The sequence below is a fragment of the Chelonia mydas genome, chromosome 2, assembly GCF_015237465.2.
Source record: "Chelonia mydas isolate rCheMyd1 chromosome 2, rCheMyd1.pri.v2, whole genome shotgun sequence".
Classification (NCBI taxonomy): domain Eukaryota; kingdom Metazoa; phylum Chordata; order Testudines; family Cheloniidae; genus Chelonia; species Chelonia mydas.
Window position 1 is genome coordinate 262,090,733 of NC_057850.1, and position 113,706 is coordinate 262,204,438.

The 113,706-nt window shown below is 52.6% G+C and overlaps 3 protein-coding genes across 3 annotated transcripts; all 3 read right to left on the minus strand.

The window, feature by feature from the left end:
• Positions 1 to 6,353: 6,353 nt before the first annotated feature.
• On the minus strand, positions 6,354 to 23,247 carry ASB10 (ankyrin repeat and SOCS box containing 10). Its single transcript, XM_043541883.1, has 5 exons — positions 22,218 to 23,247; positions 12,314 to 12,581; positions 9,861 to 10,365; positions 7,758 to 7,871; positions 6,354 to 7,432 (listed from the first exon to the last, which is right to left on the minus strand). The coding sequence occupies exons 1-5, from the start codon at positions 22,441 to 22,443 to the stop codon at positions 7,247 to 7,249; spliced, it is 1,299 nt and encodes a 432-aa protein (XP_043397818.1). The 5' UTR covers positions 22,444 to 23,247; the 3' UTR covers positions 6,354 to 7,246.
• Positions 23,248 to 26,219: 2,972 nt separating this feature from the next.
• IQCA1L (IQ motif containing with AAA domain 1 like) lies at positions 26,220 to 104,585 on the minus strand. Its single transcript, XM_043538848.1, has 18 exons — positions 103,944 to 104,585; positions 84,847 to 84,952; positions 83,803 to 84,002; positions 59,076 to 59,147; positions 51,832 to 52,037; positions 51,139 to 51,223; positions 50,602 to 50,727; positions 50,290 to 50,365; positions 49,130 to 49,236; positions 47,967 to 48,059; positions 47,663 to 47,709; positions 34,941 to 35,023; positions 34,465 to 34,572; positions 33,789 to 33,988; positions 33,487 to 33,573; positions 31,729 to 31,906; positions 26,776 to 27,014; positions 26,220 to 26,324 (listed from the first exon to the last, which is right to left on the minus strand). Exons 1-18 carry the CDS (start codon positions 104,256 to 104,258, stop codon positions 26,220 to 26,222), a joined length of 2,433 nt encoding a protein of 810 aa, XP_043394783.1. The 5' UTR covers positions 104,259 to 104,585.
• A 1,183-nt stretch (positions 104,586 to 105,768) lies between these two features.
• On the minus strand, positions 105,769 to 108,022 carry LOC102938718 (late histone H2B.L4). Its single transcript, XM_007069823.3, has 2 exons — positions 107,861 to 108,022; positions 105,769 to 106,073 (listed from the first exon to the last, which is right to left on the minus strand). The coding sequence occupies exons 1-2, from the start codon at positions 107,999 to 108,001 to the stop codon at positions 105,837 to 105,839; spliced, it is 378 nt and encodes a 125-aa protein (XP_007069885.2). The 5' UTR covers positions 108,002 to 108,022; the 3' UTR covers positions 105,769 to 105,836.
• Positions 108,023 to 113,706: the final 5,684 nt, after the last annotated feature.

Sequence of the window (113,706 nt, forward strand, 5' to 3'; positions counted from 1 at the left end):
AGTGGCGATACAGAGTCCCTACCCCAAATCCGGACCTCGTGTATGGGAAAGGGGTTCTCACAGCCATCTGCAGCACAGCAGACTCAATGAGGTGTGAAGTGGCCCATTCATCTCAGTGAGATGTTCTCAAATGAATGAGAACACCCCATGAAGATGGGCACTGCCTGAAAGAATCGCTCTCAGAGATGCAAACTGCTCCAATTCGCTCCATGTGTGTTCTCACCCTTTCTGCAGTGTCCCAGCTCTGGGGGGCCTGTGTCAAGCCCTGAGCATGCCTGTCTTCAGCTCCTAACCCCACCGCAGCAATGTGCAGCTGTGTTATGCACTGACTGTGCTCATTCTTGGTTCCCCATCCCAGACTCAACACTGTAGGGCTATGTTGTGAAGGGGGACAGAAATGGGGGGTATGAATGCGAAGCGGTTTGAGGGCAGAGCTGAAGCTTCCCCCCACATTCACCACTGCATAGCTCTGACACCCCTCCCTTGCTTTCCCCCCTCCACCCTGTCACAGCATGAAGGGGAGTCAGGGCCCTGCACCCCCACTTCCTGTGATTCACCGTGACTCTCAGCCAGCCAGTAGAACAGAAGGTTTATTAGAGACGACAGGAACACAGTTCAAACCAGATCTTGCAGGCATAAACAGGACCCCTTAGTCAGGCCCTTCTGGGGGGGCAGGGAGATTAGATCCCAGCCTTGGGGCTCCCTGCTCTTCCCCAGCCAACTCCCCAAAACTGAAAAACCCTCCAGCCGTCTCACCCAGTCTCCCCCCAGCTCCTCCTCCAGCCTTTGTCCAGTTTCCCGGGCAGAAGGTGTCACTTCACCCCAACCCCCCTCCTGGCTCAGGTTACAGGCTCAGGTATCGTCCCTCAAGGGAAGTCTCCCATCCCCAGTGAAACTCCCCTGCAACATCCCCAGGTCAAATCCGCCCCACTCCCTGCTGCGTCACACACCCACTGCACTGCTCTGATCTCTCCGTTCCTCCTAGAAGCAGCAGCCAGAGGTAGGGGGAACTTGGAGCCCTTTTTCCACTGCCGGGGGCAGCACAGGGCAGGTGGTGAGTTCTGGGTTCCTTCCCCGTGCAACGAAAGGAAGGTGAGCCCCTTAGTGCCCTCCCTTGGCCTGGTGGAGCAACTGTGGAGGAGGAGTAACGGTGGAGGAGGGAGGCTATTAGTAGGGGAGTAAGCGTCCAGGGCACAGATGGCGTGGCTTCCCTTCCCCTCCCACGTCACTGGAGGGGAAGGTGTCAACACTTCTGAGCTCCCAGACAGCAAAGGTCCCTTTGAGGATGAGCCCTTATTAATTGAGGGATCGTAGAAAAACTTTTTTTTTTTTTTTTTGGAAACCCAGTTAGTCAAAGCTGAAGGCATGAACTGGGTTTCAAAAGCATAATGTATGATAACAGGTTTCAGAGTAACAGCCGTGTTAGTCTGTATTCGCAAAAAGAAAAGGAGTACTTGTGGCACCTTAGAGACTAACCAATTTATTTGAGCATAATATTGTAAGTTGTAATATTGCAACCTATTATATTATAACATTAATTATAACATTCATAAACCAGTCGGAGAACACTTCAATCTCTCTGGTCACGCGATTAAAGACATGAAAGTTGCAATATTACAACAAAAAAACTTCAAATCCAGACTCCAGTGAGAAACTGTTGAATTGGAATTCATTTGCAAATTGGATACAATTAACTTAGGCTTGAATAGAGACTGGGAGTGGCTAAGTCATTACGTAAGGTAACCTATTTCCCCTTGTTTTTTCCTACCCCCCCCCCCCAGACATTCTTGTTAAACCCTGGATTTGTGTTGGAAATGGCCCACCTTGATTATCATGCACATTGTAAGGAGAGTGGTCACTTTAGATAAGCTATTACCAGCAGGAAAGTGGGGTGGGGGGAGGTATTTTTTCATGCTTTGTGCGTATAAAAAGATCTTCTACACTTTCCACAGTATGCATCCGATGAAGTGAGCTGTAGCTCACGAAAGCTTATGCTCAAATAAATTGGTTAGTCTCTAAGGTGCCACAAGTACTCCTTTTCTTAATGTATGATAGTGCCTTGCACAAACAAGGGTGGTTGGATGTAGGTGAGCTGGCCCTGCCTCAGCCCCAAGGGTGAAGATTGCAAAGGGCCAGAATCCCACACCCTGCAACTTCCCAACTCCTCCACACTCCCTAGCTCTGCACCAAAATCATTTTATGCATCTGAAGCTTTGAGTAGCTCATGTTAGTGCGACTGTGTATCAGGAAAAAGAACGAGGAGTAATTGTGGCACCTTTGAGACTAACAAATTTATTTGAGCATAAGCTTTTGTGGGCTAAAGCTCACTTCATCAGATGCATGTAGTAGAAAATACAGTAGGAAGATATGTGTGTGTGTATATATATATATATATATATATATATATACATATATATTATATATATATACACATATATTATATATATATACACACACACACATACACACAGAGAACATGAAAAAATGGGGGTTGCCATACCAACTCTAATGAGAGTAATCGATTTAGATGGGTTGTTATCAGCAGGAGAAAAAAACTTTTGTAGTGATAATCAGGATAGCCGATTTCAAACAGTTGACAAGAAGGTGTGAGTAACAGTAGGGGGAAAATTAGCAAGGGGAAATAGTTTTTAGTTAGTCTAATGACTCATCCACTCCCAGCCTTTATTCAAGCCTAATTTAATGCTGTCCAGTTTGCAAATTAATTCCAGTTCTGCAGTTTCTCGCTGGAGACTGTTTTTCCTGGACCAAATGACCCAGCCATTTGCTTTCCTTTGATCACTTATTGTTCAAGAAACGTGTGAAGATTATGTGTCACATTTAAGTTTTTCTAACTACCTAGTAGCATCTTTCATCTTCCCTGTGACTAGTTAATGCTAATTTCCCTGCCACTAATTCAGTGGTTCCCAAACTTTAACCACCAGTGAACCCCTTTCACTAAAATGTCAAGTCTTTCAAACCTCCTCCTAAAAATGTATATTTCCAGGGATTTTCTTTTTTACCTGAGTATAAATTATAAAAGCAGTGATCTTGGAAATATAAAGTTTGTTTTTATGCCATGCTTATTACACACTATTATTATTATTATTTATCATTACAGTATTTTTATTACATTATGAAAACAGAAACACTCTTCCAAGATTTCATTTTCATAGCTTGTATCACTTTGAATAAGCCTGTTATAAGATAAGGCTCCTATGTTTCATCAAGGAGTATCAGATGTGAAACAGCATGAAGGGATTTAAGAAACCAACTCAAAGAGTTCCTCCTACACAAGCATCCAGGTCTTGAGCAGTCCAGACAAACAAACAAAGCTTAAACTTGTTCTTTGTAATAATTTATAAACAATACTAACTGCCTATTTAATTTTAGAAACAGCAAAAAATATCTACCTCCCTTTCCATTTCTTATAAGGAGTCTTGAAGTTTAAATCTCCTCAGTGTGATAGATATGTTTGCTTTGATCTGCTTAGCTCTTGGAAGTCCAGGGGCTCCAGGTACTAGCCCTATGCTGCCTGAGGTCCCTAGGGACAATTCTGTCCACCATTAGGGAATTTTTTTCCCCCGAGAACCCCCTTGTAGTAGAGTGGACACCTGCTCAGGCCTAGAGGGGTTTAAGATAGCCCTGGGAGAGGGTTGGGGCAGGGGAAGAGCTGGGCTGATTGGCAGAGCAGCTGCAGCTGGGCGCCACGCCCCAAACAGACCCAGCACGCCTTATAAAAGCCAATGAAGCCAAGAGCAGAGGAGTACTCTCCCCCTTCTGAGGTGGATACCAACCAACCTGGCTGCAGAGACCTGAATAGAGGACCCAGTTTGGAGTAGGGCTGGGGAAAGCCCCAGGCGGAAGGCCTATTAGGTATGGGGGTTGCAGGGGCAGCCTTATTGGGATCCAGGAAGAGGCAGCAGGTCCAAAACCAACCTTGCCGATGAGTGGCTCACGCTGCAGTCTGCCCTAGGGCATGGGGGCTAGCTGGTGACTGGCAGGAGCCTCTGACTGAGGTGGAGGGGGTTCCCCTGGGAGGGGGAGACCCAGAACTGTGGGGTACTGCCAGGGGGTAGTATGCAGTGAAAGGGGCACTAGGGTCCTGGGAGGGACATGGGAACCAGCAGCAAGGCAAGATACCAGCCTGAAGAAGGCGCTCTGGAGGCTGGAACGTTAATTCCCTGAGATGACCAGCAGGAGGTGCTGCTGGTGAGTCTGCATTGGGTTACACCCCTGTAACATTTTGCAAACCCCCAGGGGTTCACAAACCCCAGTTTGGGAACCCCTGGACTAATTCTAAGGTAAAAAGAGTCTGCTTGGGCAGCCATAGCATGTCCCCTTGAGCCACACCGATCCTCTGCCAGCCAAGCCTATGGCTGCCAGGAGATGCCCGTGTCTCACGAGACGTGTGCATTTCACTCTTTGGCGTGTCATTAGCTCAAGCTGACAAGAAGCAACAAAGGTTACCTCCAGTAATTTTTCCAATACTGCATCCCCAGGGGGTGAAAGGTGCCCTGCACTAGCAGGTATAAATCCCAAGGGCTGAGATCAGTTATGGGAGGATCAGAATGACCATTTGAGCCCCAGACAAACAATTTTATAAGAACCAGATGATTTTGGGGGATTGTATCTCAGGAGCTCCGTGCTCAAATGACCCCAAATCTGGATCACTAATCCCACCCTGCATCCCCATGAGGCACAAAAAAAGTCACGCCTATCCAAGTTAGCATATGGATTTTGGAGCACTTGGAATACTTATCCAGCAAGCAAGTCCTACACACCTGTAGCAGAACTGTCAGGTCCTATAATTAATCTTGGCTCAGAGAACATAGACATGCGATCCTGCTGCATGCCTCTTGCAGCTGCACAAGCCAAGGTTGAGCCAGGCACCTCCCGGAGCAGACAGCGACAGGAGTGAGCAACTGGGCTCCCAGCTGCACAACACAAAGTGCCACGCGTCCAGCGTAACCAAGAACTGAAGAGCTTTTTGAGCAGAAACGCCCCTCCCCAGCAAAACATCCCCAGGTCCTTCCTGGATTAAATTAACATCACTTCTCTGGCACCAGCCAGGCTTCACCAAGGGCCACTTCCAGGGGTGGCAGGTTTGTAGAAATTTTGGTGGTGCCCAGAACCTGCCCCTGTCCAAACTCCACCCCTCACCTGCACAAGGCTCTGGGGGGGACTTTGGGTGGTGGAGGAGGTCTGAGGTGCAGGCTCTGGGAGGGAGTTTGGGGATGGGGGGGTGCAGGGGTGAGGCTGCAGATGAGGGGTTTGGGGTATGGGAGGGGCTCAGGGCTCTGTCTGGGGCTGGGAATGAGGGGGTTGGGGTGTGGGAGGGGCTCAGGGTGAAAATAGGAGTGGGGGGGTGAGCGCTCTGTCTGGGGCTGGGGGGTTTGGGGGTTAGAGAGACTCAGGGCTAAGGCAGAGGGTTAGGGTGCAGGGGGATGAGGGCTTTGGCTAGGACAGGGAATAAGGTGTTGGAGGGGCTCAGGGCTAGGGTTGAGGGTGTGGGCTCTGGGGTGGGGCAGGCCTGGGGATGAGTTTGGGGTGCAGACAAGCTGCTCCAAGACAGGAGCCAGAGAGGACTCCCCCAGCCCTTTCTCTGCTGGCTGCAGTGAGCTTTGGGGGAGGAGCCCCCTCTTCTTGCCCCCCCCCAGCAGCAAACTCACTCCCACCATTGTCACTGCATGTGCTCCTAGGGCCCCTCTCAGGTCCAGGAATCTCCCTCGCCTCCCCCGTGGTGGGTGCTGGGGGGTGCTGGGTGCACCTCCTCCCCTCCTGCTGCCCCTCACTGGAGGTGAGGGATAGGGCTGCCCCTTGCCCGGGATGGAGCAGGAGCAGTGACTGCATCTGGGGGGGGGGGCCTGTGCTGGTGGAGGGTCCTGCCAGAAAAGGGAAGGGTCTGAGGGGGAAGGGCAGGCTCAGTCAGTCTGCCCTGGCAGTGGAAAGGGGGGGGGGGGCACCAGGACTCTGCGGCTGCAAGGAGGCAGCATGGAGCTGCAGGGCAGAGGCAGGGACATTCTGCTCCGGGCCCAGGGAGGCGCACCGGGGTCGGGGGCAGCAAGCGGGGGCCAGGGGACACTCAGGGGAGGCGGAGTGGGGTGGCAGGTGGGGCCGGGGGGGATATCAGGCCCCAAATATGGGTGGAGCTGGGCCCCTGGGCTCTGATATTGCTGGTGCCAAGGCACCGCGTGGAGACAGAACTCGTGCCCCTGGCCACTGCGTCTGGCTGGCTCTGCCAGGACGGGAGGGCCACAGCTGCCTGCAGAAGCAGCTCCATCAGCCACTGTGTCGTTTGGGCCAAACCTTGGTCTACAAAGGCCTTGGTCCCATCTGATGCGATGCTGGGAGGAGCTGGTGGCAAGTGGCCCCTTCACACCAGGCAGCAGAGGGGCAGGGAACATGGTTCGTCATGAAGAACAGGAAACTCGGGCAGCTGTGAATTCATCAGGCTGAACTCCAAGCTGGCTCTGCCACACCTCAGTGCTAAGTACAACCCAGAAAAGCTACCAAGGGAGCGGGAGGCCGCAGCCAGAGGCTGTTTCTGCATTGCCCAACCTCCCTCTGCACCCCCAATCGCCCTGTCCATCTGCCCCCTCCCCCAATCGCACCCCATCCATTGCGCCCGTCCGGCCCTGTCATTTTGCTCCGGGTACTCGAGGATTTGTAGGGGAGAAGCATTTCATGTGGCTCCTACGCAGGGGCAGTGTTCCCTGACCTTCGAGACAGAGCTCAGCCCTGCAAATGGGGGGCAGATCGCTCATTAACCTTTGGGCTCTTGGCCCTTGCCTGCCGCCACGGCCCCAGCGTCCCTCTGTGGCTGCACCAGCACCATGTGTTCTGCGGCTGCAGAGCCAGCATGAGGCAGGTCAGACGGCAGCCCCCCGTGCGACAAGGAGGACACATGCCAACCAGGGCATACAAAGACCAGGATTTATTCCAAAATCTCCATAATACACAGCAGGGCCAGCGAAAGGCAGGGACCCACCACAGGCTAGCAACAGAGCCTGCTGGCATGGGATGGGATGGGTTGGTGCGGGCAGAGGGTGTCTCAGCTGGGAGTACAAAGGGCAGACCTGGCATAGGCGGGAATGGCGGGTATGGGGTGGAATGGGCACAGAAGGGCTGGCTTTGGCTAGTGTGAGTGGGGAGGCAAAGCTGACCTGGGCTGTTGCAGGCAGGGCACAAAAATTCAAAGCAGATAAAGAAAAGGATTTAGAGTTGGCTCAATCCAGGCTCCAGGCCCCTAGTAGAGAACGTCCTCAAAGCTGAGCAGCAGGAACTGGTGCAGGGAAGACGGCAGGTGGAGCTTGGGCAAGACCTGCAACAGCCGGCCCTCGAGGTAGCTCCTGAGTGCACAGCGGGCCAGGTGCTGCAGGGAGCGGGGCCTCTGCCCCAGAGAGAAGAGTGACTCGTAGAAATCTGGGTGCTTCTGTCAGGAGAGAAGAGAGAGGTCAGCATGGGCCATGTTTCCTCATGACAGCTGGCCGGTGCCCATACCCCATGTCATGTGACAATGGCAAGAAATCGTGGGCAGACAGTTTCCGCCAACACTGAACAAGGAGCTCTATTCGCACAGAGCTCACAGCCTTATCCCTATTGCCCTTCGGTTTCTGCCTGTCCCTGTTTCACTGCAGGGCTTCTGCCCAGCACCTTCCCTGCCCCCTCAAAGCTTCAGAGGGTGCTTCTGGGACCTGCCTGGCCAGCCAGGCACTGTGGGGTGAAGCCCCGGGTCCCTGAAGGCTCTTGGTCCTTACCTGCACGATCTCAGCGGGGACAGCCTCTGCCCACTCGTCAGTGACCCGCACGCGGTCGTAGCTGTTGATCAGCACCTCGATGGTGCGAGGCGAGGAGCAGCAGTAGCGCAGAACCTGCAGCGGGGAGGGGATGGGGGGAGGCTGGTCTTGTGCACCACACTCCGCCGGCGGGGGCCTGACTTGGATTCCCTGCTCTGCTACTGCCTCCCTGTGACCCTGGGCAAGTCCTGTAACCTGTGTCTTTTCCCAGTCTGGGATGGGCCATGCCCACATGTTGCACCTGGTGGGGTGGGGTGGGATGGGCCATGTCTGAGGGTTGCAGGCCTGCAGGTTGTTATGGCAGCAGGAGGGCTCCCCATCCCCTGACTCACGCTCCCCATGGCCCAGGCCATCAGTAGCTGTCAGAGCCTATTCCAGCTGCAAGAGTGAGCCTCATTATCTGGTGTTAATAGGAGATTAATTAGTGTTAATTGTTGATTTTCCTGTATTTTCCCAAAGGGGAGAGCAATCTGCAGATCTCCAGGCTGGGTAATTATTGCACTGCTCGGGAATTAAGGAAGATGGTTAACCCTTTGCTTGCTGATGTCTTGCACAGAGGATGCAGTAGGAGCTGGGGACAATGCCCCACGGAAGGAGAGCACCTCCTAAGGCCAGTGCCAGAGAGACAGGCCAGCTTCACCAAGGCGGGACAGCACCTCGTGGGGCCTGGAGATTAATGGAGCTTGGTGGGAGGGCTGTGTGCTCAGCACACAGGGAAGGCAAGAGACCCCTACAGGGAAATATCACTCCACGTGGATCCCCCCTCAATACAACTCCCTCTGCAGCTCCCCCAGACCATGCCTACCCCCAAGTCACCCCTGTTCTTCCCCCACATGTCAATCTCTGTAGGTCTGGGCATGCCGCAATCCCTGTCCCAAGCCCTGCCATGCTGCCTCCTTCCTGCCCTGCCTAATCCCCATCACAGCCAGGCAGCGTGGCAAGGGAGGGGGCAGGTCATGGGCAGTTCAGGGTGCACCATGGGAGCTCCCGGGAGGACACTGCTTGCCAGGCAGCTGACACATTCTGCATCCACTGCAGCACCCGTCCTAGCTGATCTCAGGTGCACGTTGCCCTGACCCAGCTTGGAGGTCACAGGGTCTAGCTGATGGTGCCACACTCCCCGGCAGACAGCTTCCCCGCTGCCCCTCCAGCCCAGCTCTCTCTGGGATGAGCCCCAGGCCCTGCTGGAACCAGGCCCTGTGAAAGCCTGCACGCTCCCTGCAGAGGGAGCAGAGCCAGGAAGTTGCATGTGGCCAGGACCTGGACATGCTGCCTGCAGCCGGCCTCTCCTCACACCTAGCTCCCCTGCCACCCCTGCGGGACAAAGCCTTCAGGGTGGAGGCTGCTACCTTCAGGGCCATTTGCTAGGAAGGGAGCCCCAGCTGGTGCAACCAGGGGCTGAATGTGATTCACCTGCCACCTTGTCCTGCCCTCCATGGCCTTGGTCTAGGAGCACAGGTTCTTCAGAGCATGGCTGGCCTTTCCCATGCACCCTCTGTGCCCCACCTCACCTAAAAGCCTGGGCCCACACAGCCCACACCCACTCCTGAAGAATGAATGGCCGGACTGACTGCACCAGGACTAAACAACTCGAGCCAGGGGACGATGGCCCACAGACAGAGAGCATCTCCTATGGCTAGTGCCAGAGAGACAGGATTACTTTCTCTTTCCCAGCCAAGTCCCCACTGCTCACAACACCAGGGCTGGGAGCTCACACCCTCACAGCACCCCCCTCCACCACCCCCCAGGCCCTAGTAACCTCAGCAGGGGGCAGCGGTGTCCTGCCCCGGTATATACCTAAATGTGGCCATTAAAGGGACACAGCTGGGCCCCTTAATCAGCAGCCCAGCCAGGGAAAGGAACCCAAATGCTGGCACCTGGGGTTGGGGGACCCCAACTGCTGGGCAGCAAGAGGGAACTCAAGCCCCTGAGCCGGCAGGGAACGAGACCTCGACGAGGGGAGGGGGTTCTGCCTGCAGGTGAGGGAAGGCCTCCTGGGAGCCCCCGATCACACACCCCGCCCACGCAGCACCCATCCTGCTGCTGTCCCAGGCAGCTCCACACCTTGATGAGGGCCCCGGGCCAGATGCGTATGGAGCCATGGTTGAGCAGCGCCCGCACCACGAGCTCTGGTCGGTGCCCCAGCTTGTAGGCCGCCACCTGCAAGATGTTATGCATGGCTGTGTTGCCGCTGTAGCTCATGATGTTGACGCTGGCGCCATGGGCCAGCAGCAGCTCCACCACCCGGGCGCTGGCGTTCTTGCAGGCCAGGTGCAGCGGGCGCTGCTGGTCCCGGTCCGCAGCATCGACGTCGGCACCGCTCTGCACCAGCTGCTGGCAGACGTGATAGTAGCGCTCCGTGTCCTGGGGTGGGTGTGCCTGGGCGCAGGCGGCATTCAGGGGGGTCTGCCCCTCCTCGTTCTTGGCCTCCAGCCCCGCTCCATGGCGCAGGAACAGCTGGACGTGCTCTTCCAGGCCGTGCCGTGCTGCCACGTGCAGCGCTGTGTCCTCTTCCTCCTCCGTCTGGCTGTTCACACTGGCACCATACTCCAGCAGCAGCTTGGCACACCTGACAGCGTGGGACACCTCAGCCATGAGTTTCCCCCTCTTCTGCCCAACACCTACCCACTATCCCCCCAACCACCCACTGCCCCCTAGCCCCAATCTGCTGTCCCATCCACCTAGCACCTGCCTGCTACCCCCCATCTCCCCGCACTCCCCATCCACCCGCCGCCTGCCCGCTAGCCCCACCCGCCATCCCCATCCACCCGCTGCCTGCCCGCTAGCCCCACCCGCCGTCCCCTATCCACCCGCCGTCCCCCATCCACCCGCCACCTGCCCGCTAGCCCCCACCCGCCATCCCCATCCACCCGCCGCCTGCCCGCTAGCCCCACCCGCCATCCCCCATCCACCCGCCGCCTGCACGCTAGCCCCACCCGCCATCCCCCATCCACCCGCTGCCCGCTAGCCCCCACCTGCCGTCACCCATCCACCGCCTGCCCGCTAGCCCCACCCGCCGTCCCCTATCCACCGCCTGCCCGCTAGCCCCCACCTGCCGTCACCCATCCACCCGCTGCCTACCCGCTAGCCCCACCCGCCATCCCCCACCCGCCGTCCCCATCCACCCGCCACCTGCCCGCTAGCCCCCACCCGCCATCCCCATCCACCCGCCGCCTGCCCGTTAGCCCCACCCGCCGTCCCCTATCTGCCACGTGCCCGCTAGACCCCACCCATCGTCCCCCATCCACCCGCCGCCTGCCCGCTAGCCCCCACCCGCCATCCCCATCCACCCGCTGCCTGCCCGCTAGCCCCACCCGCCGTCCCCTATCCACCCGCCGTCCCCCATCCACCCGCCACCTGCCCGCTAGCCCCCACCCGCCATCCCCATCCACCCGCCGCCTGCCCGCTAGCCCCACCCGCCGTCCCCTATCCACCCGCCGTCCCCCATCCACCCGCCACCTGCCCGCTAGCCCCCACCCGCCGTCCCCCATCCACCCGCCGCCTGCCCGCTAGCCCCACCCGCCGTCCCCTATCCGCCGCCTGCCTGCTAGCCCCACCCGCCATCCCCCACCCACAGTCCCCTATCCACCCGCCGCCTGCCTGCTAACCTCCAGCCGCCGTCCCCTATCCACCCACTGCCTGCCTGCTAGCCCCCGCACTCCCCACCCACCGACCCCCATCCACCCCCCGCCTGCTAGTCCCCTATACATCCACTGCCCATCCCTCACCCTTAACCCACCCACCCACCTGTTGTCCCCTACCCACCTACTCACTATCCCCCCCCCACCCTCAGCTAGCCCCAGATCCACCTGCTGCCTGCCCTGCCCCCACCTACCTACCTACCTGGCTACTAGCAGTCACCCAACTGACCTCACTCAATCCTGCCATTCACCCATCCTATGTGGATACCCGGTTGTGCCCACACCTCTCCCACAACCCCAGTGGCTAGGCCCTGGCATCCCAGGCTCCAGGGGCCCTGGGCAGCACTGTTCCGAGACCAGTGGGTTCCAACAAACAGGACAAGGGACTGGGCAGCAGGACTCCTGGGTTCTATCCCAGCTCTGCCCCGGACTTGCTGTGTGGCCTGTGGCACATCCATCACTCTGTGCCTTGGTCTGCCCCTGCCTGTGGACGGTCTGCTCCGACCTGACCACCTGCGACGTGGTCTGGGATTTGCCAGCGCAATGCATGCTGGCTGGGCCTCTCTACCTCCTGCTGGAGTTGTGGGCACATGAGCCCTGCTGGCTGGGGAGGCAGCGACCCACCCACCTGAGCCAGCCCCATGCTCAGCAGCAAGCCGCTCTGGCTTTGGGACTGGAGCCTGCGGTCAGCTACCAGAGGCTGACCCCAGGCGCGGCGCTGTGCAGTGCTGGCACGCAGGCCTCTCCCCCATGGGCTGTGGCACCCAGGCACTCGGCCCTGGGCTGGCGCCTGGCCCTGAGGCGGGGCTGCTGACAGGCCCTGCGTGCGGGTGCGCAGGCGGGTTGAGGTGTGCGAGCCCCCCAGAGGGAACTCACTGGATGGAGGCGGGGCTCTTGCAGAGGTGCAGGGGCTGGTGGCCAGCCTCGGAGACGGTCTTGGGGTCAGCCCCAGAGGAGAGCAGCAGGCGCACACAGTCGGTTCTGGCCGCCGCGCAGGCCTCGTGGAGAGCTGTCTTGCCGCCAGGCGCAAAGTCCACGGCAGCGCCCCTCAGCAGCAGGTGCCGGAGGCAGTCCAGGTAGCCGCGCCCCGCCGTGATCTGCAGCGGCGTGGTGAGCTCCTGCTCGTAGGTCAGCGACCACAGCCCTGCCGTGGGAGAAGGGCTGTGAGGGGGACAAACGCACACACAGCCACAGTGCCCACCCCTGCCTCTCCCCACCAAACCCTCTCCCACAGGAGACCAGCCCCCCTTCTCTCGGCCCCCCACCCACTGCTCCCTTCCCCCCGCTCCGCCAGGACCAGGCGTCCGAGGAAACCTGCTGGGCTTGGAGCTCATGCCGAGGAGGTCCCCAGGCCACACTGAGTCTCGCCCCAGAGCTGCCTGTGGGGGGGCTCACCCTTGGGGCCGTGGGAAGGGGATTTGCTCTCTCAGCTGCCCCCAGCAATGGGGAGCGGCTAGGTGCGCTCCCCAAGGCAGGCAATCAGGACAAGACATGCCGAACACTCAGAAAGGGAGGGGGGCTTCTGGTCATAGGCGCCGACCTCGGGGTGCTCCGGGGCTGGAGCACCCCTGGGAAACAGTGAGGCTGCTGCCCCACTCTCAGCGCGTCCCGCCCACCGGCAGGCCCCGGGAATCAGCCCCTCCCCCCGCCACACGCCGTGTTTTGGGGCGTGCAGGAGGCTGGAAGGGAGGGGGAGGAGCGAGGATGTGGTGCGCTCGGGGGGGGGTGGGGAGGGGACGGAACTGGGCGGGAAGGGGCAGGGTGGGGGTGGGCCTTGGGGGAAGGGGTGGAGTGGGGGCAGGGCCTGGGTCAGAGCCGGGAGTCGAGCACCCCCCGGCACTTTGGAACGTCGGTGCCTGTGCCCCCTGTCGCCGCGACCCCTGGGCAGTGGAGGTCCCAACGGTGACCACAGCGGTCGATGCGGGGCATTGCGGGACAGCTGCTGGAGGACAGCAAGGGTCGACCTCTGTGACGCAGTGTCTCCACTCGCACTGCGTTGCCTTAAGGACATTGACGGTAGCTCAGAGCCGCTCGGTGTTACTGGGGCGGCGTGCAGGGCACTTACATCGGGGTGGCGTGGCCCAGGCTGGAGAGCCTTACTCAGTACTTCACATTGCAAATGCTTCAGCTGATTTGTCCTTCTTTCCCGTGTCTTTAATAAAAGGATCAAAGCATGTTTCATGGTACCTTTGCCCATGGGCAGTGGGCAATGGAGGCCGGGGGAGGCTAAGCCTCCCTAAACCTCCACTGATGCTCCGTGCCACAGCCCTGGAGCCAGGCCACAGCAGGCCTCTGGGTGGCCCAGGCTCAGGGCTCAGCCCCAGCCAGCCAGCCAGGGCTCCTCCGGACTGCTCCGGGCGCCGGCGGGCCAGCCAGGGCTCAGGGCTGCTCCAGGCACTGGCCGGGGTTCGGGGCTGCGCCAACGGGCTGTTCAGCGAGAGCAGGGGGTGGGAGGGCGGAAGAGGCGGAGTGGGGGGCAGGGCCTCAGGGGAAGAGGCAGGGTAGGGAGTCTAGCCTCCCCAAACTTGGGGTGCATGCCTTTGCCATGGCACTGAGCAGGTGGAAGACTCTGTATATCAAAGCCCAAATGTCTTCTGAAACTGTTTTATGTTGAATAGTGGTCTGGTTATATTAACACCTTTGGTTCATATATTCCAGTTAAATTAATACAGCATCCCAACCCCCCACCCCAGACAGCACCAGCAACACCCCCTGCCCTGCCCCAACACCCCCAGAGAGGGTCAGCAACACTCCCTGCTCTGCCCCAACACCCCGCAGACAGCACCAGAGAGACCCCCTGCCCTGCCTCACCCCCCAGACAGTACCAGCAACACCCCCTGCCCTGCCCTGCCCCAACCTCCCTGGACAGCGTCAGCAACACCCCCTGCCCCAACACCCCGCAGACAGCACCAGAGACACCCCCTGCCCTGCCTCACCCCCCAGACAGTACCAGCAACACCCCCTGCCCTGCCCCAACACCCCCAGAGAGGGTCAGCAACACTCCCTGCTCTGCCCCAACACCCCGCAGACAGCACCAGAGAGACCCCCTGCCCTGCCTCACCCCCCAGACAGTACCAGCAACACCCCCTGCCCTGCCCTGCCCCAACCTCCCTGGACAGCGTCAGCAACACCCCCTGCCCCAACACCCCGCAGACAGCACCAGAGACACCCCCTGCCCTGCCTCACCCCCCAGACAGTACCAGCAACACCCCCTGCCCTGCCTTGCCCCAACCTCCCTGGACAGCGTCAGCAACACCCCCTGCCCCAACACCCTCCAGACAGTACCAGAGACACCCCCTGCCCTGCCTCACCCCCCAGACAGTACCAGCAACACCCCCTGCCCCAACCCCCTATACAGTGCCAGTGAACCCCCTGCCCTGCCTGAACACCCCCAGACAGCATCAGCGACACCCCCTACCCTGCCCCAACCCCCCCAGACAGGTGACTAAATAAATGCTCCCTAGTTTTGAACAGGCTGCCTTGCCTCACTGCAGTCTCTCACTGATTGTAATGCTCCCTAAGAAGGAAAAGCCTCTCTCAGGCATCTGATCTCGACTGGCCTCACTGGTGAGAACCACGGAGAGAAACGAGGGTTGCTGGAACGCAAAGGGTCAGTCTCGGAGTCCTTGAGAATACATGATCTGTCCTGGGGAAAGGGTGGGCTCTGGCCCACTGAAGGGGTTACACCAGGGGTTCTCAAACTGGGGGGGTCGTGACCCTTTAGGGGGTTGCAAGGTTGTTACATGGGGGTTGTGAGCTGTCAGCCTCCACCCCCAAACCCTGCTTTGCGTCCAGCACTTATAATAGTGTTTAATATAAAAAAACGGTTTTTAATTTACACGGGGGGGGGAGGTCACACTTAGAGGCTTGCTGTGTGAAAGGGGTCACCAATACAAAAGTTTGAGAACCACTGGTATGAGATCTGAGGCCTTTCTCTGAAGCCATATTAGGCCAGCAGTAGCCTAAAAAGCAGAGCTAAAAAGCAGAAAGTGATATCCTTACATTCCATCTAAATTACATTAAAACAATGTCCTAACGGGCTGTTCAGAAGGCTCCTGTCCTAATAGCACCCATCATCACCAGATAATAATATAGCTTTTAAAATGGTTAAAGAAAGCTTTGTTTGATGGCATCTGTCTGACAAGAAATCACTTATCGACAGTCGTGGGTGTGAAATCCCTACTTTATTATTGTTTTGTCTTTATGGTCCCCACGTCTCTATATTTTTATTATATGGTCTCTGTCGGGTTCTTTGATTGTTTCTGTCTGTTGCATAACTAATTTTGCAAGATGTAAATCAGCTAAGGTGGTGGGCTCTGATTGGTTAAAGAATTGTTTCACAGTATGTTAGGATTGGTCAAAGAATTATTTTGTAGTACGTTAGCTTAAAATGATTGGTTAAGGTACAGCTAAGCAGGACTCAAGTTTAACTATAAAAACTGGGGTCCAAAATGAAGGTCTTGGGAACCAACTCTAGGACCCAGCCCCAAGATCAGAGCTGCCAGACCCACACCCTGCCAACCACCCCGTGCAGAAACTGGAGTCCCCCAGATGACCTGATCCTGACTGGCCATCAAGAAAAGCTCATCTGCCTTATTGGGAGTGGTGAGCATTCCATGCTGTGTGTGCCTTCTGTTTTGGTGATTGTTAATAAATAGTGGTTAAGGTCCTTACACAGTGATGTCCTTAACCCAGAGTTCCCCCAGCTTTTGGTCTCCTTACCGCTGTCTGCACCACCCCCGGATCCAGGGCCAGGAGTGGGGCCGTGGCTGTGGGGGATGGCAGACTGGGGTAAGGGGCTGGGGCCACAGCTAGGGGTGAGGCTGGGGCTGAGAGTGGGGCTGCAGCCAGGGGCCAAGGTTGGAGCCATGCTGAAGCTGGGCACGGGGCCAGGAATAGAGCCGGGGGTGGGAAGAACTGGAGCAGAGCTGGGAGTGGGGAGGATCTGAGTGGTGCTCCCTCCCTGCTCCCCCTCCCCCTGTGAGGGCTGGCCCGGGCATTGCTGTGCCATGACCCCGGACATTCCTCCATGCTCCCCTAGGGGGTGTGCCTCACAGTTTGGGGACCTCTGGGTTAAGGACATCACTGTGTGAGGCTCTTTCACGAGTGAAAGGCCCCACAAACCCGCAGAAGATTGCGCCCTGAGCGCTAGGAACGGGGTAAGGGTGGGGCTGCCTAAATTAGCCCGGTTACAGCTTGAGCCCATGGAAGGTAAAGGTGGGGTGCTCTAGCATGCGGGTAACACTGGAAACTGTTTAAAGGTTGGGGCATAGCACAGATGCTGTGAATCCATGACAGCTGACTTCATCACAGCTTTATTCTGAGTCACCCCAGCGAGCACTTTCTTTTTGTCACCCTGCAAGCATGGCGGATGCACATCTAAAGCCCCAGGAGTTTCCTGCCTACATCCCAGCAGGGGTATCTGAATATTGCCCAGGAACACGTATGTTTAGGGCCCTACCAGATTCATGGCCATGAAAAACACATCACGAGGAGCTAGGATTCACGATGTGACGGAGAGACTGCCGAGACTCATCAAGCCCTTGGATCGCTACCCCTTCCTGCTTCTCCACGTGGGCACCAATGATACTGCCAAGCATGACCTTGAGCAGATCACTGCAGACTACGTGGCTCTGGGAAGAAGGATAAAGGAGTTTGAGGCGCAAATGGTGTTTTCATCCATCCTCCTCGTAGAAGGAAAAGGCCTGGATAGAGACCGTCAAATCGTGGAAGTCAACGAATGGCTATGCAGGTGGTGTCGGAGAGAAGGCTTTGGATTCTTTGACCATGGGATGGTGTTCCAAGAAGGAGGAGTGCTAGGCAGAGACAGGCTCCACCTAACGAAGAGAGGGAAGAGCATCTTCGCAAGCAAACTGGCTAACCTAGTGAGGAGGGCTTTAAACTAGGTTCACCAGGGGAAGGAGACCAAAGCCTTGAGGTAAGTGGGGACGTGGGATACCGGGAGGAAGCACGAGCAGGACAGCACGAGAGGGCAGGGTTCCTGCCTCATACTGAGAACAAGGGGCGATCAGCGGGTTATCTCAAGTGCCTATACACAAATGCACGAAGCCTGGGAAACAAGCAGGGAGAACTGGAAGTCCTGGCACAGTCAAGGAATTATGATATGATTGGAATAACAGAGACTTGGTGGGATAACTCACATGACTGGAGTACTGTCATGGATGGATATAAACTGTTCAGGAAGGACAGGCAGGGCAGAAAAGGTAGGGGAGTTGCACTGTATGTAATGGAGCAGTATGACTCCTCAGAGCTCAAGTATGAAACTGCAGAAAAACCTGAGAGTCTCTGGATTAAGTTTAGAAGTGTGAGCAACAAGGGTGATGTTGTGGTGGGAGTCTGCTAGAGATCACCGGATTAGGGGGATGAGGTGGACGAGGCTTTCTTCCGGCAACTAACGGAAGTTACTAGATCGCACGCCCTGGTTCTCATGGGAGACTTCAATCACCCGGATATCTGCTGGGAGAGCAATACAGCAGTGCACAGACAATCCAGGAAGTTTTTGGAAAATGTAGGGGACAATTTCCTGGTGCAAGTGCTGGAGGACCCAACTAGGGGCAGAGCTCTTCTTGACCTGCTGGTCACAAACCGGGAAGAATTAGTAGGGGAAGCAAAAGTGGATGGGAACCTGGGAGGCAGTGACCATGAGATGGTCGAGTTCAGGATCGTGATACAGGAAAGAAAGGAGAGCAGCAGAATATGGACCCTGGACTTCAGAAAAGCAGACTTTGAGAACCTCAGGGAACTGATGGGCAGGATCCCCTGGGAGATTAACATGAGGGGGAAAGGAGTCCAGGAGAGCTGGCCGTATTTTAAAGAATCCTTATTGAGGTTACAGGGACAAACCATCCCGATGTGTAGAAAGAATAGTAAATATGGCAGGCGACCAGCTTGGCTTAACAGTGAAATCCTTGCTGATTTTAAACACAAAAAAGAAGCTTACAAGAAGTGGAAGATTGGACAGATGAGCAGGGAAGAGTATAAAAATATTGCTCGGGCATGCAGGAGTGAAATCAGGAAGGCCAAATCACACCTGGAGTTGCAGCTAGCAAGAGATGTTAAGAGTAACAAGAAGGGTTTCTTCAGGTCTGTTAGCAACAAGAAGAAAGCCAAGGAAAGTGTGGGCCCCTTACTGAATGAGGGAGGCAACCTAGTGACAGAGGATGTGGAAAAAGCTAATGTACTCAATGCTTTTTTTGCCTCTGTCTTCACGAACAAGGTCAGCTCCCAGACTACTGCACTGGGCAGCACAGCATGGGGAGGAGGTGACCAGCCCTCTGTGAAGAAAGAAGTGGTTCGGGACTCTTTAGAAAAGCTGGACGAGCACAAGTCCATGGGGCCGGATGCGTTGCATCCGAGAGTGCTAAAGGAGTTGGCGGATGTGATTGCAGAGCCATTGGCCATTATGTTTGAAAACTCATGGTGATCGGGGGAAGTCCCGGACGACTGGAAAAAGGCTAATGTAGTGCCCATCTTTAAAAAAGGGAAGAAGGAGGATCCTGGGAACTACAGGCCAGTCAGCCTCACCTCAGTCCCTGGAAAAATCATGGAGCAGGTCCTCAAGGAATCAATTCTGAAGCACTTAGAGGAGAGGAAAGTGATCAGGAACAGTCAGCATGGATTCACCAAGGGCAAGTCATGCCTGACTAATCTAATTGCCTTCTGTGACGAGATAACTGGCTCGGTGGATGAGGGGAAAGCAGTGGACGTTTTGTTCCTTGACTTTAGCAAAGCTTTTGACACGGTCTCCCACAGTATTCTTGCCAGCAAGTTAAAGAAGTATGGGCTGGATGAATGGGCTACAAGGTGGATAGAAAGCTGGCTAGGTTGTCGGACTCAACGGGTAGTGATCAATGGCTCCATGTCTTGTTGGCAGCCGGTATCAAGTGGAGCGTCCCAAGGGTAGGTCCTGGGGCCGGTTTTGTTCAATATCTTCATTAATGATCTGGAGGATGGTGTGGATTGCACCCTCAGCCAGTTTGCAGATGACACTAAACTGGGAGGAGAGGTAGATACGCTGGAGGGTAGGGATAGGATACAGAGGGACCTAGACAAATTAGAGGATTGGGCCAAAAGAAATCTGATGAGGTTCAACAAGGACAAGTGCAGAGTCCTGCACTTAGGACGGAAGAATCCCATGCACTGCTACAGACTAGGGACCGAATGGCTCGGCAGCAGTTCTGCAGAAAAGGACCTAGGGGTGACAGTGGACGAGAAGCTGGAAAGGAGTCAACAGTGTGCCCTTGTTGCCAAGAAGGCCAATGGCATTTTGGGATGTATAAGTAGGGGCATAGCCAGCAGATCGAGGGACGTGATCGTTCCCTTCTATTCGACATTGGTGAGGCCTCATCTGGAGAACTGTGTCCAGTTTTGGGCCCCACACTACAAGAAGGATGTGGAAAAATTGGAAAGAGTCCAGCGGAGGGCAACAAAAATGATTAGGGGGCTGGAGCACATGACTTATGAGGAGAGACTGAGGGAACTGGGATTGTTTAGTCTGCGGAAGAGAAGAATGAGGGGGGATTTGATAGCTGCTTTCAACTACCTGAAAGGGGATTCCAAAGAGGATGGATCTAGACTGTTTTCAGTGGTCGCAGATGACAGAACAAGGAGTAATGGTCTCAAGTTGCAGTGGGGGAGGTTTAGGTTGGATATTAGGAAAAACTTTTTCACTAAGAGGGTGGTGAAACACTGGAATGGGTTACCTAGGGACCTTCCTTAGAGGTTTTTAAGGTCAGGCTTGACAAAGCCCTGGCTGGGATGATTTAGCTGGGATCGGTCCTGCTTTGAGCAGGGGGTTGGACTAGATGAGGTCCCTTCCAACCCTGATATTCTATTTTTCTATGATTCTACGATCCGTGAAATCTGGTATCCCCTGTGAAATACGATTTTTTGTGTGCTTTTACCATACACTAGACAGATTTCACGGGGGAGACCAGCGTTTCTCAAATTGGGCATCCTGACCCAAAAGGAAGTTGCGGGGGGTGGGGGGGTCACAAGGTTATTGTAGGGGGGGTCGCAGCATTGCCACCGTTACTTCTGCGCTGCCTTCAGAGCTGGGCGGCCAGAGAGTGGCGGCTGCTGACTGAGGGCCCAGCTCTGTAGGCAGCAGCGCAGAAGTTCGGGTGGCAACACCAGACCCTGCCACCCTGACTTCTGCCCGGTGGCTGCTGGCGGCGTCTCTGCCTCCGGCGCTGGGCTCCCAGCCAGCAGCCGCCGCTCTCCAGCCGCCCAGCTCTGGGGGCAGCACCGCCGCCAGCAGCAGCCGGGTAGAAGTCAGGGTAGCAGTACCACCCCTGCCCCCACAGCCCCCTTTTGGGTCAGGACCCCTACGGTTACAACACTGTGAAATTTCAGCTTTAAATGGCATCATGACATTTATGATTTTTAAAATCCTATGACTGTGAAACTGACCAAAATGAACTGTGAATTTGGTAGGGCCCTACATATGTTCTATTAACCCCCTCCCACATAAGCTCTGACTTTTCATTTTGCCAGTGGGTGCCTCAAACCAGCCCCGCCCCCACTCTGCTCCCAGGGCCCTGCCCCCACTCCACCTCTTCCCATCCCCACTCCACCCCCTACTCCAAGGCCCACCTCCTTTCTGCCCCCTACTGCCTTAAGGGCAGTGAGGGAGGGATGGGGCAGAGAGGAGCCAGTGGTGGGGCAGCCCCACTGAACAGCTGATCAGCGGGGCAGCCACTGAAGAGAAGCTGGGAGCATAAGGCCAGCCAGTGAAAAGCTGATTGGCAGCCAGCCCCAGGGCCCCCAGAGCAGCAGCCCTGGCCAGCCCCACGGTTGCTGAGCGGCGCCTATGCTCCCACACCAGGATCTTGTGAGACCCTCAGGTGAACTCCACTCCCAGCACAACAGCACTGGAAACACTGGGCCCATACCGTCAAGCTAGCCTGAGTATCAACAGCAGAGCAGCTGCGGCTGAGCTGTGCAGCGCATCCCCGCCTGAAGCCACTGGGCACGTTCTTGGCACAGCTCAGCCGGGCCAGCGCTGCCATGGCCACACTGCTGCAGCTCCTGGCGCCAGCTCGTTGAGAGCTAGGGGCGTATGCAGGGGTGAAAGTAACAAAGGACTTACCAGTACGCCGGAGTCTGAGCGGGGGCGTGGCCTCAACGGGAAGAGGCGGGGCCTTTAAATCAAGATTTAAAGACCCCGAGGCTGCGGCTGGGAGCCCCGGGGCCTTTAAATCACCCCCGGAACTACCAGCTGCAGAGCGGCTGGGAGTCCCAGGGCTCAGGGGCGATTTAAAGGGTTAAATCGCTGACAGATCCCTGCCGCCACTACCCCAGGGCTCTGGCAGTGGGGCTCAGGAGGTCATTGAAAGGGCCCGGGGTTCCGGCCATTGCAGGGAGCCCCGGGCCCTTTACATTGCCGGTACGCCGTACCAGACTGGACCGACTTACTTTCACCTCTGGGTGTACATGCACACAAGCAGAGGAGCCACGCCCCTAGTCTGCAGTGTGGACGTAGCCCTAGAGACTGGGATGGGGACCTGGGCTGGATATAAAACACCCTAGAGCTCCCTCCCCAGCCCCCAGCACTCCCTCATCACCCTCTGGCGCTCCCTCTGCCCCCAACACACACCCGCCTGGATTCCCTTCTCCTTGACACCCTCCCCCCCAGCCCTTTCTCCTCCCCTGTGCCTCCCCCAGTACTTCCACCCATTGAGCATCCCCCCACAGCACTCCCTCTCACCCCCCAGCCTCCACCCACCAAGCACTCTGTCCCCCAGGTGCTCGCTCTCACCAAGTTTCCTGCTGGTCCACCGCAGCTCGTCACCCTTGGATTCAATGATGAGGTTGACGGCAGCGCTCTCAGTGAAATGCTTCTGCACTGCCTCCAGGTCCCCGGTGAAGAGTGCATTCTGCACCAACACATCTCGGCACTCGATTGGCTCCATGCGGCTGCTGCGGAATCCCCGGCCCCCAGGGGCTGGGGCAGTCAGGCCTTGGTCCATGTGCCTGGTGTGCATCCACCTGTCCAGCAGATCCTCGTCCAGCTGCAGTGCGGGGTGAGCGCTGGCTTTATAAAGGGGCAATTGGCTGCTGCAGCCCCAGAGCTCCTGGCTCAGTGGCGTGTCCTTGGTGGGCTGCTCCCGGATGCAGGCTGCTCAGGGCTGGCTGGTTGGGTCAGACACAGGCCTGACTCAGCCTTTATAAATAGCGCCCTTGGCAGCACCCACCACCAGAGTTTGTTTATCCTCCGCTGCTGGCACTGATCTCCAGGGTCACTTTGGGCGCAGGGCAGGCCACTGCCTGCTCGCTCTCCCTGGCTAGCACAGGGCAGTGCGTACTCTTTCCCTGTGCCCCGGGCAGTGGGTGCAGGGACCAAGGTGTCATGCCCACAGCACACGGAAATGTGCACCACTGAGCAGAGCCAGCCTGGCCCAGATCTCACTGGAGAGGTGGTGCAATGCAGGAGCAGCAAGCGAGTCGGGGGGAGGGGGAGGGTGCATCTGAGACAGGAGTTGGGGGCAATGCCAGGGCTGGGTGAAGCCTGCTCTCCTTTACCCTCTGCATAGGGCACTTGGGATACAGAGCAGCAGAGTAGTGACGACCCTGGAGGAGCCCAGAGAGAACTGGGGGAGGGGGCGGGGGAGGCAATACTAAGGCAAGATTTGGCTGGGGCAGCGCAGCGAATAGACCTCACCTAGGGGCGTGGGGCTGGGCAGGAGTGGGGAGGGAAGGGACACCCTGTGTCTATGGGGCTCTTGGGATACCCCTCTCGGAACCCTGCACTCAACTCCAAGCGTGGTCCCAGAGGCCTGCCCAGGGGCAGGGAGGGCCAGCCCATTTCTGTGCGGTATCCAAATCCAGCCCCCAGAAAAGGGAGGAAACCAGTTCTCTCCAGCTGCTTCAGAGGGGAGAGTTTCCTATGGAAACCACCCGGGGTTTGAAGGGCTTTTCCATTTGGTTAAGTCACACCAGAACACAGCAGCCATCTCAGACATGAGCTGGTTCAGGGTGAGAGATGCAGCCGCCAACGCTCCCCCCAGTCAGAGACTGCTCCCAAGGAGGGCACCCCAGGTGGGCTGTGTGGCTGGGGTGGCTCCCTGGCCTGGCTGGGCCTCACAAGGAAGGAAAACTATTTTTGGCATGTATTTCTCTTGTGAGTTTGTTCCAAAGTAAAAAGGTGGGAATGGGAGCTGGCCTCTGTGAAGCATCTAGGAGTTAGCCTGGGCTCTCTACTCTGCGGCCTGGCAGCTCACACACCCAGCTGAGCTGTCAGGCTCTCCTGGGCTCATGGCGCCTTTAGCTGGGACACCACAAGCTGAATAAGCTGTTTAAGCGGCTCCAGCCATTGTGAGAGGGGAACAGCAGCCACTGGGAATCACTCTAGATAAAGCAACAGAAAAGATTTTGCTTCAAAGCACCTTCACCTTGCATGGTCCCTTGAGAGATGTGTTAACTACTTATGCTAAACAGTCTGTTCCACCTTGCAGTGAGCTGTGGCGCTCTGAGGCCAGGTCTGCGCTGCAGACCTAGGTCAGCATAACTATGTCGCTCAGGGGTGTGAAAAGTCTGGAGGCCTTCTCCTGCCGACACAACTACTGCCTCTTGGGGAGGTGGATGAACTACTCCACTCCCATCAGCATAGGAGCATCTTCACTCAGGCTATGTCTACGCTACCACTTGTGTCACTCGGGGTGTGAAAAAACCACCCCCCAAGCAACGTCAGTTACACTGATAGCAGCCCGGTGAGCACCGTGCTATGTCGGCCGGAGAGCATCTCCCAGAGCTACAGCTGCTATCAGAGGTGGTAACTGACAGCAGCACTCCCTGCCGGCGGCATGGAGCGTCTCCCCCAGACGAGCTGTATCCCTGCATGTGTAGACGCCCTTCAGCGCTGCAGCTGCGCTGACGCAGCGTTTTAACCTTGCCCAGACCTGAAGAGGAGCTCGGTGTAGCTTGAAAGCTTGTCTCTCTCACCAACAGAATTTGGTCCAATAGAAAATATTCCCTCCCCCACCTTATCTTGCAGAAACCAAACAAGAAAGCTCTGCTAAGGCGAGTATGAACCTGGCAAATACTGAACTGACTCTCTCAGAGCTGGATAGTCCTCAAGGTTCGATGAGTTCTACAAGCCCAGGGGAGTCAGAGCTCTACAGCCAGACATCTGAGAGTTCCCGAGCCCATTTCTGACCGGAGCATGCAGAAGTATCTTTCGTGCCCCCACTTAACTCTAAATAAGATGAACTGATTTTGCCCAAACTTTAAAATAATAATAATGAAAAAAATGCACTTCTGGGCCACTCTCCTGGCTGGAGAATCCCAGCACAAGGGGAATGGGCCTGTGGAAGTTCGGAACCACTGCAAACGGCCAGTGAGAATGTAGCGGACAGAGGCACAACCCCACTGGGAGCTCCCCTGCAACCTGGGAGACACCTGGTCTCTGCCTTGCTCCATCCCTACAGTTCATTTTCTGTTAAGTGCCGGCAGAGACCTAGATGCTGAGCCAGACACACAAATGAGTCGCTGCCCTGCAGAGAATGTGCTGCGAACCAGCCGAGCACATATGGTGCCACCATGGCAGGAATTTGGCCAGAAGAGGCCCCCACCCCCCTACTTCCTGCAAATACAGAGCTACCCAGGGCTTTGCCCAGTTTAAATGGCTGGAGCAATGCAGCTCCCACCACTTCCCAGTGGCACCGTCCAGTAACCAGCAGCGCCTGGCATTCTTCCCCTTTGCTCAGTCACTCACATTCCACGGTCCAGTCACGCTCCCAGGGCTACACTAAGCGCCTCTCCCTTCTTGGGGCTCTGCAGACTGTCCCCACAAACTGTGCACCCTCGGGCAGCTACACAGCTCCTGGAGCTCCCTCCATGTGAGGACCGAGAGCCCCAGAGTTGAGTGCAAGGTCTGAGGGAATGGGGAAGAGAGGAGCATGGTGTCCCATGTGCGTGCATGTGTGTCCGTCCCCAGCTCCCTATAGGGATGGGGAAACCCCCTTCTCAGGGACTGGGGACCCAGAACTGCATGCAGGGTTCAGGGGATGGGAGCTGAGCAGAGGGTCCCAGAAGTGTCTCTGCCCAAAACACTAGAGGGAGGGGCTGCCCCCCATTCTCTGGAGTAGAGGCATTTGTGTGCACAGCTCAGAGCTGCCTGGGCTCAGGGGCAGGGGGCTCGTTCCCTCTCAGGGCTGCATGAGGGCAGTGACCCAGACCATGGGCCCCCTCACACTGGAGCTGGGACAGGATCTGGGCAGACCCACAACGTGCTCCCGGTTGCCATTCCAGGCGTAGTTGGGAGTGTACGTCTTGGCTCTCTCTCACCCCACATGCACCACTCTTGCTCATCCTATGTATGCATGCAGACCCCCAGGTGCACCCGGTACATGCATACATGCCCCCACATGCACACACGTGCATGCACACACACAGACACACATCACATGCATGCACAACACTCCAGGCTCACCCCACATGCACACGCATGCACACACACAGAGACACACACACCACATGCATGCACAACCCCCCAGGTGCACCCGGTACATGAATACATGCACACATGTGCACACACACAGAGACACACATGCACAGACACCCCCCAAGCTCAAGTACACCGCCCCTCCAGGTTTGCCCCACATATGTACTTGCACTCCCCCAGCTCACTCCCATCCATGCACAGACCTCTTTCTGCACAGACGGGCTGGACGAAGAATAAGTTGGCTTTATGGGGCTGCCCTGCCCAAGGGCCCCAGAGCATAAAGCCCAGGGAGGGAGATGCAGGACCCCTCAGCCAGCACTATTTCTTCCCTTTCTTGTCCTTCCCCTTTCCCTCCTTCTTGTCTGCTCTCTCCTGCGCTGCCTTGAGTCGCTTCTTACCCAATGGAGTCTTCATGTACCAGTCCTGCCAAGAGGGCACAAAGAAGCAAGTGAGGTCAGTGCAGAGCTGATGCTGCACTGCAGAGGACACCCTGGGTTGGGGGATGGCAGGGGTGGGCCTGAGTCAGCCCCTAGTGGTGACAGTGACATGGTGGGCAGGGACCTGGGCAGGTTAGGGGGCTTGGGGGGAGGGCCCCCCGTGTCTGCCTCGAGGGGTGACAGTAACATGGGGGAGGGGCTGGAGGGAGGGACCCCCTGTGCCTACCCCAAGAGGTGACAGTAATGTGGAGGACAGGGACCAGGCTGGGTGGGGTGCTGGGGGTAAGTCCCCCTGTGCCTGCCCTGAGGAGTGACAATAACGTGAGGGGCAGGGACAAGGTTGGGGTGGGAGGCTGGAGGGAAGGGCTCCCCTGTGCCTTCCCCAAGGGGTGACAGTAATATGGGGGGGCTGGGATCTCTGGGGCTCAGCCAGGCACCTGCAGTGTCTTCTCCTCCTCACTGTAAATGGGGTCGGCCTTTGCCAGTTGCTGCAGGAACTCGCTTGCCCCCAGCGGCTTCTTGAGCATCTGCAGCAGGCGCCGCTCAGTCAATACCATCTGTACGGCCTGTGCCATGTGCCCCTGGCTGTAGCCGTCCGAGAGCTTGGCCAGGGCACTGACGTCCAGGGCAGTGGTGATGGTGCCGCCATGCTTCTTGATCAGGCGCTGCCAGGTCACTAAGGAGGCAAAGGGGACAATGGTGGGCGAACTCTGGGAGTGACCCGCGTGTGCTGGGGGGAGGGGATAGGAGGAGAGACAGGGCACGGGGTGGAGGAACTGGGGGGGCTGCAGGGGAAAGACATAATGTTCCAAACTCCCACCACCACCACGACGGAGCAATGCAAGCCGGGGGGCGGGACATCTGTGCAGTAGCAGATGCAGAACAGGCTGAGTGGGGGAGGTGTTAAGTGGGTTTTCTCCAGACCCTTCTCGTCACTCAACCAGGGTGAACTGCAAACAGACCGGGGCAGACAAACCCCGAACGCTGGTGGATATTCCAATACTTAGATTTACCCAGCCAGCCCAAAACAGCTTCTACAGCACCTCCCTGGTTACTCAGACGTCCAAACAACACAGTTCCCTTAAAGTATCCAGCCTCAGGCCTCCATCCAGACACACCTGTCAAACATAGGATGATAAACTCTGAAAATCCTATTTCATCATATAAAAGAAAAGGCTCTCCTGATCCCAAAGAACCAAGCCCCAGACCCAGGTCAAATGATAACTCAGATCTTACCCAAAATACACGCTTATAGCCAATTCTTATTAGCTAAACTAAAATTTATTAAAAAAGAAAAGAGAGAGAGAGAGAGAGAGTTGGTTGAAAGATCAATATACATACAGACTTGAGTTCAATTTCTTGAAGTCCAGATACCTAGCGGAGATGGTGAGTTTGTAGCTGCCAAAAGTTCTCTTAGAAATAGTCCAGAGGTTATAGTCCAATGTCCATAGTCAGGGTGACTCCAGTCAGTGCCTGGGGATCTCAATTCTTATGGCTCAGGGTTTCCCCTTCTTGAAACCCAAAGCAGATCTGAGATGAAGAAGGATCGTGTCCCAGGGTTTTTATACATTTCCAGCAGCCTTTTGGCCTGAGAAAACAATAGGCTTAACTTTCCTTATCCCAAACATCCTGGCAATTAGCACAGGGTCATTTATCCATTAAGCAGTTCAGATACAGGTTACCACAACCTTCAAAGAGACATATAGATAATAATACGATTTCACTCCAGTGTCTTCCTAAATGTTAATACTCCTTTTTTGATCTTTGAATCAAAGCTATAGCGATAGACAAGACTTGTTTGCTGACCTCACAAGACCTGAGCAAACATCTCCCCTTCTACCTCTAACAATGCCGGCTGCATTTCAAAGCTCTATTCATTTCCATCTCTTCCTAACCCGTCTTTAAAGTTCGGCCATGGGTCAGGTCAGTCTGGGAGTTAATTAACTCTTTTTGGCCCTGTGTCACCTTTCAATGAGATGATATATTACACGCATAACATCACACCTTCCCAGCTCAGCACCGCCCAGCCCGCTACTCTGGCTGCTGCTGCTTGGGGTCCTGGAGCTGGGAACTGCCAGCTCCTTGGCTGGACTGGGGTTTGAATCATGCAGTCACCTTCCCCTACACTCTAGTGTTAACAGTTAATAGTAGGGACTCACCCACAACTATTTCACATTTGGGGACAATGTATACCTTCAAATCAGCGGCACTGCTATGGGAACCCGCATGGCCCCACAGTATGCCAACATTTTTATGGCTGACTTAGAACAACGCTTCCTCAGCTCTCGTCCCCTAACGCCCCTACTCTACTTGCGCTACATTGATGACATCTTCATCATCTGGACCCATGGAAAAGAAGCCCTTGAGGAATTCCACCATGATTTCAACAATTTCCATCCCACCATCAACCTCAGCCTGGACCAATCCACACAAGCGGTCCATTTCCTGGACTCTACTGTGCTAATAAGTGATGGTCACATAAACACCACCCTATACCGGAAACCTACTGACCGCTATGCCTACCTACATGCCTCCAGCTTTCATCCAGACCACACCACACGATCCATTGTCTACAACCAAGCTCTACGATACAACCGCATTTGCTCCAACCCCTCAGACAGAGACAAACACCTACAAGATCTCTATCAAGCATTCTTATAATTACAATACCCACCTGCTGAAGTGAAAAAACAGATTGACAGAGCCAGAGGAGTACCCAGAAGTCACCTATTACAGGACCGGCCCAGCAAAGACAATAACAGAACGCCACTAGCCGTCACCTTGAGCCCCCAACTAAAACCTCTCCAGCGCATCATCAAAGATCTACAACCTATCCTGAAAGATGATCCCTCACTCTCACAGATCTTGGGAGACAGGCCAATCCTTGCTTACAGACAGCCCCCCAACCTGAAGCAAATACTCACCAGCAACCACACACCACACAACAAAAACACTAACCCAGGAACTTATCCTTGCAACAAAGCCCAATGCCAACTCTGTCCACATATCTATTCAAGTGACACCATCATAGGACCTAATCACATCAGCCACACCAGCAGGGGCTCGTTCACCTGCACATCTACCAATGTGATATATGCCATCATGTGTCAGCAATGCCCCTCTGCCACCATGTATATTGGCCAAACCGGACAGTCTCTACGCAAAAGAATAAATGGACACAAATCTGACATCAGGAATCATAACATTCAAAAACCAGTCGGAGAACACTTCAATCTCCCTGGTCACTCAGTAAGAGACTTAAAGGTGGCAATTTTGCAACAGAAAAGCTTCAAAAACAGACTCCAACGAGAAACTGCTGAACTGGAATTAATTTGCAAACTAGATACCATTAACTTGGGCTTGAACAGAGACTGGGAGTGGTTGGGTCATTACACAAATTGAATCTATTTCCCCATGTTAAGTATTCTCACACCTTCTTGTCAACTGTCTGAAATGGGCCATCTTGATTATCACTACAAAAGTTTTTTTTCTCCTGCTGATAATAGCTTATCTTAATTAATTAGCCTCTTAGAGTTGGTATGGCAACTACCACCTTTTCATGTTCTCTGTATATATATATATATCTTCTTACTATAAGTTCCATTCTATGCATCTGATGAAGTGGGCTGTAGCCCACAAAAGCTTATGCTCAAATAAATTTGTTAGTCTCTAAGGTGCCACAACTACTCCTGTTCTTTTTGTGGATACAGACTAACACGGCTGCTCCTCTGAAACCCAGACGCTGCAATTCGGGGGTGGGGCAAGGAGACTGGGAAGTCACAGAGCGATGTCCCCAGAGAGCTTTGGGGGGCGGGGGGGGATGCTCAGGGAGGGATCAAGCCAAGCAATAAAAGAAGGTAAATCCCCCAGGCTCCCCCTCATTCTGAGCCCCATCCTGCAGTGAGTCCCTATAGGGCCCTGGACTTGAATGTAATCGTCCCGCACACCTGCACAATCCAGGCCACTGCCTCCTGCACTGGGGTAAGGTCCTTCCCAGGCTAGCAAATGGCTCTTGCTGCTCACAGCTGGCTTGCTGCTGCCCATGGCAGGTGTGTTTGATTTTAACTCTCTTGTAATTCGCACTCATCTTAGCTGACTTGCATCATGTTGATTTCAGACCAATTCTCTCATTCGCAAAGGTTGTTTTCAGTTCTTATTTTGTCCTCCAAAGTGCTTGCAACCCCCGCAGCTTAGAGTCACCTGCAGATTTTATAAGCATCTCTCCTCTTCTTTGCACTACCTAGCCTGCTTGATGGCCCATTAAGGACCATCAGCTACACAACTGACCCATTGAAAGAAGGCAGATACACCTTGTGACTCAGCCAGGCATGCAGGGACATGCCTATGGACAGAACTCTGAGGTTTTTCCATGCCATGTGCTGGGTAGCTTGTGTTTGGAACAAAGGAAGCACAAGCCACATGGCAAAAGGACTATAAAAGGCAGCTGCATCATCTCCATTTTGTCCTCAGTCCTGCTTCTTACCTCTGGAGGGACTTTGCTACAAACTGAAGCTCTGAACAAAGGACTGAATGACCCTTCCAAGCTGTGGATGTATTCCAGAGACTTGACTTAAGCCAGCAGTTTATTCCATCACTACTACAAGCCTGAACCAAGAACTTTGCCATTACTGTATGTAATTGATTCCATTTAACCAATTCTAGCTCTCATCTATATTTCTTTTTATGAATAAACCTTTAGATTTTAGATTCTAAAGGATTGGCAACAGCGTGATTTGTGGGTAAGATCTGACTTGTATATTGACCTGGGTCTGGGGCTTGGTCCTTTGGGATCGAGAGAACCTTTTTTCTTTTACTGGGGTACTGGTTTTCAAAACCATTCGTCCCCATAACGAGTGGTGCTGGTGGTGATACTGGGAAACTGGAGTGTCTGAGGGAATTGCTTGTGTGACTTATGGTTAGCCTGTGGGATAAAACCAAAGTCCTCTCTGTCTGGCTGGTTTGGTGCCTTAGTAATGAAGAACCCCCGGCTTTGGGCTGTGACTGCCCTGCTCTAAGCAATTTGTCCTGAACTGATACTCTCAGTTGTGTCCCACCAGAGGCCGCATGGTTACAGGGGGATGGAGACCAGGAGGGGAAGGTCAGGCTCAGAGAGAGGAAAGAGCCTACTAGTTTGTTGCTGGTCAGGCCAGTGTGAGGCCAAGCCATGTAAATAGTCTGTCAATAGTGGGAAACTGGTAGTGGGAAACAGACACTAAATAAAGAGCACGGGTGTTGCACCAGCTTGGAGTGTCCCTGAATCTTTAAGGTGCAGGGTCAAGGAGCCAAATCCAACGGGGCACCCCATGACAGGCCCCCAAAGCACTGGTGAAAGGGGAAGGAACCAGCCAGTCATCAGCACCAGTTGGCTGAGTTTACAAGCAGCTCTGCACCATAGCGGGATGCATAGTCAGGCCGGGGGAGGAGGAGGATCCGCTCGTAGGCTTTGCACAGCATCTTCACGTCGGCTGCATAGGGCTTGTCCGACGTGCCGATCAGCAGCACCCGATCCTCTGGCTTCAGCAGCTTCAGGGCTTTGGGCAAATCCCTCTTCAGACGCTTGGGGTCAGCCTGCGAGGCAGCAAAGGGCAGAGTCATGGGGCCAGGTCGAGCCCACGGGCGGGGGGGCAGAGTTACGGGGGGGCTGGTCCAGGGAGGGGAGGGCAGGGTCCCTGGGGTCCGGTCGAGCCTGCAGGAGAGGCAGGGAGGCAGAGTTACTGGGCTCAGGTCGAGCCTGTGTGCAGTGGGGGGAGAGTTATGGGGGGTCCAGTCCAGCCCTGGGCAGAGGGGGGACAGAGTTACTGGGGTCAGGTCGAGCCCACGGGCGGGGGGACAGAGTTACTGGGGTCAGGTCGAGCTCCAGGCAGGGAGAAGGCACGGTCACTGGGGTCAAGTCAAGCCCATGGGCGAGGGGGCAAAGTTATGGGATTCAGGTCAAGCCCATGAGTGGGGTGCACAGTCACTGGGGCCAGGGTCCCTGGGGTCAGGGCGAGCCCGTGGGCCAGAGTCCCTGGGGTCAGGGCGAGCCCGTGGGCCAGGGTCCCTGGGGTCAGGGCAAGGGGTCTGGCACAGGTTAGGGTACAGCTGTTCCAATGCACATTCTCAGGTGCTCCTGCCCCTGCCCCTCTGGCATGAACTGGGGCAATGTCTGTACAAGTCATGAATTCTGGCTAATGCCCTGAGGTGTATTCTGAAAACCAGTTGTATCATGAGTGCCTATATGTCAGTGGGGCCAGCACTGCTGATGGGTCTCATAGTGGGGACACACATGAAAGATACCATGGGGTTCTTTAGATTTAACAACCCTACTCAGGGGCAAACACCCGAAAACAATAGGTCAGTGAAATCCCTAGAAAACCAGTTTCGCTGACTCTTGGGACAGGAGAGGGAAAGGCAGGAGCAGTGGGAACTCACCCCGAAGACAGAACAAAGGATGCCAGGGGGTTTAAGCAGCGAGGCATATGAACAAAAGGAGGCCAGATAAGAGGAAGTAGGAGAGACCAAGGTCACCCACCATGTAGCAGCCTTATAGGGCAGGGGTCCCGTGCTCACTTTCCTGAGCCCACATGGTCCCAAAGACTGCACAACTGATGGGATGCTGACACCCATCCAAAGAACGCCCTGGAATGGTGAGGAAACTGAGGCAGGGACATGGGGGTAGTGTGTGTTGTTTTGTACTCTCCTGTGCTTTTCATGGTTATGTCAAAGAGTATTAATGTGTTCCCCTCTGTGTGTAAGGTGTGAGTGTGTTCACTGCTTCACAGCTGCTGCGTGCCCCTAGAGCATTAAACAGTAACCAGAAGCTTCGCACGTCAGGGCAGAGCTCTGGGAAAGGGCGTGTTTGAGTACAGGGGAGTCTGAAGGGTCAGTGTTGCACTCAGCTGTGCTAGATGGCTGGACAGTGGCTTCCAGCACTCCTGAGAGGGGGCCAGACAGAAGGCCTGTGCCCTGAGACTGTGACTAGAGACCCAAGGATTGGGGCAGTGGCTGGACCATACAGGCTCCGGGACCCAGAGCAGCAGAGGCTTGGACTCCCCTGCCAGCAGTCCTACTGTGTGGCCAGGAGGGGATGCTAGCTAGGATCTATGACACCCTCCCCAATCCTGGTAACACGGTCCCCCACCCCAGCAGCCCCCGGCCCCAACTCTCACCTGCTTCTCCTCTTTCGGCACCTTCTTGTAAAAGGTTTTCTCTGCATTCCCGATCCAGACCACAGACGGCTGCATCAACCTGGCCACCTAGAGCGCCCGAGAGGAGGTTTAGCCAGAGCCCCCAGCCACAGGGAAGGGGAGAGTAGGCCCCTGGCCCGTTAGGACACCCTGCCCACCCCACCCCGCAACACCATACTGCACTAGGCCCAAGTGAAAATCTGCCCTGTCCCTCCTCTGGGGTCTGAGCTCTGCCCTGCTTAGGTGGGGAATGGCCCATGTCCTGCCCTGTGTTATGCCGGTACCTTGAACACCATGTGCATCAGCATGCTGAGGCCAGCCTTCCCCGGGTACTTGCCCACCAGGTTGTCTGGGGACAGGTCGAAGAGGTTGGCGCCCGTCTCGGTGCACACAGCGTGGACCAGCATCTTCTTTCCAGTTCCAGCAGGCCCAGCAAGCAGGATGGACTTCACCAGCGGCGCTAGCTCGTGCACTGTGGGGGACCCTGGGGGACAATGGGGGCGGGGCAGGGAGAAGGTTTCTGCTTCACCCCAACATAGCTGTCAGAGTATCCCATGGAGACACCCGCCCATGTGAATGCCCATCCCCTACCCCACAGAAAAACCAAATCATGCCTGACTCCTGTATGGGAATGCTAGGCCATGCCTTCCCTCCTCCCCCTGCATGGGAGTGCCAGCCCTGCCCAACCTCCCCCCACCCCACAGAAGTGCCAGGCCTGGCCAGACCCTCCTCCCCCCGTGGGAGTGCCAAGCCATGGTGCCAGGCCCTGGCAGTAACTGGGGTGGTGCAGGGCTTTCAAACACAGCAAGTTTGTTCTTGCCAGGGGATACTGCAGGGATACTGCACCCTTGTGCAGTGCACACCCCAACATCTGTTGCAGGGCAGGGTACATCCATCAAACACCTGCCCCCCCTCGCCAGCCCCTCCACGTGCACCGGGATGGGGCGGCTGGTCCCTTACCCAGGCGAAGGATGGCATACAGGGTGATGTTCTGCCTGATGTCCATCACCGAGGGCGTGGGTTCAATACCCGCCATGCGCAGGGTGGTGCCCAGGTAACAGAAATCGCCTGTCAGGGGAGGCAGGCTTGAGCAGTAGGGAAGAAGGGGACAGAGACAGTTCCCCACCCTCCACCCCACCGGTGGTGAGAGACACGGGCTGGGTCAGACCCCTCCCCACACACACATCCTCCCACATACAGCAGCATGCTAGTTGGAGCGAGACACGCACCTCCCCCTTCCCCTGCCTGCATGGGGCGGGGAGAGGACTCCTGTCCCCACTCCCTCCCCTAAAGCAGCAAACAGCTCCTGTCCCCTTTGCACCCCCACCCCCAGGGTGGGGAGCTGGCCTGCACCCTCAACATAGAACTGCTGGGGCAGCGAGCTGGTCCCTTCCTCCACAGGGCCCATCCCACCCCGTCGGCCCTGGCGGACTCACCCGTGTAGTCAGCCAGCTGGACGCGCTGGGCCTGCTTGATGATTCCCTGCAGCACCAGCTCCTCGTACAGAGAGTCCAGGGTCCTGGAGGGGGAGCGGGGATTAGGGGAGCCCGGCGCCTGGCTGTGCCCAGCTCCACCAACAGTCTGGGGGGCAGATTGGGTCAATATTGCCACCAGAGCCAGGGAGAGCTGCAGCAAGGTGCAGAGGCTGGGGAAGCCCCGCCAGGGCCCATCCAGTCTAGCCCCGGACAGCACTGTTCCGCAAGAGACAGACTAGCAGGGATCTGACAGAAGCGTGTCAGGGGAGCTGGGGGGCTCACCCCGGAAAGGGGAGCTGTGGGGAGCAGGAACTGGGTGTGTCCGGCCCACTGGAGTGCAGGAGGGGTCAGGGCACAGGGGAGCTGGAGGTGTGTGATGAAGTGGGGGGTTTTCTTGGTTTTTCCTTGTTGTTTCCAACAGTTTGCATACAGAGGGGTTGGGACTCAGTTTCCCTGGGTGTTACTGGTTTAACGAGGGGATGGGAGAGGGGGTTTGTTGGTAAGGAGGACCGGCGACGGAACTTGGAACCCCAGCGACTGGTGACCTGGTGACCGGGAGGCCCAGCTCAGGAGTCACAGCTGGTTTCAGCCAGCGGGAGGACAATGGGCTGCGGAGAGGGGACCCCGGTGACCTGACCAGGCAGTTCCAGCCAGAGGAGCCAGAGGACAGAGGAGAGGAGAGGGGGCCCAGGCGACCCTGTTTACCTGGAGAGAAGACAATGGACAGAGGCGGGGCCTGGGAGCAGGTTATATCGGATGCCCATCTGGGAAGCAGGGGGGCTCTGGGCTGGAGAGAGGGAGCAGGCAGAGCCCGCCTGGATGCAAGGGAGACTTGGATGTGCTGTGCTTGAGGGGGGCCAGGCCTGAAGGCGCTGAGAGTTTTCTGTGCTGTGTTCTGATGCTCAATAAACCCTCCTATTTTATGCTGGCTGAGAGTTACTCTGGTCTAGAGAACAGGGTTGCATTATTCCCTCTGGGAGTGGAGGCCCCAGGGGCCCAGAGCGAGTGGACTCCGTGAGGGGGCCCACAGCGAGAGACAGGCGTGCTAAGGCTCAGAGAGGTGCGGTTCCAGGAGGTCGAAGGGCTTAACCCCTGAGAGAGAGTGGACCCCCGAGAAGGGGTGTGTCACTGAAGGGGGTTCCCCCCATGGACCGCATGGGGCCAAGAGTGGGCATGACCTGTGAGTCCATGACAACGTGGTAGCAGAGGATGGTTGGCGGATGCACCCTGTAGACGGTTGTCTGCGAGTGCAGGCGCTTTGCAGTGAGTGGCTGCCAGCGATAAAACGAGGGAATTGAAAGGAACCAGCATGGAAATGGCCTAGCGCCGTAAGAGGGACCTGGCACGTCTGTGCAGGGAGAGAGGGCTGAGCATCGGGAGGCTCACTGAGGAGCAGCTGATGGCTCAGCTTGTAAAGAACGACCAATCTGAGGAACAGGCTCCAGACCCCAGGGGGGCTCCCAAGGTGCCCGGACTGCCAGGGAGTAGCCATGGGGGCAGTCCATGTAGCAGCCGGGAGTCTCTCAGACCCGACTCCCCAGTCAGCACAGGGGGACCCCAGTCAGGTTCCTCCCTAGAGGAGTTGCGGAGACTGGAGCTGGAGCTGAAAGAGAAGGAGCTGGAGTTGGAGAAGCGGAGACTGGCGGACAGAGAGAGAGAACGAGAGGACCATGCAGACCAGCGGTAGTATGAGTTGGAGTTGGAGGAGCAGTGGGCCAAGAGGGCCTGCTGGGGGGTAAGTGGGGAAGGGCCCCGAGACGCCAGTGTTGTGGGGAATCTAGACACAAAACTGCTGCCCCAGTTTAAGGATGGGGGGGATACTGATGCCTATCTCACAGCCTTTGAGAAGGTGTGTGATCTGAACCAGATTGACCCCGCAGACAGGCTCCACTGTCTGACCCCCCTGCTGGGTCCCAAGGCCATAGAGACATTCCCAGCCAAATGGCTGGTATGGAGATGTGGGACTATGACCTGTTCAAACAGGCTTTGCTGCTGTTTGAGCTGACCCCCAAGGTGTACAGGAAACGATTCCAGGGTGTACACAAGACCTCAGGTGTCACTTACAAGGAGGTCGCCAACCTGCTGGGGGATATCTCCGCAAGTGGGGGAAGGGCGCAGGGGCCACTGCCGTAGAGGACGTGTATCACCTGGTGGGGTTGGAGCAGCTGTAGGACATCTGCCCTCCAGACCTGAAGATGGGGTTAGTGGACCGGAAGCCCAAAGATCTGCGCAGTGCGGGGGCACTGACAGATGAGTTTGTGGACAGCAGATCAGGGGCAGGAGGGAGACCCCCACTGGGGACTCAGAAGGGGAGTCACCCAGATACCTCTCAAAGGTGGGACCCCAGGAAGCCCAACTCAGGGGTGCCCGGAAATGCCGGCGCGGCTGACCCTCCTGGTGGGACTTGAGGGACCTGAAATGTAATTACTGTGGCCAAAGGGACACAAGGTGGTGCAAGGCCTGAAGATGAAGGAAATGGCAGCCAAGCAGAACCCTCGGGGTGTCAACTAGGTAGAAGCCCACCAAGAGGGGGCACCGCCGGTCCAGGGGGCTGCAGTCGATAGGGCTATGCCAGGGGGAAGGGACCGCCAGGCCAGGCCAGCAGGGGAAGGTGGGGATCCAGGTGGGGCGGATTGACCTAGGAATGTGGCAGGGGAATTTATTGGGACTGTCTGGATCGGTGATGAGATAGCAAGGGGTGACTTCACTGCCTGGGACGATACCTGAGCCAGGAGGGGGGTTGGGGTGAGGTTACACCTTCTGCCCAGGAAACTGGACAAAGGCTGGAGGAGGAGCTGTGGGGAGGCTTGGTGAGTCAGCTGGAGCGGGTTTCGTTTTTGGAGTGGGCTGGAGAAGAGGAGGGAGCCCCCAGAGCTGGGGACTAAGCTCCCTGCCCCCCAGAAGGACCTGACTAAGGGGTCCTGTTTATGCCTGCAAGCTCTGGTCTGGACTATGTTCCTGTCGTCTCTAATAAACCTTCTGTTCTACTGGCTGGTTGAGAGTCACGGTGAATCGCAGGAAGTGGGGGTGTAGGGCCCTGACTCCCCTAATCTCCGTGACAGCTGGTGTCAGTGGTGGGATCTACTGCACCCCATGGACGGTGCTTCCTGCAGTAAGTGACTGGGGAGCAGTAAAATGAAGGGGGATTGACAGGGACCAGGCATACTGAAGATTCAGAGAGGAGCGGTTTCGGGGGGCGGAGGAGCTACGCTTAACCCCTGGGAGTGTGTGACCAGGGAGAAGGACTGCTGCAATAACAGGGTCCCCTTGGGCACTGCGGTGAGCAGTCTCAGGGGCGGAGGAGTCTGCGGCTTGTCCCTGAGAGAGAGGTGGTGACCTGGAGAAGGGCTGGCACAATTGGGGTTCCTCCTGGAAACCATGGGGAGCTGTGAGCACACAGGCCTGCGAGTGGCCAGCAGGAAGATGTGCCTTAAGAGCGACCTGGTGGAGCTGTGCAGGCAGAGGGGGCTGCGCATTGGGTGGCTCACCAAAGAACAGCTGATTGCCCAGCTGGAAGAAAAGGATCGCTCAGATGCACCGATCCCTGCCTCTGAAGGAAGCAGCCCGGCAGATGCAGCGTGGCCCCGGTGCCTGACCCGGCTGGGAGGGGTCATACTGCTGCCAAGAGCATCCCGAGACCCCCCTATCTATGCCTAGGGGAGGGGCTGGGAGGACCCCAGCAAATACCAAGGGCACCCTGACCCCGGCAGCCAGCAGGGGATCCTCCCGGCGGAGCTCCCCATCCCTGGAGCTGAGGCGACTGGAATGGGAGAGAGAGATAAAATTGAGAGAGCTGGAGGATCACGAAAAAGAGCGAGAGGATCACGAAAGGCAGCGTCAGCATGAGTGGCGAGGCGAGGCTGAGCAGCAGCAAGGCCCTGGCTGTGTTGAGTAAGGAGGGACCCAGGACTGCAAGGAGCTTTGATAAGTGCCTCCTGGCCCAGCGTAAGGAGGCGGAGGACATAGATGACTTCCTGAATGCCTTTCAGAATGCCTGCTAGATGCACAGCGCTGACCCTGCAGACAGGCTCCAGTTTCTCACCCCCTTACAGGACCCCAAAGGCGTGGAGGTGTACAGCCGAATAAAAGGGGTGGAGGCAGGGGACTATGAACTATTCAAAAAGGCTCTGCTCCGTGAGTTTGGGCTGACCCCCGAGATGTACCGGAGAAGGTTCAGGAGTCAGCGTAAAGCCCCTGAGGGCACATATTTACAGCTGGCCCTCCGGATGCAGGGATATGCCCACAAGTGGGCAGATGGGGCCCAAACTAAGGAGGACCTGCTCGACCTATTTGTACTGGAGCAACTGTATGAACAGTGCCCTTCCCACATGAGGTTATGGTTGGTGGACAAAAAGCCAGAGAACCCGCAGCACGCAGGGCAGCTGGCCGACGAGTTTGTGAACAGTCAGTCAGGGGGTAGCCGGGAGGAGTCCCAAAAGAACAGGCCGGCCATGATGCAGAGAGAGAATCACCACAGGACCTCCCAAAGGGGGAACATGGAGAACCCCCTCCCAAGGGGAACGCCTGGCGTGGGGACCCTCCGACCTGCTCAAGGGGACCAACATGACTTGAGCTGCTATCACTGTGGCCAGAGAGGCCACGTACGGACCCAGTGCCCCAGGCTCAGGGACAGACTGAACAGACCCAACCTACCCAGGGTTAACTGGGTAGGGACCCAGCTGGACGAGGGGCAGACGGCCCAGGCAAGGGGGGCTGCCAGCTTACCACCTGCTCAGGAGGGAAGAGTACCCCAGGCCAGCTCCGCCAGAGGGCTGGAGGCTCTGGACTCAGGGTTCTAGGTTTACAGGGTGGGCGCAGGGCTGTCCCTCCGGAAAGAGTGCCTTGTTCCTTTGGAGGTGGATGGGAGGAAGGTCAATGGATACTGGGATATGGGCGCGGAGGTGATGCTGGCCCGGCCCGAGGTGGTGGACCCAGATCAGGTGGTGCCCAACACCTACCTGACCCTGACGGGCATGGGCAGGACCCCATTCAAGGTGGCCGTGGTGAGGGTACATCTGAAATAGGGGGACAAGGAGGGCCCCAAGGATGTGGAGATGCACCACCATTTGCCCACTGAGGTGTTGATGCAGGGGGGACCTAGAGGACTGGCCAAGCAACCCCCAGACCGCCCTAGTCGTGACCCGTAGCCAGAGCCGGCGAGGGGCACTGCACCCTGACCTTGGGGGGGGTACCTCACCGGAGGTGCAGGACCCTGCCCCTATGGGGAGGGAGTGCCCAGGGACAAAGCTCAGAGAGGTTGCGGCCTCAGACCCAGCCAGCAAGAGAGAGCAGGCCCCCATCCCTTCCCCAGCCGCTGAGTTCCAGGCTGAGTTGAGGAAAGATCCCTCCTTGCGGAAGCTCAGGGACCTGGCCGACCTCAGTGTGGGACAGACCATGAGGAGAGGTTGCCAGGAGAGGTTCCTGTGGGAGAAGGGGTTCCTGTACCGAGAATGGGCTCCCCCAGGGGAAGCGGAGTCCTGTGGGATCAGGAGGCAGCTGGTGGTCCCCCAGAAGTATCGCCACAAGCTCCTGTACCTGGCCCATGACATCCCCCTCGCAGGGCACCAGGGAATCCGGCGCACCCGGCAGAGGCTGCTACAGAACTTTTACTGGCCCGGGGTCTTTACCACGGTCCGGCAGTATTGCCGATCCTGTGACCCCTGTCAGAGGGTGGGGAAGGCCTGGGACAAGCAGAAAGTGGCTTTGAGACCTTTGCCCATCATAGAGGAGCCTTTCCAGAAGGTGGCTATGGACATAGTGGGGCCTCTCAGCAAGACGACCCGGTCGGGGAAGAAATACATTCTGGTGATGGCAGATTTTGCCACCCGCTACCCCGAGGCAGTGCCCTTAGCTTCCATTGAAGCCGACACCGTGGCAGATGCGCTCCTGACCATTTTCAGCCGAGTGAGTTTCCCCAAGGAAGTCTTGACAGACCAAGGATCCAACTTCATGTTGGCCCTGATCCGGTGTTTGTGGGAGAAATGTGGGGTCCGGCACGACTGGGCCTCAGCGTATCACCCCCAGTCCAACAGGCTGGTGGAGAGGTTCAGTGGAACGCTAAAGATGCTGCTGCAAACATTTATGAACCAGCACCCACAGGACTGGGACAAGTACTTACCTCACCTGCTGTTCGTGTACAGGGAAGTACCCCAGGAGTCTACCAGGTTTTCACCTTTCGAACTGTTATATGGAAGGAGGGTAAAGGGGCCCCTGGACCTGATGAGAGATGAATGGGAGAAGGCCACACCCGATGGGGAATCAGTGGTGGAGTTTGTCCTGACCTTCCGAGAAAGACTTGTTGAGCTCATGGGCTTGGCCAAGGAGAATCTGGCCAGAGCCCAGAGGAAGCAGAAGGTCTGCTATGACCACATGGTGCGGGCCCGCGCCTACGTCACCGGGGATCAGGTAATGGTTCTCATTCCCATGAGAAAAAACAAACTACAGGCCGCCTGGAAAGGCCCTTTTAAAGTTGTCAAGAAATTAAATGAGGTAAACGGGCGCACCACCGCCAGGTGTACCATGTGAATATGATGAAGCCATTTATGACAGGGGGAATGTGGTGTTGGCCATGTGTGGACAGTGGGAGGAGCAGGGAGATGACCCTTTAGTAGATCTATTCCAAGACAGGAGTTGGCTCCCCCCGGAAACAATTCCTCTCTCTGATTGCCTAACCCCTGCCCAGCAAGCTGAGATCAGAGGGGTGCTGCATCTGTACCGACAGCTGTTTTCCAACCAGCCTGGACGCACTAATCTGACTGTCCACCAGGTGCAGACAGGATCGCACCAGCCGACAAGATGCTTCCGCTTCCGAGTCACAGGGAAAACTGCTCAGGACCTGGAAAGAGAGGTCAGGGACATGCTGGCTTTGGGGGTGATCCAGCCATCTTCTAGCCTTTGGGCCTCGCCGGTGGTGCTCGTCCCCAAAAAGACGGGTCGATTCGGTTCTGTGTGGACTATTGGAAGCTCCGTGCCATCACTGTAACTGATGCCTACCCCATGCCCAGGACTGACGAGCTCCTAGACAAACTGGAAGGAGCTCAGTGCCTTACCACCATGGATCTTACAAAGGGCTACTGGCAAGTGCCGCTGGATGCAGATGCCCAGCTGAAATCGGCCTTTATCACCCCTCTGGGGCTCTACGAGTTCCTGACCCTGCCTTTCGGTCTCAAGGGAGCGCCAGCCACCTTCCAGCGCCTGGTGGATCAGCTACTGAGGGGGATGGAGAGTTTTGCCGTGGCGTATATTGATGACATAGGGATAGCTCAGTGGTTTGAGCATTGGCCTGCTAAACCCAGGGTTGTGAGTTCAATCCTTGAGGGGGCCATTTGGGATCTGGGGCAAAAATTGGGGATTGGTCCTGCTTTGAGCAGGGGGTTAGACTAGATGACCTCCTGAGGTCCCTTCCAACCCTGGTATTCTATGATTCTATGACATCTGTGTCTTTAGCCAGACCTGGGAGGACCATGTGTCCCAGGTTAAACAAGTGCTGGACCGACTCCAGGAAGCTGGGCTGACCATAAAAGTGGAGAAGTGCAAGGTGGAGATGGCTGAAGTATCTTACCTGGGCCACCGGGTGGGGAGCGGCTGCCTAAAGCCAGAACCAGCCAAGGTGGAGGTGATCAGAGACTGCCCGTGCTCCAAACCAAAAAACAAGTACAGGCCTTTATTGGGATGGCGGGGTATTATCGAAGATTTGTGCCCCACTTTAGCACCATAGTCGCCCCCCATCACTGAGCTGTGCAAGAAGGAGAAGCCAGACAAGATGGTCTGGACCGAGCAGTGCCAGAGGGCTCTCTGTGCGCTGAAGGAGGCTCTAGTCAGTGGCCCGGTTCTACCATTTATTCCTGTGTGCCCTGACCCTTCCTTAGAGAAGCTGAGGGCCCTTGCTGGCCCTAGCACTGCAGGATCCCACGGGGAGGACAGCCAGGAGATATTCCTGTGGGAGAAGGGATTCCTGTACCGGGAATGGGCTGGTTCAGGGCAAACTGAACTTTGGAAAGCCAGGAGGCAGTTGGTGGTTCCCCAGAGGTACCGCCGCAGACTGTTGTACTTGGCCCACGATCTCCCCCTTGCGGGGCATCCGGGCATCCGGCACCAGGCAGAGGCTGCGGCAGAACTTTTACTGGCCCGGGGTCTTTGACGCCGTCCAGCCGCATTGCAGGGCCTGGGACTCCTGCCAGAGAGGGGGAAGGCCCGGGACAAGGGGAAAGCAGCTCTGAGACCTTTGCCCATCATAGAGGAGCCTTTCCAGAAGGTGGCCATGGACATAGTGGGGCACCTCAGCAGGGCAACTTGGTCAGGGAAGAAATGCATTCTGGTGGTGGTAGATTTTGCTACGCGCTACCCTGAGGCAGTGGCCTTGTCCTCTATGGAGGCAGACACCGTGGCAGACTGCTGCTGACCATTTTCAGCAGAGTGGGGTTCCCCAAGGAGGTCCTTACACACTAGGGGTCTAACTTCATGTCAATCCTGCTCCAGTGTTTGTGGGAGAAGTGTGGGGTGCAACACACCTGGGCCTCAGTGTACCACCCTCAGTCCAACGGGCTGGTGGAGAGGTTCAATGGGACCCCAAAGATGATGCTGAAAACCTTTATGGACCAGCACCTGCAGGACTGGGACAAGCATTTACCTCACCTGCTGTTTGCATACAGGGAAGTGCCCCAGGAATCCACAGGGTTTTCCCCGTTTGAGTTGCTGTATGGGAGGAGAGTGAGGGGACCCCTCGACTTGATGAGGGCTAAGTGGGAGAGGAAGGCCTCTCCCGACGGAGAATCAGTGGTGGAGCATGTCCTGACTTTCCGGGAAAAGCTCGTGGAGCTCATGGGCTGGGCCAGAGGAAACCCAGCCAGGGCGCAGAGGAAGCAGAAGGTCTGGTACGACCACTCAGCACGTGCCCGCTCCTATGCCATCAGGGACCAGGGGATGCCCCCGTGAGGAGGGACAAGCTGCAAGCTGCCTGGGACGGCCCCTTCAAGGTCATCAGACAGGTAAACGAGGTGAACTATGTAGTGGAACTGTCCAACCAGGCTCACAGCAGCCGGGTGTATCATGTCAACATGATGAAGCCGTATTGGGACAGGGAGAAGTTGGTGCTGGCTATGTGTGGGCAGGGGGAGGAGAAGGGAGAGGATCCCCTAGTGGGACGCCTCCCTGAGGCTGGTCCTGACCCCTCGCTGGAGTCAAATTCCCCTTTCAGACCAGCTCACCCCTGCCCAGCAGGCCGAGATCAGAGGGTGCTGCCTTCATACCGGCAGCTGTTCTCCAACCGGCCTGGGCTCACTAACCTGGCTGTGCACAGGGTGGAGACGGGAGCCAACCCTCCCATCTGGTGTTCCCCATTCAGGGTCACTGGGAAAACAGCCCAGGACCTGGGGAGAGAGGCTGGGGACATGCTGGCTTTAGGGGTGATCCAGCCGTCCTCCAGCCCCTGTGCCTCACCCGTGGTGCTGGTCCCCAAGAAGGACGGGTCGATTCGGTTCTGTGTGGACTATCGGAAGCTCAATGCCATCACCGTGTCTGATGCCTACCCCATGCCTAGGACCAATGAGATCCTAGACAAGTTGGGGGGTGCCTGATACCTCACTACCATGGATCTTACCAAAGGCCACTGGCAGGTGCCTTTGGACCCAGAGGCCAGGGCAAAGTCTGCTTCACCACCCCAATAGGGCTCTTTGAGTTCCTGGTCCTTCATTTCAGCCTCAAGGGGGCACCTGCCACCTTCCAGCGCCTGGCGGACCAGTTACTAAGGGGGATCGAGGACTTTGCTCCAGTGTATATTAACAATATCTGTGTCTTTAGCCAGACCAGGGAAGAACATGTGATCCAGATGAAGAGCGTGCTGGGTCACCTCCAGGATGCAGGACTGACCATAAAAGCTGGAAAGTGCAAGGTGGGGATGGGCCACAAGGTGGGACGTGGCCACCTGAAGCCAGAGCCAGCCAAAGTGGAGGCAATCAAGGACTGGCCCGCTCCCCAGACTAAGAAGCAGGTCAAGGCTTTCATTAAGATGGTGGGGTACTACTGGAGGTTTGTTCCCCACTTTAGCTCCCTGGCAGCTCCCCTCACGGAGCTTTGTAGGAAGGGAAAGCCAGACAAGGTGGTCTGGACCGAGCAGTGCCAGAGGGCTCTCTGAGCGCTGAAGGGGGCACTTATCCAAAGCCCGGTGCTGGTAAACCTGATTTTAACAAACCCTTCCTGATGTTCATCGATGCCTGACACGGGGCTGGGTGCGATGCTGATGCCAACTGATACTAAGGGGGAAAGACACCCCAGTGCATACCTGAGCAAGAAGCTGCTGCCCCGGGAGCAGCACTATGTGGCTAGAGAGAAGGAATGCCTGGCCATGGTGTGGGCCCTTAAAAAACTACAGCTGTATCTATTTGGACGGCGCTTCACGGTGTGCGCTGACCATTTGCCCCTGACGTGGCTGCACCAAATGAAAGGCCAAGCTGCTGAGATGGAGCCTGCTCCTCCTGGGTTATGACATGGAGCTGGTCAATGTGAGGGGGAGTGCCAATGTTATAGCCAATGCTTTATCACGGGGCGGGGGGCCCTGAACTTCCCCAGGTCACTGGCTAAGTGACCCCACTCAGTTCAGACTCGGAGGGGGGAGAGATGTGACGAAGTGGGGGTTTTCTTGTTTTTCCTTGTTTTTTCCAATGGTTTGCATGCAGAGGGGGTGGGACTCAGTTTCCCTGGGTGTTCCTAGTTTAACGAGGGGATGGGAGAGGGGGTTTGTGGTTACAGAGGATCGGCAACGGAATTTGGGACCCCAGCCAGTGGCCTGGAGAATGGATACCCCAGCGACTAGTGACCTGGTGATCTGGTGACCGTGAGGCCCAGCTCAGGAGTCACAGCCAGTTCTGGCCAGTGGGCTGCGAAGAGAGGACCCTGGTGACCTGACCAGCCGGTTCCAGCCAGAGGGGGCCAGAGGACGGAAGAGAGGAGAGGAGGCCCAGGTGACCCTGTTTACCTGGAGAGGAGACAATGGACAGAGGTGGGACTTGGGGGAGGGGATATCAGATGCTCAGCTGGAAGGGGGGCTCTGGAATGGAGAGAGGGAGCAGGCAGAGCCCACCTGGATGCAGAGGAGCCTTGGATGTGCTGTGCTGAGGGAGGCCAGGCCTGAGGGCCCTAAGAGTTTCCTATGCTGTCTTCAGACACTCAATAAACCCTCCTGTTTTACGCTGGCTGAAAGCTACTCTGGTCTAGAGAACAGGGTTGTATTTTTCCATCTGGGAGTGGAGGCCCCAGGGGTCCAGAGAGAGAGAACTCGCTGAGGGGGCCTACAGCGAGAGACAGGCGTGCTAAGGCTCAGAGAGGTGTGGTTCCAGGAGGTGGAAGGGCTTAACCCCCGAGAGAGAGTGGACAGCCCAGAAGGGCTGTCTCACTGAAGGGGGTGTGATGGTGCACCCCATAAGGTTTTATGGAAATATGCTTATGAATGTATATATATGACATAACTGGAATATGTTTTATGCTACATATGCCATGTAACATATCTATGTAAAGGTTATGATCTACTGAATATATTCATCCAATTTGTATGCATGTGTCATTGTTGTATTTGAAGTTATGAATATTGGCTGTATACTTGTTTGATTTTAAATAACCTTAGTAAGGCATTTGGTCAGCTTCTTTAATGAACAATGGATGTTGGAAGGCCCCAAACCACATAAGAGGTCTTCCTGGAGACATTCAAGATACCATGTGGGCAATGGCTGCTGCCTGTAAAAACTGAGTCATGCGTGGACATGTGACTTGCCCAGGTGACTCCAAAACTCCATCTTGGAGCTGGACTTTGCATAGGAGAGAGGAGGGGGTCTCCTCCCACAAGAGAAAGTCTATTTAAGCCCGTGGGAGACCCCTCCATTTTGTCTTCAGCTGGCTAAAGAAGTAGCCTCTCCACCCCCCAGGATACCTGAAAGAAACTGGAACAAAGGACAGTAACTACAGGGGGTGTGAGTGACTGCTGGACCCAGACTAGAAGGAGACTAGTCTGTAAAAGGAAGCTTACTGGAATTCCTCTGAGGGTGAGGTTTTTATCTGCATTCAGCTTTCTTACTGTATTAGACATAGATTTGCATGTTATATTTTATTTTGCTTGGTAATTCACTTTGTTATGTCTGTTATTACTTGGAACCACTTAAATCCTACTTTCTGTATTTAATAAAATCACTTTTTACTTATTAATTAACCCAGAGTATGTATTAATACCTGGGGGGGCAAACAGCTGTGCATATCTCTCTATCAGTGTTATAGAGGGCAAACAATTTATGAGTTTACCCTGTATAAGCTTTATACAGGATAAAACAGATTTATTTGCGGGTTTGGACTGCATTGGGACTTGGTCATCTGAGTGTTAAAGACAGAAACACTTCCTAAGCTGCTTTCAGTTTAAGCCTATAGCTGTTAGGGGATGTGGTTCAGACCTGGGTCTGGGTTTGCAGCAGGCTAGCAGGTCTGGCTCAAACCAGGCAGGGCACTGAAGTCCCAAGCTGGAAGGGCAGGAAAAGCCGGGGCAGAAGTAGTCTTGGCACACCAGTTGGCAGCCTCAGGGGGGTTTCTGTGATCCAACCTGTCACAGGGGGTTCCCCCCAGGGATCGTACAGGGCCAAGAGTGGGCACCACCTATGAGTCCATGTCTGGGGTCTCCCCCAAGGAAAGGGGGTCAGGGATGATACCTGTCCGGGGTTAAATCTTTCTCCTTTTTCCCACCTTTCTTCCCTTTCTTTTGCTGGGAAAAGAACAACAAACCTTAACCTCTAAGCAGGCTGAGCGCCCCCACCACCACCACCATGTAAGGGTCCTCTCCCCGTCTCCATGTCTCCAGTGCCAGCCCCCCACCCTTTGTGAGAGTCCCCCCATCTGTGGGCTGAGTAATATCACTCCAACCCGACTCTCTGGTATAGGTCCCCAGGGCTGTCCCCCACTGAGTGCACCCCCTCGCCTTTGGGGGGCCCTGGGGTACAGGACACACCCTCTGACCTTGTTGCTCTTCTTTGCCATGTGAGATTTCCCCTCATCTCGATCCACAGCCAGTTTCAGTAGCTGCAACTCCTCTCGCATCAGCTCGTCCACCTGGGGGGAGAGAGGCCTTGAGACAGCAACTGGGGCCTCCCCACAAGCCCAGGAACTCCCCACTGAACAGTCTTCTTCAAGACAAAGCCTTGGCTGGGATGATTTGATTGGGGATTGGTCCTGCTTTGAGCAGGGGGTTGGACTAGATGACCTCCTGAGGTCCCTTCCAACCCTGATATTCTATGATTCTATGATTCTATGATTCTTCCCTACATGTTCCCTCCCCCCAGGCTCCCCGCTATCCCTCACTGTCTTCTGCTTGGGATGCACGGAGAACAGTGGACGGCCATCTTCCCTGACGGCAGCCTGGCTTCCATCCCACTGCACACAAGGGGCATGGCAGCCATCTTCACTAGAGGCAGCCTTGCAGCCCCCCACAAGGGCTACAGGGGCATGGCAGCCATCTTGGGTGACAGCAGCCGGGGCTTCAGTCCAGCTACAATTTTAAAAACCCACCTAACATCTTGAGCCAGTGCCCAGCTCACACCTGGGGGACCTGGGAGCCCCATTCATCCTCCAGCACCGCTCAACCAGGTGAACCCAGAGCCCCAGCTCCCCTAAAGCAGAGACCCCCCCACTTAATCCCTGAACAACAGAGACTTATCCCCCCTCCCACCAGTGGAGCTGGGAGCCCCACTCACCCCCCAGCACCCCTGAACCAGGGGAACCCAGAGCCACAGCTCCCCTAAAGCAGAGACCCCCCACTTATTCCCTGAACAACAGAGACTTATCCCCCCTCACATCAGTGGAGCTGGGAGCCCCACTCACCCCCCAGCACCCCTGAACCAGGGGAACCCAGAGCCACAGCTCCCCTAAAGCAGAGACCCCCCACTTAATCCCTGAACAACAGGAACTTACCTCCCCACCATGCCGGGGCACCTGGGAGCCCCACTCACCCCCCAGCACCCCTGAACCAGGGGAATCCAGAGCCACAGCTCCCCTCCCCTAAAGCCAACCTCAGGGGACCTCAGAGCCACCCCACACTCAGGATGCAGTCCCTGGGGCAGTGATTCCTCAGCAGGGCGAGGCCCCAGGTATCCCCACGACACAGCCCTGTCTCTGCCCCTCACTTGCAGGCGCAGCTCCTTCTCCACCTCCTTCCTCTTCTGGGCTTTGATCAACTCTGGCTCGTAGCGCTGTTCGAAGTTATTGGACTCATCCCGATTCCCCCAGATGGCTGCAGGGAAAGGGGACAGGTCAGATGCTGCTTTTGCCCCTCCCAGCTCTGCCTTCCCTCCCCCTCCTCCTGAGGGCACTGATTGCTTTCCCTTGGGGTGTCCACCTTTTCACTGTGTGGACCACATTTTAATAGGGAGAATATCTCAGCGCAACTTCCCTCTTCCCATCCACCTCCCCCCCCGCAATTTTATAATCACGCAAAAACCCCGGGGTATCTATAGCAACCACTTACATGGGAAAATAATATTAGGAAAGGATTTAAGCCCAGTAAAGTTCTCTGCATTTTAATCCCATACAGCAGTGATCCCATAAGCAAAGCCTAGCCATGCCCTGCAGGCACCTACGGACTCTCAAAAGAAAACTGTCTCAAACGCACATGTGACAGTCTGGCTAAGATCAATGAGGCCCAAGGAGCTCAGTGCAGCCTGGGGATAGGCTTCCAGCTCTCCACGTCAGCAGGAAATGACACAGTAGCACAGTGACTAATGCCCAAGGCAAGAATATGCCAGATTTTACAAAACCAGTTGCCCAATGTGAACATGTGAGTGACCCAGGATAACAACCTAGCGGTGTAGGGAATGATATTACCGGAGATGGCACAGCTGCCTCTGTGCCATGGCTTCATCAGCTCAGCAATGGCAGATCCCCCTGGCGTAACACAAGCTCTTTGCTGGTTGTTCCCCAGCTATGCATGACCCTTAGCCCTGAGCTCGGCAGGGCAGGTGTGTGCCTCCCCTGCCCACAGGGTGGAGGGTTCAGGGGTGGTGGGCACAGGGGGGCAGTACAGGGGATGAGTCGTCTTGGTCTAACACAGCAAGACCCAGGCAAAAGTGACTAAACTCCAGTAACTGGGCCAGGCCGGATGTTCTCATCCCAGGCCAGAAAGTCACAACTGCACCACCCAAGCCAGGTAGCAGAGTCCAGGGCCGGGTCTCTCTGTTAGTCCTGCCCTAACCTGCTCACGACCCCCCGCCACCCTGCTCCTGGGTCTGTACAGGTCAGAGCGGTGCTCTTAGGTCCCCCCACTGCCCCAGGCTCAGGTCCCCCTCACTCTGATACTGTGTGAAGCCCTCGCTGATCACTGGCAGGAATTTGGACAGAGCCAGTTTCAAACCTTCATCTTCTTCCTGAAAAAAAAACCCCAAACCCAGCAAGTTACTCAAATGAACTGAACCACTATTGGGGGGAAACCCTGGGGGGAGCCCTAGGACACAAGGAACAAGCAGTGCCTGGCCCTGCCCCAGAACTACCCTCCATGTGCCACCATCAAACTCTGCCCCACTCCTTCAATCCATGTGCCCCCCTTGCTCCCCACATTTGGAGTACTCTATCCCTGCTGTGGGGCTTTCCCCTGTCCCACTACCAGCCAGCCTCTCACCTGTTTCTTGTCCTTGCCTTTCTTCTGCTCTCCTTCCTTAGTCTTCTCTTTATCCTTCTTATCCTTCTTCCTCTGTCCCTCATCTTCCAGGAGGTCCAGCTCAGCTTTGACCTGCGGGAATCCCAGCCAGCTGGACCTACCCCTCGGTGCCAGAGTCCCCAGGCCACAGCAGGATGTGACTTGGGGGGGCGGGGGGAGAGGGCAGAGCTCCTTGAGTCTCCAGGGGGCAGGCAGCTGCTCCTGGCAGACCTCAGGGTGCAGCAGTGTGGAGGCGAGTATAGCTGAGAGTCCTTTCTGACCTGGGGCTGGATCAGAGCTGGCCCCTCTTAGCGGGGAAAGGCCCCATTTCCCATTCCCTGTCCACCTGAGCCAGCCACTCTCCAGCTCAGAGCCAGTGACCCGTATTCCATTCCCCACACCCTGGGCTGCATTGGAGCTGGTGCCCCCCATAGAGGAAAGGCCCCACGCTCCTGCTATCGGCTCATTAGCCTCAGCCCCCTAGCCTGGGTCCTGCCCTGATACCTGCTCTGGAGTCTTGTCTGCAAAAAGGATGCTGGAGCCTCCAATCTCCTTGTCAGGGAACTCGGGGAAGCGGCCGGTCAGGTCGCTGTGGAAGGAAAACGTGAATGTCAGCACTCAGCCGTGACCCAGTGAGCATGTCCCAGGCGCAAAGCCCTGTGCTAGTTCGTTAGCTGCAGGCCACTGCCAGGTGGGCCCCGGGGATCATGGGAGGCCTGGGCCGTGAGGGAGCCGAGGAGTGAGAGGGCAGGCTAGGAAGTGTGCTTGGACTGGGGGAGACAGTGAGCAGATGAGTCAGTGCGGCAGGCAGGGCCGGCTCCAGGCACCAGCGAACCAAGCCGGTGCCTGGGGCGGCAAATGTAAAGGGGCGGCAGGACGTCAGGCTCTGGGGCGGCAATCCACCCTTGACGGCGGCGGGAATTCGGCGGCTGCTCCATCACTCCGCCTCTGTGTTCGGCGGCAAGGTTTTTTGTTTTGTTTTTTTGCCACTTGGGGCGGCAAAAACGCTGGAGCCAGCCCTGGCTGCAGGTTTGGCTGGACGGGGAGACAGTGGCACAGGGGTGGGTTGCAGAGCACTGGGGTGGCATAGGAGGAGTGGGGTGAGGAGTGTGGTGACTGCGGGGCAGCAGAGAGCCCAGGAAAGGGATGGGAACATGGAGGGGCATGGGAAGGGCCCATGCAGCCGTGCACACTCACTGGCACTCGATGAACCACTGCCGGAGCTGCTCCTTCATCTCCTCCCTCATGTCAGGTCCCTCCATCTCGTAGAGCCCTTCCTGGATGCTCATCAGGGCCTGCTGGTACTCGGCTTCATAGTCAGCCTGCCGCAGACGCCGGAACTCCTCCCCAAGCTGGGCCCGCAGCATGGTGCCTGACAGGCCCAAGGCCTTGGGATCTGGGGCCTGCACGGGGAGGACCAGGAAGATGGAGGGCAGGAACATGGGAACACCCCTGAACTGACCAAGGTGGGGGGGAGCACGAGCAGGACGGGGCACTGGGGCACAGGCCCAGCCCTGTACTGACCAGGGGTAGGGGGCAGGTTGGGAGACTGGCAAGGGGGATGTCAGAGCCATTAGCGCTGGCTGGATATATCTCAGAGCCTCCATTTCCTGCCATGGCAGTGGGCCCCTAACCCTGCTCTGGCCTTGCTCCCTTGTTTCCCCTGCCCCGGTCTCTGGTCCTCTGGGTGCAGGCGGCAGTACTGGGTGACAACGAGCCGGGAGAGTGTGCGACCTGGAAGGGACATTAGCAGCATCAGGGAGAAATTGTGTGCGAAGGCGAGCAGTGCGTGTGTAAATTGCCCTGTAATGAGTTTGTAATATGCATGTGTGGTGCTTCCCGCGCGGCGTCATCACAATGGCACAGGCACTTTCCTGCCTCATTGCCTCCCAAATGGATTTTAAATATCATTCTGAGGACACAATTATTTAAAACGCTGAACTAAACACGCGCTAATGGGAAAGCGGCGTGTGGCCCACACCAACCATTCCTCACAGGGGCTGCTCTCCGATGGCCTGGCCCCACCCCACCCCACCCCATGGCCACTCGGCAAACCAAGGAGCTCTCTGCTTCCCTCACAAACAGCGCAAATCTAGTCAGGAAAATCCTCAAGGAAGCAGAGAAAACTCCTGCCAACCTGCAGCCCCCTCCTTGCCCTGCAGCCACACTCCCGACCTCCCCCTGCAGCCAACTCTCCACTGCACACCCCAGTCTCTCCACCCTGCAGCCTAATCCTCTCCACTCTACCAGGGCTGCTGGAACAACTTGTATAGCGTGGGTGCTCAAGAGCCATTGAACCAAACTGTAAACCCTGTATACAATAGTCGGGCTCAATGGGTAGTGATCAGCGGCTCGATGTCTAGTTGGCAGCCAGTATCAAGCGGAGTGCATCAGGGGTTGGTCCTGGGGCCAGTTTTGTTCAACATCTTCTTTAATGATCTGGATGATGGGATGAATTGCACCCTCAGCAAGTTCGTAGATGACACTAAACTGGGGAGAGTGGTAGATAAGCTGGAGGGCAGGGATAGGATCCAGAGTGACCTAAACAAATTGGAAGATTGGCCCAAAAGAAATCTGCTGAGGTTCAACAAGGACAAGTGCAGAGTCCTGCACTTAGGACGGAAGAATCCCATGCACCACTACAAGCTGGGGACCGACTGGCTAAGCAGCAGTTCTGCAGAAAAGGACCTGGGGATTACAGTGGATGAGAAGCTGGATATGAGTCAGCAATGTGCCCTTGTTGCCAAGAAAGCCAACGGCATATTGGGCTGTATTAGTAGGAGCATTGCCAGCAAATCGAGGGAAGGGATTATTCCCCTCTATTTGGCACTGGTGAGGCCACACCAGGAGTATTGCATCCAGTTTTGGTCCCCCCACTACAGAAGGGATATGGACAAATTGGAGAGTCCAGCGGAGGGCAACGAAAACGATTAGGGGGCTGGGGCACATGACTTATGGGGAGAGGCTGAGGGAACTGTAGTTATTTAGTCTGCAGAAGAGAAGAGTGAGGGGGAGATTTGATAGCAGCAACCGAAGTGGGGTTGGGTTCCAAAGAGGATGGAGCTCGGCTGTTCTCAGTGGTGGCAGATGACAGAACAAGGAGTAATGGTCTCAAGTTGCACTGGGAGAGGTCTAGGTTGGATATTAGGAAACACTGTTTCACTAGGAGAGTGGTGAAGCACTGGAATGGGTTACCTAGGGAGGTGGTGGACTCTCCATCCTTAGAGGTTTTTAAGGTCAGGCTTGACAAAGCCCTGGCTGGGATGATTTAGTTGGTGTTGGTCCTGCTTTGAGCAGGGGGTTGGACTAGATGATCTCCTGAGGTCTCTTTCAACCCTAATGTTCTATGATGGAAACCACTTCAAGAATTCTTTGAGGGGGGTCAACAAGCATGTGGACCAAGGGGATCCAGTGGCTGTAGTGTATTTAGATTTTCAGTAAGCCTTTGACAAGGTCCCTCACCAAAGGCTCTTACACAGAGTAAGCTGCCACGGGATAAGAGGGAAGGTGCTCTCATGAATTGGTACCTGGTTAAAAGACAGGAAAAAAGGGTAGGTATAAATGGCCTTTTTTCAGAATGGAGAAAGGTAAATAGTGGTGTCCCCCAGGGTTCTGTTCTGGGACCAGTCCCATTCAACATGTTCATAAATGATCTGGAAAAAGGGGTAAACAGTGAGGTGGCAAAATTTGCAGATGATACAAAATTACTAAAGATAGTCAAGACCCAGGCAGACTGCGAAGAGCTACAAAAGGATCTCTCAAAACTGGGTGACTGGGCAACAAAATGGCAGATGAAATTTAATGTTGATAAATGCAAAGTAATGCAGATTGGAAAGCATAATCCCAAGTACACATATAAAATGATGGGGTCTAAATTAGCTGTTACCACTCAAGAAAGAGATCTTGGAGTCATTGTGGATAGTTCTCTGAAAACATCCACTCAATGTGCAGCGGCAGTCAAAAAAGCAAACAGAATGCTGGGAATAATTAAGAAAGGGATAGACAATAGGACAGAAAATATCATGTTGCCTCTATATAAATCCATTGTATGCCCACATCTCGAATACTGCATGCAGATGTGGTCACCCCATCTCAAAAAAGATATATTGGAATTGGAAAAGGTTCAGAAAATGGCAACAAAAATGATTAGGGGTATGGAACAGATTCTGTATGTGGAGAGATTAATAAGACTGGGACTTTTCAGTTTGGAAAAGAGACAGATAAGGGGGGATATGATTGAGGTCTATAAAATCATGACTGGTGTAGAGAAAGTGGATAAGGAAGTGTTGTTTACTACTTCTCATAACACAAGGACTAGGGGTCACCAAATGAAATTAATAGGCTAGATAAGTTCATGGAGGATAGGTCCATCAATAGCCATTAACCAGGATGGGCAGGGACGGTATCCATAGCCTTTGTTTGCCAGAAGCTGGGAATAGGCAACAGGGGATGGATCACTGGATGATTACCTGTTCTGTTCATTCCCTCTGGGGCACCTGGCATTGGCCACTGTCGGAAGACAGGATACTGGGCTAGATGGACCGTTGGTCTGACCAGTATGGCCATTCTTATTTAGAGAAGGGCAACAAAAATTATTAGGGGTATGGAACAGCTTCCATTTGAGGAGAAGCTTAAAGAGAGGAGAGATTAAAGATGAGGAGAGATTAAAAAGACTGGGGCTGTTTCGTTTAGAAAAGAGACGACCAAGGCGGGATATGATAGAGGTCTATAAAATCATGACTGGTATGAAGAAAGTGAATAAAGAAGTGTTATTTATTCCTTGACAAAACACATGAATGAGGGGTCACCCGATGAAATTAATAGGCAGCAGGTTTAAAACAAACTAAAGGAAGTATTTCTTCACACAACACACAGTCAACCTGTGGAACTCATTGCCAGGGGATGTTGTGAAGGCCAAAAGTATAACTGGATTCAGAAAAGAATTAGATAAACTCATGGCAGATAGGTCCATGAATGGTTATTAGCCAAGATGGTCAGGGACGCAACCCCATGCTCTGGGTGTCCCTAAGCCTCTTGACTGCCAGATGCTGGAACTGGACAACAAGGGACAGATCACTTGATAATTGACTTTTCCTGGTCATCCCCTCTGAAGCACCTGGCCCTGGCCACTGTCAGAAGACAGGATACTGGTCTGGATGGACCTTTGGCCTGACCCAGCGTGGCCGTTCTTATGGGGAAGCCTCCCCAGCACAGAGCACCATGGCCATCCTTGGCTCTGGGGCGTGGTGGGAAGAGCCTGGAGTAGTTCCCTGACACCTGGGCCATGCTGAGCCTAGCGCTGGCAGAACATCAACGTGGGGGGCAAGGTCACCTTTGCCCCCTTCCCCAGGGCTCAGTCTTCTGTGCCATGCAGAGCTCAGCATAGAAAAGGGGGCTGGGGGAGAGCACCAAGGGGTTGGGAGAGCAGCAGCAGTTATATGGGGCTTGGGCATAGTGCCAGGGCCTGGCCTGCATGTGGGGCTGGGAAGGGAGAAGAGAGGGTATGGCAGCAGGGTGAAACAAGGGCACTTTGATTGTTCTGAGCAGTGATCAATTCATTCAATACGACACACTGTTGGCAGGGCAAACTAAATAAGTGCTGTCACCAGAAGCCACACTCCTCAGTATCTCGGGGTAGCCCCAGCCCCAGGACAGGGTCTCCCTTCCTGCCTTGGGATGGGCTGTGTGGTGGAGCAATGCCTAATGGCGTCGCAGCTCTACGTAAACTCATGGCTTCTTCTCAACCCATCTTTCCTCCACCCAGTGGCACTAACTCCTGCAGTGCCACAGAACTGCCCCAGTACAGATGTGTTGGTTCGGAGCGGAGGTAGGGAGCAATTCTCTTTGCCATCTGGCTTTAGCTGCTTCTTGCTTTGCATGGAGTGGAGCACTCTTCTATCCGGCCCATAGAAAGGTGCGTCACCCGAGTGAGATTCTTTGCCCTGGGCTATGCAGGATGTCAGAGAAGATGATCAGTGGATTTAGGGAACCGCTATCCTTAAAACGAAATCACTTAAACCAGGCTATTGGGCCTGGTTCTTTTTTCATGTGCTAAGCAGGAGTAATCCAGCCAAGGTCAATGAGATAGCCTCAGGCCCCTACTCTGACTTCATATGCCACTCTGGCAGTATATCAGGACCGTGAAGGGCCTGTAGTTAGGTCAGATGGAATTTCCCAGGGCCAGAGCAAGCGTGGTCTTATTCTGTCCCCACTCCTGCAGGCCCCACTGTAGGGACAGGCCAGGGAGAGGCCTGGTCAGAGCGTTCAGTGCTGTGGGGCTTCGGGGCTGCAGAGCCATCCCTAGGCTATGGGGAGGCTGCCATAAAGCGGAGCAGATCCTGGGGCTGCTCTCTCGCTCACACGGGATCTGATTCAGCCACTGCAGCAGCAGAGTCTGGATAGTCTAGATGTGGCATAAACCCGCCTTTGCTCCATCTCCCCCTGAGCTGTGCCTGTCAGGAGACACAGCATAGGACCTGTCCCACTGGAGTTACAACAATGTAAAACCAGCCTCAGGGAGAGCAGAATCCGGCCCAGTGGAGAAAGATTAGGCTGCCAATGGGACCTTATCAGGGAGCACTTCTGAAGTTTGTTTGGAGCAAACAGAGGGAACTGGGCCATTACTATGCTGTGTTGGAGCCTTGGGACAGTAACAAGCCTGCAGCGCGAATTGGGGGGGATGATGTTTATACCATGAGGCTGCTCCCCAACTTCCCCCAGGGCAGGAGGTGCAGAGTGGGGAGGAACATGGGCAAGGAGGGTATGCAGTATTCACGGGCGTGCCTGCCTGGGGCAGCACCCAGACACAGAGGGGCTCTATGGATCCCACATCCCCTCAAACACTCATCCTGGTACTGATGGCCTGGGTGGGGCGGACGGGTTTCCCATATCCACTTAGACACCAGGGTGCATTTCGGTGCCACACGGTGGGGGATAAAGAGATCCCATAACCCCTCAGACACTGGGGTCTGTTCCAGTCCTCATGGACCTGCCCTGAATGTGGGGAGGGGAGAAGAGATCCCATAAGTCCTCAGACACTGGGGTCCGTCCCTGTCCTGATGGACCTGCTCTGAATGGGGAAAGGGGAGAAGAGATCCCAAAACCCCTCACACACTGGGGTCCGTCCCAGTGCCATCATGATGGGGTGGGGGCAGGAGACCCCAGATCCTTGCAGACACTAGGGTCAGCGTCTGTTAGGCCTGGAATGACATTTGCTTGTCTGAAATGAAGCTGCCCCCTGCAGACATCCCAGGAGGTCATGGAGGTCGGGGTCCCTAGGGTTTGGGGGTAGCGGCCTGTCTCAGGCAGGACTGGCAAGGCTGCGGAGTGCAGGGTGCAGGTCACCCCCTGACAGCGCTCCCCCTCCCCCGCCTGACCCTGGTGCTGAGCAGCAGGAGTCTGTGGAAGTCACTCCGTCTCTCTCACCGCAGGCAGGGGAGCCGCGGCTGCACTTCATTAGGGGGTTCATATTTCACCCTAATGGCTTTCTCTGCGCCGAAGCCATCCATCACCAGCTCATTTCCCTGCGAGTGCCTTACTGCTCCTGCCTGCGCCATGTGGAACGGTTTCTAATGATGCACTAGAGCAGCGGCCCTGGCAGCACCGCCTCCTTGGGACCCAGCCCAGCGAGAGGGACACAGAGTGGGGCCGCACTGACAGCCGCTCTGGCCTATCCCCACCAGCAATGTACCCAGAGAGAGAGAGACTGAGACCTGCAGGGCCTGCCCCCGACACACACCCAGGGGGAGACCAGCCATAGACTATCCCGACCCCATCCCTCAGCATTCCCACAAAGGCAGGGTGCAGTGGGACTCAAAACCTGGAAACTGATATTAGACAAATTCAGACTGGAAATAAGGTGTCAATTTTTGACAGTGAGGAGCTGGCAAATTGGATCCATTTCCCAAGGGTCATGGCGGCTTCCCCGTCACTGACCAGTTTTATATGCCGATGGCATGTGTTTCTAACAGCTCTGCTCTAGGAATTATTGTGCAGCAGGTCTCTGGCCCAGGTCAGACTAGATGGTCACAATGATCCCACAATGGCCTTGGAACCTGTGAAGCTATAGATCGGGAGCAGCTGCTGCAGCACGTTGTGTCTGCCCCCTCCTCAACATATCCAGAGCAACAACACCGACCACAGAGATGTCCCGAGTACCGAGACTGCTCCCACCTAGAGTCAGCTGCATCCTGGGCCAGAGTAATGTGTATTGTTTGTGGGTACAATAAATAAATAACCTAATGAATATGACGGGTGGGGCTTATATTGAGGTTGGGGAGAGAGTACTCGGGGCAATGCCACTGGGTGGGGGAGAGCACATGTTGAGACGGGTTGTGTGGGGAGGGACACGTGGACAATGCAGCCAGGGCCATGTGTCAAGACTGGGCTCGGGGGGGGGGGGCGGGGGGAGGGCACGCATTGAGAGCTAGGGAGGGACTAACCATCCCGATAAAAGCCATCTCCCTCTGTCTCTCCAGCTTAGTGCATCTGCGTTGCAGGCAGCCTTTCCAGACCTGTGGGGAGAAGGAACGTAGGGATGTGAGAACCAGGACACAGAGCCATTCCTCCCAGTCACCGTGCTGCCAATCCCCGCCAGGATCCATGGGGCCAGGCAGCTCCCTGCACAAGGCCCTCGTCCTGGAAGTCACACTCTCTGTGGGTGCAACCCTGAGACACCCTGTCACGGCTTTACTGGTGTGTGCTATACCTCGCTTGTAAGCCAGCCCCATGCTGTAGCTTTTTACCAGGGTGAGCCCTGGAGCCCTCTCAACTCTGAGACGGGGCCTGTTGGCTTCAGCTGTCCTGGTTCTCTTCCTGTGCTCTCAACAGCAAGTCCAACTGATTTCAAACTCCTTTTGATAGACTTTTACATCTTCAGTAAATATTTGTAGTGATTTAGTACAAGTCTTGCCTAAACAAAACAGCATTTATTGCTGCAATACAGTACTTAGAGACCCGGTTAGAATGGTGAGCAAAGTTTGCATCAGAGCCCAGTTCTGTGGAACCTTCTTGCCTGCTTTCCTGAGATTCTGTAAATCCATCTCAGGGTGTGTCTACACAGGGGATTTAATCTGAAGAGTTTGATGCGCACCAGGTAACTCTCAGTACAGGAGCTTGTCACGGAGTCCCTGGGCAATACTCTGGAACTGCTCCCCATGAAGCCAGTCAGGACTCTGGGGCAGTCGCCTTTCTGTGAGCAGCCTGTCTTCAGGACACACAGCTCACACGGCTTCCACCTTCCTGGGTCTGACCTCGGAGCATTCAGCCTCCTCTGCCCCTCCGTGCGCTTCCCACAGCGAGTCCGCCCAGGCAGGGTCCTGGGGAAGCCAGAGGGTCCTGCCCCCCAACTCCGCAGTCAGATGTGACTCTCAGCCAGCTAGTAAAACAGAAGGTTTATTAGATGACAGGAACATGGTCTAAAACAGAGCTTGCAAGTGCAAAGAACAGGACCCCTCAGCTGGGTCCATTTTGGGGGGCAGTGAGCCAGACAACCACATCTGCACTTCACTCCATGTCCCCAGCCAGCCCCAAACTGAAACTCCCTCAAGCCCCTCCTCCTCTGGGCTTTGTTCCTTTCCCGGGCCAGGAGGTCACCTGATTCCTTTGTTCTCCAAACCTTTAGCTCTCACCTTGCAGGGGGGAAGGGCCCAGGCCATCAGTGGCCAGGAAACAGGGTGTCGGCCATCCTCTGTGTCCAGACCCCTGCACGCACCTGCCCTCTAGGGCTCTGCAATGATCATACACCCTTACCCCACCCCCTAGATACTTGAGAACCGCCTAGGGGAAACTGAGGCACCCCCACACTATTCAGAGGAAACATTAAGAACAGCCCCGCTTCGTCACAGAGCTGCACTAATAGCATGCACTCAAAAAACCTGCTCCATTTTCAGTTTGCATCGTGTGAACGTACGGCAGTCCACTTTTGTTGGACTTTCACACTGCAAATTGGGAAACTGAGGCAAAGGACACTGCCCAACGTACAGTGGGGTGGGTGTTCATATACGGTCACATGTTTTTGAATCGTGGTTGTAGTGTTTCCCCAAATGAATGCAGTGTCCCCTTTTTCCTGTTCATAGAAATGTTCTTCTGTTAGTCGCAGCCTCAGTACTCACAGCGGGGCCACTACTGCCATTAGAGACACCCAGGGCGGTGCTAAATTTTCCCACATTATTGGGTGGGGGCTCAAGCTGGTTATGATTTGTATTGTTAAGAGGAACCTCTAGATATTGAACCCCACCCTTGTTGCAGCTGACTCCGCCTGGCAGAAGTGTTACAGATGGAACCCATATGACTATCACCCCCACCAGGGCAGAGAATTTAAAAACAAAAGCAGTTATTTCTCCTCTATGCTCTGAGGACTAGTGGACCCACCGTGACAGGTTTACAGACCTAAATGCAGGAGGGTCCACAATGCTAGGATCTTTTGGACTGCAGGACTAGTCAAATTAGTGGAGAAAGAACTGTTTGCCCCCAGGTATTAATGGTGTGGAGGCTGGGCCAGGTATTCTGGGAGACGCAGCTTATCCCCTAATGCCCTGGCTAATGAAATCATACAAAAGGAAGGTACAGTTTCACCATCCCCTAAGTGGTTGCAGAATGGTACTCAAGTGTGCATTTGGCCGGAGATGGTACTGTTTATGGACTAGGTTGCACAATATTTGTGAGAGCAAGGAGGGGAAGCCTTGCTGATGGGGGGGGGGAGGCTGCGGTGTGAGACTTGCCAGCAAGGCAGCACACAGAGAACACATACACCTGTGGGAATGCTGGCAGAGACGCCTGTTGTTCATATTTTGAGCTCCATGCCTGAACACGTTAGCCCATGGGTGGGTGGGGACGCAGACAGTGAGAGCACTGAAGTATCACATGGGGGTAGCTGAAGTTCAGAGTTCCATGTGTGCTTCTGTAAAACCCAGTTAATTATTTCAGCTTTATTTAGAGGATTCTCTGGGTAAATGAAATGATGACCCATGATGGGTGCAACACTAACAACCTTCCGTGCACAACAGAATGGGAAGGGGAGGAGTTACAGGCCAGTATGTCCCCTGCCTCTGTCACTTGCCTCTGTCACTTGCTAGGCGAGCTTGAGAGGTGCAATCAGAGGCAATGAACGGGGAGTTTCAGAGAGAGTTTGGAGAGGCTTTCCTTCCAGGTGCAGTGCTATACATGATACCAAGATGACCAGCGATGGAACACTGGTAGTGACCTGCAACAGATGTTCCATGTTCTCTTTCCTGCCTGAAGGCAGAAAGGGTTTCATGAAGTGGCTATACTCACAGAAAAGTTTCTTGGATTGGCAGGGCAAGTTGGGATGCTACTGAGACTAAGAGAAGCTGAGGAGTTCCTATACAGCCAGGTTCATACCCCAAGTTCAAGGAAGAATGGATCTGGAGAGAGAAAGGAAGTCAGAGAAGAGGCCTGGTGATTCATAGCCACCAGAGGCAGGAGGTTACAGCAGCTGGAGACAGAGGAGGATGTGGCCACCAGAGAGAAGAGGACCAGGAGGAATTCCACATGGTTAGAAGTTTCAAATCAATACCAAGTCCGCAGCATGGAAACATTGGAAGATACCTCTCAATATCCAGCAGGTTCAAGGGAATATGGGACACACATATGGATGGCAGCTCAGCCCAACCTGTAAGAAAATGAAGCTTGCCTGCAAAGGGTTCTCCAACTGTCCAAGGAAAACAGACAATCATTGTTGAAGATTCAATACTCGGAAGAACCAAAAGAATACGCTAAGGTATGCTAAGGGCTGCATTAAGGAGGCTGTGTTGGTGAGTATCTGAGTGTTTGCATCTGAGTGTTTGTTGTGAGGACAGTTTGACTATGTGCTTGATTGGTTGTTTGAAAAGGGCGGGAACTGGGAGTGCTTTGTTCCAGGTGAGCCTTAAGTGGGCCTGACTGTATAAAAAGCTAGTCAGCTGTGAACCAGCTGAGCAGCGAACAGAAGGAGTTTCCCTGGGGAAAGCCCACTGAGGCTTACATCTTGCCGGATTCTCTGAGTAATTACTACAACTCCTGAGGAAGCTCATAGAAGGACGATAATATGGACAGGGGGTGTTCAGATGTTGTGACCTGCACTGGATGTGCTATGTTTGTCTTTCTTCCACAGGACAGAAGTGACTTTGTCTATACAAAGTGCAAGCTGGTCTCCATATTGGAAGAGAAGGTTCAAGGTCTGGAGCAACAGGTATTGACCCTGCGTTGCATAAGAGAAACTGAAGATTTCCTGGACAGACATCAGGATATGCTTCTACGGGCACAAGGTTCTGAAGATTCAGAGCAGGCTGCGGGGACAGGAGGACGGTGAAGAAATTTGGCATCATGTGACCTCCAGAAGAAAAAAGGGGAGCGTCCATGTACCAGCAACGCCAATACAGGTAAGTAACCATTTTCATGTTCTCTCCGCAGGTCCGAAGGCGGAGAGTGGACCAGATGATACGTCTGAGGGAAGGGAGCAGAAGGAGACTCCGCCGATTGGAAGGCATGAGATACACTGTCCTAGGGTTGGGAGTTCCACAACCACCGCTCCCAAGAGAAGGAGGCGGGTGGTGGTAGTTGGGGACTCTCTCCTCAGGGGGACTGAGTCATCTATCAGCCGCCCTGACCAGGAAAACCGAGAAGTCTGCTGCTTGCCAGGAGCTAAGATTTGCGATGTGACGGAGAGACTGCCGAGACTCATCAAGCGCTCGGATCGCTACCCCTTCCTGCTTCTCCGTGTGGGCACCAATGATTTTTCTGCGGAAAAGGACCTAGGGGTGACAGTGGACGAGAAGCTGGACATGAGTCAACAGTGTGCCCTTGTTGCCAAGAAGGCCAATGGCATTTTGGGATGTATAAGCAGGGGCATAGCCAGCAAATCGAGGGACGTGATCGTTCCCCTCTATTTGACATTGGTGAGGCCTCATCTGGAATACTGTGTCCAATTTTGGGCCCCACACTACAAGAAGGATGTGGAAAAATTGGAGGGAGTCCAGCAAAGGGCAACAAAAAAAGAATCTCCTTCCTTAGAAGTTTTTAAGGTCAGGCTTGACAAAGCCCTGGCTGGGATGATTTAATTGGGGATCGGTCCTGCTTTGAGCAGGGGGTTGGACTGGATGACCTCCTGAGGTCCCTTCCAACCCTGATATTCTATGATTCTATGATACTGCCAAGAATGACCTTGAGCGGATCACTGCAGACTACGTGGCTCTAGGAAGAAGGATAAAGGAGTTTGAGGCGCAAGTGGTGTTCTTGTCCATCCTCCCCGTGAAAGGAAAAGGCCTGGGTAGAGACCGTCGAATCGTGGAAGTCAACGAATGGCTACACAGGTGGTGTCGGAGAGAAGGCTTTGGATTCTTTGACCATGGGATGGTGCTCCAAGAAGGAGGAGTGCTAGGCAGAATCGGGCTCCACCTAACGAAGAGAGGAAAGAGCATTTTCGCAAGCAGGCTGGCTAACCTAGTGAGGAGGGCTTTAAACTAGGTTCACCGGGGGAAGGAGACCAAAGCCCTGAGGTAAGTGGGGAAGTGGGATACCGGGAGGAAGCACGAGCAGGAGTGCGTGACAGGGGAGGGCTCCTGTCTCAAGTGCCTATACACAAATGCACGAAGCCTGGAAAACAAGCAGGGAGAACTGGAAGTCCTGGCAAAGTCAAGGAATTATGATGTGATTGGAATAACAGAGACTTGGTGGGATAACTCACATGACTGGAGTACTGTCATGGATGGATATAAGCTGTTCAGGAAGGACAGACAGGGCAGAAAAGGTGGGGGAGTTGCACTGTATGTAAGGGAGCAGTATGACTGCTCAGAGCTCAAGTATGAAACTGCAGAAAAACCTGAGAGTCTCTGGATTAAGTTTAGAAGTGTGAGCAACAAGTGTGAGCAACATGGTGGGAGTCTACTATAGACCACCGGACCAGGGGGATGAGGTGGACGAGGCTTTCTTCCGGCAAGTCGCAGAAGTTACTAGATCGCAGGCCCTGGTTCTCATGGGAGACTTCAATCACCCTGATATCTGCTGGGAGAGCAATACAGCGGTGCACAGACAATCCAGGAAGTTTTTGGAAAATGTAGGGGACAATTTCCTGGTGCAAGTGCTGGAGGAACCAACTAGGGGCAGAGCTCTTCTTGACCTGCTGCTCACAAACTGGGAAGAATTAGTAGGGGAAGCAAAAGTGGATGGGAACCTGGGAGGCAGTGACCATGAGATGGTTGAGTTCAGGATCCTGACACAAGGAAAAAAGGAAAGCAGCAGAATATGGACCCTGGACTTCAGAAAAGCAGACTTTGACTCCCTCAGGGAACTGATGGGCAAGATCCCCTGGGAGAATAACATGAGGGGGAAAGGAGTCCAGGAGAACTGGCTGTATTTTAAAGAATCCTTATTGAGATTACAGGGACAAACCATCCCGATGTGTAGAAAGAATAGTAAATATGGCAGGCGACCAGCTTGGCTTAACAGTGAAATCCTTGCTGATCTTAAATACAAAAAAGAAGCTTACAAGAAGTGGAAGATTGGACAAATGACCAGGGATGAGTATAAAAATATTGCTCGGGGATGCAGAAGTGAAATCAGGAAGGCCAAATCACACCTGGAGTTGCAGCTAGCAAGAGATGTCAAGAGTAACAAGAAGGGTTTTTTCAGGTATGTTAGCAACAAGAAGAAAGTCAAGGAAAGTGTGGGCCCCTTACTGAATGAGGGAGGCAACCTAGTGACAGAGGATGTGGAAAACGCTAATGTACTCAATGCTTTTTTTTGCCTCTGTCTTCACAAACAAGGTCAGCTCCCAGACTGCTGCACTGGGAGCACAGCATGGGGAGGAGGTGACCAGCCCTCTGTGGAGAAAGAAGTGGTTCGGGACTATTTAGAAAAGCTGGTCGTGCACAAGTCCATGGGGCCGGATGTGCTGCAACCGAGAGTGCTAAAGGAGTTGGCGGATGTGATTGCAGAGCCATTGGCCATTATGTTTGAAATCTCATGGCGATTGGCGGAAGTCCCGGACGACTGGAAAAAGGCTAATGTAGTGCCCATCTTTAAAAAAGGGAATAAGGAGGATCCTGGGAACTACAGGCCAGTCAGCCTCACCTCAGTCCTTGGAAAAATCATGGAGCAGGTCCTCAAGGAATCAATTCTGAAGCACTTAGAGGAGAGGAAAGTGATCAGGAACAGTCAGCATGGATTCACCAAGGGCAAGTCATGCCTGACTAATCTAATTGCCTTCTATGACGAGATAACTGGCTCTGTGGATGAAGGGGAAGCAGTGGACATGTTGTTCCTTGACTTTAGCAAAGCTTCTGACACCGTCTCCCACAGTATTCTTGCCAGCAAGTTAAAGAAGTATGGGCTGGATGAATGGACTAAGGTGGATAGAAAGCTGGCTAGATTGTCGGGCTCAAAGGGTAGTGATCAATGGCTCCATGTCTAGTTGGCAGCCGGTATCAAGTGGAGTGCCCCAAGGGTAGGTCCTGGGGCCGGTTTTGTTCAATATCTTCATAAATGATCTGGAGGATGGTGTGGATTGCACCCTCAGCAAGTTTGCAGAGGACACTAAACTGGGAGGAGAGGTAGATACGCTGGAGGGTAGGGATAGGATACAGAGGGACCTAGACAAATTGGAGGATTGGGCCAAAAGAAATCTGATGAGGTTCAACAAGGACAAGTGCAGAGTCCTGCACTTAGGACGGAAGAATCCCATGCACCGCTACAGACTAGGGACCGAATGGCTAGGCAGCAGTTCTGCAGAAAAGGACCTAGGGGTTACAGTGGACAGGAATCATAGAATCATAGAATCATAGAATATCAGGGTTGGAAGGGACCCCAGAAGGTCATCTAGTCCAACCCCCTGCTCGAAGCAGGACCAAGTCCCAGTTAAATCATCCCAGCCAGGGCTTTGTCAAGCCTGACCTTAAAAACCTCTAAGGAAGGAGATTCTACCACCTCCCTAGGTAACGCATTCCAGTGTTTCACCACCCTCTTAGTGAAAAAGTTTTTCCTAATATCCAATCTAAACCTCCCCCATTGCAACTTGAGACCATTACTCCTCGTTCTGTCATCTGCTACCATTGAGAACAGTCTAGAGCCATCCTCTTTGGAACCCCCTTTCAGGTAGTTGAAAGCAGCTATCAAATCCCCCCTCATTCTTCTCTTCTGCAGACTAAACAATCCCAGCTCCCTCAGCCTCTCCTCATAAGTCATGTGCTCTAGACCCCTAATCATTTTTGTTGCCCTTCGCTGGACTCTCTCCAATTTATCCACATCCTTCTTGTAGTGTGGGGCCCAAAACTGGACACAGTACTCCAGATGAGGCCTCACCAGTGTCGAATAGAGGGGAACGATCACGTCCCTCGATCTGCTCGCTATGCCCCTACTTATACATCCCAAAATGCCATTGGCCTTCTTGGCAACAAGGGCACACTGCTGACTCATATCCAGCTTCTCGTCCACTGTCACCCCTAGGTCCTTTTCCGCAGAACTGCTGCCTAGCCATTCGGTCCCTAGTCTGTAGCGGTGCATTGGATTCTTCCATCCTAAGTGCAGGACCCTGCACTTATCCTTATTGAACCTCATCAGATTTCTTTTGGCCCAAACCTCCAATTTGTCTAGGTCCTTCTGTATCCTATCCCTCCCCTCCAGCGTATCTACCACTCCTCCCAGTTTAGTATCATCCGCAAATTTGCTGAGAGTGCAATCCACACCATCCTCCAGATCATTTATGAAGATATTGAACAAAACCGGCCCCAGGACCGACCCCTGGGGCACTCCACTTGACACCGGCTGCCAACTAGACATGGAGCCATTGATCACTACCCGTTGAGCCCGACAATCTAGCCAGCTTTCTACCCACCTTATAGTGCATTCATCCAGCCCATACTTCCTTAACTTGCTGACAAGAATACTGTGGGAGACCGTGTCAAAAGCTTTGCTAAAGTCAAGAAACAATACATCCACTGCTTTCCCTTCATCCACAGAACCAGTAATCTCATCATAAAAGGCGATTAGATTAGTCAGGCATGACCTTCCCTTGGTGAATCCATGCTGACTGTTCCTGATCACTTTCCTCTCATGTAAGTGCTTCAGGATTGATTCTTTGAGGACCTGCTCCATGATTTTTCCAGGGATTGAGGTGAGGCTGACTGGCCTGTAGTTCCCAGGATCCTCCTTCTTCCCTTTTTTAAAGATTGGCACTACATTAGCCTTTTTCCAGTCATCCGGGACTTCCCCCGTTCGCCACGAGTTTTCAAAGATAATGGCCAAGGGCTCTGCAATCACAGCAGCCAATTCCTTCAGCACTCTCGGATGCAACTCGTCCGGCCCCATGGACTTGTGCACGTCCAGCTTTTCTAAATAGTCCCTAACCACCTCTATCTCCACAGAGGGCTGGCCATCTCTTCCCCATTTTGTGATGCCCAGCGCAGCAGTCGGGGAGCTGACCTTGTTAGTGAAAACAGAGACAAAAAAAGCATTGAGTACATTAGCTTTTTCCACATCCTCTGTCACTAGGTTGCCTCCCTCATTCAGTAAGGGGCCCACACTTTCCTTGGCTTTCTTCTTGTTGCCAACATACCTGAAGAAACCCTTCTTGTTACTCTTGACATCTCTTGCTAGCTGCAGCTCCAGGTGCGATTTGGCCCTCCTGATATCTTTCCTACATGCCCGAGCAATATTTTTATACTCTTCCCTGGTCATATGTCCAACCTTCCACTTCTTGTAAGCTTCTTTTTTATGTTTAAGATCCGCTAGGATTTCACCATTAAGCCAAGCTGGTCGCCTGCCATATTTACTATTCTTTCGACTCATCGGGTCATATCCATCGGGAAGCTGGATATGAGTCAACAGTGTGCCCTTGTTGCCAAGAAGGCCAATGGCATTTTGGGATGTATAAGTAGGGGCATTGCCAGCAGATCGAGGGACGTGATCGTTCCCCTCTATTCGACGTTGGTGAGGCCTCGTCTGGAGTACTGTGTCCAGTTTTGGGCCCCACACTACAAGAAGGATGTGGAAAAATTAGAAAGAGTCCAGCGGAGGGCAATAAAAATGATTAGGGGACTGGAACACATGAGTTATGAGGAGAGGCTGAGGGAACTGGGATTGTTTAGTCTGCGGAAGAGAAGAATGAGGGGGGATTTGATAGCTGCTTTCAACTACCTGGAAGGGGGTTCCAAAGAGGATGGCTCTAGACTGTTCTCCGTGGTAGCAGATGACAGAACAAGGAGTAATGTTGTTCTCAAGTTGCAGTGGGGGAGATTTAGGTTGGATATTAGGAAAAACTTTTTCACTAGGAGGGTGGTGAAACACTGGAATGCGTTACGTAGGGAGGTGGTGGAATCTCCTTCCTTAGAATTTTTTAAGGTCAGGCTTGACAAAGCCCTGGCTGGGATGATTTAATTGGGGATTGGTCCTGCTTTGAGCAGGGGTTTGGACTAGATGACCTCCTGAGGTCCCTTCCAACTCTGATATTCTATTATTCTAATATTCTGCAAGGGACAGGCAGACAACAGAACAGCATGCTGCCTTCCCAGCACCAAGACATGAGATGTTACTCTAAGATTGGACAGGTTTCAGAGTAACAGCCGTGTTAGTCTGCATTCGTAAAAAGAAAAGGAGTACTTGTGGCACCTTAGAGACTAACCAGTTTATTTGAGCATGAGCTTTCGTGAGCTACAGCTCACTTCATCGGATGCATAGCATATCGTGGAAACTGCAGAAGACATTATATACACACAGAGACCATGAAACAAAACTTCCTCCCACCTCACTCCCCCGCTGGCAACAGCTTATCTAAAGTGATCCTCAAGTAGAGCCATTTCCAGCACAAATCCAGGTTTTCTCACCCTTCCCCCCCCCCCCCCCCCCCAAACTCACTCTCCTGCTGGCAACAGCCCATCTCCCTTTGAAACCCCTCTTTATAATGCGCATGATAATCAAGGTGGGTCACCTCCAGCACTAATCCAGGTTTTCTCACCCCCCCCCCCCACACACACACCCCTTTTCCAAAAACCACACACACAAACTCATTCTCCTGCTGGCAACAGCTCATCTTACAATGTGCACAGCAATAATCCAAGTTTAACCAGAACGTCTTGGGGGGGGTTTTGCAGGAAAAAAACAAGGGGAGACAGGCTACCTTGCATAATGACTTAGCCACTCCCAGTCTCTATTCAAGCCCAAATTAATAGTATCCAATTTGCAAATGAATTCCAATTCAGCAGTTTCTCGCTGGAGTCTGGATTTGAAGTTTTTTTGCTTTAAGATAGCAACCCTCATGTCTGTGATTGCGTGACCAGAGAGATTGAGGTGTTCTCCGACTGGTTTATGAATGTTATAATTCTTGACATCTGATTTGTGTCCATTTATTCTTTTACGTAGAGACTGTCCAGTTTGACCAATGTACATGGCAGAGGGGCATTGCTGGCACATGATGGCATATATCACATTGGTGGATGTGCAGGTGAACGAGCCTCTGATAGTGTGGCTGATGTTGTTAGGCCCTGTGATGGTGTCCCCTGAATAGATATGTGGGCACAGTTGGCAACGGGCTTTGTTGCAAGGATAGGTTCCTGGGCTAGTGGTTCTGTTGTGTGGTATGTGGTTGTTGGTGAGTATTCGCTTCAGGTTGGGGGGCTGTCTGTAGGCAAGGACTGGCCTTTCTCCCAAGATTTGTGAGAGTGTTGGGTCATCCTTCAGGATAGGTTGTAGATCCTTAATAATGCGTTGGAGGGGTTTTAGTTGGGGGCTGAAGGTGACGGCTAGTGCCGTTCTGTTATTTTCTTTGTTAGGCCTGTCCTGTAGTAGGTGACTTCTGGGAACTCTTCTGGCTCTATCAATCTGTTTCTTCACTTCCGCAGGTGGGTATTGTAGTTGTAAGAATGCTTGATAGAGATCTTGTAGGTGTTTGTCTCTGTCTGAGGGGTTGGAGCAAATGCGGTTGTATCGCAGAGCTTGGCTGTAGACGATGGATCGTGTGGTGTGGTCAGGGTGAAAGCTGGAGGCATGTAGGTAGGAATAGCGGTCAGTAGGTTTCCGGTATAGGGTGGTGTTGATGTGACCATCGTTTATTAGCACTGTAGTGTCCAGGAAGTGGATCTCTTGTGTGGACTGGACCAGGCTGAGGTTGATGGTGGGATGGAAATTGTTGAAATCATGGTGGAATTCCTCAAGGGCTTCTTTTCCATGGGTCCAGATGATGAAGATGTCATCAATATAGCGCAAGTAAAGTAGGGGCGTTAGGGGACGAGAGCTGAGGAAGCGTTGTTCTAAATCAGCCATAAAAATGTTGGCATACTGTGGGGCCATGCGGGTACCCATAGCAGTGCCGCTGATCTGAAGGTATACATTGTCCCCAAATGTAAAATAGTTATGGGTAAGGACAAAGTCACAAAGTTCAGCCACCAGGTTAGCCGTGACATTATCGGGGATAGTGTTCTTGATGGCTTGTAGTCCATCTTTGTGTGGAATGTTGGTGTAGAGGGCTTCTACATCCATAGTGGCCAGGATGGTGTTATCAGGAAGATCACCAATGGATTGTAGTTTCCTCAGGAAGTCAGTGGTGTCTCGAAGGTAGCTGGGAGTGCTGGTAGCGTAGGGCCTGAGGAGTGAGTCTACATAGCCGGACAATCCTGCTGTCAGGGTGCCAATGCCTGAGATGATGGGGCGCCCAGGATTTCCAGGTTTATGGATCTTGGGTAGTAGATAGAATATCCCAGGTCGGGGTTCCAGGGGTGTGTCTGTGCGGATTTGATCTTGTGCTTTTTCAGGAAGTTTCTTGAGCAAATGCTGTAGATGCTTTTGGTAACTCTCAGTGGGATCAGAGGGTAATGGCTTGTAGAAAGTGGTGTTGGAGAGCTGCCGAGCAGCCTCTTGTTCATATTCCGACCTATTCATGATGACAACAGCACCTCCTTTGTCAGCCTTTTTGGTCGAAACAGCAGACTGGACTTCTACATAGAGTGCTTCCGCCGACGTGCACGGGCTGAAATTGTGGAAAAGCAGCATCACTTGCCCCATAACCTCAGCCGTGCAGAACACAATGCCATCCACAGCCTCAGAAACAACTCTGACATCATAATCAAAAAGGCTGACAAAGGAGGTGCTGTTGTCATCATGAATAGGTCGGAATATGAACAAGAGGCTGCTCGGCAGCTCTCCAACACCACTTTCTACAAGCCATTACCCTCTGATCCCACTGAGAGTTACCAAAAGCATCTACAGCATTTGCTCAAGAAACTTCCTGAAAAAGCACAAGATCAAATCCGCACAGACACACCCCTGGAACCCCGACCTGGGATATTCTATCTACTACCCAAGATCCATAAACCTGGAAATCCTGGGCGCCCCATCATCTCAGGCATTGGCACCCTGACAGCAGGATTGTCCGGCTATGTAGACTCACTCCTCAGGCCCTACGCTACCAGCACTCCCAGCTACCTTCGAGACACCACTGACTTCCTGAGGAAACTACAATCCATTGGTGATCTTCCTGATAACACCATCCTGGCCACTATGGATGTAGAAGCCCTCTACACCAACATTCCACACAAAGATGGACTACAAGCCATCAAGAACACTATCCCCGATAATGTCACGGCTAACCTGGTGGCTGAACTTTGTGACTTTGTCCTTACCCATAACTATTTTACATTTGGGGACAATGTATACCTTCAGATCAGCGGCACTGCTATGGGTACCCGCATGGCCCCACAGTATGCCAACATTTTTATGGCTGATTTAGAACAACGCTTCCTCAGCTCTCGTCCCCTAACGCCCCTACTTTACTTGCGCTATATTGATGACATCTTCATCATCTGGACCCATGGAAAAGAAGCCCTTGAGGAATTCCACCATGATTTCAACAATTTCCATCCCACCATCAACCTCAGCCTGGTCCAGTCCACACAAGAGATCCACTTCCTGGACACTACAGTGCTAATAAACGATGGTCACATCAACACCACCCTATACCGGAAACCTACTGACCGCTATTCCTACCTACATGCCTCCAGCTTTCACCCTGACCATACCACACGATCCATCGTCTACAGCCAAGCTCTGCGATACAACCGCATTTGCTCCAACCCCTCAGACAGAGACAAACACCTACAAGATCTCTATCAAGCATTCTTACAACTACAATACCCACCTGCGGAAGTGAAGAAACAGATTGATAGAGCCAGAAGAGTTCCCAGAAGTCACCTACTACAGGACAGGCCTAACAAAGAAAATAACAGAACGGCACTAGCCGTCACCTTCAGCCCCCAACTAAAACCCCTCCAATGCATTATTAAGGATCTACAACCTATCCTGAAGGATGACCCAACACTCTCACAAATCTTGGGAGAAAGGCCAGTCCTTGCCTACAGACAGCCCCCCAACCTGAAGCGAATACTCACCAACAACCACATACCACACAACAGAACCACTAGCCCAGGAACCTATCCTTGCAACAAAGCCCGTTGCCAACTGTGCCCACATATCTATTCAGGGGACACCATCACAGGGCCTAACAACATCAGCCACACTATCAGAGGCTCGTTCACCTGCACATCCACCAATGTGATATATGCCATCATGTGCCAGCAATGCCCCTCTGCCATGTACATTGGTCAAACTGGACAGTCTCTACGTAAAAGAATAAATGGACACAAATCAGATGTCAAGAATTATAACATTCATAAACCAGTCGGAGAACACCTCAATCTCTCTGGTCACGCAATCACAGACATGAGGGTTGCTATCTTAAAGCAAAAAAACTTCAAATCCAGACTCCAGCGAGAAACTGCTGAATTGGAATTCATTTGCAAATTGGATACTATTAATTTGGGCTTGAATAGAGACTGGGAGTGGCTAAGTCATTATGCAAGGTAGCCTGTCTCCCCTTGTTTTTTTCCTGCAAAACCCCCCCCAAGACGTTCTGGTTAAACTTGGATTATTGCTGTGCACATTGTAAGATGAGCTGTTGCCAGCAGGAGAATGAGTTTGTGTGTGTGGTTTTTGGAAAAGGGGTGTGTGTGTGGGGGGGGGGGTGAGAAAACCTGGATTAGTGCTGGAGGTGACCCACCTTGATTATCATGCGCATTATAAAGAGGGGTTTCAAAGGGAGATGGGCTGTTGCCAGCAGGAGAGTGAGTTTGTATGTGTGGGGGGGGGGGGGGGGGAAGGGTGAGAAAACCTGGATTTGTGCTGGAAATGGCTCTACTTGAGGATCACTTTAGATAAGCTGTTGCCAGCGGGGGAGTGAGGTGGGAGGAAGTTTTGTTTCATGGTCTCTGTGTGTATATAATGTCTTCTGCAGTTTCCACGATATGCTATGCATCCGATGAAGTGAGCTGTAGCTCACGAAAGCTCATGCTCAAATAAACTGGTTAGTCTCTAAGGTGCCACAAGTACTCCTTTTCTTTTTAAGATTGGACAGGCTTCTGAAGTCAACAGGCAGGGATCCATTGGTGAAGGTTCATATCAGCACTAATGTCACTGCATTGCAGGATATCTTGCAGATAGCAAATGGGTTCAGGGAACTCGGAAGCATGCTGAAGAAAAATGTTCAAGTGATCTTCTCTGAAATACTTCCTGTCCCATAAGTGAAGGAAGGCAGAAGGCAGAAGATTCCAGAAGTAAACCACAAGTTAAGTAAGTGGTGTAGGGTGGAGGATTTTGGTTTTGTGGCACATTGGTTCACCTCGCACAGGAAGAGGGGACTATATAGCTTGATGGCCTCCATCTCAGTAGAAGGGGTCCAACCTCCTTGGAGACAGGCTCACTAGAGTAGTCAGGAGGGGGTTAAACTAATAGCAAATAGGAAGGGTAAAAAGAGGGAAGATCTGAGCACTCAGCACAAAATCAAGGTGTTGAGAACAAAACTAATCAAGGAGCCAAAGGACATGAAGAGAAGAAATTACTGAATTGCCTCTACACCAATGCTAGGAGCCTGGGTAACAAACAAGAGGAATTGAAATTGCTCATCTGTGAGCATAAGTTTGATCTACCTGGTATTGCTGAAACCTGGTGGGATGATTCGCACAATTGGAATGTTAAAAATCAATGGTTATAACCTACTTAGGAAGGATCAAGTGGGCAAAAGGGCAGGGGGAATTATCTCAATGTCAAAAATAGCATTCCCTGTTTCCGAATCAATGAAAACGAATGAAAAGAAAGAGCTTATGGATCAATGTCCTAAAATAAAGCACAGGATGGGGTATCAGATCACAAAATCGCACTAGGAAACATGATGAATGGTTCCTTACACAGGTATCTATAATATGTAGGGGGGGAAAGCTGCATGATCATGGGAGACTTCAATTTGAGTGAAGTACGCTGGAGGTCTCATGCTGGCAGTACTAAAATATCCTTGGGATTTCTAACCATTGTAGATGACAATTTCCTAATGCAAAAAGTGTTGCAGTCAACAAGAGGGATTTCTTTATTAACCCTTGTCCTAACAGATAAAGAGGAACTGATCACAGGACTGAAAAGGAATTATAACACAGGTTCATGTGAGCATGATTAGATCGCACTTGTACTGTGCCAGCGGAATAAAGTCCAGATCAGTACCCTATAGAGTTGGTGCTTTAATAGGGCCAGTTTCACAAAGCTGCTACGGGCTGGGGACCGAGCGGATCTGCAGCAGTTCTGCCGAAAAGGACCTGGGGGTGACAGTGGACAAGAAGCTGGATGAGAGTCAGCAGTGCGCCCTTGTTGCCAAGAAGCCTAATGGCATATTGGGCTGCATTCGTAGGACCATTGCCAGCAGATCGAGGGAAGTGATTATTCCCCTGTGTTCGGTACGGGTGAGGCCACATCTGGAGTATTGTATCCAGTTTTGGGGCCCCCACTACAGAAGGGATGTGGACAAATTGGGGATAATCCAACAGAGGGCAACAAAAATTATTAGGGGGCTGGAGCACATGATTTATGAGGAGAGGCTGAGGGAACTGAGCTTATTTAGTCTGCAGAAGAGAAGAGTGAGGAGGGATTTGATAGTAGCCTTTAATTACTGAAGGGGGGGTCCAAAGAGGATGGAGCTCGGCTATTCTCAGTGTTGGCAGATGACCAGACAAGGAGCAATGGTCTCAAGTTGCAGTGCGGGAGGTCTAGGTTGGATATTAGGAAAAACTATTTCACTAGGAGGGTGGTGAAGCACTGGAATGGGTTCCCTAGGGAGGTGGTGGAATCTCCATCCTTAGAGGTTTTTAAGGCCCAGCTTGACAAAGCCCTGGCTGGGATGATTTAGTTGGGGTTGGTCCTGCTATGAGCAGGGGGTTGGACAAGATGACCTCCTGAGGTCTCTTCCAACCCTGATATTCTATGATTCTAAATCAACTGTGAGGAAGAATTTAATCAGAAAAATGTGAATTTTAATTTGGGAATCATGTAACAACAGTTTACTACATACCCAAAAAGCCACAATCCCACAATTGAGGAAGAAGGCCATGCTGGTTTAAAAAAACCTACCTGATTTAGAAGCGAAGTGAAAGCAGCTGTAAAAAAATAAAATCTAACAAATGGAAGAGAGGGGAAGTTGACAGTAAATATAAATAAAAAGTTAGGAATTGTAGAAAATTGATAAGGGAAGCAAAGGGACACAAAAAGAACCCTATGGCTGGAAGAGTTAAGGGCAGAAAGAAGGAGTTTTTAAAATATACAAGGAAACAAGGAGAACCCCAACAATGGTATTGGTCTATTACTAGATGGAAACGGTAGAGCAATCGATGATAATGCAGAAAAGGCAGAAGAGTTCAATAAATATTTCTCTTCCATAGGCAACAGGTATAATAGGCCAGAGAAGGCTAAGCCATCCCTGGCATAGTCACTGCCACGGGACCCCGGATTGAGGGTTTTTACTTATTATTATGCACCAGGCATGTTCTGAAACAACTGAGGAGGGGGTATCTGCTATTCAGCTTCCCACGTGCATCAGTATCAACCTGGACTCCACAGAGATTACTAAAAAGAAAAGGAGTACTTGTGGCATCTTAGAGACTAACCAATTTATTTGAGCATAAGCTTTCGTGAGCTACAGCTCACGTCATCGGATGCCCGATGAAGTGAGCTGTAGCTCACGAAAGCTTATGCTCAAATAAATTGGTTAGTCTCTAAGATGCCACAAGTACTCCTTTTCTTTTTGTGATTACAGACTAACACGGTTGCTACTCTGAAACAGAGATTACTGATGAACCCGGGAAGCTGAGTAGTCCCGGAACCTGCATGGCTCATATAAAAAGCTCAGTGTTCTTCCACTGCATGGCTGGGGGAGGCACTCCACCTTTCCCATTCTCTGGCTGGGGATTCTCCAGCAGTGGGAAGTGGGGCAGGGAGGGCTCAGGGCTCCAGCCATGGGGGATGACGTCTTATGCAGAAGGGGTGGGGCTGGGGAGGATAGCCTCACCGAAGGGGGTGTCCACCCACCGCCCATGTTCTGTTCTGTATTTGGAGAAAAAACAGATTATATAATATCATCATATGCTGAAAACACACTGTCCATTCCACTCGTATCTCTAGTGACAGCCTCACAGAGCTCAATCTATTTAGTTTAACAAAGGGAAGACTAAGGAGTGACTTGACTAGAGTTGATAACTATCTACATGGGGAACAAATATTTAGTAATGGGCTGTTCAATCTAGCAGAGAAAGGTCTAACACAGGGGTTCTCAAAGTGGGGGTCAGGACCCCTCGGGGGTCATGAGGTTAATACAGGGGGGAACACAAGCAGTCAGCCTCCACCCCAAACCCTGCTTTGTCTCCAGCATTTATAATGGTGTTAAATATATTTTAAAGTGTTTTTAATTTATGGAGGGGGGTGTTGCACTCAGAGGCTTGCTATGTGAAAGGGGTCACCAGTACAGAAGTTTGAGAACCACTGGTCTAATACGAGCCAATGGCTGAACGTTGGAGCTAGACAAATTCAGACTGGAAATAAGGTGTACATTTTTGACAGTAAGGATAATTAACCATTGGAACAATTTACCAAGGGTCATAGTGGATCCTCCATTACAGATACATTTTTAAATCAAGATTGGATGTTTTTCTAACTGATCTGCTCTAGGAATTATTTTGGGGCAGTTTCCTGGCCTGGGTGACAAGGGAGCTCGGGTGTCGCAAGGCTCAATACAGCTGGACTCCCAGGTGCAAGTGTTCTTAGTGCCCAGAGGTTGGATCTGAGAGGTGAATGGGAGTCGCTGGAAACCGTGTTGCAGAGATACAGAGGTTAGTAGTTGTTGCTGGTCACAATAGCCAGAATTATCCAGGGGCTCAAGAACATCTGAATTTGAGATAACTGGCTCTGTGGATATGGGGAAAGCGGTGGATGTGATATGCCTTGACTTTAGCAAAGCTTTTGACAAGGTCTCCCACAGCATTCTTGCCAGCAAGTTAAAGAAGTATGGGCTGGATGAATGGACTACAAAGTGGATAGAAAGCTGGCTAGATTGTCAGGCTCAACAGGTAGTGATCAACGGCTCAATGTCTAGCTGGCAGCTGGTATCAAGCGGAGTGCCCCAGGAGTCAGTCCTAGGGCCAGTTTTGTTCAACATCTTTATTAATTATCTGGATGATGGGATTAAATTGCACCCTCAGCAAGTTCACAGATGACACTAAAATGGGGGGAGAGGTAGATATGCTGGAGGGTAGGGATAGGGTCCAGAGTGACCTAGACAAATTGGAGGATTGGCCCAAAAGAAATCTGATGGGGTTCAACCAGGACAAGTGCAGAGTTCTGCACTTAGAACAGAAGAATCCCATGCACTGCTACAGGCTGGGGACCGACTGGCTAAGCAGCAGTTCTGCCGAAAAGGACCTGGGGATTACAGTGGACAAGAAGCTGGATATGAGTCAGCAGTGTGTCCGTGTTGCCAAGAAGGCCAATGGCATATTGGGCTGCATTAGTAGGAGCATTGCCAGCAGACCGAGGGAAGTGATTATTCCCCTCTATTCGGCACAGGTGTGGCCACACCTGGAGTGTTGCGTCCAGTTTTGGTCCCCCCACTACAGAAGGGATGTGGACAAATGGGAGAGTCCAGCAGAGGGCAACAAAAATGATTAGGGGGCTGGGGCACATGATTTACGAGGAGAGGCTGAGGGAACTGGGATTGTTTAGTCGGCAGAAGAGAAGAGTGAGGGGAGATTTGATAGCAGCCTTCAATTACCTGAAGGGGGGTTCCAAAGAGGATGGAGCTTGGCTGGTCTCAGTGGTGACAGATGACAGAACAAGAAGCAATGGACTCAAGTTGCAGTGCGGGAGGTCTAGGTTAGATATTAGGAAACACTATTTCACTAGGAGGGTGGTGAAGCACTGGAATGGGTTCCCTAGGGAGGTGGTGGAATCTCCATCCTTAGAGGTTTTTAAGGTCAGGCTTGACAAAGCCCTGGCTGGGATGATTTAGTTGGGGATTGGTCCTGCTTTGAGCAGGGGGTTGGACGAGATTACCTCCTGAGGTCCGTTCCAACCCTGATATTCTATGATTCTATGAACATGACTGGATCCCAAATTATGGGCCTGCAGGGCCTGCTGGCCTAGTGGAAGCATGTTTTGCAGGAGGGCAATCTGGCTCAGGATCACGTCCATGAGTTGCCTCTGTATCTCTTTGTCTTTTTCCAAGCTTTTCTTTGCCAACCTAGTGAGGAGGGCTTTAAACTAGTTTCAAAGGGGGTAGGTGGCAAAAGCCCATAGGTAAAAATAGAAAAAGGCAACCTTAACAGAGGGTATATGTTGGTGGGGGGGCATGGAAAATTACAATAGGATCATAGGAGAACAAGAAGGAAATCAGTGAGGGAGACAGCTCGATATTTTAGATGTTTATATGCAAATGCAAGGACTATGGGGAATAAAGAGGAAGAACTGGAAGTATTAGTACACAAGCTAAATTATGACTTAATTGGCATGATAGAGACTTGGTGGGATAAATCTCATAATTGGAATATTGGTATAGAGGGATATCACTTGTTCAGGAATGGCAGGCAGGGAAAAAAAGGGAAGTGGTGTTGCATTATATATCAAGAATATATTCACTTGTTCTGAGGTCCAGAAGGAGGCAAAAGGCAGACCAGCTGAAAGTTGCTGGGTGAAGATAAAAAGGGGAGGGAGGAGGGAAACAGGGGCAATGTTATGGTAGGGGTCTACTGTAGAATAGCAAATCTGTACGAGGAGGTAGAGGAGGCATTTCTAGAACAAATAACAGAAATATCCCAAACCAAAAACCTGGTAGTAATGGGGGACTTAAACTACCTGTTGGAAAAGTAATACAGCAAAATGCAGAATTTCCAGTAAGTTCTTGGAACACATTGGGGACAACCTTTTGTTTCTTAAAGAAGAAGAAGTAACCAGGTGAACAGCCGTTTTAGACTTGATTCAGATGATCTGGGAAGAATTGGCAGCTTGGTGACTCTGGGCAGCTGGCCTGTAACTCCCGCTTTGCCCAGCAAGCGCAGGCTGCGGTGGTTGCTGTGAGCACAGGGTGATGATGGGCAGGTGGGGGAGCTACACCTCTGGGCAGTGAGGGGGGAGGAGAGGACTGAGTAGTGCCTTTCCCCGCTCTTAGCCCTGCTCCTGGTGTGTGCTGGTCCCACTGGAACTGGCACCTGGGTTCACTGTGGCAAGCTCCCCACACAGCCTGAACAGGCTGCTCGTGCCTCCTGACCCCTGGAACAATGGGCATGAGGCAGGGACTTGGGACTCAAACACACAAAGCCCCCAGCACTGATGCTCCCAGGACACCAAGGCCCCCGCACTTCCCACATTGCAGAGTGAACCCCACACCCAGCGGCCTGGCCAGGGCACCACTGGCCTAGAATGCTGTGCAGTATGACAACCCCACCCAGCTCAGCACAGGACTGCATGCCAGAGCGGGGCACACCCATGGGCTGTGTTGTTGGGGACAGCTGCACCCTGATGGGATCCAGCCCTCAGGCTGCCTGCAAGCAGCTCGAGGAGAGGCAACCGACAAGGCCCAGGAGCCAAGCTGTGACTGCTGGGAGAGCCAGGGCCTGGAGGATGGGGCCCCAGTCTCAGCCATGGGACCCAGAAGTTTGCAATACAGTGCTCTAAGCAGGACCCGCAACTCTCCAGAACGTGTTCTCAGGCAGTCCAAGAGTGCCACCTCCAGGGCAGAGGCAGAAATGCAGCCATGAGAAATTCCCGCACGGGGCATGTTCTCAGCCCTGGGACTGAAAGCAGGGAGCCAGAGTGGTAGCCGTGTTAGTCTGTATCAGCAGAAAGAACGAGGAGTACTTGTGGTACCATAGAGACTAACAAATGTATTTGAGCATAAGCTTTCGTGGGCTGAAGCCCACTGTCACGGAGTGTGGGGGAATCCAGGTCCTGCACCCCTCTTTCTGGGATTCACTGAGACTCTCAGCCAGCCAGTAAAACGGAAGGTTTATTGGACAACAGGAACACAGTCTCAATCAGAGCTTGTGGGTACAACCAGAACCCCTCAGTCAAGTCCTTCTGGGGGAGCAGGGAGCTTAGACCCCAGCCCTGGGGTTCCCTGCGTTCCACTACCCGCCCCAAACTGAAACTAAACTCCCCCAGCAGGCTCCCTCCTGCAGCCTCTGTTCACATTCCTGGGCAGAGGTGTCACCTCCCCCTCCCCCTCCTGGCTCAGGTTACAGGCTCTCAGGTCTCCCATTGAAACTCCCCTGCCACATTCCCAGGTCAACAGTCCCCTCTCCCTGCTGCGTCACACCCACTTCATCAGATGCATGTAGTGGAAAATACAGTAGATAGATAGAGAACATGAAAAAATGGGGGTTGCCATACCAGCTCTAACAAGACCAATTGATTAAGGTGGGCTATTATCAGCAGGAGAAAACAAACTTTTGTAGTGATAATTAGGATGGCCCATTTCAAACAGTTGACAAGAAGGTGTGAGTAACAGTAGGGGGAAAATTAGCAAGGGGAAATAGTTTTTAGTTAGTCTAATGACTCATCCACTCCCAGTCTTTATTCAAGCCTAATTTAATGGTGTCCAGTCTGCAGATTAATTCCAGTTCTGCTGTTTCTCATTGGAGTCTGTTTCTGAAGTTTTTTTGTGGAATAATCGTGACTTTTAGGTCCGTAATTGAGTGTCCAGGGAGGTTGAAGTGTTCAACTGGTTTTTGAATGTTATAATGTTGATTGGGGATTGGTCCTGCTTTGAGCAGGGGGTTGGACTAGATGACCTCCTGAGGTCCCTTCCAACCCTGATATTCTATGATTTTATGAATTCTTGACGTCTGATGTGTGTCCATTTATTCTGTCCGGTTTGGCCAATGTACATGGCAGAAGGGCATTGCTGGCACATGATGGCATATATCACACTGGTAGATGTGCAGGTGAACGAGCCTCTGATAGTGTGGCTGATGTGATTAGGCTCTATGATGGTGTCCCCTGAATAGATATGTGGACACAGTTGGCAACGGGTTTGTTGCAAGGATAGGTTCCTGGGTTAGTGGTTCTGTTGTGTGGTTGCTGGTGAGTATTTGCTTCAGGTTGGGGGGGTGTCTGTAGGCAAGGACTGGCCTGTCTCCCAAGATCTGTGAGAGTGAAGGATTGTCCTTCAGGATAGGTTGTAGATCCTTGATGATATGCTGGAGAGGTTTTAGTTGGGGGCTGAAGGTGACAGCTAGTGGTGTTCTGTTACTTTCTTTGTTGGGCCTGTCCTGTAGCAGGTAACTTCTGGGTACTCTTCGGGCTCCGTCAATTTGTTTCTTCACTTCAGCAGGTGGGTATTGTAGTTGTAAGAACGCTTGATAGAGATCCTGTAGGTGTTTGTCTCTGTCTGAGGGGTTGGAGCAAATGCGGTTGTATCATAGAGCTTGGCTGTAGACGATGGATCGTGTGGTGTGGTCAGGGTGAAAGCTGGAGGCATGTAGGTAGGCATAGCAGTCAGTAGGTTTCCGGTATAGAGTGGTGTTTATGTGATCGTCGCTTATTAGCACCGTAGTGTCCAGGAAGTGGATCTCTTGTGTGGACTGGTCCAGGCTGAGGTTGATGGTGGGATGGAAATTGTTGAAATCATGGTGGAATTCCTCAAGGGCTTCTTTTCCATGGGTCCAGATGATGAAGATGTCATCAATGTAGCGCAAGTAGAGTAGGGGCGTTAGGGGACGAGAGCTGAGGAAGCGTTGTTCTAAGTAGCCATAAAAATGTTGGCATACTGTGGGGCCATGCGGATAGCCATAGCAGTGCCACTGACTTGAAAGCAGGGAGTGTGGCTGGAGCCCAGAAGGGAGAAATGGGAATCACCAGGCAGTGGGGAGCACAGCTCAGATCTGATTTCTGGCTCCCCAGGCACCCAGCAGCTGCCTGTTTGCTGGGTATCCTATGCCCTTCGCCCCCACGCTCTGGTAGGGTTACCAACTTTCTCGTTGCACATAACTAAACACCCCTGCCCCGAGGCCACACACCTTCTCTGAGGCCCCACCCATGCTCGCTCCATTTCCCCCTCGCTCACTTACTTCCACCAGGCTGAGGCGGAGGGTTGGGGTGCAGAAGAGTGAGGGCTCTAGTTGGGGGTGCAGGATCTGGGGTGGGGCCAGGGCTGAGGTGTTCAGGGCGCGGGAGAGGGCTCCGGGCTGGGACAGGGGGTGGGGGGGGGTGAGGGCTCTGGCTGAGTGTGTGGGCTCTGGGATGGGACCGGGGATGAGGAGTTTGGGTTGCAGGAGGGGGCTCCAGGCTGAGGCAGAGGGTTGGGGTGCAGGGGGTGCAGGGTGCGGGAAGAAGTTTGGGTGCGGAAGGGGATTGGGCTGGGGCAGGGGGTTGGGGTGCAGGAGGGAGTTTGGGGTCCAGGGTCCCAACAGCACTTACCACAGCTCCCAGGAAGTGGCCACCAGGTCCCTGCAGCCCCTAGGTGCATGGGCGGCCAGGGAGGCTCTGCACACTGCCCTTGTGCCTGCAGGCGCCACCCCTGCAGCTCTCATTGGTCGCAGCTCCTGGCCAATGGGAGCTGTGGAGCCAGAACTCGGGGCTGGGGCAGCGCGTGGAGCCTCCCTGGGCTTAGGGGACGGAAGGACCTAGCGGCTGCTTCCAGGAGCCACACGGAGCTAGGGCAGGCAGGGAGCCTGCCTTAGCCCCGAGCCTCCACTGCACTGCTGACCGGACTTTAACAGCCCGATTAGCAGTGCCGACCAGAACCACCAGGGTCCATTTATGACCAGGCGTTCTGGTCAGAAAATGGATGCCTGGCAACCCTACACTCTGGGCTGGACATATCCTTACCTTTTGGATGCAGATGGCGGCCTGCTCACGGTCAAGCTCCTTGGCCCCACTCTCCTGGGCCCTCCTCTCTCGCTCCTCGTCCCGCCGGATCTCCCACATGAACTTGGAACGCAGGCGGCCCTGGCGCATCCGCTCTGCCATCTGCACCAGCTGCACGGCCTCGTCCCGCAGCATGGCAGGCCGGGATGGCTGCGGAAGCAGGGCACAATGAGGGTCAGTGAATCTGTGCCCTGATCCATCCCATGCCAGCCCCAGCCACAGGCACCAGCCCCAGCGAGAGTGCCAGGGAGAACAAAGCCCGCATGCCCCATGGCCAGCCCCAGCCCCAGGGAGAACAGAGCCCGCACACCCCATAGCGTGCCCCAGCCAGGGCACCAGGGAGAACAGCCAAGGGGGGCCTGCTGCACTCTCCCCAGGCTTGCCCACAATTCCCTATCAAACCCATCCAGGGCCAGTCTCAGACACCTCATACATGGGAAACACCAGTAACAGGACGCCATGGTCCCTGGTACAGCTCTATATCCCTAACAGGCCCTGATAGAGCCCCCACTTCCTGCCCTGCTCCTCCCTGGGAGCACACCTGGCCTCACAAACCTCCAGCCACCCTCCTTTGCAGAACATCCTCCCCCCTTCCGCCTCCCCCCGCTGGCCTGATACAGACCCACCCTCCTTTCTGCCCTGCACTCTCCCATGGGCTCCGATACAGCCCTGCCCCCACTCCTGCATCTCCCTCCACAGGCCCTAGACCGTCCTCATTCCCCCTTCTGCCCTGCACCCACCACCGGCCCTGGTACGGCCCCACCCCTCTCTCCTGACCCATGCCCATCCTGGTGCAGACCCCACCTCTCTTACCTGGGACTGTCCGGCACTCTGCTGAACTCTCCCCACCCCTCCCACTGCAATGCCACCCCGACACCCCGCCCATCCACTGGGGCCTAGCCCAGCCCTGCACCTCCAGCCCCTCGTACTTCAGGTGACTGGTGGGAGTCTCCTCGGCAGAGAAAGGAGCAGCCGGAGGGCAGGCACTCACCCCACAGGGCATGCCAGGCTCCACCCGGGCCAGGATCTCAGACAGCACCTGCTGACGCTCCTTCAGGGCCTTGGCTCTCTGGTTCACAAAGTACTTGGGGATGGGCACCTCCATGTCAGCCTGGGGGGAGAGCACAAGAGCCTCCCCATTAGTGCCATCAGCCCCTGGCCTCACGGCCCCTCCACCCCAGCCCTCACACCCAGCCCCCCACTAGGAGCTCCCTCTCCTGACCAGGGGTGTAGCCACGGGTGGGCCACGACCCACGCACTTAGCATCCAGGCCCATCCCCGCAGCCCCAGCTCTGCTTCGGCCCAGGCACTTGCCCCGCTCCACCGTCTGGTGCTCCAGCCGGGGAGTGGGGTCGAGGGCTCACCCCGCTCCGCTCGCTCGGTACTCCAGCCTGGGCATGGGGGCTTGCGGGCAGGCAAGCCCCCACGCCCCGACACCGCTCTCCAGCTGGAGCACTGGGAGGGTGGGCAGAAGGGGGCAAGCCTCCGTGCCCTGTCCCTGCTCCCTGGGTATGCACCTGGGCTGCGGAGGGCCCTTGGCCAGCATGTCCATCGCCCCCAAGGCCGGCTGGAGAGGGTGGGGGGAAGCAGTCCCAATTCCTCCAGCCCCCACATCCCCTGTCATTGCCCACACATCTGTAGTCAGGGCCCACCCACGTGTCCCATCCTGGCTATGCCACTGCTCCTGATGCGGCCTTCACAAACCCGCTGTTGCCACCAGCACAGTGTTATGAGTAATGGAGTTGCTATGATGCAAGAAGCTCCAGCCTCCTCATACCGCTCAGCCCTGCTCTCCTCTCCCCTCGCTGGTCTTGCTGGGCAAAGGGGAGCAAAGAGCCCAACAGCTCAGTGCAAATCTTCTCTCTCCTCTCCTCCTGTGAGGAACAGGATGTACCCCACTCCTGCCCCTCCCACACCCAAATGTGCCCCTGGAGCTGCCCCCCAAACCTGGGAAGCAAGGGAGGGAACCCCGTGTCTGCAAATTACTTGCTTAATTATTTGCTCCATTATCTTTCCGGGTACTGAAGTTAAGATGACTGATCTGTAATTCCCCAGGTTGTCCTTATTTCCCTTTTTATAGCTTGGCACTATATTTGCCGTTTTTCCAGTCCTCTGGAATCTCTCCCATCTTCCATGACTTTTGAAGATCACCACTAATGGCTGAGCTAGCCCATGGAGAGTCCGAAAAGATAATGGCCACTCCAATTGCCCAGACATTTGGCACCTAACAACTAACAACCATAGATGGCCCACTCCCTTAGGAAGCCAGTGGGTGTGACCAGCTAGAGAACAAAGGGCTAAGAAGAAGGTGTGATGGGTTGAGTTACAGAGATCCCCTTGGGACTGCCACCTGGTGGGTTGGGACTGCCTCTGAGCCCATTTTCCCTGGCAGCTTGGGACTTCAGTACCCCGCCTTGTTGAGCCAGACACAGTAGCCTGCTACAAACCCAGGCTCAGGTTCGAACCACGTCCCCCAAAAGCTGCAGGTTTAACTGAAAACAGCTAAAGAAGTGCCGCTGTCTCCAACACACAGATACCCCATTCCCAATGGGGTTCATAGACTCATAGATATGTAGGTCCGAAGGGACCATTATGATCATCTAGTCTGACCTCCTGCACAACACAGGCCACAGAATTTCACCCACCACTCCTACAAAAAAAAAAAACCTCACACCTATATCTGTGCTATTGAAGTCCTCAAATCATGGTTTAAAGACTTCAAGGAGCAGAGAATCCTCCAGCAAGTGACCCGTGCCCCATGCTACAGAGGAAGGCAAAAAACCTCCAGGGCCTCTTCCAATCTGCCCTGGAGGAAAATTCCTTCCCGACCCCAAATATGGCGATCAGCTAAACCTGAGCATATGGGCAAGATTCATCAGCCAGATACCCAGGAAAGAATTTTCTGTAGTAACTTGGATCTCACCCCATCTAATAGCCCATCACAGGCCATTGGGCCTATTTTCCATGAATATTTAATTACCAAAACCATGTTATCCCATCATACCATCTCCTCCATAAACTTATCGAGTTTAATCTTAAAGCCAGATAGATCTTTTGCCCCCACTGCTTCCCTTGGAAGGCTATTCCAAAACTTCACTCCTCTGATGGTTAAAAACCTTCATCTAATTTCTAGTCTAAATTTCCTAGTGGCCAGTTTATATCCATTTGTTCTTGTGTCCACATTGGTATTGAGCTTAAATAATTCCTCTCCCTCTCTGGTATTTATCCCTCTGACATATTTATAGAGCACAACATATCTCCCCTCAACCTTCTTTTAGTTAGGCTAAACAAGCCAAGCTCCCTGAGTCTCCTTTCAAAAGACAAGTTTTCCATTCCTCAGATCATCCTAGTAGCCCTTCTCTGTACCTGTTCCAGTTTGAATTCATCCTTCTTAAACATGGGAGACCAGAACTGCACACAGTATTCCAGGTGAGGTCTCACCAGTGCCTTGTATAACGGTACTAAAACCTCCTTATCCGTACTGGAAATACCTCTCCTGATGCATCCTGAGACCGCATTAGCTTTTTTCACAGCCATATCACATTGGCGGCTCATAGTCATCCTATGATCAACCAATACTCCAAGGTCCTTTTCCTCATCCGTTACTTCTAATTGATGCGTCCCTAGCTTATAACTAAAATTCTTGTTATTAATCCCTAAATGCATGACCTTACACTTCTCACTATTAAATTTCATCCTATTACTATTACTTCAGTTTGCAAGGTCATCCAGATCCTCCTGTAGGGTATCCCTGTCCTTCTCTAAACTGGCAATACCTCCCAGCTTTGTATCATCCGCAAACTTTATTAGCACACTCCCACTTTTTGTGCCAAGGTCAGTAATAAAAAGATTAAATAAGATTGGTCCCAAAACTGATCCTTGAGGAACTCCACTGGTAACCTCCCTCCAGCCTGACAGTTCACCTTGCAGTAGGACCCGTTGTAGTCTCCCCTTTAACCAATTCCTTATCCACCTTTCAATTTTCCTATTGATCCCCATCTTATCCAATTTAACTAATAATTCCCCATGTGGCACGGTATCAAATGCCTTACTAAAATCTAGGTAAATTAGATCCACTGTGTTTCCTTTGTCTAAAAAATCTGTTACTTTCTCAAAGAAGGAGATCAGGTTGGTTTGGCACGATCTACCTTTTGTAAAACCATGTTGTATTTTGTCCCATTTACCATTGACTTCAATGTCCTTAACTACCTTCTCCTTCAAAATTTTTTCCAAGACCTTGCATACTACAGATGTCAAACTAACAGGCCTATAATTACCCGGATCACTTTTTTTCCCTTTCTTAAAAATAGGAACTATGTTAGTAATTCTCCAATCATACGGTACAACCCCTGAGTTTACAGATTCATTAAAAATTCTTGCTAATGGGCTTGCAATTTCTTGTGCCAATTCCTTTAATATTCTTGGATGAAGATTATCTGGGCCCCCCGATTTAATCCCATTAAGCTGTTTGAGTTTCGCTTCTACCTCAAATATGGTGATGTCTACCTCCATATCCTCATTCCCATTTGTCATGCTACCATTATCCCTAAGATCCTCTTTAGTCTTATTAAAGACTGAGGCAAAGTATTTGTTTAGATATTGGGCCATGCCTAGGTTATCCTTGACCTCCACTCCATCCTCAGTGTTTAGCGGTCCCACTTCTTCTTTCTTTGTTTTCTTCTTATTTATATGACTATAGAACCTTTTACTATTGGTTTTAATTCCCTTTGCAAGGTCCAACTCTACTTCACTTTTAGCCTGTCTCACTTTATCCCTACATGTTCTGACCTCAATAAGGTAGCTTTCCTTGCTGATCCCTCCCTTCTTCCACTCCCTATATGCTTTCTGCTTTTTCTTAATCACCTCTCTGAGATGCTTGCTCATCCAGCTTGGTCTACAACTCCTGCCTAAGATTTTTTTCCCCTTAATTGAGATGCAGGCTTCCGATAGCTTCTGCAGCTTTGATTTAAAATAATCCCAGGCCTCCTCTACCTTTAGATCCATAAATTCTTCAGTCCAATCCACTTCCCTAACTAATTTCCTTAATTTTTGAAAGTCAGCCCTTTTGAAATCAAAAACCCTAGCTGCAGATTTATTTTCATTAATCCTTCCGTTCAGTTTGAACTGAATTAGCTCATGATCACTTGAGCCAAGATTATCCCCTACAACCATTTCTTCTATGAGGTCCTCACTACTCACCAAAACCAAATCTAAAATGGCATCCCCTCTAGTCGGTTCAGCAACTACTTGCTGAAGGAATCCATCAGCTATCACATCTAGGAAAATCTGAGCCCTATTATTATTACTAGCACTCGTCCTCCAGTCTATATCTGGGAAGTTAAAGTCTCCCATGATCACACAGTTTCCATTAGTATTTACTTTATTAAAAACATTAAAAAGGGCTCTGTCCATATCCAAATTAGATCCCGGCGGTCTATAGCACACCCCAAGCACTATCCCAGGGGAGGCTCTAATAGTTTTCTTCCCCAATTTAATTTTTGCCCAGATGGACTCAGTCATATCCATTTCATCGCTTCTTATTTCTTTACATTCTATCTCATCATTGATATATAGTGCTACTCCACCACCTTTACCTTTATTTCGGTCTTTCCTAAACAGCACATACCCTTCAATACCTGTAGCCCAGTCATGACTACTATTCCACCATGTTTCTGTTATCCCTATATCTGGTTTCACTTCCTGCACCAGTAGCTCTAGTTCCTCCATTTTGTTACCTAGGCTCCTCGCATTAGTGTACAAACATCTTAATTTTTGCTGTTTGGCCTCACTCACATTCTGTACCCTATTAGACACGGTCATTTTACTACCAGTATAACCTATTAGACTTGTATCTACACTGCCCTTCCTCCTACCCACGGCTGTATCCACTCTTACTTCATTTTCTTTCCTCTCAATGCTAAATTCTGGCGTGGAGATTACCTGGACATCTCCCAACCATCTCCCCCTAATTCCTAGTTTAAAGCTCTCTTAATCAGTTGTGCCAGCCTCCATCCTAGAAGTCTATTTCCTTCTCTACTCAGATGAAGTCCATCCCGAGAGAACTGTCCTCTATCCATGAATGCCTCCCAGTGGCCATAGATCCCAAAGCCCTCCTTATAGCACCACTGCCTAAGCTATCTGTTGATAGTCATAATCTTGTTACACCTTTGTTGCCCTTCTCTAGGGACAGACAGAATCCCACTAAAGATCACCTGAGCCTCAATTTCCTTAAGCGTCTTCCCCAGCCTAGCACAGTCTCCCTTAATACTTTCCAGTGAGAATCTAGCCGTATCATTTGTTCCCACATGAAGGATAATTAGGGGATTCTTTTCCGCTCCCTTTAGAATCCTTTTCAACCTCAGATCTACATCCCGTATCTTAGCAAACCCCTTGCTCTGTATAAAGCTTATACAGGGTAAGCTCATAAATTGTTCGCCCTCTATAACACTCATAGAGAGATATGCACAGCTGTTTGCTCCCCCAGGAATTAATCACTTGCTCTGGGTTAATTAATAACTAAAAAGTGACTTTATTTAATATAAAAAGTAGGAATTAAGTGGTTCCAAGTAATAACAGACAGAACAAAGTAAACACCAAGCAAATTAAATTACCAAACAAAATAAAACAAAAACACCCAGGTCTAAGCCTAGTACAGTAGGAAACTAAACGCAGGTATCTCACACTCAGAGATGTTCCAATAAGCTTCTTTGACAGACTAGACTTCCTCCTAGTCTGGGTCCAGCAATCACTCACACCCCTGTAGTTACTGTCCTTTGTTCCAGTTTCTTTCAGGCATCTGTTTAGGGTGGAGAGGCTATCTTTTGAGCCAGCTGAAGACAAAATGGAGGGGTTTCCAGGGGCTTATATAGTCTTTCCCTTGTGGGTGGAAACCGCTCTCTTCTCCTGTGTAAAATCCACTCCACAAGATGGAGTCTCTAGCCACCTGGGCAAGTCACATGTCTATGAATGATTCAGCTTTTTGCAGGCCAATACCATTGTTTACATGTTAGCTTGAATGTTTCCAGGAAAGCTTACATGTGGATTGGTGTCTCCCAAGGTCCATTGTTAGCTAAGTACTCCCAATTACTTGAATAACCCCTTCACACTACGTTGACCAAATATGCCTTCCTACAGCAAACACTTTCAATACAAGCATAGAGCCATCACTCATAACTTCAGATATAAAAGTGATACATGCATATGAATAGGATGAATACATTCAGTAGAACATAACCTTTGCAAAGATATGTTACATGGCATATCTAGCATAAAACGTGTTCCAGTTAGGTCATATTTACACTCATAAGCATATTTCTATAAAGCATTATGGGGTGCAATGTCACAGAAGGCCAGGTGACAATGTTTGCCAGGAACAAGGAGAAAGGAGGGGCCAGGTGAGGTTGTTGAGTGCGGGCTGCTGGAAGGAGGAAGATGCTCCTGGACTGGGACTAAAGAGGGATCAGAGGGCTCTAGGACTAACCCAGATGGACTGTGCTATAACTTTCTGTTCTCTAGGTTAATTAAGGATTTTCTACACTGTGTTCTAGACATCTAATAAACCCTCCTGCTTTTACAGCGCTGGCTGAGAGTCACTGCAGATTAAGAAGGTGGGGATGCATTGCTCCCTTTGGTGGTACAAGTCTCCCTCAAGTGCCCATCTCAGGTGGACTCACTGAAGGGAGCTCACGGCGTGAAGCAAGGGTGCTGAAGGCTCCAAGTTTCAGCCCCAGGAGGCAGTGAAGCCAAGTGGCTTGCCCTTCTGAAAGAGTGTGACCCTTAGGCGGTCTGGCTCCCTGAAGGCGGCCTTCCTGGGACTGTTCCAGAGCACTGAATCTGTGGCTCTGTAATAACCTGCATTCCTTGATTAATAACTTTGCATTTGACTATATTAAAATGGATTTTGTTTGAATGGGCTCAACTTCTAAATTCCGTCTAAGCTGCGTGGGCGCACATCAGCCTATTAAGCACCATGCAGGCACTCAGGACTGCAGCAGGGAGAGATGCCCCTCCCGCAACCCGGACCTGCCGCAGACGGGGGAAGAGGCACCTATACTGCAGCTCCAACCCCAGAGCTGCCGCGGTGGGGAGAGACGCCTCAGTTTCCCCTATGTATGGCTTAAGTATCTAGGTGGTGGGATAAGAGTGTGTGAGCTTGCAGAGACCTAGAAGGCAGGTGTGAGTACCATCTGCACAGAGAATGGCTGACACCCTGTAACCTAGCAACCTATGGCCCTCTCTTCTGCAAGGTGTTGGGAACAGAGATCAGGTGACCTTTTTGCCTGGGAAAGGGACAAAGGACAGAGGAAGGGCTATAGAGGGTCAGAGGCTGGGCTGGTGGAAACTAGTCTCAGTCCAAAACCAGGAGACTCGAGGGAGGGGGGGCGCAGAGCCCAGGGTTCTGGGCACAGCGCCCCGCCGATGGTTTTTGCTGAAGGTTCCTGATTTCTGTGCTAACAAGGTCTGCTCTATGCTGTATTCCCAACGACTAATAAACCCTTTTGTGTTACACTGGCAGAGTGTCACTGCAGGCTAGAGATCAGGGTGGCATTGCTCCCTCTGGGTGCGGAGGCCCTGGGATTCAGATAGGATTGCCAACCCTCCAGGACTGGCCTGGAGGCTCCAGGAATTAAAGATTATGTCATATGATTAAATCTCCAGGAATATGTCCAACTAAAATTGGCAATCCTAGGTCCAGAGCAAGTGGACTCCCTGAGGGGGCCCACAATGAGTGACAGGTGGCCTGGAGGCTCATAGAGGTGTGGTTCCAGGAAGCAGTGGAGCCCAGGGCTTAGCGCCCAAGAGTGGGTGGACCCCAGAGAAGGGCTGTTGCACTAAAGGGAAGGGTCCTCCCAGGGACCATATGGAACAGAGGTCCTGTCAGGGTTCCCCCCGCAACTCTGAACTCTGGGGTACAGATCATAGAATATCAGGGTTGGAAGAGACCTCAGGAGGTCATCTAGTCCAACCCCCTGCTCAAAGCAGGACTAACACCAACTAAATCATCCCAGCCAGGGCTTTCTCAAGCCTGACATTAAAGACCTCTAAGGCAGGAGATTCCACCACCTCCCTAGGTAACGCATTCCAGTGCTTCACAACCCTCCTTGTGAAAGTTTTTCCTAATATCCAACCTAAACCTCCCACACTGCAATGTGAGACAATTACTCCTTGTTCTGTGGGGACCCACATGAAAGACCCTCTAAGCTTATATTCTACCATCTTAGGTTAAAACTTCCCCAAGGCACAAATTCCTTTCCTTGTCCTTGGACGCTATTGCTGCCACCACCAAGTGATTTACACAAAAATTCAGGGAAGGGTCACTTGGAATCCCTATCCCCCCAAAATATCCCCCCAAGCCCCTTCACTCCCTTTCCTGGGGAGGCTTGAGAATAATATACCAACCAATTGTCTTAGCAATTTGAGCACAGACCAAACCCTTTGTCTTCAGGATACTGAAATCAATCAGGTTCTTAAAACAACAACTTTATTTATAAAGAAAAAAAAATAAAAGAATCACACCTGCAAAATCAGGATGGAAGGTAACTTTACAGGGTAATAAAAAGATTTAAAACACAGAAGATTCCCCTGTAGGCTCAGCTTCCCAGTTACAAAAACAGGACTAGAACTACCTCTGTAGCATAGGAAAATTCATAAAACAAAACAACAGATAACCTAATGCATTTCTTTGCCCTACTTACAATTTCTGTGGTTTTAGATGGAGTATTCCAGGTATATTTTCAGGAGATATTGTACCTGCTTGGCTCCTCCCTCTGTCCGGAGAGGGAACAACAAAAGAGAACAACAAATCCTTCCCCCCCACCTCCCCAGTTTGAAAGTATCTTCTTTTCTCATTGGTCCTTCTGGTCAGGTGCCAACTAGATTATTTGAACTGCTTAACCCCTTCCAGGTAAGGCAATCCAGTAGTTGCCAAGGAGAGATTTTATGCTACTGCATACGTAAAGGTTGCTACCCTTTCCCCATTCATGACAGGGCTTGTGAGTCTGAGACAACTGGCATTAGTTTCCTGTGCTTTCATTTTTTATCAGCTTTTCCATTATTTTGCCTGGGGTTCATGTCAGGCAAACTGGTCTATAGGTACCTGCCCTCTTTGAAAAGGGGCAATGGGAGCTCTGTTCCAGTCCTTTGGAATTTCTCTGTCATGGGACAGCTGCCCTTTATGGGGCATGAGGGGTCAGCCTGCCTGTGACTGCCTTATGAAGGCCCCACCTGGGGGCAAGTGGCTGCCTAGTAAGTGAGCACCTGGACCCAATAAAGGTTACCTAAGCTCAGAGAGGGGATCTCCCAAGGGAGACAGGGAAGTTCTTATGGAGAGAAGCTCCCAAGAAAGGGCTGAGCAGGGAGCCTAGAGTAGTGGTTCTCATTCAGGGGTATGCATACCCCTAGGGGTACTCAACTCACCTAGATCAATGTTTCTCAACCTGAGGGTTGCAGCCCTGGGGTTTGTGTGTTACAGGATAGGGTTAGGGGGATTGCAAGTGCAGGGCTGGCATTAGGGGGTGGTAAGCAGGACAACGGCCTGGGGCCCCATGCTATAGGGAGCCCCCACAAAGCTAAATTACATGCTTCAGCTCTGCCCTCAGGCTTCAAACAAGGCTCACACATGAAAACAGCTCAAGTATCCCCCTGAACTGCAAGTACAATATTTATATTCTACTCTTTCATAATTATATGGTAAAAATGAGAAAGTAAACAACTTGTCAGCAATAGGGTGCTGTGACATATTTGTGTTTTTGTGTCATTTTGTAAGCAAGTAGTTTAAGTGAGGTGAAACTGGAGGTTACGCAAGACAAACCAGACTCCTGAGAGGAGTACAGTAGTCTGGAACAGTTGAGAACCACTGACCTAGAGGATGAGCTCTCTAGCAAACCCCCCAAAATGGGGAGCCTCCTAGCCAGTGAGGCTGCAGTCAGCAGGTATCCAAGAGGGCCTAGTCACAATCCAGGGTCTCCCAGTCAGGGGCCAGAAGCCTGCCCTGGTGAGGATCAGCTGCTGTCCCCGGAGAAGAGTCACAGTGGATGGGCCTCCCTGGACCCTGGCTCCAGAGAAAGGCCTCTTGCCTCTATCAGAGTAAGATCTAACACCAAGGGCAGAAACCAGAACCAAGAGAACCCCTGGGGAAGAACCTGGGTAGAAGTAGGCACTAGACTCAGGTGGGAGACAGACTAAGAACGACCTTGTCAATCAGCTGGGATGAACATTTTGTATATATTCTGCATTGACTTGTCTGTTAATACATGAAACGCTTCACAAGGGGGTGCTCTTTAGCAGCTAATAGTCTGTTTAGTCTCATTCATTCATTTTCAAACTTTTTGTATTGGTGACCCCTTTCACAGAGCAAGCCTCTTACTGGGATGCCCCTTATAAATGAAAAACAGGGGTTAACTTAATGGGGGATAATAGCTGTCAGCCCCACAGAACTGACACCTCACAGCCCCCATCATGCACCCCTGTGAGGGGGTCACACCTGCCAGTTTGAGAACCCCTAGTCTTATTGCTATGCTACCCCCAGTGATGGGGGGTGGTAGACTCAAGTAAGGGTTTACCTGCAATACCATACCCATTTGCAAAGGGAAGTCTGGGTCAACCTGAAATGATGACACCACAATATCCCAACATTTACTAAAAATTAACACCAGCAGGGACGAGGTCTCCCCAGCCAGCTCTTTTAGAACAGTTGGGTGCAAGTTAATAGATTTCAAGGTCAGAAGGGACCATTGTGGATCATCTAATCTGACCTCTTATATAACACAGGCCGTCAAACTTCCACAAAATAATTCCTAGAGAAGGTCTTTTTAGAAAAACATCCAGTATAGATTTAAAAATGGTCAATGATGGAGAATCCACTACAACTCTTGGTAAATTGTTTCAAGGGTTAATTACTGTCACCATTAAAAAAGTATGCCTTATTTCCAGTCTGAAGTCTAGCTTCAACTTCCAACCCCTGGATCATGTTAGAACTTTCTCTACTAGATGGAAGAGCCCACTATTCAGTATTTGTTGCTCATGTAGATACTTATAGATTGTAATCAAGTCACTTCTTAACCTTCTCTGTTGGAAGGATCAGTTCTGGGTCCAGTGTTATTTAAACATCTTTATTAATTACATGGATGTAGGAAGAGAAAGCACATGGACCAAATTTGCAGAGGACACAAAGCTGGGGGTGGGGGGGTAGGTGTGCAAACACTTTGGAATATAGACCTAAAAATCAAAAGGGATCTTGATAAATTGGAGAACTGAGCTATAGACAACAAAAATGAAATTAACAGACAAATGTGAGGTGCTACACCGAGGGAAGAACAAACAAATGCATAAAAACCAGAATGAGGGATAACTGGCTTGGCAGCAGCACTGTGGATCATAACCTCAACATGAGTCAACGCTGCGATGCTGTTGCAAAAAAGCAAATGCAGGTTTTGGTTACATTAACAGAGGCATAGCGCACAAGTCATGGGAGGTGATAGTTTCGCTTGGCACTGGTTAGGCCTCAGCTGGAGTACTATGTCCAATTTTGGTCAACAATATATAGAAAGGATGTACAGAAACTGGAAAGGATCCAGAGGTGAGACACGAAGATGATCAAAGGGATGGAATGCAGCCATGTGAGCAAAGGCTGAAGAAACTGGGTATGTTTCGTTTGGAAAAGAGGAGATTAAGAGGGAACATGACAGTCCCCAAATATTTGAAAGGCTGCCGCGGAAGATGGAGAAAAGCTGTTCTCTCTTGCCACAGTGGCAGAACAAGAGACAATGGGTTCAAACTACAGCACAGCACATTTAGATGAAATCTCAGAAAAAAAACTTCCTAACTGTAAGAACAGTCGGACAATGGAACAGATGCCTAGGGAGGTTGAAGAAGCTCCTTCACTGGAGGTTTTCCAAAGGAGGTTGAATAGCCCTGTCTTGGATGGATCAGACACAACAAATCCTCCATCTTGGCAGAGGATTAGACTAGATGATCCTTGTGGTCCCTTCTAACCCTATGGTTCTAGGATTCTCTTTGTTAAGCTAAACAGAGACACTGATTGAGCAGTTTGAATCTAATCCTTTAAGCATTCACGTGGCTCTTCTCTGAACCGTTTTCAATTTAATCAACATCCTTCTTGGATTGGGGACACCAGAATGGAGCACAGTGGTCCAGCAGTGGTCACACTAGTGACCAATACAGAGGTAAAATAAACACATGTTCAACTGATTATCCACCGCTCCCCCAAAATCTTTTTCAGAGTCACTGCCTCCAGGATAGCGCCCCCATCCTGAAAGTATGGCCTACATTCGTTATTCCTAAATGTATACATTTAGCAGTATTAAAAACACATAGTTGGTTTACACCCAGTTTACCAAGCAATCTAGATTGCTGTCAGTGACCTGTCTTCTTCCTCGTTTACCATTCCCCCAGTTATTGTGTCATCTCATCAGTGATGGGTTTGTTTTCATCTAGGTAATTGATCAAAATATTAAATAGCATAGAGCCAAGATTGGTCCCTGTAGAACCCACTGAAAATACACCTGCTTGATGACAATTCCATTTTTACAATTACATTTTGAGACCTATCAGTTAACTTGATTGTAAATGGATTAAACACTGGCTATCTAGCCCTGCTGATTTAAAAGTGTTTATCCCTAGTAGATCCCATCTAACATGCTCCTTGGTTACTAATGGACTGGAAAATATTTCAGGATTCTCATGTGATAGGAATACATCATCCTGCTTCTTTCCAAATACAGAATATTTATTGAACACTGCTGCCTTTTCCGCGTTAACAATTTTACTGTTACCATCTAATTATACCATTGTTAGAATTTCTTGTGTCCTTAATATACTTTTAAAAATCCTTCTTATTGTCCTTAGACCTGCCACTCTCAGATTTTTTCCCTGATGTCTTTAGCTTCCCTTATCAATTTTGCAAAAAGAAAAGGAGTACTTGTGGCACCTTAGAGACTAACCAATTTATTTGAGCATAAGCTTTCGTGAGCTACAGCTCACTTCATACACTTCACAACTTCTCATTTATATTGATTGCTATACATATTCCCCATTTTCTATTTGTTTTATATTGCTTTCTTATTGCTAATTGCTGCCTTCACTTCCCCACTGAAAGAGGATGGGCTTTTAGCCAAAGTTGTCCTCTTTCCTGATTGTGGAACCATGGCTTTTTGGTCATCTAATAAACTCTCCTTAAAGAGCTCCCAATTTTCATTCACATTTTCCTGTTAATTTGTCTCTTGCAATCAGTTTCACTCAGATTTACCGATGGGAAATTCACTCTTTTGAAACACCAAGTATATACATTACTGGTAAAAACTGTCCTCTGTTCACCCATAATAAATGCAATCAGGTCAACGATCACTGGTCCCTAGGCAACCAACAGCTTCCAGTTCAGTGATTAATTCGTCTCTATCCAGCACAATGGATAGTTACTTCATGTTGGCTGTAATAACTTTTGTGTTAGAAAATAATCTACAACTTTCAGAAAATCTACTAATGTTTTACTAGTGGCCATGCAACCTCCACCAAATGAAAGTACCCCATAACACCACACTTCCTTTTCACACATTACAGAAAGGTGCTTATCCACATCCTGTTCTCTATTTTAATTTGATCATAACGATATCAGGGTTGGAAGGGACCTCAGGAGGTCATCTAGTCCAACCCCCTGCTCAAGCCAGGACCAATCCCCAACTAAATCATCCCAGCCAGCGCTTTGTCAAGCCTGACCTTAAAAACCTCAAACAAAGGAGATTCCACCACCTCCCTAGGTAACCCATTCCAGTGCTTCACCACCCTCCTAGTGAAAAAGTTTTTCCTATCATCCAACCTAAACCTCCCCCACTGCAACTTGAGACCATTACTCCTTGTTCTGTCATCTGCTACCACTGAGAACAGTCTAGAGCCATCCTCTTTGGAACCCCCTTTCAGGTAGTTGAAAGCAGCTGTCAAATCCTCCCTCACTCTTCTCTTCCGCAGACTAAACAAGCCCAGTGCCACTCAGGTTTGGCCCTAAACAATCCCAGTGCCACTCAGGTTTGGCCCTAAACAATCCCAGTGCCACTCAGGTTTGGCCCTCCATCATGATGGATGAGCAGCTACCTGGGCCACACCTGAGTAGTGCTGCACTCCTGTGTGCCTGTTGATGACACCACTTTTCTCTTCAGCGTATCTATCTCTCCTCCCAGTTTAATGTCATCAGCAAACTTGCTGAGGGTGCAATCCACACCATCCTCCAGATCATTAATGAAGATATTGAACAAAACTGGCCCCAGGACCAACCCTTCGGGGCACTCCACTTGACACCGGCTGCCAACTAGACATGGAGCCATTGATCACTACCCATTGAGCCCGACAATCTAGCCAACTTTGTATCCACCTTATAGTCCATTCCTCCAGCCCATACTTCTTTAACTTGCTGGCAAGAATACTGTGGCATGGGAGGCTGCACCACTGCTGGGGTTTGACCCAGTGGCTCCTGTCTGACATTTGGGGATGGGGACAGCGGTCCAAGTTTGAGCGTTGCAACCAGGCTTATTGGATTCCAGTGCCGCTCAGGTTTGGCCCTCCATCATGATGGATGAGCAGCTACCTGGGCCACACCTGAGTAGTGCTGCACTCCTGTGTGCCTGGTCATGACACCACTTTTCTCTTCAATGTGGCCCACATCATGTGGGTACAGGTGGGCGATGGGAGAGAGTGGAGCCGTTAGTCAGCCAGAGTCAGGAGCCACCGCTCTGGATTGGGAGCGGAATACTCCACCACAGGTCCAGGCAGTGAGTGGCTAGCTATGTCCTATGGGTGGTGGGCGAGCGGCTTGGGGGCTATAGGGTGAGTGGGGAATGGTAGGGGACTACAGGGTGAAGGTTGGGGGTGCTTTGGGGTGCTGGAGTTGGGAGCTGTGGACAGTGGGGCGGAAGTGTTGGGGCTGGGGTGTGCATCAGGGCTGATGAGATGGGTGGTGGTGGTGGAGGGTTGCTGAGATATGAGTGGGGCATTCAGGGGTCTGTGGTTGGGCTGGGGTATGCGTGAGATGGGGGTGGTTTGCTGAGCAGTCCCTGTTCAGCACAGGAGCAGAGCAGGGGTTTGTTCTGAGAGCCAATGGGGCCTGTCATTCTGTGTTGCCTTTTCAGAGGGACAAAGTGTCTATGAAACAAAGCGGCTTGAGAGCTCAGACGCTTGCTCGCCTGTTGCCCGATGGCCGCAAATCTACTTCTTGTCAATTGTAGTTGCTGCTCTATGTTTATCTTAAAGATTTCAAAGCTATCTAGACGGCAGCGCTGGCACCTCTTCTTGCCAGGTGTTAACAGTGGATCTTTGCTGCTTTTGGGCAAGCTTAGAAAACAGATTCCTTAGTTTCTGTGATTAACCTGACAATAAATCAAATGAGAAGTCCATCACTTAATTATGATGTATGGAAAAGTTGATATTATCCAAGCCATCTTTGGCTGTGCCTTGCTACTTTGTTTTAAAGTTCAGCATGCAGTTTGTTGATACTACATTAGTAATAAATACCCATCGTGTAAATCCTCATCATTGCTGTTGTGCAGATTTTCAGTTAGGTAAAATTTTCTGATAATATTAGTTAGCTTTTGAATACGAGTGTTTTATTTTATGGTGTTACCACACACAAGAGTCTCCAAAATTTGTTTTACACATGACAGAATTATCAACATGAGTCCTATCATTTCTGCAGGCCTCCTGCACTATTAAAATTTAGCACTACATGATGGGTCTTACCTACAGCTCAGCACCTTTCTCAAAGGTCAGGTGAGCCCAGCTGCCTCAGCCACATCCCTAAAGGCCCTGCCTTCCTTATGTAGGCAGAGCTGTCAGAAGGCTGTATCTCCTCCTGCAGTTTCTCTCTCCGAGCTGCTGGGTCCTGCTCACCTTGAGACAGGGTTCTTTTCGCTTTAGGCTCTAGTCTTGGAAAAATAGGCCTGTTACCTACCTTCCTGTCCCTCAGCCAGGTTATTTTCCAGTTACCTGTTCACCCATTTTTCCCTTAAGGACCCTTGGCATTGTCACTGGAGATGCATTATCTCGGTCATTGTTTCCTTTCCAGTTTGTTCCCCTTTACAGCCTCCTTTGATTCAGCTCCATGCAGTCACCCAGACTAACATCAGGCCAGGAGACTGAGTTACATATAATGTTCATCCAAACAGTACAGATTTCACTGTTCTCCATAGCATTACTGAAACCTGGTGGGACATGTCACATGACTGGAATCTTAAAATCAGGAGCGCAAGCCACAGAGACATGCTGGCCGCCGCTTCTCACAGCTCCCATTGGCCGGGAACGGCAAACCACAGCCACTGGGAGCTGCGGGGCGCCGTGCCTGCGGACTGTCAATGTAGACAAAATGTCTTGTGGCCCGCCAGCAGGTTACCCTGAGGGCCACATGCTGAAGTTTGCTGACCACTGTTGTAGACCTTCAAGGGCATTCACTAAGGGCAAGTCATGCCTGACTAATCTAATTGCCTTCTGTGACGAGGTAACTGGCCCTGTGGATGAGGGGAAAGCAGTGGACGTGTTGTTCCTTGACTTTAGCAAAGCTTTTTTAGAGTACTGTGGGAGCCAGTACTCTAGCCAGCAAGTTAAAGAAGTATGGGCTGGATGAATGGACTAAAGGTGGATAGAAAGCTGGCTAGATTGTCGAGCTCAATGGGAAGTGATCAATGGCTCGATGTCTAGTTGGCAGCCAGTATCAAGTGGAGTGCCTCAAGGGCCGGTCCTGGGGACAGTTTTGTTCAACATCTTTATTAATGATCTGGATGATGGGATTAATTGCACCCTCAGCAAGTTCACAAATGACACTAAACTGGGGGGAGAGGTAGATAGGATACAGAGGGACCTAGACAAATTATAGGATTGGGCCAAAAGAAATCTGATGAGGTTCAACAAGGACAAGTGCAGAGTCCTGCACTTTGGACGGAAGAATCCCATGCACCGCTACAGACTAGGGACCGAATGGCTCAGCAGCAGTTCTGCAGAAAAGGACCTAGGGGTTACAGTGGACGAGAAGCTGGATATGAGTCAACAGTGTGCCCTTGTTGCCAAGAAGGCCAATGGCGTTTTGGGATGTATATGTAGGGGTATTGCCAGCAGATCGAGGGACGTGATCTTTCCCCTCTATTCGACATTGGTGAGGCCTCATCTGGAGTACTGTGTCCAGTTTTGGGCCCCACACTACAAGAAGGATGTGGAAAAATTGGAAGACGTCAGCGGAGGGCAACAAAAATGATTAGGGGACTGGAACACATGACTTATGAGGCGAGGCTGAGGGAACTGGGATTATTTAGTCTGCAGAAGAGAAGAATGTGGGGGGATTTGATAGCTGCTTTCAACTAGCTGAAAGAGGGTTCCAAAGAGGATGGATCTAGACTGTTCTCAGTGGTAGCTGATGACAGAACAAGGAGTAATGGTCTCAAGTTGCAGTGGGGGAGGTTCAGGTTGGATATTAGGAAAATCTTTTTCACTAGGAGGGTTGTGAAGCACTGGAATGTGTTACCTAGGGAGGTGGTGGAATCTCCTTCCTTAGATATTTTTAAGGTGAGGCTTGACAAAGCCCTGGCTGGGAAGATATATAGTTGGGGATTGGTCCTGGCTTGAGCAGGGGGTTGGACTAGATGACCTTCTGAGGTCCCTTCCAACCCTGATATTCTATGATTCTATGCCTGGTTGCAACTCCACTCATATTCCATAGAATATCAAGGTTGGAAGGGACCTCAGGAGGTCATCTAGTCCAACCCCCTGCTCAAAGCAGGACCAATCCGCAACTATATTTGGCTCAGCCATCCTTCCATCCTCATGACGGAGGGACAGATGGGCCAAATATGAGTGGTGCTGTGACCCCATGTGCCAGGTGATGTGCCAGAGCACCATTCCATCATGGATTTCAGGTGCTGGAGTCACTCTCCAGACTGCTCCAATACCACTATACCCTGGATTATGTGGATCTCAGGTGGTTTGCCCATTCCTCTGCTTGCTGTGTATCTTTGGGCGAATGGACAATGCACCTGTCTGGAAGAAGCTGTTGAGTCACTTTAAACACCAGCAGGTTACAGGCACTGAGAGGACTGTCTTGCATGTACCAACTGCAGCTGGGCCAGTCATGACATGTTTGGAAAGAAGGGGGCTGTGACACCAGGATCCAGTCTGAGGGGTAGAACTGCAGGCACCCCCACCCCTGGAGACAGAGGGGAGGAAGCAGAACCAGTCACCTGAGGGGCACACTCAAGAGAGATTCCAGAGGAGGTGTAAGACATTGCTCACCGTGTAACCACAACAGGGAGGTGGAAACGGGGGTGACCTAGTCTAAAGGGAGGTTATCCCATGATTTCCATTCTGGCAGATTTTGCAAGTGACAGGTAGAGTGTCTAGGGAGAGATCACAAATGCAGCTCACACTTGAGCTGCCATATACCAATTATAACATTTCTTCTCAACGGTGAGAAATTCCATTTCCTCTTCCATATTATCCAGACTCCTAGGACTGGGATACAGTATTAGCAATCGAAACATCTTCTCTTCACATTCTTTGCCACATGTCAGCACGAGCCACCCCTCTTCAAAGATACGTCCCCAGCCAGATAATGCACTGGAGTCAGTATCTGCCCTACAATGCTTCCTCTCCATGGGGGAAGGGAGCATGTTGCAGAGATTACCCCACCCCAGAACAATACACCCCAATGACACTGCTATCCTACACCAGCAATGTGCCACCCCTACACAACACCAGTATGGAGCACCCCACCCACACTGCCCTTCCCCACGCCACTACAGTGCCCCCCATGACACTGCCCCTCCCTCACCCAGAGCTAGCTCAGTGCTCCAACACTGCACCTTTGCCTCCCCATCCTGCACCCAACCAACATTACTGGTGTGGGACCGCAGTGGCTCAGTGCACCCCAACAACACTGGGCACCCAGGCTAGGACAGCACACCCGGACACTGCCCCACTCCCACCCCACAGCATCCCCCCATCCCAAGGCCAGCTCACTGTACATCTTATATCAAGATGCTGCACCCCAAGGGCACCGCCCATAGGCCCCATGCAGCCCAAGGGCCCCACCCCCCTTCACCCCAGGCCCCTCTCACTGGGGTGAGCTTGAGGTCCTGCAGCACGTCATCCATGTAGTGATACTCAGAGAGCTCAGTCTCCACCATCTCATTCTTGAGCTCCAGCACCCGGCCCATCACCCCATCGAGCATGTGCTGTAGCACCCGGCGCTTCTGCGGATGCACCATCTGGTCATAGCAGGCCTCCAGGCAGCGCAGGATCTGAGTGTAGCGCAGGAACAGGGTGGCCAGCATGTGGAAGAACAGCCTCTGGTCCCTCTCAGGCTGTGGGGGCTGAGACGGCAGCTCCTGGGCCAGCAGCTCCTTTAGGGAAGCCTGGGACTCGAGCCACATCCTCGTGTAGGTGCTAGAGAGCAGGACATCTTCTCAGGGCCAGGGGGCTGCAGATGTGGCCAAAGCCCACGCTGCTGGGACCTAACTACCCCCTTGTCCTCCCTCCAGTGGAACGGCCCCACCCTTGGGGTCCATGGGCTGTTTGCACAGGGACTGCACATAACTGCAGCAGGTATAATTTACAGCTTCAGTGATTTGGGGTAATGTCTCTGTATGGATGGGCACTACCAGCCCCCCAACCCGCAACTGCAACCCAGCTTAGAGTGCCCGCCTCCCCTCCAGGAGCCCAAAGTCAAAGTCAGACTGCTTCTTTCTGTCCTTCACCAAGCCTCCACCCCATCACCCCGGTGCCCACGCCCCTCATGATGTACTGATCCCCCCTGGCACAATACCCCTGTGCCCCTCAGACCCCCCCATTGCCCACATCCCATAATACCCCTGTGCCCCTCAGACCCCCCCATTGCCCCAGTGCCCACACCCCACAATACCCCTGTGCCCCTCAGACCCCCCCAGTGCCCACACACTGCCCTGACTCCCCCCGCCGCCCCACACCACACCAGGCCCGGGGCCTCTCCTGCCAAGGGGCGGCCCAGGCTTCCCCCAGCCCCCTATGCCGGGCCTCACCGGCTGGACATGGCGCCCACGCCCGCTCCGCGCCACCCCTGGGGCTGCCCCACGGGGGGGGTTCTCCCGTCGCCCCGGAGACCCAACCCCGCCCCCCATTGCGCGGGCTGTTGCCGTGGAGGCGGCAGAAGGCTCGTCGCTGCCCTGCCACGTGGGAGTGGAGAGGGGCCGAGCGGGCCCCTGCAGGCAGCGCCCTGGCCCCGCACGGCCCTGGCCCCGGTGGGGCGGCTGCTGCCCTCGCCCTTCTGTCCTTCACCAAACCTCCACCCCATCGCCCCAGTGCCCACGCCCCACAATACCCCTGTGCCCCTCAGACCCCCCCATTGCCCCAGTGCCCACACCCCACTGACCCCCACAATACCTGTGTGCCCCTCAGACCCCCCCATTGCCCACACTGCCCTGACTCCCCCCGCCGCCCCACACCACACCAGGCCCGGGGCCAAGGGGCGGCCCAGGCTTCCCCCAGCCCCCTACGCCAGGCCTCACCGGCTGGACATGCCGCCGCCGCCCATGCCCACTCCGCGCCGCCCCCGGGGCTGCCCCGCACGGGGCGTTCTCCCGTCGCCCCGGAGACCCAACCCCCCCCCCCCATTGCGCGGGCTGTTGCCGTGGAGATGGCGGAAGGCTCATCACTGCCCCACCACATGGGAGCGGAGAGGGGCCGAGCGGGCCCCTGCAAGCAGCACCCTGGCCCCGCACAGCCTGGCCCCTGCACAGCCTGGCCTGGGCCCACGCGATGCTCCCGGCGGGGCGGCTGCTGCCCTCGCCCCCCTGTGCCCCCCCCCCAGATCCCCTCGCGGCCCTTGTCCCAAGGCCCTGCAACCCATGCCCGGCTGGGGCGGGGGCAGCCCCGGGCGGTGGCGGAGTCAGACTCGCACTGCTCCCATAGAGGGTGTCGGCTTTATTCCGGGGGCAGGGACAGAGCCACCGGCGCCCCGCACGCTGGCCTGGCGGTCACTTGCTGCTGGTGTACTTGGTGACCGCTTTGGTGCCCTCGGACACGGCATGCTTGGCCAGCTCCCCCGGCAGCAGCAAGCGGACGGCAGTTTGCACCTCGCGACTGGTGATGGTGGAGCGCTTGTTGTATTGCGCGAGGCGGGAGGCCTCCGTGGCGATGCGCTCGAAGACGTCGTTCACGAAGGAGTTCATGATGCTCATGGCCTTCGAGGAGATGCCCGTGTCAGGGTGAACCTGGCCGGAAAGGGAAGCGTGAGAGATGGGGTGGTAGCTAGCTCCACCCCAGGCCTGCCTCCGGCCTTTCCCTTGCCCCAGGGGAGCTGCAGGAAAGGGACGGACAGCAGGGCACAGCAGGCAGACGGGGCATTTCTGGACCCGTGAAGGCAGCTGGCAGGAGAAGCAATAAGGGCCTGTGACCCTAAGGAGGGCACCACTCCGGGCTCCAGACGGACTGGTCATAAGCCAAGACAACTCCAGTCCGGCCTCAGGCAAGTGGCACGAAGTGCTGTTGGGACACTGTACTTCCAACTCCCTCACGATTTTGTACATTGAGCAAGAATTGGCTTTGTCAGTTAGTTACGGTGAGGTGATTGAGGAATTTAAGTCCTTAACACCTGGTGAGCGACCTCTCATTCTCTAGGACAGGAAGATGAAGAAGCCTTAATCAGTTTTGGTCAATTTGGGTTAGCTCATTATCTGGTTAAAGATAAGATCATGAAAATTGACTCTACAGTTGTCTACGCCTGGTTATCACTACAGAAAAATTTGTTATTTTGGGTCTCATTTTTTAAGTTTGTATTTTTTAAGTAAAATTTAGTTGTTAATTTAAAAAACATTAAATTTAATTTTTAGTTTCTTTAGTTTGTTTGATGAATAAAAATAATGTCCTTTATGACTGAGTATTCAATAAATGTTCACCTTTAAAAATAAATAAAATTCCCTGGGTGCACACGCTAATGAAATGTGCCGGCAGTCGGCCAGTCCCAGCCTGTTGTCTTTGATCCGCATTACAGTAATACCTAGAGGCTCCAGTCAAGGCTCCCTGTTCTGCTGGGTGCTGCAGGCAGTCTCTGCCACAGAGGTCACCCATCTTGGGATTGGGGACAGCAGGTGGTGATGGTGGGTGTTTCATATAGACTGCACACCATGCAGCCCCCTGCTCAGGGGGTGAGCAATAGCACACTCATCACACAGGTGTCAGCACAACCCCACTAGATATTGGGGAGGGGAGCCCTTGGCTACTACCTACTTCCCCCAGTTCACTCTGCACTAGCCTGCAGAGCTAGGAAACAGAGACATCAAGCAGGACTTTGCCATGGGAACCCAGCAGGGCCATAGCAGCTGCCAACTCCCTCCCCCGACTTTATGTAGAGTATTTCTCTAGGTTGCTCAAAAGCCCCAGTACTGGTGCTTCCCACCCTGGCTGTATGTGCCTCTCACATCCTGGAGTGGGGGAGGGACAGCCCTTGTCACTAGGGCTCTGGGAAGACAACACAGGAACCCTGCACTTATCTGTGGCCCACTGATTTCAGAGCTACTGACTGACCGGGGGAGCTAATGGACTGCCTAGGAACAGGTGTAATTGACAAACGATGACTAAGCCCAGAAGGTAGTGGAGTTTGCGTGTGAAGACACTAGAGAGAGGCATTGGTCAAAGAGTGAGTGATTCAGACCAGGAATATTTGCATACAGGAGGGGTGGTAGCACCAGTGCTAGAGATAAAATCCTGGGGAAGGGGCTATTAGCAACAATCCTGTCCTAGGTCCCAGGTGAGGGCTAGGATAGGCCACCCCTTAGGATCTTGCAGGTCCTATGCCCCTCTTCAGTGCCTCCCCTCAGTTAGCTCATGCCACCCAGAGACCTAAGGAGGTTGGAATCACACACACACGCTCAGAAGCGGATACACTCACATTAACACAGACACACAGTCTCCTTCTGGGAATCCCACCCCACCTGTAGGGGTAACAACATAATGGCTAGAATTGATTAGAATAGCCAGGTGGGATAAGCCCCTCACTCACCTGTTTCAGCACTTTGTAGATATAGACTGAGTAGGTCTCCCTCCTCTTCACCTTCCTCTTAGATTTCTTGTCCCCAGAGGCAGGGGCTCGGCCTCGCTTCTTCCCAGCTTCTGCACTCATTCTTGATACCTCTCCAGACATCACAAGCCAGGCTGCAAACCACTACAGATGGCTATATAGTGAGGGTATCACCTGCCACAGGTGAGACCACTAAGGATCAATCATAGAATATCAGGGTTGGAAGGGACCTCAGGAGGTCATCTAGTCCAACCCCCTGCTCAAAGCAGGACCAATCCCCAACTAAATCATCCCAGCCAGGGCTTTGTCAAGCCTGACCTTAAAAACTTCTAAGGAAGGAGATTCCACCACCTCCCTAGGTAACCCATTCCAGTGCTTCACCACCCTCCTAGTGAAATAGTGTTTCCTAATATATAACCTAGACCTCCCACACTGCAACTTGAGTCCATTGCTTCTTGTTCTGTCATCTGTCACCACTGAGACCTGCCAAGCTCCATCCTCTTTGGAACCCCCCTTCAGGTAATTGAAGGCTGCTATCAAATCCCCCCTCACTCTTCTCTTCTGCCAACTAAACAATCCCAGTTCCCTCAGCCTCTCCTCGTAAATCATGTGCCCCAGCCCCCTAATCATTTTTGTTGCCCTCTGCTAGACTCTTTCCAATTTTTCCACATCCTTCTTGTAGTGTGGGGCCCAAAACTGAGGCCTCACCAATGTCGAATAGAGGGGAATGATGTCCCTCAATTTGCTGGCAAAGCCCCTACTTATACAGCCCAAAATACCATTAGCCTTCTTGGCAACAAGGGCACACTGTTGACTCATATCCAGCTTCTCGTCCACTGTAACCCCTAGGTCCTTTTCTGCACAACTGCTGCCGAGCCATTCAGTTCCTAGTCTGTAGCAGTGCCTGGGATTCTTCCATCCTAAGTGCAGGACTCTGCACTTGTTCTTGTTGAACTTCATCAGAGGAGCTCCCCGGAGTGGATCCAGCCAGGAATTCTTCCTTGGGTGAGAGCCCCACCAGCCCAGAGACGAACTCAAAGGAGACTAATTTGGTTCAATGAAATTTTATTGGCCTGGCAAACTGCCAAAGTCTAACAAAGGCAGAGCCCTGAGCCCCTCAGAGAGAGCCAGGTTTCGCCAGCCCAGCGTAGGGCAAAAGACTGGGGGTTTGTCCTCAATAGAACCAGGATGGGTCTGCACAGGGTGTTGGAGAGTTGTCCCTGAGATCTACCCCTGCTCAGTGGGAAGATTGTAAATCATAACAGAGGGACCAACCAACCTTCCCCCAAGAACTGCTGGAACCAGCTGGTGCCAAAGTATGTGTGCAACAATGAAACATTGACCCTATAGCTGAACAATTGCAGTGAGGTGACCCCTGCAAGCCAGCATGACCCTATCCCCAATCCAAACTAGCCCAGGCTCCTCTCTGGAGTCATGTACCACTTGCAAAAAGAGGACACATTGCAAAGACTGGGGTGAACTTTATGGCAGTAGTGCCTCCATGGACACCACTGGTGTTTGGTGCCAGCGTGAATCTCTTCACCCTCAGGGGGATAGGCAGGGCTGCAGGGATGTCTCTAGAGCTCTCCTGGGGATGAATCAGTGACCACAAACTAGTGGTAAAGATGAGGTACAAAGCAGTCTTAACCCAGAGAGGAGTGACTGTGTAGCCAACATGGTGGAGGAGAGACTGAGGTGCTTTCTATCCAATGTCCCACAGATGAGAGCGAGATTCCTTCAGATGATTAAGAACCATAAAAGACATCTCATAAAAGGGTGATCAATGAAATCTGTGCCTGCCCGTGGGTGCTGGAGATAAGCAGAGAGCCCCATGCTATGGAGCCCATGCCACCAGGTCAGGAACAGAAGGTAATGACTAGACATGTGATTACACCCCACACATGGTATCTGACATCATCCTGGGAGAGTTACACACACATCTGACCAAGAGCAGGTGAAGTGGGTGTCTGGCTCTTTCTTACACTTTGGCAGCACTTGTACAGCTTGTCTTTCCAATAATATCTCACTGAATTGAATTTTATTCCTGGCCCATCCCCTGGGAGATGGATCAAAGTGCATGTCCCCAGGGAAATACAAGCGTCTCTCACCATGGGGGGCAGGAGGGAAGCCAGGAAAATCCAAACAAACACTAATGAACGTCAGGTTTCAGAGTAGCAGCCGTGTTAGTCTGTATCTGCAAAAAGAAAAGGAGTACTTGTGGCACCTTAGAGACTAACACATTTATTTGAGCATAAGCTTTCGTGAGCTACAGCTCACTTCATCGGATGCTGCTCAAATAAATATGTTAGTCTCTAAGGTGCCACAAGTCCTCCTTTTCTTTTTGCTAATGAATATGCTACTTCTGCCAGCCCCATGTCTGGCTTCCCATCTGCACATGGGTGGAGGAATCAATGTCAATGCACAGTGCTGGGAAAGGGGTTGGAAGCACATGAGTCTGGCTCTAGCAGTAAGCAAAAGACATCACTGTCAGACCCCATCTCTGATGGGGATGGGAGAGGTTAGTTAGTCAGAGCCTGTTCCTAAGGCTCAGAGTAGTCTATCAGATTCAGGCCCTGTGTCCAGCTTGGTGGATGGGTCACCCCAAGATTAGGGTTGGTCAGTGTCAGGATCTCTGCTTGGCTAGAGGCCACATGTGGATCAGATGTGACACACAGCTAGCCCTGCGTCACAGGCTTGCAGAATGGCTCGCAAACTGTGTTGATAAAAGGGCCACAGGACATTCTGATGAAAAAATAGAATTATACAAAATTAACATGGCACATACTAAATGGATTAAAAACTGACAAAGTGACAGATCTCAAAATGTAACTAAACAGGGAATTATCATCCAGCAGCTATGTTTCTAGGGGTGTACTGCAGGGATCAGTTCTTGGCCCTAAGATATTTAATATTTTTATTAATGACCTGGAAGAAAACAAAATCATTCCTGGTTAAGTTGGCAGATGACACAAACACTGACGGAGAGGTAAATAATGAAGAGGAGATGACACTGATGGAGCAATCTGGACCACTTGGTAAACTGGGCACAAGCAAACAATATGTGTTTTAATCTGACCAAATGTCCTTCCCCAGCTAGGAACAAAGAATGAAGACCGTATCTGCAGAATGGCAGACTCTATCCTGGGAAGTGGTGACTCTGGAAAAGAGTTGGGTCCTGATGACTAATCGACTGAACATGAGCCCCCGGCCACCACTGTGCACAAAAGGGCTCATGCGATCTGCGGAGGTAGAAATGGGAATACTGAGTAAAAGTAGCAAGGTTACACTGCCCCTATATTCGGCTCTGGTGCAACCACTGCTGCAGTACTGCCTCCAGTGCTGGCACCCATAATTCAAGAATCACAGCGTCAGAGGAGTGGAAGGGCCTTGAGAAGTCATTTAGTCCATTCCCCTGCACTCATGGCAGGACCAGGGGTTCTCAAACTGGGAGTCTGGACCACTCGGGGGGTCACAAGGTTCTCACATGGGGGGTAACAAGCTGTCAGCATCCACCCCAAACCCCGCGTTGCCTCCGGCATTTATAATGGTGTTAAACATATCAAAAGTGTTTTTAATTTATGAGGGGTCGCACTCAGAGTCTTTCTATGTGAAAGGGGTCACCAGTACAAAAGTTTGAGAACCACTGATCTAGACCATTCCTGAAAAGTTTCTTCGCCACCTATGTTTCTATTTCTGGACACGTGAGGTGTTGCTGCCTCCCCTCTAGGTGTCCAGATGCCTGTCTCCCACCTAAGCGCCAGAGCGATTCACAACCCAGGCAAGACAACCATTTGGCTGCCTAAAGTCAAATGCAGGGCCTAATCTGGTAGGCATGCTCAGAGGCTGCCTACTGGATTGGGTTCCAGTCAAAATCCAGGAGGAGGAAGAGGTGGTGATAGTTCTATTATACTGTGGAATAATACTTAGTAGTTAAAAGGCCAGAGAGTGAGAGAATGACTCTGCAGTCCAGTGGTTAGGGCATACCCCAACTCCTGGAAGGTGGGAGACTCCAAGTACAGCCCCCCTGCACCAGTCACTCTTCAATGATTTAATCCACAGTGGAACAGCTTCAAAGAGAGTGGCTGAGGGAGCCCACATCAGAATATCCCATAGCTTCCCCGTCCAAGCACTCTTTTGAGAGGTGGGAGACCCCTGTTCAAATCCTTTCTCCAACTCTAGCAGAGAAGGGGGAATTGAACCCGGCTCTCCCCCATCCCATCTGAATGCTCTAACCACTGGCTTAAAAGTTATATGGGCACCATCTCCTCTTCTGGCTGTTGTGTGTGGAAACACTCGGGATACTAAGCCACCTGCCTCTAAGGGCAGGATTCACAGATCACTAAGCAGAGACAGGCGACTCCTTGCAGCCTGGACATGGGTGCCTGAGAAGGGATGGACTTAGTACACATCCTTCTCATTGGCATCTCCCTCCCGCTCATGCTGGCTTTAGGGGATTGCATTCTTAGGCTCCCATCTCTCCCTATTCATTATATAGGGAGGCTACGTACCTAACTCAGGCTTTGGGGATTGCAGTGTTGTTCCTGTGATTTCCTAGGCCCGGTGATGCTCAGCATTGCAATGCCCAAGTATCTTCTTGGATTTCACCCAAGGAGATCAAACTATTTAGTTTAACCCAGAAAAATGTAAGGGGTGACTTGATCAAAGTCTGTAAGTACCTACACGAAGAACAGAAATTGGACAAAGGGTTCTTCCATCGAGCAAACAAAGGTATAACAAGATTCAATGGATAGAAACTTGAAGCTAGACAAATTCATACAAGGAAATTTTTAACTGCGAGGGTTATTAACCCTTGGAACAACTTGCCAAGGGTTGTGGTTCATTCTCCATCAGGTGGATGCTTTTCTAGAAGATATGCTTTAGTTCAAACAGGAATTAATGCAGGGAAGCCAGGGATGGTCAGCTTAAGTATGCTTGGTCCAGGGGGCTGGACTAGAGGATCTTGAGGTCCCTTCCTAAGGCCTGTATGATGCAGGTGGCCAGACTGGATGATCATAGTGGTGCCTTCCAGCCTTATAATCTATTCCCATTAATCTACTGAACTCTAACTGAGTTAAGACTGGCATGTCTGGAGCTGCTGTGCAGTGGTCAGAGGAGTATGAGGTGTGCCTGGCATTACTGCCCCTTTTTTCTTGGCCAGTGAGCATGGAATGCCTGCCACAAGGAGGCTCTCTGGAGCCATGAGAGCACCTTGTGCGCATGATAGTTTGTGGTTATTGTTCAACTGTCCAAATCAGCCCTTTGCTGCCAGGTTGTGTTTGTCTCTAGCCCTGGACAGGCACAACTGACACACACACTGCTTGAGCTTCAGCTGAGATACGATATTTAGTCACAAGTGAGCTGCGAGTGGTTGCTCACCCTTTGAACATAGCCAGTCACAATACATCTGGGACACAGGCTGTTATTCTGAATAATTGGGTCAGATTTGTGTATTGTTTTTGTTAATTAAAAGCATTCTCTTCCCCCCACCCACTTCAATTGCTCCCCAAGCTTCCAAGGCCCCACAGTCAGGCTTCTGAAGATGGGTGTTCAGCATGATAAATCCTTAAAGCTGTCGTATAGTCAGACCAGTTTAATTCCTAGAGTAAGGGCACAAGGGACTATTCTGACCAGCCAGGCTGGCCTCCTGCCTAGCCCAGGGGAGAGAATCTCAGCCAGGGATTCCTGCATCCCACTCAGAACATCTGGTTGAGCAACAGCAAGTCTGTTAGACTCCATGTAACTGAGAATCCGCCACAGCCCCTAGAGTTCTTCTAATGCTTAGCTGCCCTTCCCGGTAAAAATCTGTCTTGCTTCAGCTCCCAGCCTTT

Bases quoted from the DNA above. Each gene is read 5' to 3' on its own strand.
- ASB10 (XM_043541883.1), bottom strand. From the start codon at position 22,443: ATGCACACCAGGCACATGGACCAAGGCCTGACTGCCCCAGCCCCTGGG. The intron at 12,582-22,217 runs GTGAGAGCGAGC...CTCCCACGGCAG, and splicing joins GTGGACCAGCAGGAAACTTG to GGCTGTGGTCGCTGACCTAC. The intron at 7,433-7,757 runs GTAAGGACCAAG...CTCTCCTGACAG, and splicing joins TCCCCGCTGAGATCGTGCAG to AAGCACCCAGATTTCTACGA.
- IQCA1L (XM_043538848.1), bottom strand. From the start codon at position 104,258: ATGTGGCTCGAGTCCCAGGCTTCCCTAAAGGAGCTGCTGGCCCAGGAG. The intron at 49,237-50,289 runs GTGAGGGGGACC...CTTTCCCTGCAG, and splicing joins GGGCTTCACACAGTATCAGA to CCATCTGGGGGAATCGGGAT. The intron at 31,907-33,486 runs GTGAGAGTTGGG...GCTGCCTCGCAG, and splicing joins TGCCGAAAGAGGAGAAGCAG to GCTGACCCCAAGCGTCTGAA.
- LOC102938718 (XM_007069823.3), bottom strand. From the start codon at position 108,001: ATGTCTGGAGAGGTATCAAGAATGAGTGCAGAAGCTGGGAAGAAGCGA. The intron at 106,074-107,860 runs GTGAGTGAGGGG...CTTTCCGGCCAG, and splicing joins TCTACAAAGTGCTGAAACAG to GTTCACCCTGACACGGGCAT.